At 41.1% G+C, this 144179-nt stretch overlaps 1 protein-coding gene across 3 annotated transcripts; it reads left to right on the top strand.

Moving 5' to 3' along the window:
- Positions 1-36937: 36937 nt before the first annotated feature.
- PPARGC1A (PPARG coactivator 1 alpha) lies at positions 36938-128220 on the top strand. Of its 3 annotated transcripts, none has more exons than XM_069977469.1 (13): positions 36938-37062; positions 39914-40093; positions 76998-77192; positions 81381-81503; positions 84490-84691; positions 90512-90557; positions 90667-90740; positions 111272-112169; positions 117406-117498; positions 117593-117713; positions 120977-121098; positions 123367-123518; positions 127752-128220. In XM_069977469.1, the coding sequence occupies exons 1-13, from the start codon at positions 37015-37017 to the stop codon at positions 127853-127855; spliced, it is 2358 nt and encodes a 785-aa protein (XP_069833570.1). In that variant the 5' UTR covers positions 36938-37014; the 3' UTR covers positions 127856-128220. The 3 variants fall into 3 exon arrangements, with proteins under 3 accessions (XP_069833570.1, XP_069833571.1, XP_069833572.1); XM_069977470.1 differs by lacking the exon at positions 36938-37062 and adding an exon at positions 37531-37562; XM_069977471.1 differs by lacking the exons at positions 36938-37062; positions 39914-40093 and having other exon boundaries at positions 77183-77253.
- The last annotated feature ends 15959 nt before the right edge of the window (positions 128221-144179 follow it).

The following is a 144179-nucleotide window of genomic DNA, read 5'->3' as shown; positions in this document are numbered from 1 at the left end:
TAGTCTATATAGGAGCCTTGCCAGAATGTGGTTGCTTAAGATGTTCAAGGGGGCAGCCAATGCCAGAGAAATTACTGGAATGAGCCCAAAGCATGTCCTCAATGAGGCAAGGGCAATGTAGTGTATGCTCATGAGAAACTAGAGAAACTTTTTAAAGGAGTTCTCCTGGCTTTAGCTTCTAAAAGAAGTTGTTGTTTATTCTGTAAACCGGTCACTGGTTGGATATTTCCCTACTCCCTATCTTAGTTTTCCATGGTAGTAGTGACAAAGAAAACTATCCCATACATTATGCATAGAACTATCTGAATAAAACCATGCTCATAAAGTATAAATTGTGAACTAGTCTATTACATAGTCCATCAGGTTTAAGCAGTCAAACCAAAAACTTACTTTACAAACTCTTGGCTTACATGATTTAAAGTGAGCAAGTTGGAAAAGTCAGACAGTGCGCAAAAAAAAAAATTGCTTAAACATATGACCTGATTGGCTCATGTGTGAGTCATCACATTTGCTATTTGTAATATAAAATGAGTAATCACACATCTCTATAAATATCTATTCAGCTTTCTGAATCTCATTTCCAGAAAAGTGAAGAACCGTATAGTACTAGGGTAACTGCAGTACATTCAAAAACAATTGACAATCTTTAATGGAAAAGCTAAAGAACACGTGCTCTATTAGGTTATGTTCACACTACGTATATATTTTCATAAAACTACGGTCGTTATTGCCGATTGCAAATATATGTTACATTGCCATCTATGGAATCCTGGGCGGAGTGTATACACATAGTATGGGATGAGATGGGCCCGCATCAGAACTCTGCGGCTCTAAAGATCATCTGGCCGATACTGCAGTACGGGCCGGGATGATCTTTTCTGAGACCGGCCATTCATGACCTGGACGGGTCACAGAATAGCCGGTCTCTTACGAGGTCTGAACATGGCCTTAGAAAAAAAGAAATTCATAGACAAATGTTCCGCTTGTTGTTAGGTCTATAGCTAGCTGTATGCATCAGATAAAAGTTGATCAAATCCATTGGTTTTTTTCTAATGAAAAGTAGTGCAGCTGGATGTTTGTTGCCAGATAACAGCAAGGTATTGGGCCTCAATTACTAACAATGTGTCAGTTAGAAGCCGTTATAATGTCGTTTGTGTCTGTTTTTTCACGTTATATTCATTAATGTGGCGCACGCCCTTAATAAATCTGGAAGGTTTTTCACAGGACAGGACCAACCATACCGCCACTCTAGAAGTGGCTGGTTTTTAGCATAGAAAACATGTAAAAAAAAATACAGTTTGCTTAGGCTAGGTTCACACTGCGTTTTCAGCATCCGTTTAACGCATCCGTTTTTTGCAAAAAACGCATGAAAAACGGATTGCAAAAAACGGATTCATTTGTGTGCATCCGTTTTTCCATTGACTTCCATTATAAAAAAAAACGGATCCGTTTTTTTTTGGCGGACCAAAACGGACCAAAAAACGTTGCTGACCCTATTTTTCTGGACGTTAAAAAAAACGGATCCGTTAAACGGATGCTGAAAACGCAGTGTGAACCTAGCCTTAGTAAATCTTTTGATTGTGGCAGGTTTTAAAGGACACACCCATAACACACCCACGGCATGCTCACTTGGTGGGTTTTAGACAAAAAACACAGGTTTGTCAGGTTTTTGAAAAAATTGTGTCTCGTAAACCATTTAACACACGTTTTCAGGTACAAACTGGACAATATGGAAGCCAAACCGACAAGTGGTGTTCTCTAGCTGAGCATTAGACATTGTATGTGGTTCCACCGACACACAATGCCCCTGACATGCACCCAACCCCTGTCTCAGAGGGCATTTATTTTTTAAACAGCCAGGGGAAGGAAGTAGAGCACTGAGAAGCTGAACAGTTACGAACCTTTATTTTTTATATGTCTGAAAAAAGTTGATTTTAAAGGAAAATCAAGAGTCATCAGGGTGGTCTTGAGCAGCTTCTCCATATCCTGCCAGACTTGTGTGATACTGTAGATCTCTTCCTCTCTGGGTATAGGGAGGGATCTATCAATCAAGGCTGGTGGGGCACATTTAGTTTTGGAATGGATGAGACAGACCAAAACCACCTGGATATGTGCCCCCCTTTTTTTCTGTGTGATACAATACTTTCTTTTATGCGATGTCCAATGTTCGCTATTAACATCATGAAATGGCAACCTACAGAACAGACATCCCTCCCTACCATAAGTTGTGACAGAAGAAGGCTTGGACTCCTTGGAACAGCACGTGCACTGTAGTAGAAATAAGACATTACCATGGCTGATATTACAATTTCAGTGAAGCCTTTGCCATTGTGAAGTTGTGGTCCATTGAAGAAAGTTTACTTGGACATTTAACTCATTATTGATGTACATCTCTAGCCTTATGAATAGCTATGTAACATGCAGAAATACGTGGCATTGTACAAGTAATGGACTGGCCTTGGATTTGGGATAAAACAATGGACATTACACCACATAAAAAGAAACTTACAAAATAAAAAGTGCAAGAACTTTAAACTCGATATCCCATTATCATTACTTACTCTTAAAATCAAAATTTTATATATTCACATTCATTTGTTCTTGTGGGTTAAGAGTCCCAGGAAACCAATACAGTGAAGCCTCTTTCTATAGTGGCCCATGAATATAATATACAATGGCTGTAAATGTATTTTTATTGTATCATTCAACACTTTATGTTAACCACCTCGATTTCACGTCGCCTGGAATTTACACGCCGTCCTAAAGTTGTTTGACATTACTTCAACCACTAGTCCATATTTTTTTGCCTCAAGGTCACGTCTAGCAAACACACCCTATGGAGATACTTATTATTTTGTAATAGGAGAGAACACAGGGTGTATAAACATTCCTTACATGACAGTCTCAAAGGGCGCTCGCTTTTCCACCACCACCGAATGACCAAGGTTGCATGTTATGGGGAAACTATTTATAACAGAGAAGTTAGTAGGGCAACACTAAATATGGTCACAAGAGATATTCATACCTTCAGGGGGGAAATATTTTTGTATTTTCAATCAATGCATATATATATATATATATATATATATATATGTTTTCTATATAGCTAGACCTATAGTATTTTTAGGCAGGCAAACTTAATCACTGCAGCTTTATAAATTGGAATGCAGCTGAGTTTTAAATCCATTTTCAAACAAAATGAAAAATGCTAACAAAGTGCTTTTTTTTTTTTCATTTTTTTTTTCCGCTCCAGCACAAATCTTCAGAATTTCTTCATAAACAAAGATTCATGAGAAATAGAAACAGCTGGAGATATACCTCCATGTCTCCCTTGGGGCAGCTTTATAGTCATCTCTCTTGTATGCAGTTTTGGTTTAATAAATTGCAAAAAAATTCAATGATGAAATACCATTTTTTAAAAACTACTTATAATGTCTGCTGAAATTGTAACTTTGTCTCTGCTGTATTAAATAGGGATATCCTGGAAAGTAATAGATGTCAGTGGAAAATGCATTTAATTATATGCATTAGACTCGTATGCTGATGCGTTTCTATAAAACTAGGTTGAGGATTGTAAAGCCGGGTTATTTTTCTCATATGTACACTATGAGGGAGATTCATCAAACATGATGTAAAGTGAAACTGGCTCAGTTGCCCCTAGCAACCAATCAGATTCCACCTTTCATTTTCCAAAGAGTCTGTGAGGAATGAAAGGTGGAATCTGATTGGTTGCTAGGAGCAACTGAGCCAGTTTCACTTTACATCATGTTTGATAAATCTCCCCCTATGTGTCCATAGGTTATCTTGTATACCACAACAGTGCCCTTTTGCAGCTTTTGGTAATTATATATTAGTATATGCTGTATTTGCCTTAAAGAGTCAATGTCATTAAAAATAAAATGTGACATGTCATCAGGTATGTCAAAAGTCAGTGATCACAACGGGTCTCGGTAGATAGATCAGGTCAGGATCCATTCCCCAGACGCTCGCTAATTCTGACAATGTAGTTTCAAAGACTTACATTGTCAAAATTAGCTACGGCCAGAGAGTGGATCGCACTACTACCGTGCTCTCTCCCAGGCTATACCTCCTAATCACAGTGGGTCTCAGCAGTGACCCCCACTGCAATCAATAACTTTTGACGTGCCTGATGACATGTCAAAAGTTATTTTTAATGGCAGTGACTCTTTAACTGCACTTCAAAAAACCCAAAAAATTTCAATGCACCAGATTTATTAGCCAGACTATGATGAGTACAAAGGGGTCAGCCCTAGGTCACAGAGAATGTGCTCCCTCCTTTTGTCTAGACATTTGAATGTGATGGTCGCTATTGCATATGAATAAATAGGGATAAGGGTAAATAAATCTAAGTTTCAGAAAGCTTCTCTCAAATCAGCTATTAGATTCCATTTAGTTTCAGTGGCTGATTCGGCACCCAAGGTGCTTTGCATCCAGCCAAGTGAATGTAGTGTAAGTTCAAGTATATATTTCCACTTACTCCCAAAGGATGCACACATTCATGGGCCACGTGAATGTTAAGGCGCCACAGAAAGAGTGTGCAGAAGCAGGGACACCTGAGAGAAAATGCAGCAGTCCTTACTCCTGTATACTGCCCATAGAACATTTGTGGGGTGAGGACCATTGAATGTAGTGATCAGTGATGCATATGATATACTTCAGTGGTTATACACATCCTGCATCGAGCCAAGAAGATGTTAACTTGAGCATAGAGGCACATAAAGTATGCCCCACCACTTACCGTACAGCACCAAGGACTACAAGCTGACGGAGAGTTTGGAGAAAATGTGATTAATGCAGAATCAATGGGGGAGATTTATCAAACATGGTGTAAAGTGAAACTGGCTCATATGCCCCTAGGAACCTCACAGACACTTTGTAAAATGAAAGGTGGAATCTGATTGGTTGCTAGGGACAACTGAGCCAGTTTCACTTTACACCATGTTTGATAAATCTCCCCCAATGTATTTATCACTACTATTAATCACAATATCTAAGAAGCTTTAAAGGAACCTGTCATGTGGGGGACCAGGGGAAAAACCCATCCTACCCTATAATAAAGGTTTTTATACTTCCACTATTGATGCTGGTGACGCTCCGAATGACGGTTGCGTTGCTGACAAATCCCAGCTTCTGTTCTTGGCGCTCATTATACTAATAAGCAGTCTGAGTCCGAGTCCGATGTCCAAAGGAAATCACTGATCAGTAATTTGCTATGGACGCCAGACTCATTAATCTTTATGCAAAATTTTTATTACAGGGTAGGGTGGGTTTAATGGTCACGATCGGAGCTATCTCTAATCCCAAACAGTAGCCAAAAGTGGTCATCCTTGCACAATAAAAGGGCATGTTCACACATGTTTTAATATGCAATAAAAAAAAAATACACTTTTTTTTGCTTATGGCTGTATCCATGTTTCCCTGGGCTCCCTGGGGCTTCATCCAACTTCTTCAGCCACCGGTATTCCAATGCCGAGCATGCTCGAGTTGCGTTAATCCCTAACCATGATTAAAAACATGAACTACTATACATCTACTATATTTGAAGATGGATTAAACAATAGATAGATAGATAGATAGATAGATAGATAGATAGATAGATAGATAGATAGATAGATAGATAGATAGATAGATAGATAGATAGGAGATAGATAGAAAATAGATAGATAGATAGATAGATAGATAGATAGATAGAAGATAGATAGATAGATAGATAGATAGATAGATAGATAGATGATAGATAGATAGATAGATAGATAGACAGATAGATAGGAAATAGATAGATAGATAGATAGATAGATAGATAGATAGAGAGGAGATGGATAGATAGATAGATAGATAGATAGATAGATAGATAGATAGATAATAGATAGATAGAAGATAGATAGATAGATGATAGATAGATAGATAGATAGATAGATAGATAGATAATAGATAGATAGATAGATAGATAGATAGATAGATAGATAGGAGATAGATAAAAAGATAGATAAAAGATAGATAGATAGATAGATAGATAGATAGATAGATAGATAGATAGATAATTGATAGATAGATAGATGTTCTGTAGATGTGATAGATGTATAGATGTGTGTATATATAGTATCATGTGTATATATTTAGTGTACGGTGTAAAATAATCATTAAATTATTCTCTTAGAAAGTAAGGATGCAGGAAATAAATGACTACCGCTAATGACTCCATGTTTAAGCATAATGTAGTGTGAAAATGAAACATTTTGGAAATACTATTCGTCCTCATATGTAATTTCCTGGATTGCAGCGCAGTCACTAATAGTATCTGTGGCTGATCCCCCTCTCTTTTGGATGAGATATATGTAGCACATGTTCTCTCCACATCATGAGATATTTCCGTCATCCTGCTAACAAACAGACCTTCCCTTTAGCCTTCTAATGTTTAGTGGAGAGGAGTGTGAAAAAGGTGAGATAAGTAACAATTCACACATGGGAAATGAGGCCGGCCTAATCTCATTATAGATTGGTCCCCAGGCAACTCATTAACCCTTTTAATGAAGAGGTGTGGCCTTATAGCTTATCATGAACCAGGCTCTTAATACACAGCCTGGATCTGTATCCATCTGTATTGTATGGTCGACTTCACATATGTGCATTATGTGGTCCCCACAGTCCGCGAAGATATAGCCAGGAGGAGAGATGGACTTCTATAGAAAGTCTATAGGTCTGTCTCCTGTTGTTTCCAAGTGCAGGGAGAAGAAATAATAGCTTGTGTGCTTCTCCTCCTTCGTTCTACCAGTGGGGTTCTGAACACTCAGGAAATGTTTTCAGTCTGACACAGTGCTCGCTGCTGACATCTCTGGCTGAGGTTTTCTATGGGGATTTACTACTGCTCTGGACAGTTCCTGTCTCGGCCAGAGATGTCAGCAGAGAGCAATGTGTCAGACCGAAAAAAAAACATTATCTCCTGCATGACATACAGCAGCTAATAAGTATGGGAAGACATAAGATTTTTAAATAGCTAAATTACAAATTTATATAACTTTCTGACACCAGTTGATTTGAATGAAAAAGATTTTCGCTGGACAATCCCTTTAAGGCCAGGTTCACACAACATAACGATAAGGGTAAAATACGGCCTAAAATAATGATCAAGTTCTTTTTATCCAAAAAGGGCCATATTTTGCCCTTATTTTTACCTTGTGTGAACATAGCCTAAAGGGGTATGCCAGAGTGGAAAAAAAATTAAATCAACTTCTATTCTTAAATATCAAGCCTTCCAGTACTTATCAACTGCTATATGTCTTGCGGGACGTGGTGTTTTTATGGGGATTTGCTACTGCTCTGTACAGTTCCTGACACAGACAGAGGTGGCAGCAGAGAGCACTATGTCAGACTGGAAAGAAAGCTTTACTTCCTGCATGACATACAGCAGTTCATAAGTATTGGAAGCTTGAGTTTTTAAAATAGAACTCATTTACAAATATATAAAGGGTGGAAAGGGTGTGTATAATAGGTCACATAACATGACAATGTAATTTTGCCCATAACAAATGTCCACTGGTATCTGGGAGCCCCCAATTTTTGCATAGGGAACTTAAGAGACTGATTTGATACCTGGTTTAAATAAAATAATAAAGCTATTCATTTGAAACCTGTATCAGGCCAGACTTAGTATTAATTCACAGGGAAAAAAGCTGCTGGATCCCTCATATGTGACAAACTCCTGCAAAGTTCTCTGTAACAGAACGCCATGGACACAGCTATTGCCTGAGGTCTGCTTGTTATTTATAAGAAGTGTTCTCTATGAAGAATGTCATGCTAAGACATGACATAAGCAAAGACCATTGGACCCTTCTTATTTCTCATCAAAGGAGAAAGAAAGAACAGTCGGTCACCATAAGCAAAATTATTGCAGACATGAAACAGAGAGCATCGTCATGTCCTAGGCGACGTGTGCTCATTATTTTTACTAAAGGAACTTGTTGATGGGTTTATTTAAAGTAATGCAATGTCTACTCTTAGGGAATTAACTTCTTAAAAGCACCAAACATAGAAATGAACGATAAACAGGGAAGGACGTTCCCACCATTTTATTCTGTAAGATTTTCTATGGCTTCAATCTTCCATTTTTAGCCGGGTAGACATAGCCCAGGGGTGGAGCTTAGCACTGATTGTCCCCTGCTGCAGGCAGAGGAGTGGGGGAGGGCTTCTGCAGCACTCAGTTGCCTTACAGACACAGCAATACACAAATGAGGAGGGATAGAGAAATCGATTGGACATTTGTTTTATATAGGCTTGTTTATTTTCCGTCTACTGTTATATAATAAGTATATATGCTCATATATGTGTTCCATTGTCAGACTTTGGAAGGTTGCCATTAGCATCTTCAGTAAGTGAGAACATACAAAATGAGAATCAAATAGGAAGTAATTCATTTGAGCCCAGGTCAACCCCCTAAAGCTAGTCATCCATTCTCAAGCTATAAATATGACAATAATACATACCATTGTAAGTAAATTAATTATAAAAATGAAATCAATAAATCAATGTAACATTTGCCATAGGTTAAGCCACTGAACGAACCGGAAAAAGAGAAAAAATAAAGTACAAAGTAAAGTAAAATAAAGTAAAAAAATGATCTATAGTAATGAAAAAACCACTTTACCATTTACATTAACTGCTCAGATAGTACTTCTACTCCTACTCCCTGCTCCATTTATACAGTAAACCGTCTCACTTATTGCTGCTAAGTCAAGAGATTTTAGTCTCTGACAAGTGCAGATGGCCTGAAGAAGAGCGGTCATTCAGAGAAGTGGCCGGCATATGTTCTTTTCATTGTTGGTCATTTCCAGCTGGGCCTCCTGCTGGGACAAGAATACAGTTCACAAACATTTGTTCATTTGCTAATAGCTTTGGGTTTATGTTTTCAATCCCTTCCTCTCTGAACTTGCTACTTCAAGTGTTCAATGTAGATATGGAGAACATAAATCAATGGTCTCATTTGTTGTAATCAGGACATGAGATAGAAACTACAGGGAAAGCGATCATTGACATCAGCCCCTGCTCACTGAAGCTTACAATCTAATTTCCTTACAACAGCAAAACGTAGAGCAGAAGCAAAGCCGGGCTCACAGGAAGCCCTTTCTACGGAGAGCAGAGCTGGCCATACTCGTTAGGTTTAGCTGTTGGCTAAATGCTCAAATGGCCGGCAGCTATTTATCCTCCAAATCCACTGTTAATATATACACCAAATTTGCAGTTCTTTCCCTCCTCCACCCCCAAAGAAAAAGGTTAAATCAGGGGTAAAGGCCCCATACACTGTATATAATGGTTCAGCCATTAGAATAAAGTGTAAGGGCTCTCCTGAGACTCCACCGACAGATAGTATTGGTGGAAATAGGGGGCAGCCTTGATGGAATTTTACTGCCCGAACCCTTTGTTATCTGTGATATAAGCCACCACCAGAGCCGTCTATCCGTGGCTTATCCCTCCCAAAAAAAAGACACAGGGCATGCCAAATCTTCATGTTTATGGGGAGGACAAGAGGGATAACTGTAAGCCCATCGTTCGGCCAACAGTTAGGGCCCTATTACACAGGACGATTTTCGTGCGAAAAATCATAAAATCGTTTGAATTTAAACAATAATCGTCCTGTGTTATTGCAGGCAATAATCAAAAAATCATTCATTTGTTTTCTAAAAGATAGGCCTCTGAAACAAGAAAATGTGACAGGGCCTTACCCCTCCTCTCTCTGTTCAGAATCAGGCCATTCAGAAGTCAAATGTTTATGTGTATGGAGGGAGATAGCTATTGGCTTAACATTTGTAAAGATAGGATGAGAGACACCGCCATCTCCCCAAGAATAAGGGCATCTGTTGAGGAGAGTTGGGAGGTCCTATATTCATTAGATGGTTGGCAGGTCCTACTGAAAATGGTGAGTTTGGCTGACAAATGTCTCCAACGATGTGTCGGGAACTGCGGAGCTCAAAGGGAGCGAGCAGTGGTAGTAATCCTTGCTCTTTTTGCTGTCCCCTATACAATGTTACTGACAGCCAGCCTCCCTCCCTTGGTGCAATGTATATACAGTACAAGGGATGGGCACTGTATCAGTACACTGATCACAGTGGGAGAACGGGAACCAAGGCTTGGGCAACCCTGCAATTCCCAACAGAAAAGTTGAAGGCTCTTGTCACCTCCTGCTGCTGCCTCTTGAAGGGGTTATCCAGGATTGCTTTGGCTGTCCAGGCATGATGCGAATTGTAGTTTTGCAAGAGCTGGAGGGCCGAAGGTTTCCCATCCCTGGCCTACAGTAAAGTCATTAACCTCACCTTCAGGCTAATACTTGCTCCAGTGGTCCAAAGATAGCTGTGTATACTGCTGTATATATGCTATATCTAATCTAATATCTAATATATGCAGTGTATACTGCTGTATATATGCTATATCTAATCTAATATCTAATATATGCAGTGTATACTGCTGTATATATGCTATATCTAATCCAATATCTAATATATGCTGTGTTTACTGCTGTATATATGCTATATCTTATATGACTGCACATTTAGGACCCAAGCAGAAGTTGTTGATATTGTGAACACACAACAGTGATAGTTTTATTGTGTTTTTAGTTTCCCAAAAAACTTAGTTTGCGATGGTATAATAAAGTAATATGGAGCAGGTAGTTGTGTAAAAGTTTGCCAGAGCATTTGCTACACTGTCTGAACTGTCAGCCCATTGGTTTTTATTGCACCTGATGGCCGTTTAATGGAGCCTTGTAGCTTGTTCACCAGTGGCTCCAATATCATTGTTTACATAGCCTTGGGAAAAGAAGATCATAAAAGTTTATTGCTCTTTTTAATTCACATTCATCGAGAATCTCGACAAATAATTATTATTTGTAACTTTAAAAGATGGAATCTTCATATAGAGATGTGTTAAGCGATGTGTAACAAATGACACACTACTGTAGGAAATGACATTCCATATAGACTGGGCTTTGAAGGTAATTATTATTCTGAATTTACCTAACATTCCAATATAATCTTTATAATCACACTGATTGTCTATGTGTGTGGCAACAACATCTTCTCCATATGTAATAGGCTACAACTACTTCTCTTCTATCATTTAGAACAATCGTCTTATTTTAAAGGGGTTGTCCATTTTTGGTTAGAGGAGTCGCTTGACGGCAAAGGATTAATGTCAATTAATTTGTCATATGTGAAAAGTTTCGGTCGAGGTCTTGATCCCACTAGCAGGAGGCAAGCTCCAATGTAAGTGTATAGAGCTCATCTTCTGAATTGAGCAAGGAGCGAAAAAGTTATGTGCACAGCCGCATGCTTCTCCTGGTTATATGGAACAAATGGTGGTGGTCTTGGCACCGAGTACCTGAGTAATTAAAAGTTTGAAATGTCAAAACATCTTTTTAGGTGATCGTAATTCATAAATTCATAAATGTCTTTCTTTTTAAAGCAACTTGTAAGGGAAACCCTAAAGCAAGTGCTCATTTACTCCAGTGAGTCCTAGGCCCTGATGCCTCCGGTCTCCTTAGCCAGTGTCTTGCTGTACAGCTACTGTGTTTCCCCGAAACTAAGACCTAGATTAATTTTTCAGGCTTTTTGGAATAGGCTTTAGATATATGAATACGAATTTTGGGGTCTTGCTGCTTACAGGTGATTTATACAGTATGGGGGAGCAACTACAGAAGTGGGTGGGGGTATACAGTATGGAGAGTCTTACTGCAAATTGAGGATGTATACAGTATGGGGGAGCAACTACAAAGGGGGAGAGGAGTATACAGTATGGGGGGAACCTACTGCGGGGGGGGGGGGGTGTTTACAGCATGGTGGAAGAACAACAGGGCAAGGGAGGTAAAGACTATGTGAGGGAGCCCTACTGCAGTGAGGGGATGTATACAGTATGGTGGAAGAACTACAGAGAGGGGAGGGAGGTATACAGTATGAAGGGCCTTACTCTGTAAGGGGGGGGGGGGGGCTGTATACAGTATAGAGGGGCCTTACTGCAGAGGGGGGATGTATATAGTATGGGGCAAAACTACAGAGGGGGGGAGGAAGGTATACAGTATGGTAGCTAATTACAGTAAAGAGTGGGGCTATAGCATATGCTGGCCTATTTAAGGGGCAGCCTGGCAGGTCTTGCTACCTGATGCCTCATTCACACGTCCGAAGTGCGGTCTATAATTCTGCACTGCACTACAGATGTGCATCTGTAGTGGTCAGTGATACACAGACCTCTGCATTAAAGATAGTGATCCGGCTGCAATTGCGGCTCCATACTAGGACCTTTCCTTTTTTTGCCGCACAAGTCATGGTCCACACAAGTCATGGCTTGTTATTGTGTTACTAATTCTGTTTTGACTCCTGATTGACATGGGCCTCAGTCTTGCTCCTAGATCCTGCCTCATCTTTGGGATACTTGTTAGTCTGCTCATGTACCCAATTATGCTCTTTGTATTATCCGTATTACTGCCACCAATTGATGATTATTCTGGTTACCACATTTTGGAAATCTTGGTTGGGGGTTAAAGAATGAGGAAATTGCTTAGACTCCGCACACACACACGTCTAGCCAATGCCAATCTCTGAGGAAATATTTGGTAATGTTTATTTTCTTACGGCACCTCTACAGGGAACGGAAAGCACTACACAGTCCTATTAAACCTCAATGAGCTGCCATGTATTGTATAGATGTGCTGGTTTTACCAGGATGAGAGGTCTTCTTACTAGTCACTTTCTGCTCTGGGTGATAGATGAGGCTACTCTAAATTAATTAAAATAAAGGTAAATGGGGATTACTTACATTAACTAAAGTATCTCCAAATGAATATTTAATGTTCCTATGCTAGGTAATAATTTTAACAAGATCTAATTTTTTTCAGATGTCTAAAAACAACAAATATATTTTATATTGTTTAAATATGACTTATGCGTGAGAGTAGAGTAACTACAGATGTGACGGTCATCAAGGCAACAATAAGAATAACATTTAAACAAATCGGATCTATTTTTGGCCAAAGCCTTTCTGGAGTGATGGAACCAATTTTATGGATCTAAAACAATCAGATCATAACCATAAATAGTATGGTTCTTGTTCTGAAATTGTGGCCATAACTGTAAAGCTTTCTATTGTAGCTTGGGGCAATTAGTCAAGCTGCTAAAAGAGAAGACTCTAGGAAATATCATGGGAGAGTATTATATCCATGATAAAACAATGGGATTCAGCAACAGGTGTATAAGGGAAATAAATCAGTCATGAAGGGTTATTCCCATCTTCTGATCTTTCCTATACCGCTAGGATATGTCATTATGGTTTGATCTTAAGAGTCCTATCTCAGGGAATCCTGCAGAACCTTCACTGCAGTGTTTCTAGGTTTGTGCTGCAGTTTCCTGCACAGCAGGGGGGCACATGGGTGTTACTATAGTGGATGCCCTAAAACTGGGCCCTACAGCCTGAGAGGGGAAAAAAAAACCTTGTCCCAATTTCTGAAAATCGAGGGCTCAGTAGCCTCAAGGAGAGGTCATGGGTGATAGATATTTTACAGAAAAAAAAAAAAAAAACTGTGAAGAAGCCTGCCTCAGTACTGCTCTAGTACACCAAATCTTTAATTCTGTAGATCAGAGGCAGTGGTTAAAGCAGTGGGATATCCACAGATCAGAAAGTGCTAAAAAAACCTTGTGATATGCAATTTGTTGGCAACATACATTGGATCATTAGACCATTGATTTAAAGGGAAGCTACCTCCTGGAGGTGGCAGTGTAGAGATGAGTTAAAGGGGAGCCCACCTGCCGCCTCCTTCAGTGACGCCTTCTCTAAGCATATTTATGTATACATAATCAGGCCCATCCTACATGAATATGCATAGAGAAGGCGTCACTAAAGGAGGCAGTGGGCAGGCCGAGGGTCAGTGGTTTTGAGAAACACCCCCAGTGCACCTAATGAGAACATTTCCATATTTGATCTAAATCAAACTGAGCAGAAAGGCGGTGCCAACAGGGACAAAGAGCACAGAGGCAGACACATGAGGTATGGCACTGCAGGGGTATATCAGCAGGTTCGTTTGAACAAATCTGCTAATAGTTCCCCTTTAATTTACATGCCTTTATCCACGGAACATTGCATAGCTTGTAAGACTCCATTAGGGAGATTTATAAAACATTGTGTAAAGTGAAACTGTTCCAGTTTCCCCTAGCAACCAATCAGATTCCACCTTTCATTTTCCAAAGAGTCTGTGAGGAATGAAAGGTGGAATCTGATTGGTTGCTAGGGGCAACTAAGTCAGTTTCACTTTACACCTTGTTTGATAAATCTCCCCCTATATGCCAGTGTGGCCCTCTCCTCACACACAATACCGTGTGTGAGGACACAATACCGTCTTTTATTTAAAACCTAAAAAAGCATTAAGGAAACATGGCTGATTCTTCCAAGAGAGTGCCATTCCGCTCATGGGTTGTGTCCGCTATATACAGCTCTGCTCTATTGAAATTAATGGGGTTGAGTTGCAATACCAGGCACTCTGTAGATAAGTGTGGCACTGTTTTTGGAAGCAAGCAGACTGGCTTTTTAATTCTAAACACCTAGAGATGAGTGAACCTCCAGCCCCGTCATGTTCATCTGAACCCCAGTGTGTGGCACTTGTTTACCGGTGGCAGAAGAAATTGGATGCAGCCCTAAGGGTATCCATGTTTTCCAGTACTCCCTGGGGCTGCATCCAGCTTCCTCAGCCACTGGTAAACAAATGCACCATGCTTTGGTTTGGATGAACCCCAGAGTGCTCGAGGTTTACTCATCTCTATACACAACCCATTTTAATGAATAAAATGTATACTGAATGAATTAGTGGATTTAAATTCTATTGTACATTATTCATTGTCCCATTCATTCTACTAGAATATGAATAGATAGATGTGTGCACTTTCATTCCTGTGTCCAATGTCTTTATTCATTTGTAAACTATAGTATTTACCTGGCTTCTCTGCAATAAAGATGTGCACCGTTAGGTAGGCCATAGCTGTCCAATCCAATTACCTTCGGCTCCATATACGGCTGCACTTACCTGCAAATTGATATATGTGATGTATCTATAGAGATCTGATCCTATTATAAAGCAATGGGTGAATGGCGTCAGTTGTGTAACACATTGAGATGATGAGCACCGCTAGATTTATACACCGCACCAACACAGCAAAATCCAATTTCCTGCATCATATATGATTGCAAACATCTCATCTTCCGAGCTTCACACTGTGTCCCATTTTCCCAAAGTATTGCTGTCTGCGTTTTTTACAGCGCTATGTTTTACAAACTTTACCTTTGTCAACAGTGTAATGATGGAGAATGCTGCTCCACACAGCGCCCCAACCTGCATTTACCTGTGGGCTCTCAGGTAGTCACCAGACAATAGAATTATAGGTTAGGCTTCCTGCTAGACTATTTAAACTGATAGAGAAACCCTCTGTGCGTTTTCCTGTTTAACCTTTGTAGTGTTTCATTGTTTACTGATAATGATCCTGAGCATTGTTGAATATTATTACAGTATATTGTTTTATGGATTATGTGGATCATTGTTACATATGAAGCAATGTGGGGGACAATTGTTGGCATGAAAATGTATCGCCGCTAGAGACGAACACATCGAACGTTGACAATTTCTAAATCAATTTGTGATTATGATTGGGAAAATCACTTAGACAATGACTTACAGTATGCCTTTCCTGATTCTCCTGTATTTTATTGTTGATTCTATGTAAGTCTGCGATACAGAAGTATCACTATATGGTGGTATAATTTAGGAACTAAATTGCAGTACAATATGGCAGCATCCTTGAAGTCATATGTGGGCCCTTGAAGAGAGTATTATTTATATACTGCATAGTATGTGGACATTATATGTTCTTACTATGTGGTCCATATATGACAGCGTTATAGGATACTATGTAGGAGTACTATTTAGGTATTGTATGGAAGTATTAATTGTATAATTTATACTGGTATTAGTTGTATAACATGTGGGAGTATTATTTAGACATTTTATTGGAGTATTATTTAGATACTGTGATGGAATATTATTTAGCTATTGTATTCTAATTTTATTTAGATACTGTGATGGAGTATTATTTAGGTATTGTATGGCAGTATTGTTTAGATACTGTGATAAAGGATTATTTAGATATTATATGGTAGTATTAGTTGGATCATGTGTGGGAGTATTATTTAGGTATTGTATGATAGTATTATTTGGATAATGTGTGGGGATATTATTTAGATATTATATGGTAGTATTAGTTGGATAATGTGTGGGAGTATTATTTAGGTATTGTATGATAGTATTATTTGGATAATGTGTGGGGATATTACTTAGATATTATATGGTAGTATTAGTTGGATCATGTGTGGGAGTATTATTTAGGTATTGTATGATAGTATTATTTGGATAATGTGTGGGAATATTATTTAGATATTATATGGTAGTATTAGTTGGATAATGTGTGGGAGTATTATTTAGGTATTGTATGATAGTATTAGTTGGATAATGTGTGGGGATATTATTTAGATATTATATGGTAGTATTAGTTGGATAATGTGTGGACGTATTGTTAGATATTGTATGATAGTATTATTTGGATAATGTGTGGGGATATTATTTAGATATTATATAGTAGTATTAGTTGAATAAGGTGTGGGAGTATTATTTAGGTATTGTATGGCAGTATTTTTTGAATACTGTAAGAAAGTGTTATTTAGACACTGTATGGTGCTATTATGTGGGCAGTGAATAGCAGGAAAAAGAATGACAGTAATGTGTGGCTACTAGAGATGAGCGAACCACGAGCATGCTCGAGTCTATCCGAACCCGAGCATTTGGCATAGCGGGGGCTGCTGAAGTTGGATAAAGCTCTTAAGCTGTCTGGAAAACATTAATACATGGATATGTTTTCCAAATAGCCTTAGGGCTTTATCCAAGTTCAGCAGCCCCCGCTATGCTGAATGCTCGGGTTCGGATAGACTCGAGCATGCTCGAGGTTCGCTCATCTCTAGTGGCTACTATGTGGTAGCATTATTTGGATTCTATATGGAGAAATCACTAAGCATTATATTGCAGTATTATTTAATATAATATATAATATAGAAAATTTTGACACATCACAGAGACATGAAGTGAGTAGTCTAACAGCATCCGCATGTGATCAAAATCTAAGTTTAATTAATCATCAACAGGTACAGAATATTCAATATTTTGATCCCAAAAGGGATGCTTGACAAAGACTCTGTTGGGGTTGAAACGTTGCATTTCCTGCACCTTTTGATGATGAATTAAACTTGGATTTTGATCACTTGCAGATGCTGTTGTACTACTCACTTCGGGGGACATTTATGAAGCGTCCGCCCGAGGCATACACCAGGGAGAAAGTGCAGATTCGCCCTTTCTCCCTGGCTTACGCCTGCCATATGCCCCGCTCGCCCTATGGATGGGCTGGGGGAGCTTTAGGGGGGGGGGGGGCATGACAAGGGGAAGAGGAGGCATGTCCTCCTCCCACGCCTCATTTATCATGATTTACGCCTGCTTGCAGGCATAAATCATGATCCTAATCTACACCTGATCCAAATCTACACCTACGCCGGGCGCAGTTTTCTTAGTGAATCCATCTGGGGGAAAGGGGGCGTGGCCTAATATAAGACCGGCGTACGCCAGTCTTCATAACCCCCCCCCTTTATGTCTATTTGCTCACATATGCCAGTGTGAGCTTTCCAGCTTTCATCTATTTTCTTCTATTTGGCCTGATTGATCCCTATGTGGACTTCTCTATGGTGCTGTTGAACCCCATACAGTTACAGTCATGACATCACAGAGACATGTCAAAAGTTTTTATAGGTCAGGGTCTAATGTTAGTTCAGACCCCTACCGATTGGTAAAATGAACAGGGAAAGCAGTGCACTGCTGGACGCTTCTCTTTCCACTCTGTGTCTGTGTGAGTGAGATAGCCCACTAAACTTAGGGTTCTTTTACACACAAAAAAATTCTTGGCTGTGAGATTGGTGCTAATTTGTGATGCCTTTACATGGCACAAGAAATCTAGAGGTTGGGCTGCAAGAATGATCCATATATTATTCATGCAGCCATGGAAACTGACAGCACAGATATACATATCATCATCAGCCACACATCCCCCGTTTACACCCCCTGTGTGGACGATGATAATAAATTTTAAAACCTGCTCTAAATGCACGATTAGTCGGGTTTTTCACCATCCTCAGCTGATCGCTGTCACTTTTACATGGGCTAATTATTTATTTATTGCAACACTCCTGGCCAATAATCAACCCGTGTAAAAGGCCCTTTACATTATGAGTTTGCCTCAACTTTTTTAATGACAGTGCCCATTCAATGGGGAAAATACTAAACAAAGCTAAACAAACCCCTCTTTGGGGTTGGGGTGACCCAGGCAAGCAGCCGCCGATTGGCTTGGTGAGCCTGTGACATCGCAGCTCTGCACTTAGGGTACTATTATGCAAAGCGACTGTCGGCCAATTACTTGGCGATTACGAGTTGTTCCAGCTGATAATCTTTCCATGTAGTAGGTCATATTTTAAATCAACGATCAGCTGACATGCACAATCTTGGCTGATCGTTGATTTAAAACATGACCTAAAATAACAATAGCGACAGTCTACTGGCTGTTGATCTGCGTAATAGGAGCAGTGGCAGCAGACCACCACTTTGTCTTATGGGCCACCTGGACAATCTAAAGATGCAGCTGTCGGTAGTCCCTGTGCACGTAATAGCACAGAAAGTGAGCGGGGAACGAGGAGCAAGCGAGCACTCACCTGACAGGTCGGCGCTCGCTTACTCCTAAATATTGGCCCTTACAAGTTGCCACAGAGTGGGAGCTTTAGCGGCACATCAGTGGCACAGGAGGGACAGGAAGAAACTTGTAAGTTGTTTTTTATTCACCCCTCCCCTGGCGTATATATCCCCTTTATAACCCCTTTACAGTATACACAGCTTCCCTCTTTTATTACTGTTATTAGAGATATAAGTCACACTCCAAGTAGAGCTAAATCATTACCTAATCGTCCAATAAATCATACAGCCACAAACTAAAGATATCATAGAACCAAGCCAAGTGTAATGATGTGTGGATGACGTCTGCCAGCTAAAAAGTGCCAAACAGATACCCTTCCTGAAAGTGCATTAAACATGTTGTGAATCACACATCTGTGCCATAAGACTCCGCAGCTGCTCACATATTACTTCTGATTACTCGAGATTATGTAGACAACTTCTCGAGTTCTCGGTAATAACTCCCAGCATTCTCTGATAATAAAGATATTGGGACTTGTAGTTCTCCAGCACTTGGATCAATACAGTCAGTCTACCTGTAGTGATTTTTATGATGTATCTAATCCGATTAATAATTGATTCTTTGACTTATTGAGCCCTTTTCTGTATTTATCAATATCTTGTGAACTCCAGTTCCATTTCCAGTCAGTGTTCCTCTACGGTGATTATTATATTGATGTATGGTTTAAAGCAAACAATATAAATGATTAATGCTTTACCCTGTTAATTACCTTAATTAGCCATGTAAATGGATTTCCTGGGCAATGAATAGGCTTTGTGCACTGACTGCAGTTGAGGATCTTCCAAGACAAGGTATTCCATCGAGGTTGCCGGATCGAGTAAATCTACAACTTGACTGTAAATACAAGCACGGTCTTAGAGGCTTATAATGTATAGATGGCTGGGTTTTTATACTATGATGTGCCAGAGGTATAAACCAATTACTATAACTGCATGCCCTTATAATCCACACGGAATTCCGTTTGATAACAATGCCAACATGTTCTGCAGCCCTGTATATTGCCATAAATCATATCAGTAACTATTGAATTTATCTGCATATCAGACATACATTAGGGTACATTTCACAAAGGCAAATTAAAGTAATTGTCTGGCACCAGATCTTTTAAAAGACTCTGGGGGACATTTATCAAGGGGTTTGGACCTAATTTTTGGTGAATAATTGCATTTTTCACCCATTGTTGGTCTTAGTTCTATTTATGAACCAGTATTGGACAGGTGAATATTGTTAGATGCGACTTTTTTTAAAATCTGCCTGTTTTAAGTATTCATCCAAAAGTTTGCATAATCCGGGATTAGCGCCCAATTTATAATTTGCAACTTTTTAAAAAGTCGCATAACCAGGCGCAAGCTTACGTCTGGTCAGAACCAGGTGAATACAACTGTGCAATTTTTTCATAGTTTCGCCTTTTTTGCTCCTTTTTATTTAGATGCATTTACTATGGCAGTGCTGCATGTTAATGAATCAGTCACAAGATATTAGAACAAAATACACATCAATCCCCATTAGAAAAGTTGCACTTACTAGACTCCTTAGTAAATGTCCCACTCTCTGTTTGATTATAAATTATATCTGACCCCATTTCAAACTATAAAACTGGCCATTTACAGCAAAAAAAAAAAAACTGCTGTAATTTTCCTGCTAACAGCTGTGAAATAAGATGCCATTTCCTTTTTGTCCATTTATTACTGTGGTTGTAAATGTGGCCATATCATTGGACTCCAAAAATGCTGGGGGGGGGGGGGGGGTATTTATCAATGTGCAGATCTGGAGCAGACAGCTAACAGTAGCAAAATGTTTCCACAAACCCGCCAAAATTTACACACTTCTAACAATCTGTGTGGTGCACAGCAAGGGAATGGAAAGGACTGTGACTTTCTGGCCAGTAAGGGTGTGTTCACACTGAGTAAAACAGGCGGATTTCCGCATCGGAACTTTCCGCCGCAGAATCCTACCTGTCTCAGTGTGCCATAGCCCGTCTATGGTAGAGCGCACGCTCCTCCAAAGCCGCTGCTCTCCGCTGAAAGAAGTTACATGTCACTTCTTTGAATGGAGAGTGGCAGCAGTGGAGGAGCGCTCGCCCTTTCATTCGCTCACATCGGGACACTGAGACAGGCGGGATTCAGCGGCGGATCTCTTCCGCCATATTTCCTCAGTGTGAACATACCCTAAGTGTGGCCACTTGACAGGTAACAGATGCCTATGTGGCCATATACAAACAAATCAGAATTAAAAGTCGGCCATTGTGTTGTACAGGGGTTTATACCAGGAATGGAGAACCAGGCATGAAGTGAATTGTAGTTTTGCAAAAGCTGTAAAGCCACAGCATCCCTATCTCTAGTTTTTCACACATACAATAATCATGTGCCTGACCCATGTATGGAATCCCTACAGCTTCAAAATATGAAGCCACTGGGGGGAGATTTATCAAACTGGTGTAAAGTAGAACTGGCTCAGTTGCCCGTAGCAACCAATCAGATTCCACATTTCATTTTCCAAACAATCTGTGGGAATGAAAAGTGGAATCTGATTGGTTGCTAGGGGCAACTGTGCAAATTCCACTTTACACTAGTTTAATAAATCTTCCCAATTGTGTGTGTTTCCAATAGAGAATATATGATTTCTAACAGAATACCTTCATAATGCAAGATGTAACAGAACATCATTTAGACCTTTACCTGCATACAATTGGAGTTCTGTATTCTCTTATTACCAATACTATTAAATGCACTAATCTGACCACTGAGTTTACTATTATGTAATGGAGCACAGAAGGCAACGCATACAATGAAACAAGAATCTTCCCATTTGCAACTTTGTTCAAATAGTCTGTGTAATTCTGGCCTGATACTTTGCATCATGTTGTTTCATTTATTTGTTAGCTCTTCTTTATCATCATTGCTTCTTTTTTATGTTGTCCCATTTACAACCCACAATAAGATGACAGAGAGCAAGCATTGTCCACGGCTTTGCTGTGTTTACATCCCATGACATCTCTACTTGGTTATTTACTCTACAATCTCGAAATTTACTTTGTCTTTCTTGAACAATCGGTCTAGTCTGTTGGGTTGCAAAAAAATGCCTTTTATGTTTCTACAGCCAAAGGGTTAAATACACACATTCAATTAAGTCTTTGTTGACATTAGCAATGTTATATGTCAAAGTGATGGAGCCGGCCCTTTAATGAGGGTTACCGAAAACACATTTACATGGAAGGACGCATAGAAGAGCTACAGTATATTATACAGTCCTAGAACAACTAAGCCGTGACTGGTTGCACTTCTACATATAGGGACGTGGCAAAGCTGAATGTTTTATATCTGGGTATTTTTATTGAGAGATTTAGGGATACAGTGCTCATGCACTAAATAAATATAACAGCAATACAGTAATATAAATCTTTATATAGTATCAACATCAATTTACAAAACAGAGCAAAATGTACAGACAAAATCCGATTTTACACAGAAAGGCCTTACACTTCTGTATGATAACAGCAAACTGCAAGTCACTTGACCAAATTATTTGTCCAACTTGTCTGCAACTTGCTGCTGGGCAATTGGTAAAAAAAAAAAAAAAAAAAAAAAAAGGTTTTTTTTTTTACATTTTTTATAATACTTGTGGACACATGACTTCTGCAAAAACAGAACAAGCATTTAAAATTTTTTGACCTCTTGACTTCTATTGGCTAAAATACAAGTTTGTGGTAATGGATAAAAAAGCCATCTACAATAAAATAAAATACAATGTGAATAAAACCATTTAAAACATACCAGGAAGTTTTATTTATTTATATTTTTTTAATTCATCAAAACTGAATTAATAGAGATCCAGAATATGAATACAAGTCATGTGATTCTTGGGAGAAGGTTCCCAGGACTGGATCCATCTTTTCGGGGAGGAGCGGCATGGAGCGGAGCAGACTTCAAAGCCCACAGCCTGATGAGCAGAATGCAGCAAACATGAAAAATATAAAAAGAGGAGATACAGCTCACCATGAAGCAGGTGGGATGACAGCAGGCAGGATTTAGCAGAGGAGGGTGCTCGATCTTCAAGGCGTTGGCCAGACGCCGCATGCAAGGTATAGCTGAGAGGAAGTGGTGTGGAAGACGGCACTCCTGGACGTAGATACTAAAATTTAGTATCTACGTCCAGGAGTGCCGTCTTCCACACCACTTCCTCTCAGCTATATGATGAGCAGAATGCAGATAGGAACAAACCAATTTGCTTTGTTCCTACTGTAAATTCACTCATCTCTAGTTTTAGCATTTCTTTTCCCCCCTCTGACTCTCAGCTGACATCTGGCCACAGTGTTTTTCACCCCCAAAAAAGAGCCAGATTTAATGTCTTTAGTGTCGGTTTTTCAGAAAAACATCTGGTCTGAGTCCAGTCTTAAAGCGCATGTGCTACTAGTACATAGCTTTGTGGTTTTTTACATGACCCGACTGGCGCCAGTGTGACAATCTCCTCTCTGTGACGCGGCTCCATTAGGATCAATGGAGCCACATCACTGGGGGGAGATTATCACACTGGGGGCCGGTGAGCCCAACTCCAGTGCTTCATGCCAGGCCAGTGCTCAGGAATAAACCAGTGTTGTGCGTGGAAACCAGGCTGTGGTTAAAAAAAAGGATCGCAACACCAGCATTCCTGCAACGGCGCTGGTCTATTCATGTAAAAAAACACAAAGTGATGTACCTAGTGGTAGATTTGCTTTAAAACTATGGAGAATCACATGCCTAACAACTAGTGCAAGTCAAGACAAATCCGGGAGAAGGGAGTGGGAGGTTCGTATTACAGAGGATGTTAGTATATTAAAATTACGATCCTTGTACAAATAACATATGGGGATATTGTGATGATATGTGCCAAATGCTAAATTTTACTCTGCTGTATCTGTAACACCACTAAATCCAGTAGCGGAGACATCTAAGAGATAGACAGCAAAGTCTAAGTGATGGAGAAGCTGCACACAATGTCACAATGTTTGTTGCTGACTTTAACATGCAAGGGCCAGCATTTTGGTAGATGTTCTGTATATATACACATAGAGTAAAAATCCTTTTTTAATTATTCTGGCGATATATATATATATATATATATATATATATATATAGAGAGAGAGAGAGAGAGAGAGAGAGAGAGAGAGAGAGAGAGAGAGAGAAAGAGAGAGAGAGAGAGTTTGCAAAATAGGAAATTACATTTTGTGTGAAAATTGCTGACTTCCCATGGTTTCCCAGACCTATTGACAAATTATAGACCACCGCTTAGGCTATTGCTTATCTGTTAAGCCCAATCTCCAGGATAAGCTGGGAAAGTGGCCCTGTTGTTATTTGCACTTGTTTTGTAATCCTCCTCCCTACTTCATGCACACAGAAATAATGATAACCATTCATGGTGCACCTAACCAGAGGAGCCATGGAAGAGACAGACAGCTCCGTCTAAGTGATGTAGAAGGTCTTTGTTGCTGACTTCACTGTGCAAGGGTCAGCCGAGCTTGTTTTGGTTTCTTTTGCACAACTTCAGCACAAGTAAAATCTCAGACGTCTGCATTATTTTATGGTTGTGTAGCGTATAAATATATCAGCCAAATGGAAGCCAGCAAAAAGATTTGGTGTCACAAATATTCACGACTTTTTCCTCAAGCCAATATCTATCTATCTATCTATCTATCTACCTATCTATCTATCTATCTCCTATCTATCTATCTATCTATCTATCTATCTATCTATCTATCTCCTATCTATCTATCTATCTATTTATCTATCTATCTATCTCCTATCTATCTATCTATCTATCTATCTATCTATCTATCAATCAATCATCTCCTATCTATCTATCTATCTATCTATCTATCTATCTATCTAACTATCTAATCTATCTACAGTATCTATCTATCTATCTATCTATCTATCTAATCTATCTAATCTAATCTAATCTATCTAATCTATCTAATCTATTTTATCTATCTATCTATCTGTCTGTCTGTCTATCTATCTATCTATCTATCTATCTATCTACCCAACTCTAAGCTACATGGCCTGCATAGAGTAAAAGAAACCCTTTAAGCCATCTGATCTACTAGGTTCTAGAGCAGGGATGGGAATTGTAGGTTAGGGGGCCGAAGGTTCCCCATCCCTACTCTAGACTAACACCCGATCATTGAGTCCACCTTAATTTCACAGTATTGTATTACAGAACCTATTCACAAAGAGGTTGGTCAATCACATCAATAAATCTATAGGCATTTGCAGTTATTTACAAGGAGCTCTTGGTTTCTCTTCTTACAGATATTGTGCATTAGCTGTAGTTATACAATAGGGTTTAGTAGGGGTAAAGTTCTATATAAAAAAGGGTGTGTGGAGTCTAATAGGCTATGTAAGCTCCTTCGGGAAAAAATATGCAAAGTGTCCTTTTTTTCAGGAGGTGACAACTATTGGAGATGGTTTTCCTGCAAGTCAATTCTTAACCCTTTAAAGTGCCCTAAAACATGGATGGGGATTGTACCTCTCATAGATGGCACCAGAGAGTAACCTCGCTTTCTTCTGGAGGAAGGCTACATTGCATATTTCTTGCATGCCCTGAAAGGTTTTACCTACCTTTTTACACTTTCCTCAAGGAGAAACTTTAACCATTGAGTCCCACAACAATAGCGGCTCTGCTAGCTAGGGGGCCACCACCCTGCGCTGTACTGACAAGAAGCCAAAACACCAAGACAGCTGTCAACAGTTAACTCTCCTTTTTGTCAAGGGCTTTAAAAGATGCACTCTGGAATTATTTTTTTATTTTATTTTGCCCATATAATACACAATCACCACCTCACACTCCTCTGTTTCATTCCAGCTCAGGTGTATCCACACAATTCATCAATGCAGATGGGTCATGTTACTTCAGCCATCTTGACTTTCAGATTATTATTATTATTATCCTTCCAGATCTATTATCAAACCCATGAGTAGCCAGAGCCATCACTATCTCTTTCTGCTGGGAGGACAGTATATAATCTATCTATCTATCTATCTATACACCATAAGTATGCAGTCATAGCAAGTAAAGTGTCACGGATTGGGATTTTCTGGCTCCCCATGTGCAGAGTTTATCTGGAACAGTCCATACAGCTTCAGCATGCAAGAGATTCTGTTGGCTAAGCACTGAAACACATGTAGTTTCCCGGTGGTAACCATGAGATCACATGACCCAATTGACAAAAAGGGCTCCAGGAATGAATTTTCACCTACAAAGGAACGACTTAAAAGGTAAGACTATCTGGAAAAAAAAAAATATATATATCTATATATATCTCCAGACTGCTTCTTTAGAGGTGCCACATAATAACTTACAGGAAAGCTACCTCTTATAGGTGACATCAGAGAATAAACTCCCTTCCTTCTGGTGTAGGGCTACTTTGCCTAAGGTCAGTGACAGATTTATGTCTTCCTGAACCCTTTGGATTAGAATTATTGACTTCACTAAAACCAAGGCAGTGATATCATTTATTGTGACATATTCAGCCAAACCATTGGTCGAGTGTCTAAAATCTCAGTGGGGTGGATGTAAATCCTGTGTAATGACAGCATCAAGCACAGTTCCACCACCAATGATCTGTATAGTTTAGATAGGATACTTAGGTCACTATTCACCCTATCCCTGCCATGGAATATCTGTATGAAAGGATGTGTGTGTGTGTGTATTTTTATATATATATATATATATATATATATATATATATATATATATATATATCATTGTTACTTTCTATTTACATTCTTGCCCACAAGAAGTCTGTTAATCATTCATTGGTTAGGAGGGGCTGTCGGAAAAAAAAAAAATTAAAGCCGGTCACGGAACAAGAGTATGGCAGTGTTAAGACATTATTATAAGAGGCTTGAATGTAACTTTTACAAAACAATGCTCTCTGCAAAGTCAATAAAGTGTGCACAATTAAAAAGAGAACATTGATTGTAGTAGAATATGTTACCCAGCACAGATCCACTGATAATATTTAACCTTTCCCAGGCACGAGGGGAATGCACAATTCCATGGCGTGCAGTGTTGTGCAGCCTATGCTGCAGCTTGAGGGTTAATATTAGAAACTCTATTATTTCACAGTTCAGTGTACTATGGGTAGAGGGAGTGACCTTTGCCCTATCTCTCAATAATTTACTGCAGTTTTATCATTAAATCAGAATTTCACTGTAAAGGAAATGAGTTTATTTTCTCAGGGAGGGTAAAGTAACACTCTTCAGGTAATCACTTGGAGAAGGAGAAGAAACTCTTTACTGAGATTCTAATTGCCGTTTCCTAATTAAAGAGTCTTTGGATAATTTTGGTTCAAATAAATAGACCAGATATGTGGCACGTGGAGTGATTGGGACCATCAGATGGAAAGAAAATGTGGGAGTGGTCAGATTTAGAGGGGTTGTTTAGTGCAGATAACCCATTTTTATATACCCCATTTGGAAGTTTTGAGTTAAAGGGGTTGTCCAGCGAAAATCTTTTTCTTTCAAATCAACTGATATCAGAAAGTTATAGAGATTTGTATTTACTTCTATTAAAAAATCTCAAGTCTTCCCATACGTATAAGCTACTGTATGTCCTGCAGGAAATGTTGTTTTATTTTCAGTCTGACACAGTGCTCTCTGCTGACAGGAACTCTGTCTCGGTTTTATATGAATCCGGATAGAAAACCTCTCCTACTCTGGACAGTTCCTGTGGCAGCAGAGAGCACTTTGTCAGACTGAAAATAAAACAACATTTCCTGCATGACATACAGCAGCTAATAAGTATGGGAAGATTTTTTATTAGAAGTAAATTACAAATCTATATAACTTTCTGACACCAGTTGATTTGAAAGAAAAAGATTTTCGCTGGACAACCCCTTTAATATTGGAGGCTCATCTACTTGTGATCTTCGTCTTTTGGCCAGAGTGGTTACACAGAATCTCTAAAATACAAGGCAGCCCACTGTTATGAATAGACGTTATGTAATCCTCACTGTTTTAATAGAAATCTATCATCTGTAATTCATGTTCTGACACTATTAGATAGCTGTTAGATCAAGGAGACACATGGTGCCTTTCATATATCTGTCTGTGCTTCCATAATGCAGAAAAAAGCTTTTATTCTCTGGTGCAAATTGTACAAGAGGTTTTCCCAAGCCCCTGAAGTGCGGAGGGCTGTAACACCACCTCGCTCCCCCTCTCATTCTTATCCCTGTTTGATTGTCAGGACTCTTCCTCTAAATCTCTTTCTTGGGATGCGCATCGAATAATGCACGGTTGAAAGATTTGGTAACCGTGTCCATCAAGCAGTAACAGGAATGGAAGGGGGAGAAAGGAGGTGATACAGCCCTTAGCATTTTAGAGGCTTGGGTACACCCCGCCAGAAGTAATTTTCCCCCAAGTTGTGGTTATGTCACGACTCGAAGGAAAAGGCCTGTCAGCTGGGTTGTGACATGGATACCCTGGAGATCCCCGAGCCCACTCCCGCCGCTCACCGCAGGCATGGGGAGAGGTAAGTTGTTACTTGAAATCAATTCCCCCCTTCCCCCTGCCGGCTTTTAGAAAACGCCAGATTTATCTTTTAAGGAAGTACAAGCAGATGTATGAAAGGTACCATGTGTCTCCTTGCCCTAACAGACAATAGTTAGTTGTTTGAAATGTGAATTGCTGACAGATCCATTTTAATACTTACTGCCCATGCTTACTTTTGTTGGTGACTGTACCGTTTCCATAGGAGCACCAGTGCAGCCACCTACTGATCGTTTAGTTTATAGGCAAAAACCTATTCAGCTAAATCTTGCATTATATTATCACAATACATACAAAGACTATACAAGAAATAATTACAATAGGTAGTATATATCTTACCATCCAGATTTGCCATTTACGAGTTATTATACGAGTTGATATACAACTCATGTGGGAGCAGGAATGACAGTCATAATGGCTATTTAAATGAATAGTAAAGAGAAAACAAACAGAAAGCAAAGTATGAATTGTGGAATAGATAGGGAGAGAAACAGGGTCCGCACTCACCTGGTGCAGCTGTGAACCCCCACAACTACTGGTATAATCAGTGTAGATCTGGCATAGGCCGCAGCTCTCGGACCTCAAAACCTGTAGTCCAATCTAGTAGAGCATCCAAACACACCAAAAAGCAAAGGATCCCCAGCCCAGGCCATACATGTAGATATAAACAATAGAACCAATATTTTTTTTATATTTAGGTGTACAGCCTGCGCTGGGGATCCTCTGCTTTTTGGTGTATTTGTGTCATATTGGCTGTCACCCAGTTATTTAGAATTGGTCAACATTTTCATTTTTGTGTTCCCATGAGGGAGTAAATAAATACATAAATTAATTAATTAACTAATAAAAAAATAAAAAATAAAGAAGTGTGACCACACATGTGAACATAGCCTTAGAATGTCATTGCCTGTACAGTGGTGATACTCTATAAGTGCAATGTGATTCTGTACATTGTAGACATGTAATAAAACTTTAGCATAGAGTTCAACATAACTTTGCATTGGAAGAGCAGTTTACAGCTCCGGCCATAGTCCTCTAAGAGTCGGAGAGTTTGCACTTTACACAACTCACAGACGTGTCTCTGAACTTTGCATGACCAAAAACAAAACTTTTGTTTTGCTTTTACTTGTTGCTACTGAAAACTTTGAAGGATTAAATTACACCAGACACTCCTCACCCTGCAACCGTCAGGAGATCTGCATGGAGACGCTGTGTTATACAGTAGTGCTATCTGCACGCATTCACATTTCAGTTGGTTATTTTATTACACTAAATCATTGCTTCCTATATCGCGGTGCATAAGGACATCTATACACAAGCTGCTGTCTTATTATCAGTCTCTATTCTCTGTATCACTACCAGTCATAGAAAGTAAAGCAGCACAGAGTATTTCAGGAGGGGAGCTCTGTGGCCCCTGTTGTTGTGGCAGAGAAGTTTACAGTATATTGATTCTGACTGGTCATGGGGCCATAGTAGAAAATATTATGAAGATTTCTCTGTCTATGGCTATGTTCACACCTACTAAAGCACCATCCATTGCAAAGCAATAGACAGTGCTGTACTGCTGGACACCAGGCGGTGTTCGGCACATTATTTTTTTTCAGGCAACGTTGGGTGTGCCTGCAATTCAATTAACCATTGACTACAATGTAAAGTACAGCCACTGGCCGTACTTTACATTGTGTGAACAGCTATTGGGCATGTTCATTATTTTATAGTATTTTAACATCCGTTCTAAAGAATGGACATTAAAATAACAAAGGTGGAACACAGCAGGTGGCATTGCATTGCAATGCTGTAGCTGCAGGGAACAATGAACGCTGGCTGATATCATTGCAATCAGCATCCGTTCTTTTCTAAAAACAAACGTTCAACTACCCAATCGTTTTGTTCTTGGAGAGATAGGCTGCAGCCAGAATATTCTGGCAATGGTGTACCTCCCCTTTCTTCTGTATGTTCAGCTGTGCCCAACGTGCATGTACTTGGGGTTATTGGGCAAGTTAGCAGTGGGCAAGATAAACAGTTAGCTGATAGTTATTGAAAATATACACCCAGCTTCATGGAAAACCCACTGACGGCCTATTGAGAATCAGCAGTAGCTGACCAGTGGTGTGCCAACCCCTGGAAACCCCAACAATCAGCTGTTCTGCACAGCCACGGTGCCAGGAGGAAACACAATGTACGGACCTGGACGCCAAGATGGTGCCAGGATACTGCAGCACTGCTTTCATTCACTTCAATTAATCTTTCATCAGTTCCCTATAATTGACCCTTGTATCATGTCAGATTAATGCATTTTCGCACACCCCAGTGTTGCATCTATATAACGTTGTGGAGAATAAAGCCGGAATGTAGGCATGTTTCCTGAAAGCCAGCTTTCTATTCCATAGCATCAGCTTAGCATGTAGTGCACCCTTTGGGCATTGATAAATGATCTCCTCCGCACATGCATACATCCTCCCAGCTCAATTTCATAACAGCTGCACCTGCATCCGAAAACCCCATTATCGTCTGTAGGTGGGTGAAATAGATCCATATGTTTATCAGGCCTCTGTGCTGTTTTTATCATGTAAGCATAAAATATAATTTGTGCCTGGAAGTCTTTTTAGCCGGAGTATTGGTGTGTGATGGGCTATACACAGGGGATGCTGCGGTGGGGGAAGCCCTCCTTTACATGACAGATAGAGGAGTTCCTATAGAGAACGGCTGGTTTTGACACAAGACACAGATTAATGAAGTCACCAATACAGCATCACCAGCACATACTTCAACATCATTTAGTTCTAGGAATCACAGACAAATGCAAATGCGGTTTTCAGTTTGCATTACACCTAAGGACGGATATTCTATGATATATAATCTTGGAGCCTTAGGAGAATGGCAAACCTCTGAGATGATGTTCAGTGCTGGAAGACATGGATATACATTTCAGTTTTAGAAATAAGAAGCAGCCTATGTAATGTGTTTTCCACCCCCCATCATGCCCATCTTAAACCAGTTCATACTGGGGGCACAGAAAAACACATAGGTGCATATGAATGCACCAGATCTGGTACATGCTGCACATTATAACATACTGAATAAAACTGATCCACTAGACAAGACAGCATGGACCAAGATAGTGGGAGAAGGAAGGAGAGGAAGGAAGGAAGGGAGTGAGGAAGGGAGGAAGGAAGGAAGGAAGGAAGGAAGGAAGGAAGGAAGGAAGGAAGGAGAGGAAGGGAAGGAGAAGAAGGGAAGGAGGGAGGGAGGAAGGAATGAAGGAAGGCGGGGGAGGAGAGGAAGGGGAAGAAGGAAGGAAGGAGAGGAAGGGAAGGAGGGAGGGAGGAAGGAAGGAAGGAAGGAAGGAAGGAAGGAAGGAAGGAAGGAAGGAAGGAAGGAGAGGAAGGGAGGAAGGGGAGGAAGGGAAAGTGGGAGGGAGGGAAGAAGGAAGGATGGAAGGAAAAAGGAAGGAAGGAGAGGAAGGAAGGAAGGAAGGAGAGGAAGGGACGGAGGGAGGTAGGAAGGAATGAAGGAAGGCAGGGGAAGAGAGGAAGGAGAGTAAGGGGAAGAAGGAAGGAAGGAAGGAAGGAAGGAGAGGAAGGGATGGAGGAAGGAAGGAAGGAAGGAAGGAGAGAAAGGAAGGGAGGAAGGGGAGGAAGGGAAAGTTAGAGGGAGGGAAGAAGGAAGGATGGAAGGAAAAAGGAAGGAAGGAGAGGAAGGAAGGAGAGGAAGGAAAGGAAGGAAGGAAGGAGAGGAAGGGACGGAGGGAGGTAGGGAGGAAGGAAGGAAGGAGAGAGAGGAAGGAAGGAAGGAAGAAAGGAGATGAAGGAAGGAAGGAGGTAGAGGAAGGAAGGAGGCAGAGGAAGGAGGGAGAGGAAGGGAGGAAGGAAGAAGGAAGGAGGTAGAGGAAGGAAAGGAAGGGAGGGAGGAAGGAAGGGAGGAAGGAAGGAATGAAGGAAGGAGAGGAAGGGAAGGAGAAGAAGGGAAGGAGGGAGGGAGGGAGGAAGGAATGAAGGAAGGAGGGGGGAGGAGGGGAAGGAGAAGAAGGAGAGGAAGGAAGGAAGGAAGGAAGGAAGGAGAGGAGAAGAAGGGAAGGAGGGAGGAAGGAAGGAAGGAAGGAAAGAAGGAAGGAGAGGAAGGAAGGGAGGAAGGGGAGGAAGGGAAAGTGGGAGGGAGGTGGGAAGGAAGGATGGAAGGAAAAAGGAAGGAAGGAGAGGAAGGAAGGAGAGGAAGGGAAGGAAGGAAGGAAGGAGAGGAAGGGACAGAGGGAGGTAGGGAGGAAGGAAGGAAGGAGAGGAAGGGAAGGAGAAGAAGGGAAGGAGGGAGGGAGGAAGGAATGAAGGAAGGCGGGGGAGGAGAGGAAGGGGAAGAAGGAAGGAAGGAGAGGAAGGGAAGGAGGGAGGGAGGAAGGAAGGAAGGAAGGAAGGAAGGAAGGAAGGAAGGAAGGAAGGAAGGAGAGGAAGGGAGGAAGGGGAGGAAGGGAAAGTGGGAGGGAGGGAAGAAGGAAGGATGGAAGGAAAAAGGAAGGAAGGAGAGGAAGGAAGGAAGGAAGGAGAGGAAGGGACGGAGGGAGGTAGGAAGGAATGAAGGAAGGCAGGGGAAGAGAGGAAGGAGAGTAAGGGGAAGAAGGAAGGAAGGAAGGAAGGAAGGAGAGGAAGGGATGGAGGAAGGAAGGAAGGAAGGAAGGAGAGAAAGGAAGGGAGGAAGGGGAGGAAGGGAAAGTTAGAGGGAGGGAAGAAGGAAGGATGGAAGGAAAAAGGAAGGAAGGAGAGGAAGGAAGGAGAGGAAGGAAAGGAAGGAAGGAAGGAGAGGAAGGGACGGAGGGAGGTAGGGAGGAAGGAAGGAAGGAGAGAGAGGAAGGAAGGAAGGAAGAAAGGAGATGAAGGAAGGAAGGAGGTAGAGGAAGGAAGGAGGCAGAGGAAGGAGGGAGAGGAAGGGAGGAAGGAAGAAGGAAGGAGGTAGAGGAAGGAAAGGAAGGGAGGGAGGAAGGAAGGGAGGAAGGAAGGAATGAAGGAAGGAGAGGAAGGGAAGGAGAAGAAGGGAAGGAGGGAGGGAGGGAGGAAGGAATGAAGGAAGGAGGGGGGAGGAGGGGAAGGAGAAGAAGGAGAGGAAGGAAGGAAGGAAGGAAGGAAGGAGAGGAGAAGAAGGGAAGGAGGGAGGAAGGAAGGAAGGAAGGAAAGAAGGAAGGAGAGGAAGGAAGGGAGGAAGGGGAGGAAGGGAAAGTGGGAGGGAGGTGGGAAGGAAGGATGGAAGGAAAAAGGAAGGAAGGAGAGGAAGGAAGGAGAGGAAGGGAAGGAAGGAAGGAAGGAGAGGAAGGGACAGAGGGAGGTAGGGAGGAAGGAAGGAGAGAGAGGAAGGAAGGAAGGAAGAAAGGAGAGGAAGGAAGTAGGTAGAGGAAGGAAGGAGGCAGAGGAATGAGGGAGAGGAAGGGAGGAAGGAAGGAAGGAGGTAGAGGAAGGAAGGAAGGAAGGAAGGAGGTAGAGGAAGGGAGGAAGGAAGGAAGGAAGGAAGGAAGGGAGGGAGGAAGGAGAGGAAGGGATGGGGGAAGGGGAGGGAGGAAGGAAAGGAAGGGAAGAAAGGGAAGGAAGGAGAGGAACAGTGGTTGCAGTGGCAGTATGGGAGTGAAGCTCCTGAGCTGATTGGGAACAAAGTGCAGGCGCTGTATTGGCAATGTTATCCTGCTACCCGCTATCAGCCATAGTGTTGGAGGTGTTCTCTTGTCTTTTTTCCTTTGGATATCGGGAAAGGCTGCGGTCTGTGATCCGTGTGTGTAAGAGTGTTGTGCTTTCGAATTAGCACAACCACACCAGGTGAGGGTTGCCTTGCACCCCTACCCCCTTGCACTTTATCCTTCTGATCCTCGCTATGGAGCGCTGTCCCCTTTTGTTCTGTCTATAGATATCGTGGACCTTGATAGCACAGAAGTGGCTCTATTTACTATTTATGGCACTGGTTAATTGCCAATTGTTTTATTGAAACGTCTATGGAATTTCTCAGATAGATAGATAGATAGATAGATAGATAGATAGGAGATAGATAGATAGATAGATAGATAGATAGATAGATAGATAGGAGATGGATAGATAGATAGATAGATAGATAGACAGACAGACAGACATGATATAGAACAATAAATGGATGGATAGATAGAACATTGTGTATATGTTAGTGCAGGGCAGTATTTTGTAAATGAAGCTCAGTATGCTTGTCTGGCACAATGTGATATTTACAGTAAACACGCCTTTCACATTTCGCTGCTCCACTTTCCCTTGGTCTTATACTCCAGAGCTCTTGTGTTGTTTTGGAAAAAAAAAAAAAAAAGGCGAAGTAAATTAAAATAAGATTTTAGGGATTTTGGTCATTATATGACACAACTATGTAATAGAGAGAGGCGGGGGTGGGGGGAGGAGTGGCTTTCAAATCTGATTTTAATCAATTGTGTGGTTTTGGAATCAGTCGCCTGGGTAATGACGCTGGGGTGGGAGACAGCGGGGGCTGCTGTAATTTTGGGCCATTCAATGGCTAGTGACACAGAATCTGGAGTCCATCATTAGATCAATGTTGATCTCTTGAGGGAAGCCAGTGGAATGCTTAGGTGCATTACTAGAGGTGTCACCAGCATAGTCTTAAAGGGGTTATTCATCCAAAAAATATTATCTTTCAAATCAACTGGTGCCAGAGATTTGTAATTTACTTTGATTAAAATGTCTCAAGTCTTCCAGTACTTATCAGCTGCTGTATTCCCTGCAGGAAGTAGAATTCTTTCAAGTGTGGAGAACAGAGGAGTTTTTCTATAGGGATTTGCTACTGCTCTGGACAGTTCCTGACAGGGACAGAGGTGTCAGCAGAGAGCACGGGATGGAATACACCACTTCCTGCAGGACATACAGCAGCTGATAAGTATGGGAAGACTTAAGATTTTTTTAATAGATGGGAAGTACAAATCTCTGGCACTTGCTGGGACCAGTTGATTTAAAATAATTTATTTTGGGTGAACTACCCCTTTAATGAGTTGCCATGTTAACCCAATGATCAAGATGAAGGAAACAGCAAGGCAATAAAAAAGTGGCACAGTTGTGGAGTCTACTGAAAGAGTAGTTGATGCTTGGAACTGACTTTCAATAAATGTGGGAGAAAGGTTACTTATAAATCATGCTTTAGTTGCACTTCACATTACCTCCATCCCCAGGGGGCAGAGGCATAGCTGCACGTTCATTCATCCAAAGAAGAATTCACTTCTGACTACTCTTGCAGGACTGTCTAACAGCTTCTTATTAGCGCCATCTATACCCCCAACCACCCAGGGCATATATGTCCCAGCAGCCCCCCTCCTTATCTATGGGCCAGGCATATGGGGTTCTTCTGTGTGATCATGTGACCCTAGGCTCTGAGCTTGTCTGGCCTTATATGCCCAGTTACAGGCAATGCGTAGCATCCCTCTAAGCTGGGGTCACGCTGTGTTTGTGTTTACGTCTGACCTACATGTTTTTATTCTCTCTTTAAAAGCACAAAAACCAATATGTTAAACGGATGCTAAAAATGGATTCTGCTCAATGCTGTACACCACAATCACTTTGCTATTGGAACACATTGTCATTTCCCCTTAAAACACCATATCTATTTTTTTTTGTAACTTTTTCCATGCGGAATAGTGCAGAATTTTATGCTATTCTATACAGAAGAAAGCGAATACCAGTGAAATGTGGACATATGGTAACCTAGAAATCAATGTTTACATTTACCTATACGTATAGAAACACAGTGTGAACCTAGCCTTAGTGCACAATTTTCCTAAAGCAGTGATGGTAATGGGGGGAATATGTGCCAGGGTAATGCGTGCCATCTCTACATGGTATATAGATACAGGGTTGGCGATAAAAACTAATGATAAGGGTAAGCCTAGGCATCTCACCCACACACGATCAATGTAACACCTGCAAGCCTTCTGGGACCCAAATCTGTTCCCATTATCAACCCTATATACCACCCAATCCTTGCCCATGTATCAGCTGCAAAACAAAGCAGCCAGTGTATAATCAGCTTAATACACAGATCTAAGCAGAACAGAATGAAGCGGCTCCTTATGCTGTCAATCATCTCTCCTCCTCTAAGATTCTGCAGCAGCTCCAGTCCAAGAAGGCAAAGACAATGCCAATGCCTCTGCATCCCAACTTGCCTGTGCAATACAGTTGGCTGCTCCTGAGAGGGTTAAAGGCAAAAAGCAATGGCCACATTGGCAGCAGGGTGGCAAGGCACTGGCAGTCTGTGTGTGTGCAGCAGCAGCAGCAGCAGCATCCCTCTCCTCCTCCAGGATCCTGTGCAATGCCCACACTTGTCAGTGTGGAAGAGGTTAACAGTGGATGGGAAGATTCATTTCACAGGAGCTGGGTCTGCCTTGCTGTGACATCACACAGCTTGGAGCAGCAGCAGCAACAGCAGCAGCAGGGCAGGCAGAGTGGCAGACCAGCCTACTTTAATAGCTTGGTCATGTGACTGGGAACAGTAGTAAGACAGGTGCCTTGAGCTGAGCCTCAGTAAGGGGCTAGTTGCCTGCATGAGTGTTAGCTCTGTGTGTGCCTGTGGATTGTACTTCCAAAGCTTTACTGCCGTCATTCAGGGACTGAATGGCGTGGGACATGTGCAACCAGGACTCTGTATGGAGTGATATAGAGGTGAGCATGCACACAAATCCTCTTTCATTCTATTTTTGCATGCACATTTTATTTATTTCTAAATTTTTTTGCAATTATTTACTATATTTATTTTTATTATTTGATTAGTCGCCGCCTCCTCTTCTTCTTCTTCCTCTTCTTCTTCCAAAATCTCAAACCATGACACTTGGTGGAGGCACAAGTCTTAACATTATCTGGAGGCTATTTTAAGGGTTTTTACTTGTATGATGCTAGAGCCAGAGATTAGCTGCTGTCATCAGTGCCTCTTGCAGTTGGAAACTATTTGCATGTGTCTCTGGCTCTCTCTCTCCTTCTCTCCAGTCACATGCAATATGTATGCTCAAAGATATTGATATGAATCAGTGTCTGAAGTCTTTCCAGTGGCCTGCTTGGAAGCCAGCCATGGCTATTTATATAACAATTAACTTAAAATAATCTCACTTCTTGCTGCTGCCTGCATACTCTTCCATTGGGATATGGATGGATTATCCTATGCTCGGGTATTATTGCATAATTTTCAGGATACTTTCTCTTTCTTTTATACTATTATGATGCTAGTAGTGATGATGATTATTATTAGTAGGGATTATAGTTTCCCTCTGCTGGCCAGAAGAGCTCCAGTTATCACTACTGTGCATGATGATGATGATGATGATGGGCTGTTTATTTCCATTTGTGATCCTACACTGAATACTGGAGAATAGCAAGTGTATGGGATGGTGCTGTGCAAGATGTTGCTGCATGTGTAAAAATAGGTAGCCATACATCAATTCTACAGCTTCTGCTGGCTACAATTCATATAGAGGGGTGGGGGGATTCAAAAGCAAGCAGTTCTGGACTAGTCCCTGGAGTGTGATGGAGAAGATACAGTTCTGCATGTTTTGCATTCTACAATTGGAAACACTGTTATGTAGGATGCAGGGGAAACTTTGCAACCTAAACAGATACCTGTATATAGATAGAAGATAAATATTTATAGATATAGATCACTGTATTTATATATTTACATTTATATGCATTTAGACTGGGTACCACTTTAAATCTATTTGCATATTAGATGCTCCAATGATACTATGAATATTAATATATTAATGCATGCAAACCTAATTTATCTAATAGACCAACAGAACTGTAAGTGACCTGGCTCCTGACTGCAAAGTCCTAATTGTTTTTGAGTAGCCAGAGAGTCCTGTGGCTTGTTGTTGAGCAGATAGCATGGGTCTCAGCTGCTGGATCCTCATTTTTCCATCATGCATTATTCCTGATGCTGCCTACGAGCTGATTGAGGAGCAGCTAGCATGGAAATACCCAAGATTTATTTTTTGCAAACCAATGATTGCAAGTAACATATCAACAGTTATTGATCTGATGATCACCATGGTTTGGGCTGGAATATCCTATTATTCTATGCATAAATGGATTAACTCTTGGTCCTGTCTGAGTCATAATTTGCTGCTGGGCTCGTACATCTCTGTTGCATACTGTGTGCTTTTTTTTTTTTACATGAAGCTAATTTGTGAAGCTTGGTAAACTGAAGAAAAAAAAAAAGCTGATTAAAAGGAAAAAAAAAAAAAAAAAACACTTGCTGGAAAATACAATCTGTCTGCTGCTCCCAGAACAGGACAGACCGATGCTCATATTAATAAAGGCCCACGTAGCTAAAGTCCCAGATGTTTCACATTTTAATGAGGACGATGTGCAAGAAGATGGTGAAGATTGATAGAGTCGTTCTTACAGGACACATTGCAACAAGTTTACCAACCCTTCCTGCTCTTCCTACATCTGGCTACATGTCCCAAATTAAAAAAAAAAAAAAAAAAGTCTGATGCTGAAGGTAACCTCTTAGATGGGTGTTTTAAGGATGGCAAGTGACACTTAACCTTTTGCTTTAGGACCTCCTTAGCTTGGAGCTCCATAGACAAGTATGTGCAGTGATGTAGAATTCCACTATCATCAATGACTCTTCCAGTGACTAATGCTAATTTGCAGACCTGTTTTTTCTTTTTCTAACCTTATAAGCAATCTATGGGATGTAGCTTTAACATGTAGGCCTTCTGGAGATAGGAAGTGGATGGAGTCAAGAATTGATAAGCACCTGTTAGAGATGTGTGAGAAAGTGGCAGGAATGTGAGTGTGACAGGAGAGGACGGCTAGGCGTGTGAAGCTTGGAACCCACTGAAAGGTCAGATTAGTAATGGGCCACACATTACTTGATTTTCTTTGGTCAACTATGCTATTGATATCCGAAGCTTGCTTGGTGCACGATTCGATGTGTTGCTTACAGTGCAGACCAGTGACTGTTCTTCAACAGTGAATATTTCTTTAGGTTCCAAAAAAGTTGCAATCAAAAAGTTTTAATCAATTTATGTTTTTGCCAAAGTGATTTATTGTATAGGTATTAAAGTTTGCAAACAAAAAGTAGATTTTCATAGACCGTTCAAATTGACCGTTGCAAATGTCATAAAATTATGAAAATAAGGGTAAAAGAAGCCATCCACTTACACTATTGGCAGGGTTCTTCCAAGAAGGATCTTTCTATGAAAATATTCATTGGCCAAGAATTAAAATATAGAGCAACTGTGCCCCCAGTGACCCTTCTGCTTGAGACTTAACGGAATGTGGCAAAGGGCCATATCCTGGAGAGACATTTTGATGGCTACAGGTATGGTGAACGATTGCTCAATCTGGAAGGCTTCCAGACTTTTTAAGCATAGTGTAACCTTGAGGGACACCCAGCAAAAAAACAGATGAACTCGTGGTGATACCAGTGCTGGTCGTATGTCATGTGATAACACAAATTGTATTCAAAAAAGTTCTCATGTGATAATTTTTTTACCTGTGTTTCTTGCAGTGCGCAGCTCTGGTTGGCGAAGACCAGCCCCTTTGCCCCGATCTTCCGGAGCTGGATCTTTCTGAACTTGATGTCAATGATTTGGATGCAGACAGCTTTTTGGGTGGATTAAAGTGGTACAGTGACCAATCAGAAAACATTTCCAATCAATACAGCAATGAGTCGTCGAATATATTTGAGGTAGGGTACCTTCCTGCTTGTCTTATTTTATGTATTTTTGGATGAAATTGGGAAATATATATATACACTAAGCTGCAGTGAAACCTGACAAACAGGTGCAAGGTTTTGCAATATTTGGAAAATTCACCCGATGTATCCGAAGTCATTGGGGAATTTTCAAAAATATATTTAAAAGAGGATGCCTTGTTGACCACAAGCGTGAAGGTTATAAATAAAGCTATGTTCCCTCTGGCTGCTGGGTTGCTTTGGGTAGGCCTTGTAAGACTAAGGAAATTAAATGAAGGCTTCCACAAATATGCAGAATATTTGGCTCGAGCAGAATCTGTGGGCAAAAGTTTCAAGTGAAGACTTTAGAGAAATCGGGGGAAGTAATTGTTTTCGAGTCTTGTAACAGGTTTCAAGTGCCACTTGTAAGCACTTATACGCGTTACATTGGCCCAGTGCCACATGGTAACTGGAGTGCTGCATGATGCATCATTAATATGAGGATCTCCTCTATATAGACATATCATATATAACTTATTCACGTCTAACCCTCATTATTATGGATTAGCGAGTAATACGTTTACTAGCACTATATCATTTACATGAATTAGTAATTCTGCTACTGGAATTAAGGTGCCATAGAGTCAATTCACACAATTTGCTACTGGTATATAATGTTTCCTTTTGATGGCTATAAAATGTTTTGGTTTTGATGGGTAACTAAGTCTTAAATGGGTTATCCAGCGTTACAAAAACATGGCCACTTTTGCCCCACTCTTGCCTCCAGGTCAGGTGTGGTTTGCAATTAAGCTCCATTTACTTCAATGGAACTGAGTTTCAAACCCCAACCAATCATTCCACAAACAAGAATTATTTAGTAAGACCTATTCAACTGGAAACACTCCATGGGGGCAGCTATATTGTGGGCGGCACTAAGGCTCAGCCAATCCAGACACAAGGTGACAGTCATCAGTAATGACAGATGTGATTGCTTAGAGTTCTCCAACAAAATGGCTGCCTTCAGAGTATTGCTCAGTACTGCTAGAGTTTGGTTGAGGCAAGTCACCTCGTACTAAACTTTCCTCCTGTATAGACCATTGCTAGAAATTGCCTTTATTGATTTATGCCTCCGGTTCACAAGATGAGGCAAGAGGATCCTCTTCAGAGACAGTGACAAATAAGGACTACTTTCATGTCTAAAGTGGAATGCCTTAAAAGACAGCTGCATCAATTGTTGTCCTTGAACTTCACCAGTGCTTCCTTTGTCAGTGTAACATAACACTGGCATAAAAAAACCCAAGTACACAAGGAGGAGAGTGGCCCGGCCACGTGCCGTATTGCATTACACCAGTTAGTTGATGGAAAAGCCTTAATTGAAATGGACATTGTGTCTTTATTTAACTGTTTTGTTGCTGGAAGTTTATTTTAGATCTATCTCAAGCAGGATCTCACATAGTCTATATGGTGTCTTACATGGTGCCTTCAGTTTTGGCTGAGAGGAATGTTTTACCATCAGCTTATAGAAGGGGTAGATTTGGCAGACCCAAGGCAATATAGTCTCATTGAATTTCCGAGTGTGTTCTAAACAGAGCATATGGTCTTATAAAGTATGTGAAGTCAGTAAATAACATAGGATAGACCATGGACTGAATTCTTGTGTGGATTGACAGCCTTCCCTGTATGAGTGTGGCTGGCTGTCAATCACTATGTAGGACCGCCCACTTGACCTCAAGCCAAGAATATGCAGAGATTGAATTTAATAATTTCTTACAAAACGATATGAATTTGCCCAGCTCTTCCTGTTCTATAATGTGCTGCTGACAGATTGGACTCTATTAGGAATAACATAACCATCAGTAACTCATTTCTATGTTTTATTGGTCAGTTTTGCCATGCAAATTAGCTTTCCCCTAGAAGGCAGCAAAACCATTGATAAATATTAACTTACAGGGTAGTTACCTATAGGTGGCACTAGAGAGCTGCTTTCTCCTGAAGGGGATGTTTTCTGGCATACTTTTCAGTCTTTTGGTCAGACTTTTTTTTTAACAAAAACCAGGAGTGGAACTGAAAGGGGAAAGCTATAATGGAAAGATTTGCGCAGTTTCTGTGTTTTCAATCCACTCCTGGTTTTGGTTGAAATTGGTGAAAATACTATGTGTGAACATAGTCTAAAGCTGGTTCATTTGTTAAAAAAAATCTTGGTAATGTACAGAAGCCCTTTAGAGAATAAATGGAGCACTGGCCTCACGTGTGCACCTCTGCTCCATTCATCCTGGGGATTTCCCTAAATTGACGTCCGTTCTCAGGATTGGTAGGGATCCCAGTGGTCAGACATCCTCTGATAACTTTGATCTTGGGATTAACCTCTTAACCATGTTTTACCTTCATGACCTGATACTTGTTGAATGTGGTTCACATGTAGCATTATGACTAGTGTAAAATGGACCTGTCAAACTGTTTGCATGTGACAACATTCTCCATATCCGACCAATTGGCGCTTGATTCTGAGCGGCTGCAGAGGTGAGATTCTGCCCTAGGTCTGCCAGGAAAACATACATACAGCCTATGACTGTGTCCATGTTTTCCAGGACTCCCTAGGGCAGTATTAAACTTACAGAGAATCACGCACCAAGCATTAGGGTTCAGAGAACGTTGCCGACCCCGCACAGTTTGACACGTCTGCCCAATACTAGCCATAAATACTTTTTCTACTTTTTGATCTATGTGAATAGATGTCTCATACTATTTATATAACTATGACTTGCAGAATTTGTTGTTATTGACGGGATGAATAACGTCACATGTGGCGCTCTGTTTTCTGTCAAAACAACAAACACAGCGGCAGAACCTAGTGGACCCCATTATAAGTCAATGGAGTCGGTCAGTTCTTGACGGTGTCCATTGTGTGATATATTTGGCCTTGCATAGATAGGAACACATGAATATATCTGTATTCACTTGTCTAAACCATTACATTATGCCTAATGGTGTGGACTGGAATACAGTGAAATAATGTATTGTCGCACATCTTATGGGACAGCATGCTTCCGTGAGTTGATACATTGTAGGTTTCAGAGTAGCACGGCTTGTCCTTTGCCCCTATTTCTTACAAGGTCTTGTGACTTGAGGTTTAGATTACACTGTTTCCTAAACTTGGCATTGCCTTACATGTGTATATGAATAGACATGGATGATGTTTTTTTTCCCTGCAAAAATCCAAACTCTGTGATTCCATATATAGAGTATGACAGCGTAGAAGAGGGCTTGCATCACGCTGCCAATGACTTTCCTGTGCGTACATTGCCCACTCGGGTTCCCCTGTCATCAAGTGCAGTCACATGCTCGGAGGAAGGCATGTCAGAGAACGGGCCTGCGTCTTCCTGCCGGGTTTATGTGACTCCAGCTGTAGCTAGCAGGAGGCTGGTTGTTTCCAGTGTCTGGGGAATTAAATACGTTTCAGTGGGTGTGAGGGAGGCTGCCTTGGCTGACTGCATGACATGAAGGAAAAAAAAAAAGTAATAAAGTCACAAGACTGCGACTTGCAGGTATGACAACAGGTATATTGTCTCTGCTATAACCCCTGTGCCTGCTTTCTGCAAGGACACCCAATTTAGCAATACACAAAGGCTAGCTTTGTTACAGGAAACCAAGGGAGAACTGGCACCCGCTTTTCAGGACTTTGCATCACAGCACCCTTGACTTGGGCTTTTGTGTAAGGGTTCAGTGCAAAGCCAGATTGCCACAATCAGCTCTGTGTGAATGAAGCAATGACGTGCTACCACAAATTGTCACACTTCTTTCCCATGGCAAGCTTAGCGCTCAATGGGCACATCATTGTTTATGATTGGCACCGGGCTGCAGTATGGCTGCTTGTTACACTACTGTTACTTCTATATGGCTCACTCCATCTCCTCTATATGGACATAGGGGAACAAGGAGTTTCCTATGTTGCTATTGTGGCCCTTATGCAATATAAAATTATTGTCCCTTTAATTCTGAAATATGTTAATGGGAATCAAGAAGCATTCATTGGCGCGTTGGAAAGTAAATCCGTATACAAAGCATGCATATACCATTATTTTTAAGTGTTTTGTTTTGACAATCAGTCCTATTGTTTTGTCTGCTTTTTTCTTAGTTCAGCGGGCCAAGCATGCAGCTTAATTAAGGGGTTAGGGACAAGGGGTAATAAGTACCATACAAAGAAAGTTTAGGAGGCACAGTATAGGAAGAAAAAGAGTAGTATTTATTAGAGATGATCGAACATCTGAAAAAGCTAGGTTCGATCCCGGAGACATCCCAGGGACCGCCTGGAATTCCGGGATTAAGCCTAGGTCAGCAATCAAATCAGCAATCAAATACGAAAGGTCCGGCTAGGTTCAAGTTCGATCGAACCTAGCTTTTTCAGATTTTCGATCAAGCCTAGTATTTTTCCCAATACCCTAGTGCATAGGTCTCCAAACTGCAGCCCTCCAGCTGTTGCAAAACTACATTTCCCATCTTGCCTGGACAGCCAAATCCAAAGCTTTAGCTGTCCATACATGATGGGAGTTGTAGTTTCGCAACAGCTGGAGGGCTGCAGTTTGGAGACCCATGTCCTAGTGCCTTGAAGGGGTGCTCTGGAGAAATAAATTGTTTTCAAAATTGTCATAGAGATTTGTAAATTGCCTCTATTAAAACATTCAAGTCTTACTGATCAGCTGTGTATGCCCTGAAATAAATGGTACAGTTAAATTCTAGTTTATATTCTAGTCAGACATGGTGCCTCCTGCTGCCACCTCTGTCCATGTTAGGTACTGTCCAGAACAAGAGCAAATCCCCATTGTAAACCCCTCTTGCCTGAACAGTTCTTAACATGAACAAAGGTGGCAGCAGGGAGCACTATGTTGAACTGGAATACCCATACAACTTCCTCCCGAGCGTACAGCAGCTGATAAGTACTGTAAGTTTTTGTTTGTTTGTTTTTTTTTTTTAAATAGAAGTCATTTACATGTCTGATAACTTGTATATCTGTTGTTACAAGTCTGTATAATTAAAAAACAAATGAATCAGGAGTACCCCTTTAATTGTCACAAATAAATCTTTGCAAGCTTTTCCCTGCAAGGTAGGTAGGGGACCTTGAATTAATGTTTTCAAGTGTTTTTATAATTGACTATACTGTAACTTTAAGAAATAAGGATTTTATTTTCTAAGAATTCATCCTAACTGGATTTTACACTGAATATCATACTTGGAATTAAATAGCAAAATCTAAAACAGACTATCCTAGATGTTATATTATCTATAATAAAAGGTGTTTAATTGCATTAGAATGGATTTTACTAGCAGCGAAGACGGAGTTAAAAGTATCCCGTGGCCAATGAAAGATTTGGCCTTCCCAAAAAATGCCTGTAGCATTGTTATTTTGTCAACCAGTAGGTGTCACCCGGTAATCAGTCTCTCGGCAGGGTGCTGAGTCAACATTACTCACAAGTATTCTCACTTAGGAATGCAACCTAAATCCCCTGCTTTATATCCGTAGCTCAGTCTGTGAGCGCTTTGCAGAAGCTGGGACTCTGGCGAAGCACATTTACATAACAGAACGGTAATGCCGAGCTCATGAAATGCATAGTGTATATTAGTAGGGGGAAAAAGCAAATTGTTTTACTGATGATTGAAATAGGCCGATATGATTGCAGCTGCCTCGTCTCCGAGCCAGAGAACAGACTGAATCAGCTGGATACAAAAAAAAAAAAAATTGCAAAGAGTTTGTCATTCTTGGCACAGGCTAGATTTACAAAGATGAATGACTTTCCACCAACGTCACCCTCGTGCAGCTCGGTGGCATTGATAGGAATTTTGTAACTTTATCAGTTTGCGTAGACTTAGATTACGAGCCCTCAGCAGATCTGCCAGCTCCGTTACTATTGCAGGTTACTCATTGTAAGAGCGATTAATGAATTACCAGATCTTGCGTAAAATGACTTGGCCCCACGTCGAAACAAGTATCACTGTTGTATTTGCCAGTCTTGTGACCGGTGTTAATGGGTTTTCAGTCAAAGTGAACCTCTATAGAATTTTCTACTATTTATTTTCCATCTTTAATTTTCCTACAAAGGCATCGCCTGGGGCTGGGAGTTCAAGGAGATGTAGTGTAAGTGGGGGAGGAAATTACTGATGACTGCTAGGGGACCAAAGTATATATGGAGGCATGCATGTTGAGCACCTTATGCTACATGCAATATTTTTCTATTGCTTTTTTTTTTCCTCCCCGAATTCATTTCTCAGAAATTACAGATGGGAGCATAGTTTATACTTGCCTGGCACATGTATGCGTAATGCAGGATCACACCCTGGGAAAACCGTGCCTACTTTAACAGGATTACCAGTCTGGTTGGTGATGTTCTTGTCAGGAGGAACAAAAAGTCAATCTTGTTGCCCATCGGACAGGGATGGGTTCGTTTTTACCAGATAGGCATTGGCAACTTCTCTACAGATGCCAAAATGTTAGGAAACAATGTAGTACAGAACAGGCATAGGTTACTCACCACCTATTGTGAAGGCTTTCCCAGGATTGGAAGTAGGATGATGTGAACCATCACTTGTATGGGATGAGAGGCTAATGCCCCTATGGAACTTGTAGTACCTTAAAGAGTTCCTATTTAGAAAAAGAATCTTTTCTGATGCTTAGCTGACCGGGATGCTAAGGAGGAAGGTATGTGTCTTGCGCTTTTAGTCAAGGTAAACTGCGTTCTGGAGCACCCTTAGGAGAACCGACACATCATCCGGCCTGCCCCCTCCATTGATTATCATTAAAAAGGGCAGGCCGGATGATGCAGCAGTGCTCCTAACAGTGCTCCGGAGAGAATTTTACCTCAACTAACAGCACAGGATCGGCGCTTAGGAGCAGGGTAACACATATTCCTTCTTCCTATAGGGGGGCTATCAGCAGGTTAGATTCTAACCTGCTGATAGTTCCCCTTTAAAACTTGACATGCTATTAGAGATGAGCGCAGCTCAAGCATGCCCAAGTTTAATCATTCAGCATTTAAATACTTGCATCTGAAGAAGTTGGATGCAGCCTTTGGTTGCCCAGAAAACATGGTTTCAGCCTATGGCTCAAATGCCGATTGATTAGACTCGAGCGTGCTCGAGTTAGCCTCATATATGTATGTTATGCATTTAACTAAATAAGGCCTTATGCAGACAACCACCTAACAAGGGCTTGTACACCTTAACACCTTAACACAACATCCAGTAGAAAACAGTGTTGTCTACAGTATGGTATATGACCAAACCCCATATCGGACACAATATTATTGGTCAAATTGAATTTTTGAGCAAAATAAAAATGCAAGTAAAATTTTCAGTTTGGGGTAAATGCACACAAAACAGAAATGAAATATTTTGCAGGTGGATGCGTTTATACAAATCTCATCCCTTTTCTGCAGATTGTCCTTTTGCCCATCCCTTTTCTTGCACCATGGTTGAATTCCCCATTGTGTATGAATGCAGCAAGGTTCCTAAATTCTAGCACTGACTGTAGGTATCCAGAAAAAATCTCATTTCATGTTTTGCCATTTGCTAAACTGTAGCATTGATCTGTACAGCAATAAAATCAATGTTATCCATAGATCTAACAGAATTCTTAAAATGACCAATGATCAGAACAGAAGCCTGGCCATGTTATCCTCCCGTAACAGATGGCAATTGATGATTGTTGTATTAGGTCTACACAATTTCTGGTCTTTGTAGTCTACAGAGAGCAAATTGATCGTCCAAATCCCTTTATGTTCATCCTATAGAGACCTCGGTTTTACATACCGTGTAATGCCTAGATTAGAAAATGAAGGCATTGACCATTTTTTCACCCTTGCAGGCCACATGGAAGTGAATTTACTACAAATGGTATATAGTCACTGAGATTATGGCCATCCTATGTGAAGTAGCTATTCAGAGACAGTATTGTTTGCTTAGTCAGGACTCTCTGATACAATTCTCTGTTACCAGTTTTGGCGTCAATGACCGAGCCAGTAGATACTGACTTATTAAAGGTTCAACAAAAAGGAACACTTTAGTGGTGTTACCCCCTAAATCACCTTTATCCGGCTCGGTTAAGATCATAGATTGTCCTAGGCTGTTATACTTGTGCTAGACATATCCTTTCAATTGTTAAGTGGTAAAGAGAGGTTATCTGACCGGTTACTTAACAACGGAGTGTTTCATGTATGAGATAGTATTATAAAAGGCTAAAGCCTATCAAAAGCTTTACAAGAGCAGATATTATATGCACAGTTTAATATCATATCTATAGTCATACAAAATAAATAAGATAGCGAAAGACTGGCTGGAGAGGAATAATCAGTGTATAAACAGATCGAGTTTACTAGGGGCCAAGTGTGCCTTGTGCACCTATGGGTTGCCTTGCTTACTTCTTACAGCTCAGTTTGCTCGTGCTTGAGGATTATTAAATCCATCCCAAGATTTGCTATGAGCAGTATAGGCATTGGTCTATAGACTTCATTCTTCTCATCACACACACACTTTTAGAGTATTTAGACTTCCTGGTCCTACATGGTCAATATAGGAAGGATAACTAACCCTTCAGATAACTGGAAACAGATTTACCGATATGGAGAATCTCCTACTTTTGACACAATCATTCCCTATTATGAAATAGGTGCTCACTGGGTCTGGGGATTGGCAGATGTCCCATTAGCCATTATTTTATCGAGCTACTTTCCTGTCATTGGCTGCCATAATATTGGAACCATATACCACTTGATGTTAATATTACCAAGCCATTAAACAAGACAATGGTGAGAGGTCCTACTACTAGACCATAAAAACTAAATTATTGGCACCTGGACTAGACCAGCTGGACCCCAAAATAGTGTATTGCCCATACCTGTCACAGTCCACAGTCTCAAATCTAATAAGCCACTCTCTTTGTGCCCTTCCAGATGTAGATCAGAATGCACAGGGATCCTATCTAGCAGGTGCTATGTAAGTCACCTCTTACAGCGATTGCCAGGACAGGAAAGACCATCTTGGTCTCCTTCCAGTTCTTGGCTTCACTTGAAGAAGAAAAGGCTTGAGTGACCTTCTGGCTGGTTTCCCTCCTGCCTCATTGGTGACTATTCCATTGCCTTTCCATAGAGAAGACTGTGAACAAAATCACATTTGTGGGAAATGATTATGGGCAAACTTAAAATGGCCCACTCTTTCCACAAATATTAGCAGTTTTAGGCTATGTTCACACTACGTATAGTTCAGGCCATAGTGCGAACCGCAAATATACGCCCGTAGTTTGGAGGTTGATGCGTTCGGTTGAAAGTATACGATATACGGCCGCACAATGCACACTACGTATGAGCCTACGGTCGGATCGTATACGGCGCCCTGAAAAATGAACAAGACCATTGTTTGCGGCCGGAACTGTTCCAACTCGCGGCTGTGGATTTCAATGCGGTCCTGTACGGAATACTTATTTCAGCCAAATTGAACATGATTTTTAGATCCAAAAGGTTCTGTGTGTTTTATTGGGCTGGGCGAAGATTTCCAAGTAAATGACCTGTTTCAGATCGCTTCGAAACAAGCTAGTGAAGCATAACTGTACTACGGGCGTATGTTCGCGGTTCGCCCGCATGTTCGCAATCCGGCCGCATGTCTATTTTTCCCACGGCCGTAGTTTCAGCCGCACATGTCCGGCCGCGTACGGCCGGACATATACTTAGTGTGAACATAGCCTTAGGGGCTTTCTTTTAGCTAATACACAACTTTGTAGGTGCACAGTCTGCAAATCTTGGTCCATGTTCTGCCTTTGAGCAAGGTATTCTTCATATAGGCTTAAACTTTTTGAAAAAAAGGGAATAGAAACAACCATGTATATTCAAATGATATCCCCCGAATAGCTATTTGATTGAAATTCAAATGGTATGAATTGTTTCATGTTTCTCAACTTTACCGAGGACATTGTGCAATGCAGAGCTGTCTCTTGTAATGACGCTTCCCAGTGCCAGGAGCCATTTCAAATCACAGACTCTTCCTGTATTACAAAAGGAATGGGAAGGTACAGAAATCAAAGTGTGATTGCTTATACAATTTATACAGCAAATTGCCAGTCCCTTCCTAGCTCTATAAAAATGAGCAGGTAAAAACCTAGCAAAGTCCCAAAGTCTCCCGTTTATGAGATTATTAGTTTTTTATAGGACAGGTTTAGAAGACACATGGCATTGTAATTTGTTCCACTATAAATAACAAACAAAGCTAATGCTGACTCAAGTTGTCAAACTTTACTAGAATAATAAAAGCGGAATGTAAAATATGGAATGAAGGTATAGTTAAGCTTAATGTTCTAAACTACACTACAGATGATAAAATAAAATTTTCAAAAATAGGCACAAGCTATTGGAAAAATGCTGTAATGTGACAGCTGCTCTGATTTGTAGTCATTGTTTGCAGCATATTCAGTCACATTGTGGTACTATATGTTTTTGTTAAATGGGTGTCATTGCCTGCTAGTGAAATCTAAATGACAAAATAATTCTGTTTTTTTCTTGCGTATGTTTGGTTAGTTTAGTTGCAAGATTTATATAAAAAGAAAAACAAGTTTTTCGCAAACAAGATCTTGTAGTGTCCCATTACTGATTGCATTGGTTAGTTTATCCATCATTAGATGGTTATTGGACGGTGTAGATAAAGCCTTGACATTATATATATATATATATATATATATATATATATATACTGATTTACAAATTAGCGACACCATCTACCAAAGAGGATCTCACACCTTTACTGGTAGTAAATGGGACCCTCATATGACATTGGGATAACCCAAAGTGTCAGTAGGACAACTGTAGGTAGTAGGGTGGACCTACTACTTACCAGGTAGTAAGATAGTCTCCCCCCCCCCCCCCCCCCCCCCCCCCCCCCCCCCCCCCCCCCCCCCCCCGACAGATGATGTCAGAGAAGATGAGGATTGGCCAAACTGGGTTTCAACCTTTCTTTCTCCCTGGAGATAATGCATTGCCACAGGATGCTTGCATATTGGGAAACAATTCATCGCTGTCACCCAAGTAAGTTAAAAGCCATTGAAGGAGTAGGGTCATCTTTAAGCAGGCCTTTCGTTTGAGATAGATGTCGCAGAATGCTCATTTAGCAGGCAGTTATCTCTACCGCCACCTAATATACTTGGCTCAGCCTGACATTACTGGCGGTGACTCATCTTCTCAGAGAACAAATTGATCCGATAATGTTGACATCCAACAATCCAACCCATCTTTTTCCCCAACATCTGTCATCGGGTGAGCATTGATAGGCTCTCATAGATATTAGATGGTTTGCCAGCCTTGCTAAAATCAACAGGCTTGACCAACATTAGTCTTACATGTTTGGCCAACTTTAAACATTAAGGGCAACAGTATATATATATATATATATATATATATATATATATATATATATATAATATAAAAAGCCAAACTACAGAGACAACATCTTCTTCTTCCTCAACCAACCAATATACAGACACTGAGATGAGTGTAATGTGCCAGTGACTTTATGGTGCCCCAACATCTGGGCTGGGGTGTGAGGCACAAGGAGAGAAGCTCCCTTTAGGTTTTCTACAAGGCCTTCTTCTCACCAATGCATGGCCCTGACTGCATAAATGAGCCAAAGATTGACAAGGCAAACTGGGCTGTGCAGTTCAGCGGCAGACAACGTCAGACATAGGCCATTATTTATTAACACAGAGGAAATAGCAGGCTGACTTTCAATCATTTTAGCTAAGCAGATATAGGCTTCCATTAGTCTAATGTGCTATAGATTGATCACCACAGAAATCTCATTGGTTGCTATGGGTTTTAGGCCGTATGTACCATGCGCTTCAGGTTGCTATGGAAGATATTAGATGCATTTGCTGGAGGATTTGATTACGTGTGATGGGACCAGGTTACAGCTCATTCTATAAATCTATCCACTACTGATAGGCAGGAAACTTTATAGTGGAAAATTCTATTTAAGGATAAGACAGAGACATCAGTAAGCGCCCGGGCTGTAATTGCCGGTGTTTCTGTTCCTAGGAGTTAGTAAAGCAGATACATTGGGCCGGATCCTGTAATTATTAGTGAAAGCTATTTGAAGTTTACATTCCAGAGAAATAAGTATTCTGAGGTAAAGGTTTGTAGTGGTAAGAGTTTACTGTACTGTACTGGCCCTTGTGTTCTATTATAGTGTGACTCTCTTAGCGATCATAGGACATTGCATCTGTTAATAGACATCACAATGTGTGTGACCTGTTATAGAGAGTCTGGAAAAATACCAACTATGAATGATAGATACATGTTTTATAGATTTATAGCATCTAGCATAGTTAATGTATTGCCAATGCCATTGTTAGTTTGCCCTTTGAAAGGAACTTTTTATCACTTTCATGCTACCGGAACCACGAGTCATAAAGGTGATCCCCAGCTGCTTCTCCCCCTCCTCCAGCCTTGTTTGGTAGATCTCTCGCTTTACCCAAATGGATGGAAATCTATCAGTCAAGGCCAATGGGACATGTAGAAGCCATTAGGCAACACCTGGACAACTTGTGATTCGGGCAGCATGAATGTGATGTCAGGTTCCTTTTAACATTTATTCTAGCTTCTAACAGGATGGTGAATGCCCATGACTCATACTACTACTATACTACTACTACTATCACACTATATAGTGTTGCTGTGCCACCATCTCATGTGTTCATTTAGCATTTTAACACATTGGACTGATTGTAGGACAGGTAAGGCATAGTTATAGGGGGTGCAGAAGAAGCCATCTCTAGGCCCTGGTGTCAACAATAGTGCCACTAAAGATGCATGGGGATGGGTCCTGTCACAAATTTGCATTGGTGATGTGAGTATAATGTTTGTAGTACAGACAGCTGACTGAGTGGCCGTGGGTCACAGCAACATCCCAAACATGTTGTCTATAGTTCTAAATAGGGCTGTGGGTAAGGCTATTTTCAAACTGCATCTTGCAGTTGCCCTCTGTGGTATACGGCAAGAGGATTTCGGGATGTGTACATATACTGCCCACATAGAGGCCTAGATGACACCCTTTTAACCTATGATGAAATTTTCCAGTAATGCTAGAAGCTTACCGTAAACAAGCACAGTGTGAATCGAGCCCAAACCTACAGCATTATGTTTAGCCAACAATGCCTCACATGCAGAAAAGTGTTTTTCTTCGTTCGTGCCCTGAGGAAGCTGAAAGACGGCCTTGTGTTTTCTGTCCTTTCCCCTTGTCCGAGCGCCGTAATCTTTAAATGGCTCCTTCCCTAACTAATTGTCTTATACCAATAACTTCTGACATTGACTGCAACCTTTCCGTATGTCCTTGATCGAGTGAGCGCTGAAAGATTAGGCGGACAAAAATGTACATATTAGTATGAGAAAGAATAAGACAATTACTCTGACAGCTCATATTGTATGATGGCTTATGTGGCTCGGTGCCATCTGTAATCACATGATCAAGGCACGGGAAGCGATGTTACAATCCAGCAGCACAGTCATATAGACATTCCTTAGTTCTTGCCAATAGCTTCCCTGCTAGGGACAAGGTTTTAAGTACACTATGTATTTTACAGAACAATTGGCAAAGGATCACAATCGAACTTTTAGCTCCTTTTTCTAAAATATTTTTCTTTTATCTTTCTCCGGACCTAAAACAAATAGGGGCAAAACAGAATGAATTTCTTAGAATCCAATGCAATGCCCCACAGTACATGCTGTACTTTGCAGAGTCACACCTCTAAATACAAGCTAGAGTCAGCTGCCATACAGACACTTAGTGATAACCGGCTGGAGTATTTAAAGATGTAGCAGGCGGCTGTCGGATAGGTCACTGCAGATCCAATCCAGTAATTGTGTGAAGCACATCTGCTGAGCAAAAAAATGTGAAAAATTCTATAAGGGGCTGCTCACAAATGGCAGTCTCTCTCCATCTCAGAACAGATCCATTAGTTTTATGAGATTAGTCTTGAGTATATTGGCATCAACTGTGCACAACACATTGCTCGTCTAGCAATTGTCACCCCAAAAAGTTACAACTTCACACACCTAAATTGGCATTATTAAGATTTATTTTTATTTTTTTTATTTTTTTTTGGGGGGGGTTATACTTAGGTTTTTTAGATGTTGGGAGGTATGCTATTATGTGCACTGGCTAGTCCTTACAGGTGTATTTACCCTCATGTCCATTTCTGGGGGGGGGGGGGGGTTTGAAAACCATCATCTTTATATCCCCCTTTCTCATACTGCTAGACATTGCCATTCAGGGTTATAGAAATTCTTCCTTTAGGGGGAGTTTAAATGCAATAGATTTTTTGCAACTGGAAGTCCATCCCATACATCTGACTAAATTTGGCGGGAAGCACATGGATTTCCACAAGCCTCATGTAGCAGTCCTAAAAGTTTTTGCACAAGTTTATCCTAATAGCGGCTACAATGGTAGTAGTCACTCAGCATTCTAAAAACTGAGAAGCTGAATTGAGGATGACTCAAAGACTTTTGACTGCAGGGTTCGGGTCAGTGTTTGGCCCCTGCAGACATAGCAGGTTGTTCCAGTCCCTGAAGCTATTTTGCCTAAATATATGCAGCTTTATGGTCACAATGGTAAACCGCCATACTGTATTGCTGTCCATGAACACAGAACACAGATCAGTTCAACGAGCATGAAATTGCATGTTGTCAACTTGCCACGAGTATTGAGCTACATTCCGGCTTGTCGTACGTGGTAACGGTGGGAGTTTTGTTTTAAGAAAAACACGTAGGAAGAGTAAATAATAGCCGGCAACAATTGCTTCAATTTGTCATCAGAACATATTCTCATATGTCATCAAAGCTAAACTTGCAGCATCATGGCTGGGTGGTGAATGCTTGTTTGCCGGCCAAGACAAGACTGAATATACTGTATATAAAGTTTCAAGACTGGAGAATCAGACATCAGGAGATGAGAAAGTTGAAAATAGCCCTGGAGAGTTCACCAGTTCACGGACTACTTTTCTTTACGCTAACACCATCAAATGAGTATGGGCTATGTGATATTTAGGCTTTAATGGGAAAGCTGCTGCCAGACACTGTTTGGTGGTAGCTTATCTCCCCATGAACAAAAGGATTGGACCGAAATCCAACGTGCCTGATTCTTCTCTCCCCAGGCCCCCCATACACGTTAGCTGGTCTGCTGGTCCCCCCAACATTGGAAAGCTCAGCTGACACTTATCTGACATGTACAGACAGTTTTCACCTCACCTTTCATCTTAGAGTAGTCAACATCTGTATAAATCCTTTGTCCATTTACATGTAGTTCCTATAGGAAGGTCAGCAACTATCATATACTACTTATGTTGGGGGAACTAATGGGATAACAACTGATCATTTGATTAATCTAACAACCTAATGAAAAAATAGTGAGACCTTTGAACTTTTAGAGGTTACCAACCTTTAATTGGAAGTATTAAAAAAAGTTTTTGCATTGCAATGCCCCTTTAAGAAGGATGCCTCTGTGAGTAAGCAGAAAGCCTTGATGGACTGGCTGGTATCTGTCATCGCCATTCTGTATTTCTATTAGTTTCCGTGGTGCAGAGTTAGCCTACTGTAGTGGTTCAGGTCATTAAAGTCTCATGAGTCTTGGAGTCACTCAGGTCTGCCAGCACCTGTCATCAGAACGCACCGGCCCCGGAGTTCTTAATTAAACTTACAGATGTGTATCTGCTCGGCCGAAGTGAGTGGCAGCACTTTCCTGGGAGGACTTAGACACTGCCAAACTCTGCCATGACGGCCCATATAATGGGGCTGCTGTCACCGGACACTTAGGACATGACACTGGGTCTGTGCATTTCTCTGCTAATATATGTATCTGTGTAGTTCTGGCGGTTGTCCATAGACTTAAATGCAATTGAATCGATACTCAAAATAACGACCCTTGTTTTGAGTGCCAACTAACGGCCGTTGTTTATACGTAGTATGAACATAGTCTATTGGTTACAACCATCATAAACTTATCAACGACAATAAACAAAATTGCAAACCTTGGTTCAGATACATGAATCCTTCACCAGGCGCAAACCCAGTAAAGAGGACAAAGGGACTGAATGTTGACATTTAACCTACATAACTCTTTTTTTCCGTGATCTCTTGTGTCGAGGGAAAGTCGGGAGGCCTCTATAGCCTCTCTATAGCACCTCTTTGCCTCTGTTCACACTGCAGGTTGCACACTGCATGTGGCTTAAGTACAGATGTGTGTACACCGAGCACTTGCACCTGTAGGTTGCTGTTGCTCTTTCTGTTTTTTTTTGGTCAGTCATACACATATGTATAATACATAACAACTGTATTCATTTGACTGAAGGAAGAATGAAAAGTGTGGTGCTATTCTTAATATCAAAATTCCCCATTATTAGTCTATGGTCACTGTTTGGGTCCACCATATGACAAATCTTTTATAGTGACCTGATTTCCGAAGTAAATGGAAGCCATGATGCTAGTGTGATATTAGAATATTATTTAGCTAACACCTATAGTTACTATGAGATAATCTGTTTGCTGTACTTCTTTAAATTTGCTGCCGTCATTTGCAATCGATACGAGTCAACCTTTACTAAGATTACAACAACCTATAAATACGTGTGAGATATATGGGTTTCTACGTTTATTACTACACAGTTTTCCAACAAAATCTATAAAAATAAATTAATGAGAATAAATTCTCCCTTACCTTCCTCCAATAAAGAGCTCCCCAATCTACAGTTCTTCAGCTGTAAAAACTACAAGTCCAAGGATGCCATGCTTGAGGTTGTAGTTTTGGAACAGCCGGAGAGCCACACATTGGGGACTGGTGGTTGCTGTACCTATGGAATGGCAAAGATGATCTATACATCAAGAGACATTACATACGACCAATGTAATTTTTTATTTAGCATTGTTTATTATTGTACGTAACCTCTGCACAGAAACAGATCTATTGCTGTAGCAGATGAGACATTGCTTTGTGTTGGCTTTTGCCTCGGCAGCATGGAGCGGGTGTCTCCTTTAATCAGTTCATGAGTCGGGATTTTTCCGTCACAGACATAGCCATAATGTCTAAAAGAAGTTGCAAACACAAAGCTATTTTAGAGCAGCACTTTGAAATCGATAAGGTTGTTACATGCGGTCTGTCTCAGGAATTTCTTTAAGGCTTGAAGCATGCCACCGTACATACACTTCTAGCCGGCAGTGCTCTGTGAACGGAATGGAGAAGATGTACTCAGAGGACTCCCAGACTTTATTATCTGACCTGTGTATATCAAATATCCACTGTCTGTTAGGTAACCAGATATATATATAACAACAATAATAATAATAATAGAAATTATTGTTATTATTATTATTATTATTATTATTATTATTATTATTAACATCTATAACATGTTTTAAAAAAAAATAAAGCTCTGGAGTAATACAAACCACTGTTTTAACACTAGCTATGTAAACATTTACTCTCTCTTCACTTTTTGTGGGTGGCACCAGTGTCATCATGTGACAAGGAAGCAGCTGTATTTCCCAGGAGTGCACTGCAGCATGGCCCTTAGCAACTCCATGGTTACCAAAGCTAGAAAGCTGTTAAGATATCATTTCCCTGAATTTTCTTCTCCAGTGTCCACACCAGTTCAACATTTTTTTTTATTTTTTGTGCTCTTCCATGCACCTCAATTAACTTGCACCAGAGATGAGCGAATCTCGAGCACACTCAAGTTTGTCTGAACCTGAACACTCTGCATTTGATTACCGTAAGCTGAAGAAATTGGATGCAGCCCTATGAACCTGAACCCTCGGTAATGATTCCCGCTGTCTGCTCGCCATATGCTGTATCCCAGTTTTCCAGGTGTTACTCCCGGTCGATCCGCCCGCTCCACGGAGCGGGCAGACAGCCGGAATCTGCTGCCGAGCGTTCGGGTTCATACGAACCCGAACCTCGGCAGGTTCGGACCATCCCTAATCCCTCTTTTCCAGGACTCCATAGGGCTGCATACAACTTTTTCAGTTACTGGTAATCAAGTGCAGAGCATTTAGGTTAAGACAACCCCGAGTGTGCTCAGGATACTACTACTACTACTACTACTACTACTACTACTACTACTAATAATAATAATAATAATAATTATTATTATTATTATTATTATTGTTATAATAATAATTGTTTGCATCGCGCCATTTCTAGCTTAAAGTGAAAGAAAAATAGTACTTCCACATACTGTACATTCTCCTTCTCTCCCTAAAAGACAGATAGATTTCTATAAATTTCCATCTAGTGCTTGTTCTCTTTCCTGACATATACAGTGTCCACCACTGGAGGCTGCAGAAGGTGGACACAGACATCAACAGAACAATGAACAGCAGGGGGCAGTATCACAAAGAACAATATAAGATATTTCATAACAAAAACAATTTTTTTTTAAACAATGACTATAAATAAAATATTTATTTTCATACATACTATTGGAAGACCCCTATAAAAATAACCTGTGGCATAACTTCCTAACTCTTCCACTAGTTATAGTATATTTGGCAGCTTGTTTGGAAACCAGGATGCATAGTGCTGTAGGTTGCATAACGTACGTAGTGCATGGAAAACATATCACACATTTACAGAGCCATTGGATGGATAGATGGATGGATGGATAGATAGATCTGAGAACTTGCTTCCTGGAACATAAATGTTGCATTTCCTACAAGTTTTACAAAACCCTCGCTCGCACTTCTCGGTTGCCATGGTTACAGCACCTACCAGTAACATTAAAATGTCAGCGTTTTAGAATAATGTGGTACGGCTTCATCACTGATCCTATAATTTGTCTGTACATGTTGTCATACCAAGCTGAAAGTAGAAATATCTGAGTTTGTATACTATTAATGCCGTCTGAGCTATTCCAGGATCGGCCCCAGATAATTTATAGCGCTCAGGGAACTCGGAGAAGTCTTCCCAATCTTCTCTCCGCTGCTTCTCTAGTATCTGGAGCAATGTCTTCGCGTCTGCTATGGATGAGATAAAGGGGAGGACCTATTGTAATTTGTTTCCTTGGGTTATTACTAACTTGGGTTATTTATTAGGACAGGCAAACTGCCTCTCTTCTAAGAAACATAGATCAGCAACACAGATGTAGCAGAGCTAAGTTATCAATGTATTTTTTATGATTTTTTTTAAATTTATATTACACTATGTTACTCTATTATCATAGTGCATACAAAAAAAACGTGGAATGGTGAATCCCTTGGGTTCTGTAATATAGAGCTGTAAGGGATCTATATATATCACTGTATGGAGCCTCCATGCTGTGCTGTATTACAAATTTATTTTCCCAAAGAAGCAATAAGTATGTGAGGGAATACCTCTATAATGGACCATGGCACATTGTATTTTCTGCCAGATTAATAAGAAGTCAGAGGGGACCTCCACACACTATCCATTCTGGCTCCCCCCATCCCCCCACACACTACCCATCCTGGCTGGCTTCCCCCCATCCCCACACAATACCCATCCTGGCTGCCCCCTATCCTCACACACACTACCCATCCTGGCTGGCTGCCCCCCTTCCCCACACACTACCCATCCTGGCTGCCCCCTATCCTCACACACACTACCCATCCTGACTGCCCCCAAATCTCACATTCTACCCACCCTGGCTGGCTCTACCCCATCCCCACACACTACCCATCCTGCCTGCCCCCCATCCTCACACACTACCCATCCTGGCTGCCCCCCATCCTCACATTCTACCCATCCTGGTTGCCCCCCATCCTCACACACTACCCATCCTGGCTGCCCCCCATTCTCACACACTACCCATCCTGGCTGCCCCCCATCCTCACACACTACCCATCCTGACTGCCCCCCATCCTCACACACTACCCATCCTGGCTGCCCCCCCCCCCCCATCCTCACATTCTACCCATCCTGGCTGCCCCCCCATCCTCACATTCTACCCATCCTGGCTGCCCCCCATCCTCACACACTACCCATACTGGCTGCCTCCACCTCACACACAGTACCCCACCTGTCCCCCCAGTGGTCCTCTAGGTCATCAGGATGCTCAATGCCGCGATCGCCAACCGCCAGGTGACGTCACTAGTGTGCATCATGGGCCAGGGCAGGAGCGTGGCGCCGCTGCAGCTAGTCGTGGCTCATGTATCCAATAGAGGAGTGTGGTATTTGGGCCAGGCAATGCATGGGGTGGGTCGCGGCTGCTGGTCTCTCGGCGCTGGCGGGCCACGGGTGGCAGGACATCTGATCAGGCGCCTGGTTCACGCGTGGATGGACAACAAATATCACCTATGTGGCAGGGTCTGGGGCAGTGGAGCGGGCCCGCTAGGCTGAGGCTCAGAGACTGTTGGCCTGGGTCCCAGTGTAGGTAAATCGGCTGCACAAGGGATATATCCGCCACTGATTCATACTACTATCAGACAATGTGGATAGGGGACAAGTATTTTTTCTTTGGAATAGACCTTTATATGAATTTTATATATGGTTGGAAACAATTGGCCAAGGCAACTATAAATGGGTTCACAATGGGCTATCAGATGGGGCTTAGGGGAGTGTAAAATGATATAATGATGTACTAATACTAAATATACTGTGGGCACTTGGTCTAGAGTCACCATGGCAAATTCCATCAGATGTGATGAGAGGAGCAGACACCATAACAAAACTTAGACAGACCACATTGTACTGGCAGATGTAGTTTGATGCATTGTGTCTTGTGTTATAAATGGAAAGCACAACAGAGTTGTGAACAGGCCTTTACATAGCACAGTGGGGTGATAAGATAAGAAACTGCATTTTTGCTCAAAGCTACCCTTATAGAATCCAGTTTTATAGGGATTAGTTTGTGCAGAACAACATTGTTATCCACCATTACTGGCTTAGCACATAGATTATATGTAACAATATTATATAGTAGCCTGGGGCGCGTCTACCTTCACAGTGTGCCTGCCGCTGCCTGCCGCTGCCCACACGCTGCCTAAACAGGAAACCTATTTTATGTAATATTGTAAAGGAATGACTCTAGATTCTAATATCTCAATAACACATTGTTATAGATAGAACCAGTGGTCTGGATTTACATCGCTTTCTTGTTTTAGAAGCTTTCATACTATTCCATATTGCTGGAAACTATCTTTTTATTAAGCTCACAGGGAAGATTCATGATGGGAGTTGTTGTGTATTCACACTAGCTCTAAGGGCCCTATTATATAGAGCGATAATGGGCCGAATCGGGACAATTCGTCCGATTATCGTTCAGTGTAATAGAGACAGCGACCAGCCGATGACAACGATCATCGGATGATCGTGAATTTGGGCTTGGACCTAAAATCACTGGGTGCCGACCACGCATTTTTATGTGTAATAGCGATGTGCTGCGGACGACTAACAATTGGAGAGAAGACCGGGAGCGGGGAGAGGTAAGGTAATAGGTGTTTGGGAAAGGGCTGCATGGACATCATTAATGATGTCCATGCAGCCTTTACTGCCCGATTATCAGGCTGTGTAATAGGTCCAGAAGATAACACAATGGGCCACATAGGGCTCGGTGCATATGCCCTTTATGCCCTATAGAGGCTCTGAGATTACACAGGAATGGTGGAGTCACTCCTTTTGTGAATACCTGCCATTTCTGGAACTATGCATCCAAGTATTTTATTGTGCTGAACAGATGGTAGTGGGTAGTGAAGGCTTCCCCCTAGTCTCCAGATGGTGGGCATATACCCCAGGTGCCCTCTTTATAATCCAGCCCTAAACAGGAGCCTTGATGGAAAGATTATCTATTTAGTGTCAGAATGACCAATTCAGCTCTGCTACATCTGTCATTGATGTTCATAAAACAAACAAGTGCATAAGTATTTATAAGTATGTGTGTGTATATATTAAGTCTTGCTTGAATTAAATGGCACGAATCAGCCCCAACAGCATCACAAAGTCTGCCAAAAAGGTGGACAAGATAAGGAGAACGTAGCAGCGTGAATCAGAGCTGCTATAAAAAGCTCAGCAATTACCAAAAAAGGAAGCATATGGCGGTTATCTGCTCCGACGAGGGCGAAGAAGTTTTCTAGTATTTAAGATAATTCTCTAGTGCTTGCTATTTAAAGTCTATGGGTAAGCTTCCATAAGAGCCTTTTACCTAGGCCTCTGTTTAACCGTGCCACACAAACTAAGCCAATAATCCGTCTGACTTCCATATTACAAGAAACAGATCCACTAATAATTGTTAGCATAGACGGTTCTGTAAGGATGTTCAGCAGCAGGGGACCCGGAGCATTGACTATTTACACCTATCACTCCCAGAGTCATGTTAATAAAGACGTTAAACTAAATTGTATACATTTTTCCTAGCAAATTACATATCAAAAACTTGTTATGTTTCAATATGTTTGCTACTGCTAATGCAAAATAAATAAATAAATGCATATGCTTGATGGTTATATGAACATCAACTACATCAGCTGTTTTGTACTTCTTCTGTGCTAACATAGCTGTTTCCTTTTAAAAACAGTGCCACTCTTGTCTTCAGTTGGTGTGTGGTATTGCAGCTCCATTCACTTCACTTCACTTTTTTGGGGGTGAAAATGTAGCTACAGTATGTTTTTTTCTTAGCCTGTATAACCTCTTTAAAGGGGTTATCCAGTGCTACAAAAACATGGCCACTTTTGCCCTACTCTTGTCTCCAGTTTGGGTGGGGTTTAAAACTCGGTTCCATTGAAGTAAATGGAGCTTAATTGCAAACCACACTTGAACTAAAGACAAGAGTGGGGCAAAAGTGGCCATGTTTTTGTAGCGCTGGATAACCCCTTTAAGTAATCAGGAATATTCATTGCATGAAATGGTTAGGAAGGCAGAGGACGCATGTTGGCCTCATTGACCGAATCAACAAAGTCTGCAGTCTCTTCCGACCGCCACCCATCCTCCTCATACACAGGAATGTTCAGCACAGCCGAGCGCTCCAGTGTTCTCTATGGAAAGGGGAGGGGTTAGCTACATCATGAGAGCTCTGGCTGCGGCTTATGTTTCTCAGATCAAAAGGGTTTTGTAATGTTTTTCCACCATGCCTGACCCCTTTCTCACCAAAAATATCTGTCGGTGGATGGTTGGGAGAGCCCCATATGTAGTATACTGACAGCCAAACCCGTATGGGCAGCTGGTACAGCCATCAAAAGTCTAATGTGTATGGGGACCTATAGGCCATTAGCAGTTTTCAGTCTTTGGATGTTTCCGTTCACTGACAGAATACTGTGCCTGCTGGGCCCCTTTGAACCTTTAATAGTTTCACATATGTTATGTTTGCCACTGGCTGGACCCCTGCACAGAAATCATCATAGACCCTACCAGCTGTGTGCTGACAGCTCTGCTTTGTGCATTATTAAAGGGGTTATCCAGGGCTACAAAAACATGGCCACTTTTCCCCCTGCTGTTGTCTCCAGTTCAGGTGTGGTTTGCAATTAAGCTCCATTTACTTCAATGGAATTGAGTTTCAAAACCCCACCCATACTGGAGGCAACAGTAGAGGGAAAGTGGCCATGTTTTTGTAGCACTGGATAACCCCTTCAAGTGCGACCTTTCTAGCACAGGGCTTTAAAATGTCCCAGCAGTGCAGAGGCTCACAGGATTTATGTAGGCAGGACATTATATGCGCACCGGAGCCATCAGCGCACACAGAGGCCACGCCCCCTCTGTATGCTGCCGCACCCTCCCCTTCCCCTCCGCCCTTGTTACGTCCCTGCCCCTCTGGCGTGAGTGGGGCAAAGGATCCGGATGCAAAAAATGTATCTACACAACAAGTGCGTGAGTATAATTTCTTTACACATCTGGCCTCTCTGCACCTGAAAATTCAAGATACACCAGATAGTTATGTCCATCTTATACTTAGGTGAAATACATTTTTATGAAACTGTAAACTGACCACACCTGGACAAACCAGAATGGAGGAGTATCCCTTCCTCCCTCCCCCCCAGGCCTTATACTGATTTATTATCATCACCCTGAAAATTACAGCATCATTTTCACAGAACATACTCATTACCAGTACACTGACGTGCGCCATGTTACCTCTACTATCAATCTTCACATAAGATCCCCTTGTGGCGGATCACTAATGGTTTTATTACAGATTCTTCAATGGAAACCAAATCTGCAATTAGTAAGAGAGAGCTGGCGAGCTGTACTTTCCATCTACACAATGTCACAGATCAGGTTTGGGAGGTTGGGTACATTTTATAACACTACAAAACTGGTTGTAAGTATGTGACAATCTGCAATAAATTCCTCCATGTAAATTCATGCCTGAAGGTCACTGCAAGGCTTATAAATTGAAATATTATGCTCTATAAACTGATTCCGCTAAGTCTAACATTCTGCAAGGCAGAAAGCAGAAGTCCATGCTGGCAGTGTAAAAAAACAGCAAAAAGTCTTTCCTTCTTAAAAAAAAAAAAAAAAAAATAGGCAGAGTAGTAGTGATAGAGAAAAGGAGAGGTTATAATCTGGAAAAACACAGTGTTAGACCAGGACAACTAAGAAGTCACTGGTTAGAGGACTGTACTTTTTCACATAAAAGAAGGTTTATTGATTTAGATTTTCAAGTCATGTAAAGGGAACCTGTCATATTGAAAATACAGTCCGTGTATACGCAGCACTTAAAGGGGCACTCCGGCGGGGGGGAGGGGCATTTTTTTCCTGGGACCACTCACGTCCACTCACCTCCCCGGTTCCAGCGGCGGGTCCCGCATCGCGGCGCTCTGGTCCCCAGTGCCTGGCCGCTTCCTGGTGTCTGACGCCGCCCGAGACGATACGTCCAGGTCCGCTCAGCCAGTCAGTGACAGAGGCAGGATCTGAGTGGACTTGAAACGGATCCCGCCTCCGTCACTGACTGGCTGAGCGGACCTGCTCCACCACCTCCTCCCCGGTCCCAGGAAAAAAATGCCCCCCCCCCATGCCTCCCCCCCCTCCCCCCCCCCGCCTCCCCCCCCTCCCCCCCCCCCGCCTCCCCCCCCTCCCCCCCTCCCCCCGCCGGAGTACACCTTTAATAGAGCAGGAAAAGCTGAGCAGATTGATATATAGTTATATAAGAAATGTTCCAGTCATTCATTCATTGATATCTCTGCCTATTCTAGGCTTAGTAGTCAAGTGGGCAGTTCTTATCACTATGTATGACAGCCCACTGGACTCCTAAGCTCAGAACAAGCTGAGATTTAATTGAATATATTACAAGTTTTACTCAATTTTTTCTCACAAATATGTATATCAATTTGCTCAGCTCAGCTTCCTTTATAACATGCTACCTACAGATTGGACTGCATTTTCAATGTGACATGTCCCCTTTCATTGTGGTGAATTGAGCCCACATGATCCAAAAGATAAAAGACATTAAATTCTAGCAACTTCTTAATTTATTTCTTTGGAGATACCAGTATAGGCGCTGAAGCCACCTATCCTTTCCCCTCTGTGGTGAAAACATACATTACTCTTTCTAGCCTTTGTACTCGATCAATGCTGCCTCCACTCTTTTTGGGGTGGGGATAGAAAAAAACGTGGTCAGGAAATTCCCTAATTCTGCTTCTGATACGAAAAGAAAAATGAAATTGGATAAACATGAGTTATGCCAAGTAAACAAACAAATGAACAAATAAAAATGGCTCCTGCCCTTGAAAATGCAGGGCAGTTTCCACCAACACGATGCCTGCTATAAAATGTAGCTTTTAGTCAAATCTTCAAAAAAGACAACCAGACAGCTGATGTGTTTCAGGTTTGCAACATACTGTAGATTCAGTTGATCAACATGTAACATCTAAAATAGTAACATCTGGATCACATGACTGGTCATGTGGACAAGTTACATTAAAATTCTTGTCCTTAAGTTGAGCATGCAACATAAAGGGGATATCCAGCTAAACTGTTTTTCTTTCAAATCAACTGATTCTAGAAAGTTATAAATTTGTAATTTACTTCTATTCAAAAATCTCAAGTCTTCCCATACTTATCAGCTGTTGTATGTCCTGCAGCAAATGTTTTCTTTTCAGTCTGACGCAGTGCTCTCTGCTGCCACCCCTATCCAAGATAGGAACTGTCCAGAGCAGGAAAGATTTTCTATGGGAATTTACTACTTCTCTGGACAGTTCCTGTCTTGGACAAAGATGTCAGCAGAGAGCACTGTGTCTGAATGAAAATAAAACAACATTTTTTGCAGGACATACAGCATCTGACAAGTATGGGAAGAGTTGAGATTTATAAATAGAAGTCAATTACAAATCTGTATAACTTTCTGAAACCAGTTGATTTGAAAGAAAAAAGATTAACCCTTTTAAATCCCATGGGCAAAAGTGATGCTATCTTGGGAACAAATTGGCTATGTTTTTCTAATCCTTTACAACTTGCAGCCTTATGCATAAAGTATTCAAGAGGACAATAGAGAAACTCTTCCATCATAAAGCATTGTGAACATGTCCTAATACTTGAAAGAACAGCCCTGTATACATAATATATGTACATTCATTAATAGTTCTACAAAGTCAAGTTCTAGTGTTACCAGGACATCCTCCCCCTAGTGATCTCAATCTAGTACAAATCTTCTTGGCTACAGGTAATGCATTTATTTACTAATCAGCAAATTACTTTACTCAGTCAGTAAATGTTAAGGTCTAAAGACTGATAAGATCATTTGCTTTCAGGTGTTTTCTCAATATTGTTCTCAGCATCAAGTAGAAATTGAAAAGAGTGACCTTTTGATACTGACTTAAATTGACTGCATTTCTAAAGATTCAGTGGTTTCAATTACCATAAATTTTTCATATTGGGCCTACAACCAAAGCTCCGGCTCCAGAAAAACACTATCTTATCGTTGTCTTGTTAATGCAGTCACTCGCTGATAGCTAGTTCCTAGATTTTCTTTTTTTTTTCTTCACAATCAAAGCATGGTGTCAAGGACGTGAACGATATGAAGTTTACACAAATAAAATCTAATCATTAATTGACTGCAGAAACGTGAATAGCGCTCGTGGCCACGGGGTGGAATATTCCTCTAGAGATTTGACTTCTTTGTGACTCATGAAGATGAAAGTCCAGTTTTATGGCTGCTATGGCACTCGCTGTGTTCTCTTGTACGTTTCCTAGAAGATGTTCAATTAAGCCCTTATTGAAGTGTCCATCATAAAAGGGAACTTGTAGCTTTAGACAAGAATGAAGACGTCAGTCAACTGATTGATCAATGCATAGGATTGTGAATTAGATGGGGTTTATTGTACTCACCTAATTGAAAATAATGGTATATGGCTTTAAGGGGAAGTACTATGAAATGATATTTACAAAAAAAATGTAAAAAAAATTAATTAAAATTATACTTACTCCTTCCTCGAAATCCCAGTCCTGGACCCTGTCCCGCCACTGAGGAATCCCTGTCGGAAGCCGTGCGCACACTCAACAGAGATGAGTCTGACGCCCATAGAGAATGACTGCTCCAGAGGGGGATAAGTATAAGGGGCTCCACCGGGGTGTCGGGTGGGCTTCACTCCGGCAGTGTAGGTGACAGATCCCCTTTAAACTTCCCTCAAAAGATTAGCCCAGTAGAGACCTGGGGCTAAAAATAATGTACAAATTCTGCCACTCCTCTCTGACATCTCTTAGCCAATCAGGAGAATGTAAATAGCCGGCTATAGATATGGTGTTAAAAGATGATTTTACCGTCTGGCCTATGGACCTTAATGGGTCAAACATATTGTAATACTGACCATGTTCGGTTCAAGCATGAAGGACTCAAAGGTGTTGGCACAAAGTAAACGTTTAGGAAACGATACTATTAGACTGTGTTCAGCCCATTTTATTTAGTGAGCCACTGGGATCACATCATGGTATAAATTGGGAAATCTTTTTGACATTTTGGCAATGTACATCGGGGGCTGTGACCTAAATGTGGCTTCAATGGCCCCTAACAAAGAGGTTTATGTAAATAGCTATGACATTGAGTTCAGTGGTTTCCCAGCTTTAGGTAAATGGCCTGCATCTCTACATCTGAGCACCAACCATAAAATGACTTGACAAGTAATATCTATGTGTCCCAGCCGGGTGTATTTAAAGGCATAATCATAATAGTTTGATAAGTTCTTAGTAGGGATGGTCCGAACCGAGTTCGGTTTGGGTTTGTACGAACCTGAACCCTCGGTAATGATTCCCGCTGTCTGCCCGCTCCGTTCAGCGGGCGGATCCAGCGGGAGGACCGTCTGGAAAGCTGGGATACAGCCATAGCCATAGGCCATGGAGCAGGCAGACAGCGGGAATCTGCTGCCGAGCGTTCGGGTTCATACGAACCCGAACCTCGGCAGGTTCGGACCATCCCTAGTTCTTAGTACTAAATAAAACATCTAATAGAAATATTTGTCCGACCACTTGCAATGGGTGCGGTAAATATATGGCGATTAGAGTGCATTGTTATATCAGTGTACACCTTTTTTATGGCTTAGAGGACAATTGACAAGTATATGGCCAAACTTTGAAACAGGACTCAAAGTTAGAGAACGGCTTGCTGATTAACCTTTCATTGGTCATCATATAGTTTCTCTAATCTAAAGTGAACCTTCCTAGCCAGTTGAGAACAGGTTGTGTTCTGTTATGGGATTAGCTAGTGATACCAGGTTGGATGTGTACAATTTTGCACCATCCTCTGTGATATATTGCTTCTTGGTGTGGTAATTTTTCGAAATTGGGTTTGCCCAAATTGTAATAATTTCCTAGCCTTTTCCATTCAGCTTCAGCATTAAAGGGGTTATCCAGCGCTACAAAAACATGGCCACTTTTTTCCCTCTTTTGTCTCCAGATTGGGTGGGGTTTGGAACTCAATTCCATTGAAGTGAATGGAGCTTAATTGCAAACCACACCTGAACTGGAGACAAGAGAGGGGGAAAAGTAGCCATGTTCTTGTAGCGCTGGATAACCCCTTTAAGACCAACAATCTACATGAGGCCGATACATTATTGCACAAAAATACATGTTTAATTAATACTGGATAATTATTTTATCTTACACCCTGGTGTTCTTTTATGACCTGACCCACAAATACTAGCTCATCCTTACCCTAGCACAGCAGATATGGCCGTAACATCCGCCGCTGTGATGTACCATCTGTCTGCCAGGGAGTACCTGAGACCTAAACTCAGAGCTCTGGGTATTCATCTCTCTGTCAATATCTTCAGCTGACATCTCCAATATTTCATTCCAGCTCTTTCTGACTCTATTTTTATGGCATTGTCCCCAAGGAACAACTTTATAGGCCCCATATTTCATCATTCATTCATCTCCAAGTCTTGTAGGAAGAAGCGAGGCCTGTAGCAGTATAAGTGGATGCAAATTCTTGACACCATAAAGCTATTGAATGCCCATGAAAAGCTATAGAGGAAGAGCTGTTTTTTTTTTTATTTTTTACCTTCAGATGAAAGGATGCGAGAGAAACTGCTTCCTAATCTATTATTTAGAAAGAAAGCAATATATCTCATTCAATTCTATATTCCCTAAAACAAATGTTCACGCGTCACCCTGCACATCACTCATTTTTCTTCATATATTATCCTGCCATGCAGCCAAAAAAATTTGTATACATTTTTTTTCATATATCTGATTATCCGCCAAGGAAAATGCTAAGGAAAAGGCTTTCAGGAAAAAAAGGTGTATGTAAAATTATGTTATTTGTATACGTATATGGTTATTGGGAAAAAGTTTTTTTTTTATAAAGCTATGTTTTTTCTGAAAAGGATCAACTATTTGGCATTGGGCAATAGGATTGTTTTATGATGACTGTTCCTACATTTAATTTATAAAATATGAGCTCTGATTATAAAGGGTTTTGGTCATACATTGTGCCATATAATTTCCCTCTTAGATACTTTGGGGGAGATTTATCAAACATGGTGTAAAGTGAAACTGGCTCAGTTGCCCCTAGCAACCAATCAGATTCCACCTTTTATTTTCCAAAGAGTCTGTGAGGAATGAAAGGTGGCATCTGATTGGTTGCTAGGGGCAACTGAGCCAGTTTCACTTTACACCATGTTTGATAAATCTTCCCCTTTGTGTTTTTTTTTTTTTTGTGGCCAGATGATAGCTGAAAATCTATAATAAAATATAAAACATTCAGAACAATGTGGGTTTTTATTTGTACTGTTTTTCTAGCCTTTTGGCGATCTTTTTAGGGCAACATATTATCAGCTCTGCTGTTTCTGGTGTTTTTTCTAAAGTTTTCCCTACAGCAGTTAAAAAAAAAATCCTAAAAAATGTTTGTTACGAAAAAAAGCCAAAACATATTTTACCATTATATCTATGCTCTCATCCCTGTGAGTTTAAAGGGATTTTCTGGGTTTATAAAATTGATGGCCTATCCACAAGACACCTGGCACCATATTCAATCTACCAGCATCCATACTAAGTGAATAAGTTAACTGTGTAGTGGTGGAGTGGGTTACTGCAGCCCAGCTACTATTTAATTTGATCAAAACTGAGCTGCAGTACCCTGCAACACTACACCGTAGAGCATGCGGCGCTTCTGGCACCATACGCTGTGTATGGGTGTCAGTGTAGTGGCTCCCTGGAATAGCTGATTGTTGGGGTATTGCCACCATGCCAGTCAGACATTACCAGCCTATCCTGTGTTCTAAACCCTTGACAACCCCTTTAATGGACCAAAAAGCGCATTACATTTTCACAAAATGAACATATACATTTGAAGCATGGATAAAATCTAGTCACAAAATGACCACATTCGGTCCCTTAAAATCAATGAGCACGCTATTAAACAACAAGGTATGAAAAAATGACTGCCTAATCGAACTTTACATTTTAGTAGATCAGGAGCAACTGAGTGTTCCTGTAAGTAGTTGAAGGAAGGTGTTGTTGTGCTCAGCTAATCTTTCACTTCAAGGGATAAGCTTTTATCACTTGGGGAAACTATGACCAACCACATTGTAAGGGCTCTATTACACTCCTTTTACACTCCTATTGCATCGTTGTCGTTTTAATAAAACATGTGCATGTCAGCTGATCATTGACTTTTAACATGACCTATTACACCAAACAATTATCGGCTGGTAATCGGCAACTACGGCCGATTATTGTTTGGTGTGATAGAGTCCTAAGTCCACCAGAATGGAGAGCCATTAAGGTGGTTCCCTTTAAGCAATGGCGGTTAGGTTAGGAATATTCCACTCAAATGAAACTTTCAATATGCTGCTGCCCTTTTGGAGAACATAACAAACAGCCTAGTCTTACCTTACCGTGCTCCCCCAGTGTCCTCACAGGTCCTGGCTGAACGTTTCCACCTGCATTTCTGAGGCAAACTCACCTTGGGGTAGACAGCCCGGTCAGCCTGCCACTGGTTGCTGTGCTGTCTCTTGTCAGTCAGTGATTGGCTGAGCAGACTGTCACCTCCAAGATGAGTTAGCTTCGGAAGTGGAGGCAGGATATTTCAACAAGGGAACCGAAGATCACATAGGAGGACTTGGGGGAGCTTGGAAAGGTAAGAATAGGCTGTTTTTTTATGTTCTCCCCAAGGGCAGCAGCATACTGAAAGTTTAATTTGAGCAGAATATTCCTTAAAAGTTTTTTCCCATGTCCATGGGTCCATGCAGCAGACTGTCGCTATCGTGATCATGATTTGTTTACAACCTGCTGAAAGACCACCATCAGCCAATATCGCACAGCCAATAATCGTTTGGTGTAATATAATCCTTAAATATTTCACCCATTCACATGGAAATCCTGGGCAAAAAGTTGCCTAAACAAATCTATAATTGTATTTATTGTATAAAAAGCCACCATAGAACATTACTCTGGTGTAATCTTGCTACTCTGCCATTAATGCTTATATGGATCCATGTCATTCTATGTCCAAGAAAACAGCCCAATTCTGCAGGGCACTTACATAAAAAAATGATTATGGATAACTTCTAGCAATAACCGGCAGAAATCTGAAATTTATCGAGCATGTTATTTCATGTTTCAACTTTGCAAGGGTTGAAATTCATCAATATTTCCAAGGCTATTGCCGGTTGTAGCATATTCGTAAAAAATTGGTGCAAAAACTGTTTGAACATGATAGGTTTGTGCATGGAAAGCATTCGTATGCTCACAGCTGTTTTATCAGCGACTTAACAACCTTGAAATGCAATTCGAATTGCCTAATTCTTCACAGCAATGACTTTCAAGCCAGTCCTCGTCGAGCCCGGTACAGGTCAGAACTCAGAATGTCTAAGTGACTGCGATGAATTATACCGACACCCGAGTTCTGATGTTCTTACATTTATACTTAATGCATCTTTGTTCCTTACTTTTCAATAATTTTCATTAACAGTGATGCCAATGACCTCACTGTGTATTCAGGAAGAGAAGTGGTGTCTACAGGACAAAGGGTTGACATGTACCATGTAGCCTACCTAGGTAATAGAAGTGGGTTGAACACTAGTTAACTAAGGCCCAGTTTCAGTGGTTAATAATCAGTTGAATTGCCAATAGACTAACAACTATCTAATAAGCTTGGCTGTGAATGGTTTGTACTGGCTGAGAACTACCTGTTGTCATACAGCTTCAATAGTTAATTCAACCGACAGCTGTTCTGCCCATCCTCCCCATACATAAGCAAACTCGGCTTGGCAGTTCTTAAAGGGGGGAGAAAATACAGTACACGGGGTAAAGAAACTCTTGGGGCAGGTTTCGAACATGTATGGTAATGGCAACCATCTTTGGCATAGAGTAGGCCTTACAGATATCCAAAAATTTCAAAATGTTAATGGAGTATAGTAAGTAGACACAGTTTCATAATTATTTTACATCCATTTTTCCTATTTTAATGATATCCTTTCATGTAAGGCTTTTACTATCAGTGATCTTTGCAGAAACCCACTCTAATAGACACACAAGTCAAGGGTACATTGTGACCATCCATTTAGATGTAAGTATAAGCATTGATAAGTCGTTTTATTTCAAGTGTGGTTTAATATGTCCAGGATTAGTCTCCACTATGTTATTAAGTGTTGTTCTTTTTACCATTGATCCCAGTTCACACCAATTCAGTGTAACTATTATACAGCTCACAAGCATGGCTGTCTCCAATACGCTTACGGGCATTTTAAGCGACTTGTTATCTGGTAGAACAATTGGTTCGGAGCTTGTGTACTTCCCACCCTTTGATTGATTTACCGCTCTAGAACTCCATCCATCCCTCCGCAGTTAATAAATTTGTTTCTATATAAATAGCAATTTGCGATAATTAGAAATAATGGCTTCGTCAAAAATATAAAGGTTACCTTGCCGAGTCGTTTTAGTAAGTAATGGGCCGCTCTGCCGTGTCACTTTCTAAACAGACATGTGTTAGTCGGCGAGTACGCTTTATTTATTGTGACGTTGATTTATTTGCTGTGTAAATTGGGACACGGGCGATAATGTGATGTGACGTTAATTGTTTAGCAGAGTCATCTTTGTTACATACGTGGCTTTCTCCTGGGCGTTTGATTGCTGAAAGTTGTAGAAAACTAATTGAGACTGCTCCGAAGAAGACCCGTGCCCACTGAATGTGTCAGCCGGAGCTGGGTGCCAGTCTATCTGTGACTGCAGTAACTAATCACCCACTTTGTACCTTCATTGTCTCTAGGCAGAATGCTTAAATGGAATCCGGGGACTTCAATTGTGATATTAGAATAGATACGGTCTTTGATAGCGTGCCAGCTTTTGTAGATTTATATGTAAATATTTGCCTGCTGCTGCCAGGCTTTTATAAGCTTAGTATGCAGTAAATAAAATGGGTCGTGGTTTTACCGGTAGACCTATTGTATGTGCCGAACACACGGGCACTGCTTTGTCTCTAGTGACAAATGCAGAGAGAGTGCGTTGTTAGGTGACAGCTTAGACTTTTAGTGTCACACATTCACTCAGTAAACAGCCACTCATTGCAAGATTGTGCCACAGCTGGAGAGATGGCACCATGCCATAGTAATATAGGGCATCTGTTTGACTGCACTGCAAAGCCCCTCTCACAGCTTAATAAATTGCTTACTGATTTGTTCTGTTCTGGAAAGTCGTATCCATTTATTTCAGCTTCTATACAATTTTTTTTTTTTAAGCAGTAAAGATATTTACTGCTTGCGAAGTTCTACATCCAAGTGACGGGCTTTAACAATTGCCGTCATCTTCTGTTGTACGCAGTCCTGTCTGTATCATTAGTGTGGTGTTTTTTTGTTGAGCCGTGCCATTGAGTTCACATTTATGCTGACTGCAAATAAAAAAAATTTTTAAAAAGAGAGTGCGCGATTATTTGCTTACATGGTAATCTATAGGGGGTTTGTCTTGTAAGTCGAGAACTAACGTAATAGATGTGGGCCTGACGTATGATCATGGTATTATGACAAGGGCATTTGAAAGCCAGCCATGTTTGTGTATCAGAGCTTGCCCTTGCCTCTTTCACACCTATACCCATAGATAATGCTCCTATGCTTGGCCTCATTTATAGTTATCAGGCCAGGTTATCAGTAGACCTCTAGATATACATGAAAGGGTTAGTATATAACTGATAGAAAATGAATGGCCCTAGGATATCCATTGTGTTGCCTTATTTCCGTGTCACAGTGATAATGCTTGGTTTTATTTATTTAGCTATCTTTTTTTCTTTTCAACCACATAGTGGAGTCGACTTTCCTGAGTAGTTAAGGTCCTTTTACATGCACCGATATGGAAAGCATCAGCGAGATTGGCACTTGTTTGTATTGCCATGCATGGTCTGATTGTTAGGAGTTTTATATCAGTTGGGCCAATAAATGGACTAGAATGAGAAGTGTCTAACCCTATGAACTGGCTGTTCAGATATGTGCAAAAAATCTGTACATACATGATAAACAGTTTGGGTGGACTATTATTATAACACTAATATGATGTAGTAAAATGAGACCATCTGTAAAGGTGACCATATACTAATGGCTGAGCGCTCATGTTTCCTCTATGCGGGTGGGTAAGCTAAAGCTGGATAACTCTAGTGCTGGCTACTCTCTCCTAGAACAATAAGGCCAGACAAGAAAATCCAACATGCCCAACTATTCTCTACTTTGACATCAGCTGTCAGTGGAGAGTCAGGAGGACACCATACGCTTTAGGGTGCCTTTACACAGAGAGATTTATCTGACAGATTTTTGAAGCCAAAGCTAGGAAAAAACTATAACTAGAGATCAGGTCATAAAGGAAAGACTGAGATTTCTCCATTTTTCAAATCCATTTCTGGCTTTGGGTCTCTTTGTGTAAAGGCAACCTCAGAGTTGGCACACCTGCCAAAACTAGCAGGTTAAGTTGACCTAAAGTGTATGGGCACCATTGGTTTGGCAGACACACTTACTGTCACTGTTGGACCAGGGTCCTTTGACTGACCAGAAAACTTTTCTGAGGGCCACTCTCCATACAAAAACAAATAGGTTATATCAATAAGGCCCCGTATGTCCTGTAGTACTGAAACATTTATTTCAGTTGGGACAACTGTATAAGGCTTAATTTACCCGGTAATAGAGTTGCAGCATAATCAATTACGGGCCTATTTCGAGGAGCAAGCAAGCGCTGACCTGTCATTCCCTGCTCGATGCAGGCGCCATTACACGCATCGGCAGCGAGGGGGGTAAGATTGGGGGGAGGGGGCGCAGGAAGCTGCAGGCTCCTATTACACAGAGTGAAGGCCAGCAGACCGGTCATTGTCATATAACAGGAGCTATTACTCCAAGTGATTATCGTCTTTAATGGCCGATAAGTGCTTGGTGTAATAGGGCCTTTACCCGACACGTTTCCTCACAGATTGCAGGTACTGTATTGCTGAGGATTTTAGCAGGGGAACACTTTTTCTTTTCTAGGGATCTCTGCAAAGAGGAGAATCTCTATAAGGTGGTGGTGTTGCTATCCAGTAGCATTTTCAATATTACAACATGATGTTGGACAAAATACTATGTACTTCTCCACAAGACAGTTTGGCATCTTTACTAAACCAAAATAAGTACAATCAGTAGATTTCAGCTCAATAAGGACCAGGTCTTTTCTCCATTGATTGAGAAAGGTTCTTCATAAACTGAGATGTTTCATGGTTAAATAAAGCATCATTCCCGGGAGGGCTGTCTGGATTTCCATTATTTTTCAGGCCCATTGGCTATCTGGCTACATGATTGACAGCTATTAATGCCTTCCAGATCTTTCTGATCATTGTGGTCATCCTTTCAAGGGAAAAAAAAAGCAGGCAGTTGCACTAAAACACTTATCACATATACGTAGTGATGGGTAATGTTAGAATTTAAAAGGTTATTACATTTCAAGACACCTTAGTGGACGGATGCTGAAGAAAGATCCGTGCTCAGATTACATTATATTGACCAATCTACCATTACGGTGTCCTATATTACAATATGGATTATATATGGTTGAAACTGAAGATATAGAAATTTGTTGTGCACGCTGTAATACCTAAAGCTTGTCTAAAGGATGTTTTCCTAATTCGCTTTTCGTGGGGTGAAGGGAGATAAGACCAGACACTTATCTTGGGGGAAACAGTAGAATTGGACAGGAAATGCGACCTGTCCAATCTATTTTTCCATTGACCTCTGACATCGATTAAAGATCATTGCACTAAACAGCGGCACGGTCGTCATATTTGCTAATACATGTGCCCATGGCCGCTCAGGTGCTGTGCGGTGACTCCATACTTCAGGAGCCCCATAGTAAATCCTGCATCAAGGCCATAAAGGCTCCAGTTAACAACAGCTAATGATAAGCCAGTGACATCTAATTATAAGCCCGTGACATTGAATGTATGTACTTGGTGTGGGTTGACTACTGGTGAAATGATGGCAGTTTATTATATTATTGACACTTTCAATTATTGCTCTTGCAGAAGATAGAAGAGGAGAATGAAGAAAACCTGCTAGCAGTTCTTACTGAGACACTGGACAGTCTCCCTGTGGATGAGGATGGATTGCCTTCATTTGATGCACTGACTGATGGAGATGTGACCAGTGAACATGATCCCAGCCTTTCATCTATGCCTGACGGCACCCCTCCAACACAGGAGGCAGAAGAGCCGTCACTAGTAAGAACCCTTCCTACTGTTTAACAGGAATTGGATGTGCTTCTGGCTACCCGCTGCATGGGTATGATGTAGTCAAAATAAGGTTTGGACTTTAATTTTAGGTCTAAAAAAAAAATTACGTAGCTGTGATGAGATTGCACGTGAAATGGTGGAGCGGCCATTGAGCTGGGAAGTACATGGATGCTTTTTATTTAGGGAGGGTTATTTTTACCTTCTAACATTGATTGGAAATGTTATCTGGGGCCCATGATCAATATCGTCCATTTCACCACTTTCAAGGCAAGAGTACTCTTCTCCTGGCGTTATTGACCAGTGTAAGCCAGATGACACAGACCTACACGTAACCTCGAATTATTTCAGTCACTGTAATGGAAGCCAATGTCCCTATGTGGCCAAGGAAGGTAATTGAAAGTGTGAGAGGAAGGTGCGAATCTCAATATTCAGCTCTGTTCCTTTATAGAATATAAAGAAGATGAAAGGAAGGGGTTTGGCTACTTGAGGACTTGCATTGAAGCAAAAGTTCAGCATCCTCTCTTAAATTTATAATCGTTTTATCTATACTGTAATACACTGACTGCCTGGGGACCTTATGGTTGGCCTGTGCTTATACACTCAACAAGCAGAGTTAGAATATAACACATGGCCATGGGAACCTCATTCAGTTGACAGAGAAGGTGGGTTTCAGACTACCGCATGTTTAAAGGGGCTGTATGGGATTTTTTTTTTTTATGCCCCCCCAGGTGGTGGCAAAATCTGAAATAACCCATATTTACAAGCAGAAATCACCCACCAATGCAATTCTAATAGGACCGAGTCCCTGGTCTTCTCCGCTTTAAACTTCTTTCATGTTGTCCTGACTCCGCAGCAACTGAGACATGTCAACGCTGTGGCCAATGATTGGCTAAGTGGTCAGTTACTGTAGGTTTGTGACATCATCAGAAACAGTAAGAAACGCATAGAAATGCTGACCGAGCAATTCCACTATTCTAAGGGAGCTACTGGCTTTAAAGGGGTTATCTGGGATTAGGAAATGGATAGCTACTTTCTTGCAAAAACAGCACCCCCCCCCCCCCCTTCTGGTTGTATGTAATATTGCAATTCAGCTTCATTCAATTCAGTGGAACTGGGCTGCAAAACCCACGCCCATCATAAGTGGTGCTATTTGTGAAAGGAAGCGGCCATGTTTTTCTAAGCCTGGATGACCGCTTTAAGCATGCATTCTAGGTTGCCTCTCCTCTCCTATTTTTAGATCAAGGACAGACAGCCATTGATTAAAGATGTTGCTATCCAGTAAGTCATTGACTTCTTAGTGTAGAGCATAGAGTGCCCCGCACTTTCACTCTGCTTCATACTAAATTATAAGGATATGAGAAGAATAGACACTAAGAAGTTCATTGTTATATAAAAGCATAATCCAGAAGGACGAGCAGCTTCATAGAGATCTCAAGTATCCAAGTTACATTATCTCAGTTTACAGTAGAAGATGTATTATTTATCTGTAACAGTAACATAAAGGTGAAGCGAGTCGCTCTTCATAGAAGTATTTTCTGCTATCTTTGTGCTTTTTGTGCAACCAGATGTTTTATTAAGGTCTATAGGGAAATGGGAAATGCACTACAGACACCGCTTTTTTTCTGACTTTTGTGTTTTTTTTTTTTGTTTTTTTTTTGCATTTTCTTTATTTAAAATGCAGGTTTGTGTATTTTTGTTATTTCTGTTGGAATTGACAAAAAACAGCAAAAACATGTCATAAAAGTATCAAACATGCTCCAGAAAGATTGTCAAAATGCAGTGAAAAAAAAAACTAAAAAATGAAATCTATAGCAGTTTTACTGTGTATGAAGGTGGTCTAATAGGGGGTTTCCACCTATACAAACATTGTGATATTTCTTATTCTTTCTAGGACAATAGTGGAGGTCCCTCCTCTGGGATCTACACCATTGACTATAACAAAGTGGATCCCAGTATGGTGGAGTCCCAGGGGAGGCAGCTCCACTCATGTCCTAGAAACAGTAACAGGCAGCTAATTGCAGACTTTTGCTAAAGGTGCTATTCCATATAAGGAATATATATATATATATATATATATATATATGATTTTCATGTAGCTAAAGCACAGGTGTACGGCTCAATGTGACATGTGATGGAAGGAGTATTCTCATTTTCTCAGGTTATCCACAAGAGAGGGGGACCCCTGCTCCCTGCTGTAGAACACCGGGACCCCCACACACACATACAGAGACAAACATTAATTTACTATGGGGCACCAATCAACTCTGCCATAGGGGATTACTTACTTAAAGGGGTTATCCAGCCTTAGAAAAACATAGCCACTTTCTTTCAGAGTCAGCACGACTTTTGTCTCCAGGTAAGGTGTAGGTTTTGCAACCCAGTTCTATTGAAGTGAATGGAGCTTAAAGCTACTCTTTACCCACAATCTAACCCCTCAAACCGCTTGTATCTTCGGATAGCTGCTTTTAATCCAAGATCTGTCTCAGGGTCCGTTCGGCAGGTAATGCAGCTATTGTCCTAAAAAACAACTTTGAAACCGGCAGCCCCGTGCCCAATGGGCGTGGCCTAGATTGTGTATGCATTAGGCAACACAACCTCTCCGTCCCTCCTCCCCACCCTCTTCATTATTAGGAATGCTCCAGGCAGATTGTCTCCTATTCCTCACCTGTGTCAGCACGGCACATGGGCTGGATCGTTAAGGACCTGTGCAATGATCAGACAGAAAAAAATGTTCCAGTGGCATTCCTAATGATGAGGAGAGTGGGGAGGAGGGACAAAGGGGTGGTGCAAAGTTAGGGCACAGATACTTCCGTTTGGCATGGGGCTGCAAGTTTAAAAGTTGTTTTTTAGGACAATAACTGCATCATCTGCCAAACGGACCACAGGACAGATCTTGGATTAAAAGCAGCTATCCGAAGGTACAAGTGGTTTGGGAGGGACAGATTGTGAGTATAGAGTCGCTTTAATTGCAAACCACACCTGACCTGGAGACAAGAGAGGTGCTGTCTCTGGAAGAAAGTGGCCATGTTTTTCTAAGGCTTGATAACCCCTTTAAGAGAAAATACTCCTTTAAGAGTGGATTCATCATGCATGGCAGATTTGTTGCAGACTGTGATTGTCCTATTCATCTCAGTGCATCTAATTTATACTTACAGCTATGTGTGAATTTACTCTTACAATGGTTTCACGCAAGCTAAATATAGAAGCATTTTTGCATCTATATTATGGCCGCAGGTCGTGAACTGACCATGGATCTGATGACCTTAACTGACCAAATTGCCTCTATATTACATTTATGTGAAACTCCCCCTATGCCAGTATATGGTGACACCATCAGGAGCATTGCCTCTAGGGGAGAAAAACTCCACAATACAACATCTCACTGAGCTAAACCTACTAGAAATAACATCTGTATGCCCCCAGTACATGGAGGTACAGTATAAACCGATAACAGGTTGAGTTACAGGTCCGTATGTCATGGACAGCTCTATACATAAACTGAATGGGTCTAAATGTGCATGTTATTCTCGGAGGGGTTAATTTAGGACAATTGGCTGCATACATTGCATACCATACACAATATGGCAAGAACTGTATGTGAGATAGTTCTGGTAATAACACAAAATTCCCAGCATGCCTTATGCACAGATAAATAGTCAAGTCAAATGTCACAACTAGAGATGAGCGAAACTGGAGCATGCTCGAGTCCATCCGAACTTTCGGCATTTGATTAGCGGTGGCTGCTGAACTTGGATAAAGCCCTAAGGCTATGTTGAAATCATGGATATAGTCATTGGCTGTATCCATGTTTTCCAGACAACCTTACAGCTTTATCCAAGTTCAGCAGCCCCAGCTAATCAAATACCGATCGTTCGGGTTCGGATGGACTCAAACCCGAACCCGGTTCGCTCATCTCTAGTCACAACTGTTTTCTGTTGTTTTTTTTTTTGTTTTTTTTTGTTATGTATTTTTGCTTAATTTCTATTCTCAATCACCTTTTAGCTTTTTAAGCTGTTTTACATAACAATCTCTCCTAATAGTGTTAATTGCATTGTGATTATTTTTGTGCAAATAAATCTTTACTCCCAGTGACCAATATGAACTAATATTGTAGGGACCTGCCAGTAATTTTTCATTGTCTGCTAACTGTGCCCCCTTCTCATCTTATGTTTGTAGCTTAAAAAGCTCTTACTGGCTCCAGCGAACACTCAGCTGATTTATAATGAATGCATTGGAGTCAGTGCGCACAACCATGCAAGCCCTAACCAGAGGATCAGGACAAGCCCTGCGCCCGTCAAGGTACGCATTGCTTCCTTCTCATCCATCTAGGAAGAAATGGAATATTAAGTAGTGGAAGTCAAACTGAGTTTATTATAGACCGTATGCTACACTTTCAGCACTGGGTTTCTCACTAATTTAGGTTTCTAACATATAGGATCCCTTTATTACCCATGTTATAAGCTGCCTTAAGAAGTGTCTGGCAGATTATTGAGTACAAAATAATATTCTGGAAACTCCTCTGCTACTGTGTATAGTAAACATGGTTGTCCCCAGCTTAAAGACCGTCAGCACAACAGTTGTCAGGTCTAGCTGCATTCATAACTCGTAAGGTGAAGCAGTAAAACCTGTCCTTCTTGGCTTTATCTTCTATGTACAGTAGCTGCGTAATTCTAGGAGATAGATAACTAATCTTGTGAACTATCACAGTGACATGTGGGAGATTCCATTCTATCATTCCATAACTTATCACCTGATCTGATCATTGATAGATTTGTCTCTGCGTCTATTGTAGATAATGGTCAGTGTTATTTTGTTAGGTTGTTTGGAAAAAAATGTGATGGCTTTCACTTGACAGACTAGTGTTGACTGTATATGTCTCTTTGTAAAACTAGTCCTAGAAGTAGTAGTAGTAGTAGTAGTAGTAATAATAATAATAATAATAATAATAATAATAATAATAATAATTATTATTATTATTATTATTATTATTATTTATCAATAACTGATTTTACAATTTTTGATACAATTTGTATATTATTATGATTTTTTTTATTTTTATGTATATTTTTATGATTAAAATTCCATTACACTTTACACTTATTTTGGCCACCGCTGTATTCAAATGTTTTTTTTACTGGTGATCCCAGCAGTAAGATCAACAGATCAAATATGTATCCCCTCACTGGACAGGAAATAAGGGGCCTTATTGGGTACCCCCCCTGTAAGGTAGCCATACATAATACTAATACACATTATAGTTGGTCATATATGCCAATTTCTGCAGGAACGGCCAACCATGTATTATAGGGTTGTCAAACCTGCGTCCCTATAGCTGTTGCAAAACTACAACTCTCATTGTGCCTGGCAGTCCAGACATGATGGAAATTGTAGTTTTGCAACAGCTGGAGGGCTGCGAGTATGACATCTTTGATCTATTATATATGGTGACCCAAATTATCTTCTAATGCCAGATGTCAGGGGAAAGAAGAATCCGGCTGTTGAATTTCAACAAAAACCATACTTTGGTTCTCTGTTTAGAACATATGCATGCTCTGCCAAGATGAGTATCCATATGTGTGAAGGTAACAGAGAGTACCCTAATAGGATAGAAGGATTGGTCTGTTGCATGTCAATATGACCAATTCTTCTGTCCTTCAGAGAGATATGCTTACCCCATTTTCCCATTTAGAACACATGCATGCACAGCCAAACTGAGCATCCACCTTTTGGAATTGGTTCAGGAGAGATAGGTGTCTGTCAATTGAAGGTGTATGGTCACTATTATCCTAGTGATAACTGTCACTAATATGAATTTGATCCACGAGTATAGAGCAACAGACGCCGGCACTACCTCCGAGGAATATGGGCAATGTGGGGTTTAATTTTGACAGTGAGTTTGGGTGCACAGTATATACAAAGTCACTGGTTGGTGCTCACTTTCCCAGAGAGACAAGGGCATCTAGAGTACTCAAACAAGAGAGAAGCAGGTGAGGGCACTCACCATAAATCGTGATCTTCTTTATTTCAGTGTTTGATAAAAAGCACACAGGACATACTGGGCTCAATCACAGGGCGCCAGCACTTAGATGAACTCAGGTAAGAGCTGGTTCGCGCGCATGTCTGAAGAAGCACGCATGCGTGCGAACCTAAGTTCATCTAAGTGCTGGTGCCCTGTGATTCAGCCCAGTATGACCTGTGTGCTCTTTATCGAACACTGAAATAAAGAAGATCACGATTTATGGTTAGTGCCCTCCCCTGCTTCTCTCTTGTTTGAGTAATATGGATTTGACTTTGGTATCACGGCCTGATAATGTTATGACATCACTCTAGTGCAGGGGTAGGGAACCTTGGCTCTCCAGCTGTTGCAAAACTACAACTCCGATCATGCATGGACAGCCAAAGCTTTAGCTTTGGCTGTCCATGCATGATGGAAGTTGTAGTTTTGCAACAGCTGGAAAGCCAAGGTCCCCTAGCCCTACTCTAGTGCCTAATTGCAGCTGGGGAGAGACATGTAGCTGAATCAGAATAAATTAAACTCCATAAGGGAACATTGATGTAGTTCATCCTATTCTCCTGCAATGTTGATTCAGAGGAAGGCAGAAGCTCCTTTGTAATGGGTACAGTGTTCTCTGGAGTGCCTCATAGTGACTCATGAATACTAGACTGCAGATGTTAAAAGTTACACCTCACCTGAGAAGTTGCCATCTATAGTTCTTCATCGCTATCCTTGGTTTTCATTACATCCTGACCCTCATTTGTAACCTAGAACGCAGCCTGTAACCAGGGAAATGAGCTTCCATAAGGGATAATATAGTTACTTTTTATGTAGCATTACATCAGAGAACATTAAATGTCGCTGATCTTTAAATAATCTTTTCTTACCGTCCACATTAGTAAAAAAAAAACGAGAGATTTTAAGAACACTTAGGAGATGGAGGTAGCACTAGGCTGTAGCATCAGGTAACAAATAAACCTTAAGTGGTTTTAATCCCGTCCTTTATTACAAGGAGCCTGTAAAAACAAGTTGCCTCTCTGTTTCCGAGGATATAACGGAGGCCATGGAGGAATGAAATAAAACTTTGCATAAGTGGCATTGGGGAATTTTCAATGCAATTTCCTTTCCTTGTTCTGCAAACAATTATTCACAGATCATAGAGCTGCTACACTTATTGTGAACACTTCACAAAATTAATAAGACCAGAGATGACAACGTGTAATTTTTTTTCACCCAGGACTCCGCTCACTAATTTTATTTTGCCTCTTTTTTTCCCTTCTGCCTGTGAAGAGCGAGAACTATTGGAGTAATAAACCCAGAAACATTTGTCAACCGCAGAAGCCACAGAGGCGCCCCTGCTCCGAGCTCCTTAAGTACCTGACTGCAAATGATGACTCTCCTCAGACCAAATCAACAGAGAGCAGGACGAACAACAGACTTGACAAATGCACCAAAAAGAAGCCCTGCTTGCATCCTCAGCCACATTTTCAAGGTAGATTGGGGACGTATATATATATATATATATATATATATGTGTGTGTGTGTGTGCCGCGCTACGTGGTAAATTTAATGTTGTCTTTACTCGAATGGGACTGCGTGCTGCGAGTATCACAAGATTGCATGACAGGACTATCCTGAGAGTGCCTTGTATATGTGCAGTGTTTTAATCCTAGCTGAATATCCTATAATCAGTGCGGGATGCCTATAATAAGGAACTTAAAGGGAGAGCTACCTTCCAAAGGTGACAAGAGAGAGCTATTCTGCCTATCCTTTCTCCCTGTAATAGTGAATTTAATGCATGTTTACACTGAGCCTTTTCTTTGCAGCAGTTCTTAGCTTTATCTCACATAGGGTAGCCCCCTCTATGACATCCCTTTACCCTAGTAGGACTTAAAGAAAGGGTTTGCACTTATATCCCTTTTGTGCCCACAGTCATGCCCAATTACAAATTTAAAGGGGCTGTCCAGCCAAAATCTTTTTTTCTTTCGCATTAACTGGTTTCAAAAAGTTATATAGATTTGTAATTTACTTTTCTTTAAAATTTCAAGTCTTCCCATACTTATCAGCTGCTGTATGTCCTACAGGAAGTGGTGTTTTCTTTTCAGTCTGACACAGTGCTCTCTGCTGACACCTCTGTCCGAGACAGGAACTGACCAGAGCAGTAAAGGTTTTCTATGGGAATTTGCTGCTGCTTTGGACAGTTCCTGTCTTCAACATAGAGGTCAGCAGAGAGCACAGAATTGACTGAAAACATCACTTCCTGCATGACATACAACAGCTGATAAGACTGGGAAGACTTGAGATTTTTTAATAGTTTCACTGTTGGCACAGCCATCTCCCCTTAGGCATGGAGCTCTGTGACCTAGGCCATCTTGGAGTCAGTAGCTATGCCCCCCAGTGGTTGCCTCTTGTTCCTGTCTGTGCCCTAGTGATCAGGCATGAGACCAGTCTTAGCCCCCCCCCCCCCCCCCCCCCCCACTATTCACCCAATACCCTGTCATACACCCCAGTCAGAGCAGCAGGGCGAGCCCTAGGGAGACATTGCTATGGAAGTTCTGCCACTCTGTCTATTTCATGCCTGATGGCTTACTTTTTCTACATTACTATTCCTTATGTAACTCAGGAAATATCCATTGTGGCTCCCTTTCATTTTTATTGCTAAATAGCATGCTTAATGAGTAATTTTCCACATGGTAATTCCAGAAGGGCTTTAGGATTTTTTTCCTCTAGTGTACACTAGCTTGTCTATAAATCAAATCTCTTTACTCCTACATGCAAAATAAAGCAATAAGCCATTTCCTTAAAGAGAAACTATCAGCAAAATACACTTTTATATGGGCCATAACTGGAAATATATTTTTAATTCATTGCAATTAGTTTGCTCATATAATCTGCTAAAGATATCAAAACCACCGGGTCTAAATTCATCCCATAGATAATGCTGGAATCCCAACATAATCTTATTTTATATTCTTCTTCATCATCATCATCATCATCTTCATTATAATAACAATACAATTTAATGAAAAAATTATCATAGGTTTAATAAATTAATGTTTCCTTTAACCATATCCATATCCCCTCCCACATCGTCTCCTAAATAATATATATGTATATATATATATATATATATATATATATATAAGTATATTACAACTGGTTTTCCAAAGAGATCCAGCAAAGGTAGGTTAAGTAGTTCTCCTTCAGGAAAACATATATTTTTCTCTAATAACTCATATAGATATCCTAATAAAGTTATATTACAAGGTTGTAGAATATTATTAAAGAACTGTGATAAAAAAAAAAAAAAAGAAAAAGGAATCTGCCAGAATATTAACAGCAGTATTTTATTTAAAAGTTTTTTTCACGGGGCATTGTAACGTTATTGTTATAATTTTAAAATCTAAATCAACAGCAGATGTGATATGAAGGAAGTCTTCAATTTACATTCATTATTATTTATTTATTTATTTTTGTTATCATGCTGTAAAACAAAGCTATACTTACCAGCAATCCAGGTCCAGTCTCCTGAAGGCAGATTTTTTAGTCTTGTGCTGGTGAAAAAAAAAGAGACTAAACACATGAAGTCTGACCACTACACAAAGTCACGGCTCAAAGTGTCCATCAGTCACATGACTGCCTTATCTGTGAGCACAGATAAGCAAATTCTCGTCCCCCTTTTCCTTGCCTGATTTACTAAGAGGAGTAAGCCTCCGCTTGGCGTAGGCACTGCGGAAAGGAAACCTACACCTGCTCCCAAGCAGTATCATGATTAACGACTGTGAGCGGGTGTAAATCATAAAATCTGGTGCAGAAGGAGGCCACCACTCCTCCTCGGCTTTCCCCCCCCCCCTTCCCTTCATGCTAGTGGGGGTTACAGCTGACTTAAGCCAGGCAGAAGACAAGAATCTGGCCCCTCTCCCTGCCATATGCCAGGGGCATATTTTTAATAAATCTCCCCCAAATGGTGTGTTTACACAGAGAGATTTATCTGACAGATTTTGGAAGCCAAAGCCAGGAATGGATTCGGAAAGAGGAGATATCTCAATCTTTCCTTCATGACCTGTTCCCTGTTCATAGTCCATTCCTGGCTTTGGCTTCAAAAATCTGTCAGGTAAATCTCTATGCGTAAATGCACCACTAGTGTCTGATTGGCTGTACTGCCTTACAGAAAGTATTGGTACCAGATCTCCTGCTAGTTTTACAGATGCTATATGTCATCAAAGAATTTAAAGAGGACTTTAACAACTTGTGCAAGGACATAGGAGTCTCATGCATCAGAACAGCCCCCAGCGATGAATCAATGGTCACTGTTATAAATAAGCCTCATATATATTATCACGCAATTTATTATAATGATGGTTATTTCCCCCTTTAAGAACACTTTTTAGAGTTCTTCTGAGCCAACTAAAAGTAACACTTTTAAAAAAAGAAGGGAAAAAAAAAAAAAAAGGCAAGAAATACCTGGAAACTGTAATGTGTAAAGCATCTCTTGAATCTTTATCCTCAGGCAAATGTGCGAAAATGTCAGGAATCTAAAGAAAAAAAAAAATCACAATATAAGACATAAGAGATTTGCATCAAATAATATATTCCTTATTGCAGCGAAGAGATAAGAGGAGAATCCATATAAGACAGTTTATTATTCAACAGCTTGTGCCACTTGTAATCTTTGTGCTGGAACAAAAGCTAAGTATTTTTTTAAAGCTTAACCCTTTATGCCTGGTCCTGGGGTCCGAGGCCGGCACTCAGCTCAGGGTCAGGATAGGCATTATCCATGAGAGTGGTGAAGTCGATGGCGGCTTGCTCAGGTTTATGAGAGCCGTTTGCAGTGCGATACTTTCTGTGTGTTCAGTGATTTCATATGCAGTCTGTGTGGGACCATCATTTGTATTCATTACGCTTTAGTCTTACCGGTATATTCTAGGGCTAGGAAGCTTCAAAGCACATAGTATTATATCTCCGACGGCTTCCCTGGGTATGAACGCCTAGGATATAGTGAGACGGAATCATTCTGCTTTTCCTTAGACGAGGAAATATCCTTTTTACCTAAGTGAACATGAAAGGATAGCAAAAACTTTGCAACTCCTTAGATATAGTTAAAGGGGAGTTCCACCTAAAATCTACTTGTAATGTTTCTTATAGACATGTGAGAATATTACATTGGCAATGGTTACTCCTACTTTTATTGCAGCCTAAACAAAGTCGTTGTTGTCTTTTGGCATTGCTCATGATGTTGACTGATTTCCATCTTAAGAATTTTGTAAAAAAAAAAAAAAATTCTGATGGAAATATTTTGGGAGCACTAAATGGGTTCAGAAGCTCCAATGAGCAGTCTTTCTGCTTCTATTCATGAAATGTTGGATGCACAAACTCACAGGCTTTTATTCGCTATTATTTTTTCACATGCTAAAATGAATACCTATACCACCTTAAATTCCCTCAAGTTAAGGTGGTATTACTCTAAAAAGTCTAGAGGTTAATTTCTTCCTCATACTTCCCAACAGCCCTGACTCTCTATCCCTTGAACTAAGCCACATTAATGGGACCAGGTTGGGAGCTTGAGGATTAGGTGTTTTAGGCGCATCCAGGGACAGAGCTTAAATGTCTCTATTTTGACTTTCTAAATATTGGCACATATGCTGCCCCCCAAACTACATTATACTATATAGGGTTAGAGCTTTTTATAAGCAGCATTTTATATTAAAGGGGTTTTTCCACCAACAACATCTTCTCATAATGTGGAGCGAATGAGTAACTATCTCTGCCTCTGCTATGTGTACCTAGGGGTGACTTTCATTTGGAATGAATAGGCTGACGCCTCAACACATATAGATATTTCCACAAGCACCTAGCGAAGCTATCATTGCCTCACAGCTTTAATACTTGGTTAGTTGCGAAGTAATCTGCCACTTCTAAAATTAGAGATTCACCTGTTAACAATTCATTTGGCGAAGAGCCCAACCAGGCTGCTTCCCTACGCAGTTGCACACATTGTAATGTCAAGCCCACTGATGTCTACAAATGGGGGAGCAGGCGCTTGGCAGCTATGCCACCTGTTATTTACCTTCTTCTGGGGATCGTTCCTAAAGACGGGTGGCAACCTGCCACAGGGTAGCCTGCTAATATAGTGATAATGAAAATTATACCAAATGGATACAATCTTACATTGTTCTACTTAAATATATATGTAGACAGGTAACTTGATCAACCCTCCCATTGTGCATCAATGATTGCTCTCCACCTATTGCAGAACTACAACTTCCAGCGAGCCCTGACAGACTATAAAATAGTATGTAAAACTTGGAAAGGTAATACAATTAGACCAGCAACAATAATGCTTATATAGGAAAATGTTATATTTAAGGTGGTAAGTGACAAGTATTTACACCTTGTAGTCTCACCTTGTATTCTCACAAGTCATAAAAATATTTCTCATTGATGAAATAAGAGTAAAGTGGTCTATTTAAAAGGGTATTCCAGTCAAACATAACGTTAAATATGTTGCTGCCTATGGTGAAACTAACAATTCCTTCCATACTTGTTATTATCTATTCAGTCTCCTTCTCCCAGTTCTGAGCTGCTGCTTTCTACTGAAGACAAAAAAAAAATCTGTGTGTGAGCTTTTCTCTCCATCTCCCCTTCCTCCCCTCTCCCTTTTAAGACAACTGATGTAAACAAGTCTCTGGCAGGCTTTATCTGCAAATTTGTAACTCCTTTGTAATGCTGGTAGGATTAATCTGAGGTCAAGTTGCTGATGGACTCTGCTGTGATTAACCTTCCCAGAATTACAAAGTTGCAGAAAAGGACTTGTTTACATCAGCCTGAGGGGGGAGGAGGGACAGACAGAGAGGAAAGCTCACACACATATTTTTGTGTTTTCAGTAGAAAGCAGCAGCTCAGAACTGGGGGAAGGAGACTGAATAGGTAATAACAAGTATAGAATGAATTATTAGTCTCACCATGGGCAGCAACATATAAAAAATTATGTTTAAGTGCAGAATTATTCCTAAAGGGGTTCTTTGCTGTGGACCATTCTCCATAGTAGGAGACGCTCTTTGCATTAGGGCCCCGCTCCAAGGATGACAGTTTGTCATCCCCACAAGTGAGTCCTTTTTGGCTGTATTGGTACTATGTGGGATGTTGACTTAACCCGTTGACTTAATAATAGGTAATATATAATCCAAAAGTCAAAAAACTACTTTTGAAGAGAAAACTATTTAATGGCATAGATACAATATGTTAGCAATAACCCATTAAACAGATCTACATCATTGTTTCAACATAATTTTTTTCTTCCTTTTATTTCCAGCCAAGACAACAAGTCTGTCACTTCCTCTGACACCCGAGTCACCAAAGTAAGTATTGAGCAATGGCAAGCTTTGTTGGCAAGGGATGGGTGTCTTCTCGTCTTGGCTACAATAGCTCCATTTCAGCTTGTTTTTATAAATATGCGCTGTCTTCCAGTGACCCCAAGGGTTCCCCATTTGAGAGCAAGACTATTGAACGAACTTTAAGTGTGGAGCTCTCTGGAACTGCAGGTAAGTACATAAATATTACTAATATTTCTTGGGAATACATTTGGTGAAGCTTTTTAGGGGAATATTCAGGAGAATTGTTGAACTTGTGTTGTAGGATGAATGTACATTGAAATTTGACTGTAGTTTTGACTCCATTTCTAAACTTGTTCCTAGTGGAGCTTGGCGGGTCAGGAATTAGTACCGTTACCGTTATCCCACTAAGGACACACATCTGCATTGACTTTGTATGTTCTCCTATTGTTCCTGTTGGCTTAATGTAGTTTTATTGAAGGGGAACCTCCTGCCATATCGAAAAATCTGGTGCAGGCAGGCAGTGGGAGGAACATAAGGATGTATACTTACCCATCCCGTGCCCCCGCAGAGCAGCATCACCAGATCCCTGATCACCATCATCCTCCTGAAGCTCTGCAATATCACATCCAGGTTAAGAAATGACGCTGTGCTGCAGGGGCATAGGGACAGGTAAGTATCACTTCTTTATTATGTTCTCCCCACCCCTAACCTGCACCAGATTTTTCGATTTCCCTGGAGTTTTCCTTTAAGTTAATTTGAGAAGTGCAGCATCACTCGCTCCCAGACCACTGCTGGCCTCCTGGAGCTTAAGCTTCTGCAAAATCATGTCCCAGCTGAGAAATGACGCTGATGCTGCGCCGCGAGGACACAGGGACAGGTAAGTATCACTTCTTTATTATGTTACCCCCGCCCCTTGCCTGCATCAGATTTTTAGATTTCCCTGGAGTGGTTTTGCATGAAATTGCCCTTGGTGTATGTATTTGACATATTGACTGTGACCCCCATTGAGGACAGGGAATGATATGAAGGGGCAATCTCTGTACAGCGTTGCAACATATAGTTGTGCTATGAAAGCAACAAGATGTAACTAATACCATTTCAATGAATGGATGGCATTCAAGAGTATATATCTAAAATAGCCACAGCTGATGCTTTGGGACCCAACCACAAGTTGTTTCTACCCCATCCTTTTAGTCAGAATCTCAACCTGCCGGCCCTTATGGGATGTTGCTACATCACTGGGTATGTGTTAACCATTGGTGGGTAAAGTCCAGTGGCTAAAACACATATAAACCTTTTTTAGTTTGTTACAATTGTATCCATTGTAGGCAGCATTTTGCTACTGCAGATACATCAGCTCATCACTTGTTTTCAGTATATTCCCATTTTAATTGCGGACGTATTACTTCTTCGTCTCTATGTGTTTATCTCCTCTTTGTGCACATTAGCAGTGACATAGAGTGTGCAGCATGAGCCCTGACTACAGCCGACTAGGCTTTATGAAGAAGCTTATCTTCAGACAGGATTTTTCCTTTTTTTTTTTTTATTTTTTTTTTTGTTATTGTTGCCAAAAAAGATTTATCACAGACTAGTTGGAGGAGACAGTTTCCATATTCTCTCATATAAGCTTGTCATTTTGTCTGTTAATTACATTGTTACATTCTTTCAATGCAGACAGGTCCCTTCCAGTCTGTCACTACGCGGAGAGGCAATGGTGGCTGATAGTTTAGTTAAACAAGTGTAACAGGCTCCTGCAAGGAGAACAGACATATTTCATCTTCAGGTGAAATATATTTATGTTTTAAGTAGCGTGAGGCCGATCAGAGAAGGGAAGCCTAAGGCGTGGAAGACTTGCCTTTCTAGAATCTAGTAGTCACGCTGATAATGTCAGGGTGGACGGCTCTCCTGTAAGTTGTTAATGCTGAATGCTGTGTCTTCTACTCTTCTTGCAGTCTGCATAATAAGATCCTCTACTCTATATTGTTCATATAGGGAAGATCTGATAGACATGGAGCCTGTTTGCTGAATTGGGTCAAATTAAAGGGGTTGTTCAACAATTTTTTTTTCTTTTAAATCAACTGGTGCCAGAAAGTGCCAGAGAGTTGTAAATAACTTCTATTTAAAAAAAAAAAAAAAAACTCAAGTCTTCCAATACTTATCAGCTGCTGTATGTTCTGCAGGAAGGGGTATTCTTTCCAGTCTGGAGAGCAGGAGAGGTTTTCTATGGGCATTTGCTACTGCTCTGCACAGTTCCTGACATGGAAAGAGGTGGCAGCAGAGAGCACTGCGTCAGACTAAAGAGGATACACCACTTCCTGCAGGACATAAAGCAGCTGATAAGTACTGGATGACTTGAGATTTTTAATAGAAATAAATTAGAAATCTCTGGCACCAGTTGATTTGAAAGAAAACATTTTTGAGTGAACAATCCCTTTAAGGGCAAGCTGAGAAGTGAAGCACACAGTCACACACTTCTCCTGGCCAAATCTGGAGATGTTGGGGGTATCAGCTCTGAGACCCTGACCGATCAAAACTTTTGACTAGAGATGAGCGCGGCTCGAACATGCTCAAGTCTGATCGTTCAGCATTTGAATACCGGTGGCTGAAGAAGTTGGATGCAACCTTGGGAAGTCTGGGAAGGCATGGATACAGCCTATGGATACTGGACATGGGTGGTGCCTAAGCAGTAAATAGTATGTTATGCTGCACCTTTTGTCTGGTTAAATACCAGTCACTATCATAGAAACCCAATGTATCCGAGATAAGAAAACTGTAGCTGCTTTCCACCTGACACAGTGCCACACTTGTCCTCAGGTTGTGTAAGTTATTGCAGCTCAGTATCATTGAAGCTGAATTGTAATACCGCACACAACCTGAGGACAAGTGGGGCAGTGTTTGTGCAAGAAATCAGCTATGTTATTGCAGTGCTTTAGGCACCACCCATGTCCAGTGATGTGCAGAATAATTGAATATGTACACTGCCTATCCTTACATATTCCCAATACAGAACATGCTGGGACATGTAGTGCACATCACCAGTAAACAGCACTCTTTAGTTTTCTCCCTGCATTACAAACCAAGCCTTGTTAGGATGAAGCGATAGGGCTGCCATGGAGATGTGTTGGTTACATGATACCCTGTTCATCCATTGTCTCTGACGGCCCCGGGGTCTCTTTGTTCATTTGCAGCCACCGGTACAGGTACCCCATTTTTTTTTCTTTATTATGACTTTTTTCTTGCTTTGTTTCTACAAGTCTATGGACCAGATGCCTTGTTGGCAAATCTGTCAGTGACAACCGGCTTATATATATCTTTTTTTATGTGATATATGCAATTTAAACGTGAATATGCTGATACGGCTAACAAATGGCTGTAATGCCATTGTATTGCTGCGCTGATAGCCCTAAATCTTAGCTCTTTGCCAACAGATTACAAGAGCTTCATAAAGTCTTTTTTTTTTATGGCTTTATCGAGGAAAATGTTTACATCAGCCTGGAACATTTGTCCTAGCGCTAGTTATAGTAAGCTATGTGTGCATAGATTTGATAAGCCGTAAAATGTCATTTCAATTATGAGACAAAAAAAACATTAAACGTGCCTTTCATGTAAGTGAATTCTTTCTGGCGTTCTCGGCTTCTCGTGCGCTGCGTATTATGCTATATAGCTTCATTGTCACACTGTGCTCATGGTGTTGTACTAACACAGTGTTCTAATAAAGTGTAATAAGGGACGGGCTCGAGGACAGGCCATAACCATCCGGCAGAAAACACGGCCCTTGTTAATGGTGCATATACAGCCAAGTGACCTTGTCGGGGAGTCGCTCCACCCTAAGTTATTCATGTGATACAATGAAAGACGTGTGGACGTTCTCCATGTTAATGAAGATCAGAAGATAAAGGCATAGCTTGTTACTGAGAATCAGCCATGTGTTCATATTCCCATTGAGTCTTCAGAATACATTCACTGGCTGATATACAACAGACAATATATCAGCTGTTGAAGAGTCCATAAAAAAACATTAAGCAACCTTAGGCCATGTTCACACAACGTAAGTTAAGTATTAATACTTAACTTACATTATGCTGCAGCTAGAGGGAATCCTGGCCGGAGTGCATACACATAGGGGGACATTTATTAAGTCCGTCGTTTTCTCTGCAGCTCATACAGTGCGGAGATTTATGTAGAGGCGCACTGCCTCAACATGAATACCGTGCGAGCGAATTTGCGCGCTCAGAGCTGGAGTAGGTTTCCTGACTATTTTTTTGCGAACAAATTAATGAATTGAGCGGAATCGGAATCGTTCCGCCCCCTGACGCTAATGCTGCGCCGCGAGGGCACAGGGGCAGGTAAGTATCACTTCTTAATTATGTTACCCCCACCCCCTGCCTGCACCAGATTTTTAGATTTCCCTAGAGTTCAATGCAGACAGGTCCCTTCCAGTCTGTCACTACGCGGAGAGGCAATGGTGGCTGATAGTTTAGTTAAACAAGTGTAACAGGCTCCTGCAGAGAGAACAGACAGAATTGAGCGGAATCTGAGTCCGTGCCCCCCGTTCCGCCCCCTCCGCACCCCTCCCCGCCCATCTGGCGTACCGGGCGGAAACTGGCCATTTTGCATATTCTGCTTGAAATTCTTGAAATTCTGCTTGAATTCCGCCCAAATTCCCCTCAAATTCTGCTCCTATTCTGCCAGAGCTGAGTTCACACTGAGCAAGATCGTCGGAATTCTGCGGCGGAAATCAATCCCGCCGTGCTCAGTGTGCTGCTGTAAGTGAATGGAGAGGGCGTGCACTCGTCCACTGCCGCCGCTCTCCGCTCGAAGAACTAACATGTTCGTTCTTTGAGCGGAGAGGAGAGGGAGCGGACGAGCGCACGCTCTTCCAATCACTTACAGCAGCAAACTGAGCACGGCGGGATTCCGCGGCGGAAAGGTCCGTCGCGGAATTCCGACAATCTTGCTCAGTGTGAACTGGCCCTAAGGGTGGGTTCACACTGAGGAATTCTCGAGGAATTGAAGCAGAAAGTTTTTTGCTTGAAATTCCTCGCCTATTCAGCTCTGGCAGAATAGGAGCAAAATTTGAGCGGAATTTGAGCAGAATGTGAGTGGAATTCAAGCGGAATTCAAGCAGAATTTCAAGCAGAATAAAAGCCCCATTGATTCAATAGGATTCCTCAAGTGGAATCCGCCCCAAAAATTTTAGCGCGGAAATTCCACTATGTGAACAAATGAGCGGAAAGCCCATTAAAGCCAATGTGCATTCGCAATGTTCATTCTTTACGGGCGGAATTCCGCGTAGATTCCGCCCGCATTTTGCCGTGGAATCCGCCTGAAAATCCGTGAGAATTCCTCAGTGTGAACCCACCCTAAGACAGGAACTGTCCAGAGCAGGAGAGGTTTCCTATAGGAATTTTCAGCTTCTCTGGACAGTTCCTGACTCGGACAGAAGTGGCAGCAGAGAGCACTGTGTCAGCCTGGAAAGAATAAAACATTTCCTGCAGGATATACAGCAGCTGATAAGCATTGGAAAGTATTAGATTTACAAATCTGTAATTTTCTGACACCAGTTTATTTCATGTTAACTATGTTTTTTTTCCCCTCTGGAGTACCCCTTTACGTAAAAGAGGGTGTTCTCACCTCTCTTAAAAAGTGGTGGTGAAAGTGCACTATTACCAATTACTTATAAATTCTACAGTACTAAGCCCAAGGAAGCATAAGGTCTTTGTTTGTTTTGGTACTAACCTGCTGTTTGTGTTATATGCTGTTCTAAGCAGAATCTAGTATCATGAAATTATCGCTTCTTATATAAAACCTTATGCTAAATGACACCATTGCAGCAGAGTTTATGCACAGCGGGTAAGATATAGTTATTGTTTGTACACACCAAGTACTGTGCATCAGGCCGTAATGAACACAAGACTGTGTGAGTGTCAGGGAGAGATATTAATTCCCTCCTTTCATGAGGTTTTCCCATCTTTCAGCAGCTATCACCTATGCGATTAAACATGTAGCTGATATGTTATCTTACAGATTAGATAAGAAGCCAAATAAACAGATCTCCTTTGTGTTTTTATTTTCATTGCATTTCCACCCATTTCCCATGCAGTGTTAGATAATGCGACATAATATGCAACCCTGAATCATTGAGTGACATTAAATGGTAACCTATACCAAGATAGTGGGGGGCCAGTCCATAGGCTGATCTTACTGTATTTGCTTAAACTCAATCTGTTGCAGTTTTCTTAAAGAGGTATGCCATCTCATATGCTAGGATATGCCAGTACTTTACCATCACTTGAGGCCTGACCTCTAGGCAGGGCCAGCATCGGCACACGGCTTACCCGGGCAAGTGCCAGGCCCTAGCGCCTATAGGGGCTCATAGAGGGAGAGGGGCCCAGTGTTCTGATGTTCAGCCTGCTCATTGTGGAGCACTGAACATCAGAAGACCCAGGAAAAGGAGCAGGACCTGTGAGCTTCCTGCACAGAGAGAGAGGAAGGAAGGACCTGATCACATGACCGGCAGGTCCCCAATGCCTCAGTGTGGAGATTAGTATAGGAGTAAGACGGCACTCTGCTGTAGTGATGGTGCTCGTGGTAGGCAATAGTTCCAGTAGACGGTAAAGGAAAGTCCCGGCTTTCACCAAGTTCTTAAGTGTACTATTATTGTAGTATTCACATCATACAGGTACAAAGGACTTGGTGAGTGCCGGGACTTTCCTTTACTGTCAGTGTAGAGATTGGCCTGGCAGAGAGGAAGAGGGAGAAGATTGACCTGTAAATGCTGTGTGTGTCAGTCAGTCAGTAATGTGTGTGTCAGTCAGTAAGTGTGTATCAGTCAGTAATATGTGTTTGTGTATGTTAGTGGTTTCTCAAGTGATTGTGCATAGTTGATGGATGGATGATGGGTGCATAGTGGATGGCTAAGGGGCCCGCTAAGGCTCTGTCGTCCAAGGGCCTGCAAAAACCTGGAGCCGTCCCTACCTCTAGGACCCCCTCAGTTGTGAGAGTAGAGGGGCTGCAGCACTAATTCAGTGCTGATTTAATCTTCCCATTATAGAGACAACCTTCTGCTATTAAGGGGAACTACAGTACAGGACTATCCAAGTAAATAAATCCAGCTGTAGTTCCCCACACAGCCGAGTAGCAAGGGGCGACACTGTGCAAGAAAAGGTGCTATGGTCACCCCATTTTTTAGATCAGTCCCAGAAGTTGCATCCCCACTGGTTATAAAGTGATAGCATACCCTAGCGAAGGGAATACCGCTTTAACAGAGCATCTCAATGTCACAGTGTTAAGAACCATCATTGCCACCTTGACAGAAGCTGTCAGTTATCACTTCCCCTGGTGACATTGGAGCCACTCTCACATTACACCCACCACAGAGCCAACGACAGACGATAGCTTCATGTAGCTTAAGAAAGTAGCAGAATTTCTATGATCGAAACAGCTTGTTTACAGTGCAAGGACATAGCCAAGTGAGCACACATCTCTGTCTTATCCAATGAACTAGGCCTCCCTGATGATGGGATTGTTGGGGGGAACGGCAGTCGGACCCACAAAAATCTGAATAATATGCTGTGTCCCCTTGGGCAGCAAGGCCCTATTGTATTACTCAATGGTTGTTGGAGAGCCCAAAGTTTGGGATTACCATTGATCCCATAAACAGAAGGGGCAAAAGTTCCTTATTGCATTGGCCCTGTTCACATTGTTCACATTACTGCAACACAGTCCTATTCACCACAGTGGATGACATGGAGTGGATATGAAGGAGCCACAATACTTTTTAGTTGTTTTTTTTTTTTTTTTTTTGCAGACTTCCCTAGTGATATTCCATTCCTTTCATTAAGGGTACAGTATGTCATCATTCCTTGCAAATTCTCATAATCCTCAATAGAAAATCAGCAGCAGTTTGGCAGTGTGAACATACCCTAAGAGGTCTCCCATCTCACAGTGTGATGGCATATACATAGCATGTGAAAGTGAATTTACAGTCGTTTCTGATTTTTTTGTTGCACAATGGAACATCGGGAACCATTTTGGAGCAGGTCCTATTGACTTGTCGTGGTCCACATGGCAATTTCTTGCATAGCCAGGAACAGCTGCATAGGGGGAAACACACCAGTGCTGTGGCCCCTTCATCCTCACATTAGTAGGACCCCCAACCATCACTTTAGATGATGGGAATACATCTTTATATCACTGTAGCACCATGGGGAACATTTATCAAACTGGTGTAAAGTAGAATTGTCTTTGTTGCCCCTAGCAACCAATCAGATTCCATCTTTCATTTTTCAAAGAATCTGTGAGGATCGAAAAGTGGAATCTGATTGGTTGCTAGGGGCAACCGCACCAATTCTACTTTACACCAGTTTGATAAATCTCCCCCCATGTCTCACCATATACCATTAGGTCACAGAGAACCAGATACAAGACCACCAGGATTTGCTTGCTATTTTTGGAGTTTATAAAAGTTTAGAAACTCATAAACACGTTTAATACATGGGTAACGATAGTAGATGCCTTCCTTATAATCCATAATATTCATATTACCGCATGTGACATTTTCTAACGAGTGTTACCTAGGGAAACGTGAACGTTCCTTATAATTTTAGTTTTTTTTTAGTGTTTACGCTGCGTCATTTGTATTGCATCCTCAGAATTGATTGTGTACATATAGTGTAACAGCAGCTTGAGAGTATCCCACTGGGGGCTGTAATAAAAAAAATCCTAGACAAAATATGCCTAGCTTTGCTTGCACCTGGTACAGACAACTTGTTTCCTACATTTTCCGGCTCAGAACATCCATTTCGAGATGCGGAGGATTAAAAACTGTGCCTTTTTCCTTCTCGATATCCGAGTGTTTGTTTCTAAGAAAGACTCGAGCGTTCCCTTCTATTTCTCTTGTCGTCTCTGCGGATATTGTTGTTTACAAATTGTAAAATGTACATCTTTAAAGATAAAAATGGCTGTCGCTGGCTGTGTTTGCCCATTACTTTGTCGTCTTTGTGTCACCGGAGACCTGAGCCTGTTTTATTTGCCTCAGGCAGATGCAGCCGTGCTAGTCTCTGACAGTCTTTGTATTAAATGATTTTGCCTCGTAGCTGCCAATGTGGCAAGGTTTGTGAGTCATCTGGGGAATACAACTTGCAGTCTGTAGCTTATGTTAATTTATGGTTTATGCTGGTTCAGAGTTTATACCGGTTCATCCTTATGCTGGTTCATGGCTTGAACTGGATTCCTACTCCAAGTCAGTTCGTGTTTGGATTAGTGTAAAGTCGGAGTATGCTTCATTGCTTGTGCTGGTCTGTGGTATATGCTGGTTTACGTGGTGCTGCATCACCTCAATCATTCCATTCGTCTTTCTAATGTTTCTTATTGTAAAATTACTAGAGTACTAGAAAACTACTAGAGTGCTAGTCCTTTGCCTTTTAGAGATAAAATCATCATTTTTTAGTTCAGTTTTATGAATGAGTGTGTGCAGGAGATAATAATATAAATATATATGAATTTATTATATTTATCATTGAAGTAAGTGAAGTTGAACTGCAATACCACACCAAACCTGGGGACTGGGGGTGGTGCTGTTTTTGCAAAAAAGTAGCTGTGCTTTAAACCCCTTAAAGGGGTTATCCAGCGCTACAAAAACATGGCCACTTTTCCCCCTCTCTTGTCTCCAGATTGGGTGGGGTTTAAAATGCAGCTCCATTGAAGTAAATGGAGCTTAATTGCAAACCACACCTGAACTGGAGACAAGAGAGGGGGAAAAGTGGCCATTTTTTTGTAGCGCTGGATAATGTTTTCAAGTAAGGGTGTCTCGCCTGTGCCTTGAAGCAGCACATGGAAAGGAGTTTTAGACCTCATGCAGAAAGGAGGAAAATACATTACTATTCCACATTACAAATCTTAGGACATTCTCTCGAATTTCTCATGCAGATTTTCACCCTGTTGCTGCAGATCAGCTCAATACAATAGGGTAATCCAAGACGACACAGTGAGAGGTTAATTGGGGGAAAGATTAGAAGCAGTGTGAGAAAATATTTCTTTACTAATAGAGTAGTAGATGCCTGGAACAATCTTCCAGCAGATGTGGTTTGTAAATCTACAATAACTGAATGTAAACCTGCCTGGGATAAACATATAATGTATCTATCCTAAGATAATAAGAAGGGAAATACTAATAGCACAGACTAGATGGACCAGGTGGTCTTTTATTGCCAACAATCTTCTATGTTTCTTAGTGAATGGGGCTTTACTATGTTTATTATCTTTGCTATTTATATATTTACTTATTTTTATGACTATTTATTTATAAATGTCTAAAATACAGCTAAAGCTTTGGCTCTCCCTTCATGATGGGAATTACAGCAGCTGGAAGGGCTGGAGGTTTGACACCACTGTTTTAAAATGCTGCAGTGGCCACTACTGGAGAAATCTGGTATTACACAGTGCACATTCAAATAAATAGGTAGCCATAGGAGATGAGTGCTGTATCTATGTTGTCTTGGACTACCTAGGGCTGCATCCAACTTATTCGAATGCTGAATGATAGGTCTTGAGCGTAGGTCATAGCATGTAATACATTGTCATGTTGAGAGTGCTGCAGAGAAGGAGCCTGTATGTAGTAACTCTGCCCTGGCTCAGAGAGGGGGGTCTCAAGCATGTGTACCACCTTTATGATGTCCTATAGGGCAGCCGCCCCAATGGGGAAATCCCTTTAACGGCTGCTACAAATGACATTCCCTTTACAGCAAGTAATCATCCTATGAGAAGCATCCGGTTATCATCAGTTTAAACATCTACTGAATATTAGTCTGTCTAGATAGAAGCCGCAGTTTGCACTAACATCTAATTGTTCCCCAGCAATCCTGGGCATTTTGCAGCTACAGCAAAGCGCCCATAACCGGCAAGAGATCCGAGTGCGAAATATTCTGTAAGTGTGAGTGATCTAGAGGCACTTGTTTATTATAGAACACATTTCAATGCAGTAATCATAAATACTGCTAAGGTTGTGCTCCGCTGAAATATGGCCTACATAGTGTTGATTGTTTGTGTTATGTGATTTGTCTGACACCCATTACATTCTGGGTAATGGCAGCTATTTGTTGCTGTGCGCAGCAGGCTCCTTTGACAAAAGAAAATAGACAGCGATAAAAACCATAGTCAGAATTTCATTCTGAGAGGAGCTTCACTGCCTATAGTTTGTGCAAGTGTGATAACAGTGTTCTGTACAGTCTTTTGTCAGCTCGCCGCCTGTAACAGTCACCTGGCTTTTCATAAATCTAGCAGCGCTCAGCGCCGGCAGATGGAACACAGACATTTTTTTTTTTTTTTGGGGGGGGGGGGGGGAAGCAGACACCCTCAAAATAATGGAGGCTCAGGTTTTGACCTCTTGAGATTTAGGCTCTTGTACTGAAGTGAGAATAGTCTCATATTTGTACAGAACTGCTGCTTGGGTAAAAGTTTCTCACTAAAACGGTTTAGATGAACAGAAAGATCGCATAAGGTGGTGTTCCCTTAACTGTAGCTACAACTCCCAACTAGTGATGTCACGATACCAGAATTTTGAGTTCGATACCAATACTTGATTTTTTAGTTCGATACTCAATACCAGTTCGATACCTCGAAAAAAAATACAACCCCCCCCCCCTTATAAGATCAGCACCCTCCTCTCCTGACATCCTCTGTGCTGCTGTGACCTCCCCATAGATCAGAACATTCCTCTCCTGACATCCTCTGTGCTGCTGTGACCTCCCCATAGATCAGCACACTCCTCTCCTGACATCCTCTGTGCTGCTGTGACCTCCCCATAGATCAGCACACTCCTCTCCTGACATCCTCTGTGCTGCTGTGACCTCTCATAAGATCAGCACACTCCTTCCTCTCCTGACATCCTCTGTGCTGCTGTGTCCTCCCCTATAGTATCAGCCCCCTCCTCTCCTGACATCCTCTGTGCTGCTGTGACCTCCCCTATAGATCACCACCCTCCTCTCCTGACATCCTCTGTGCTGCTGGGACGCTGTGACCTCCCCTATAAGATCAGACCCCTCCTCTCCTGACATCCTCTGTGCTGCTGTGACCTCCTCCTTCGATCAGCACACTCCTCTCCTGACATCCTCTGTGCTGCTGTGACCTCCCCTATCGATCAGCACACTCCTCTCCTGACATCCTCTGTGCTGCTGTGACCTCCCCTATAAGATCAGCCCCCTTCTCTCCTGACATCCTTTGTGCTGCTGTGACCTCTCCTATAGTATCAGCCCCCTCCTCTCCTGACATCCTCTGTGCTGCTGGGACCTCCCCTATAGTATCAGCCCCCTCCTCTCCTGACATCCTCTGTGCTGCTGTGTCCTCCCCTATAGTATCAGCCCCCTCATCTCCTGACATCCTTTGTGCTGCTGTGATCTCTCCTATAAGATCAGCCCCCTCCTCTCTTGACATCCTCTGTGCTGCTGTGACCTCCCTATAAGATCAGCCCCCTCCTCTCCTGACATTCTCTGTGCTGCTGTGACGCTGTGACCTCCCTATAAGATCAGCCCCCTCCTCTCCTGACATTCTCTGTGCTGCTGTGACGCTGTGACCTCCCCTATAAGATCAGCCCCCTCCTCTCCTGACATCCTCTGTGCTGCTGTGACCTCCCCTATAAGATCAGCCCCCTCCTCTCCTGACATCCTCTGTGCAGCAAGGGACCAAACATTTTGTTTATTGGGGACAGCATGGGGGGGGGCAGTAGTGGGCGGATTGACGGGGGGGGGATCCAGGTTGGGTGAACAGTCCAGGGCCCAGGGTACATTTAATCCGCCACTGGGTACAGACTACAACCCCCACACTGCAGAGAGCTGGTGAAGGCTGCCAGGTCTGGACAGACAAGAGAGGGTTACTCTGCCTGGCAGGTCAGTTCCTGTCAGAGGGCAGGGGTTTAAGGGCAGGAATGTTAGGGGCACACTAGAGGGCAGGGATGGGGGGGTGGGGGGGGCACACCAGAGGGCAGGGATGTGTGTGGGGGGGGGGCACACCAGAGGGCAGGGGTTTAAGGGCAGGAATGTTAGGGGCACACTAGAGGGCAGGGATGTGGGGGGGGGGGGGCACACTAGAGGGCAGGGATGTGGGGGGGGGGGCACACTAGAGGGCAGGGATGTGGGGGAGGGGCGCACACTAGAGGGCAGGGATGTGGGGGGGGGCACACTAGAGGGCAGGGATGTGGGGGGGGCACACTAGAGGGCAGGGATGTGGGGGGGGGGCACACTAGAGGGCAGGGATGTGGGGGGGGGGGCACACTAGAGGGCAGGGATGTGGGGGGGGGGCACACTAGAGGGCAGGGATGGGGGGGGGGGCACACTAGAGGGCAGGGATGTGGGGGGGGAACACTAGAGGGCAGGGATGTGGGGGGGGCACACTAGAGGGCAGGGATGTGGGGGGGGCACACTAGAGGGCAGGGATGTGGGGGGGGCACACTAGAGGGCAGGGATGTGGGGGGGGGCACACTAGAGGGCAGGGATGTGGGGGGGGGGCACACTAGAGGGCAGGGATGTGGGGGGGGCACACTAGAGGGCAGGGATGTGGGGGGGGGCACACTAGAGGGCAGGGATGTGGGGGGGGGCACACTAGAGGGCAGGGATGTGGGGGGGGGCACACTAGAGGGCAGGGATGTGGGGGGGGCACACTAGAGGGCAGCGATGTGGGGGGGGCACACTAGAGGGCAGGGATGTGGGGGGGGGGGAACACTAGAGGGCAGGGATGTGGGGGGGGGGCACACTAGAGGGCATGGATGTGGGGGGGGGCACACTAGAGGGCAGGGATGTGGGGGGGGGCACACTAGAGGGCATGGATGTGGGGGGGGGCACACTAGAGGGCAGGGATGTGGGGGGGGGGCACACCAGAGGGCAGGGATGTGGGGGGGGGCACACCAGAGGGCAGGGATGTGGGGGGGGGGGGGGCACACCAGAGGGCAGGGATGTTTGCAATGTCTGCACACATCCCCTGCTCTCACTCACTGCGGTACCACTCAAAGCATGAGGCTTGTCAAAGCAGAGGGGAGGGGGGATTTGTAAAGGGAGTTTAAGGTGGAACAGACAGCCTGAACCTCGGGCACCAGGAAGATTAACCTTTGCTGCTGGCCAAGATTCAGGCTGGCTGTTCCACCTTAAACTCCCTTTACAAATCCCCCTCCCCTCAGCTCCGGGAAGCTCCCAGCTGTCAGGTCTCCGTTCCTCCGTGCATATTCATGTGTGCACACTCAGGCCGGTCAGGAAGAGCAGCCACCGAGAGTGTGCACACAGGAATATGCATAGGAACAGCGCCGCAGATGGACGGCTGCATGACAGGGGGGACAGGAGGCTGCGGTGTGACGGGCTGCGGGTGATTAGCAGCGGGGGTCTGTTACACACAGTAGCCGACCCCCACTGCTTCTGGAGAGGCTCAGGATGGGTCAGAGGCCGCTGTCAGTTGTGACAGCGGCATCTGCACAGTTATATAGCCGGCACTAGCGATCGCTGTGTGCCGGCTATAACTTCTCACTGCAGTGAGCGGAGGAAGGGGCGGGCGGAGGAGGAGGAAGTGACGCCAGGGGGCAGAGGGCAGCACACAGAGAACATGGCCGGCGCTTAGCTAGCCGCCGGCCGTGTTCTCTGCTCTATACTTTATATTAAGCTGCGTTATTAGGCAGCTTAATATAAAGTATCGATACCAGGAAATCCTGGTACCGAATCGTTTTTTGGCCCGAAATATCGATAGTAGTATCGATATTTCGGTGCATCGTGCATCCCTACTCCCAACAGCTCATTGTCACCAAAAGAAGTGATCCTGGGGGACCACCAATGAAGAACCAATGAGAAACAGCATGTCAGTCAGTCTTTGTGCAGGTTCTAAAGCTGGGAGCCCACCGGAGGATTCTCCGATCCTTTGGTGGGCCAGTCCGACACTGATGGGAGTTGTAGTTTTGCAACAGCAGGAGAACACTGTCATCATAGGGCTTGCATAATGCAGGGGTGAAAGGATTGTCTTCTGTGCTTTTGGTGATGGGTTAATATATCAAGAGAATGATGGGAGTTATAGTTGTTATAGTTATAGACCTTATCATGTACAGTACCAGTTACATTCGAATAGTATTTTTAATATACCAGAGAGCTCTCCTGTATTTCACAGGCTAGGGAGTAGGTTGTTGTTTATTCTTTGACAGCTATTTAATTTATGTGGGATGATTTTGTTTGTTTTTAGGGGGATATAATCATGTATTTTTGACGTATTATTGTATTTGTGATTTCCAATAAAGTATGAATTTCAGGTAATCTATCATGGTGCGCTTACCGCTGTTTCTATATACTTTGTTCTATTGGTTGCATAGGGAGTCATAGTTTTGTAACAGCTGCATAGCTATAGGTTGGGGAACACCGACATTAGACAAAATGCCTCCTTTACTTTTGCTGATTGTAGTTGTGCAACATCAGGAGAGTAAAAATATAGGGGTGACAGGATTGCCTTCTGTGCTTTGGATGACAGGTTACAATTGTCAGGCTGTCGGGACATGATAGGAGTTGTAGTTGCATCTAAAGGTAAGGAGTCACAGGCTGGGAAACACCCCAAGAACTGGGAAACACCCCAAGTTGTAGTTGTACAGCAGCTAGTGATTAAGAGGTTGGGAAACATTGAAAATACTGGGGTTACAGGAATGCCTCCTGTGCTTTTGTTGATGGTTTTTATGCTGTCAGGGCATGATGGGAGTTGTAGTTTTGAAACATTTAAAGAGCCACAGGCTGGGGAACACCACTTGGACTTGCAGATTACAGTGTGGCAGATTGCCTCCTGTGCTTTTATCAGACTGTTAGGACATGATGGGAGTAGTAGTTTTGCACTAGGTGCAGGTCACAGGGAACACCTATTAGTGGTTGTAAAATACAAGGATGACAGGATTGTCTTCTGTGCTTTTGATGTGTTGAAATTCTGATAAGCAATGCAAATGAAATGTAGAGGTGTCCATAGACGTGGGGTATGTCTTACAACAGGGGTAGGGAACCTTGGCTCTCCAGCAGTTGCAAAACTACAACTCCCATCATGCCTGGACAGCCAAAGCTAAAGCTTTGGCTGTCCAGGCATGATGGGAGTTGTAGTTTTTCAACAGCTAGAGAGCCAAGGTTCCCTACCCCTGTTCTAGACCTTCACACACAGTCTGTCATGGGGGGAATAGAGATTAGACAGGATAGATTTTTCCCGGGCAGTTAGATTGTTTTCCCGAAGCTGATTGCTCATTTATTGACAACAGATCATAGTGATAATCATTGTAAATGACCAATACGGCTCTCTGTAGCCTATGGCAATGCACCTACTGGAACATCTGACCTGCTTTCTGCAGACCAGTACTTGGTATACTGTGTAAATGGCCATTGCGGAGAAGACCCCACTGAGTAGAGTAGCAGGGTTTCACTTCGCTATAATAGGAATAATTTTTCTTGTAAAACGTGTTCCCATAGTAGCGCGACATCTCTGCATGTAAATGCGGTGAGCAGCCGAGTGTCCTGGTAATGAATTATCGGAACATTGGTATGATTGTAGACACCACAGCTGCAGCCTGAAAGTCATGCTGATCAATGCAAAATGCCTGAACTAATACACCAGACGCAGATACATTAGCCGATCCCACACCGGCTTGGTTTCTGAAGATAATATCGATAGGTCTCAATCACTGAAACACAACCAGGCTGTATTGTACAGGAGGGGAAAGGGAATCGCTGGCAGTGTCTGGTATAAAACCATAGAAACATGTTTATGGCACCAGTAAGCTTTACCTGGGTACAGTTTATACTCTGAAAAATCCTATAAAATATAAACCGATTGGGACAGCGTAGATGACCATGGCGCCATGGGATGACGCTTCTGACCACTCACCCATTGTTCTGTTACTTTCCCTTTCTGCATCTGGTCTCTGACAGTGTCTGACTATGAGAAGCGTTACTGTGATCCCTTTACTGGACTGTTTGTGGAAATCCCCTTGCAGGGTAAAGCCATACACAGAATAGTCTGTTGACTCTCCATGTCCTTCCAGCTCCACTCCGACAGATGATATTAAGAAAGATCGGAGAGTTTCATTTTTACATGCATATTCCTTCTGTTCTTAGGGGAGAGAAACTGCCACCAAAGGGGCCTGGCAGCGGTTTACCACCATCTCCCCACTCAAGGCACTTGCACGCGCGTATGTATTTTTAATGGCTGAGTCACACATTTGTGTTGTGGTGTCAGGAAAATATGGTCAATAGAGGTGAGACCAACTTGAGCATGCTCGAGTCCGACCGTTCGGCATTTAAATACTGGTGGACGTAAAAGTTGGATGCAGCCCTAAAGAGTCTTGGAAAACATGGATACAGCCTATGGCCGGATTTACACAGTGTATGACAGTGGCCGTTCTATTAAATGGCCATGTCACAGAAAGGCCGCTGTCTGTGAACGTCTTTTGATTTGGAATGTGGGCGCATTCTTGTGTGCCCCCATTTTAAATCATCATACCAGACAATGTAAAGTGTGGCCGGAGCCGCACTTTACATTGTCTGCACTGTCGGTTTTCTATGCAGCGGCATGGAATCCCGGCTGGAATGTATACAGAGTGTGTACACCCCGGCCGGGATTCCATAGGGCACAGTGTTATTTTAATTTTCAATAAATAGCGTCCAGTGTTGCAACTGCCGTTATTTATTAAAAATGTACGTTGTGTGAACTTAGCCTTTAGTTGTACCCATGTTTTTCAGGCAGCCTTAGGGCTGAATCCAACTTCTTTAGCCAGCTGTAATGCTGAGTGTTCGGATTTGCACAAACCCGCGTGTGCTTGAGGTTTGCCCATCTCTATCCTGGATCCCTCTCCAGACACCCCCAGCAAATAGCTTATTTTTCTAGTTAATTGATCCAGGAGGAATGTAGTATTACTTGGTGACCAATCAGATAAGAGGTGTTTCATGTCAACAGGGACAATATGAACCTGCCAGAAAGGGATCTGCTCATATAGAGTTGTGTTGATTCTCATACAAGGGGGGTGCCAGCCGATACACCCCTCTCTATGACATTCATATTTAACAGGCTGCTAGATCTACAATTTTCAATGAATTTAAAGGGTGCAGGTTTTCCAGAACCCTGTATACTGAAAGCATGCTGAAAAGACATTGCAGAAGGGATAGGGTAAATTGTATCTAGTGACACTTGTTGTTTTCCGCTGCATCACTCTTCCCAGTTCCCGACTATTTTTCGACTCCTTTGTCATTTCATTTTTAATGAAGTTTTTCATTAAAAACATCAGGATGTAATTATGCTCTTTTTAATATCAATAGCCTGGTGCGTCTGTAAACATAATTACTTATTAGTACTAATTATAATTGTTTTTTTATTTAGAAAGAAATGCACATAAAGTAAATGGAGAAAATCATATAATTTACATCCCCTATAGCTAATGATTTAACATTATTACTTCTCATTTTGCATTTTAAGTGAGTAAATTACATAAGTTGAGGAAAATTAAACTCATTTCACCGCCTTGCTGGATACTCGGCTTTGTTTTCGCAGGACTCTTTTCATTGGTAGGGAGTTGCTTGACTTTTTGTTACCCAATTACTTGCGTTAATCAGAACCAGGACTGGATAATCAACTGGTAGCTAACAAGGAAGAAAAAGTAATGATACCAAAGCTCTTTTGTTTTTGTTTTTTTTGTTTGTTTTGTTTTTTTTGTGGATATGTCATGTTTTATCCATTGCAGTATTGGTATATGAGTGATGGGCTGCTATTTTATATGTATGACTTTGAAACAGAGGATCATATAAGGATATGTTTTTGAGAACTTTTGAGCACTACGGCCGTTATTGACGCCATTTAGTGAACGGCAAATGGCTGCAGTTTGGCGAACAGAGGCTGTAATTAACCCTCTGTGTACACAGTTTATGGCCATACAATGCACAGAGGTCTATGGCTAATTGGATTGCAGGCACACCCAAAGGTGCCCATGAACCAAATAGAAATAAAATAATGTTCCTGTGGCCGATATGGCAGTAAAACAACAGCCACTGTTTTAGAGCGTGTGAACATAGCCTTAAGCTATATTTATACCGCATTCAATATGTATATTCATGCGCATATCTATAGACTACCATATGGAAAAGCATTGTCTACTATGTTTTCCTACACACTGCAGTCTTCTTCATAGCCCAGTATTTATTTTATTAACATGGCAGCCTGGGCATGCTTATTTTACTCTATGGCATATGGTTGTATATGTTGGAGTGTTAATATTAGTGCATACATTAGGAGATTTAGGGGGAGATTTATCACACTGGTGGAAAGTAGAATTGTCTCAGTTGCCCCTAGCAACCAATCAGATTCCACCTTTCATTTCTCACAGAGTCTTTAAAAAATGAAAGGTGGGATCTGATTGGTTGCTAGGGGCAACTGAGACAATTCTACTTTACACCAGTTTGATAAATCTCCTTCTTAATTTCAATGAGCTAAATCCTGTCTAGGTACAAATAATGTTTATAATTAAAGGGCTTATCCCCAGATTAAAAGTTACCCTCTAGAATAGGATAGGTGATATGTGTTTATCATTTGGGGGGTCTGACTGTTGGCACCACCACTTATCATGAGAATAGAGGTTGGTTGTTCCCCAAATGAAATAGGCATCTCATGCTTGGCCACCAATCCATTCATTCTGTATAAAACTTTCCAACCACTAGAACGCTCACTAATAAGTTAGTCTTCCTATATCCAGTGGATAGGGGATTACTTGTAATTTTGAGTCCTTTTAAAGAAAACCAATCATGCTGATTTAGGGTTCCGGTTTACAATCATGATGTTATGAAGCATGCTGCAGTGTTTCCTACCATGTAAACTGCTTTTTTGGCTTTGCCTTTATCTATGCGAAAATGTAGTTTTATTCTCCCTGCGCTGTATGCAAATCAGCGCTAAGTAGTCATGTGGGCGGAGTCTCTCCCTTAAAGGGGTAGTGCGGCGCTAAGAAATTATTCACAAAATAACACACATTACAAAGTTATACAACTTTGTAATGTATGTTATGTATGTGAATGGCCCCCTTCCCTGTGTTCCCCGACCCCTGCCCGTGGACCCGAAAGTGTGATGCACTATACATACCTGATTCATGTCAACCCCCGTCCGCGTTTCTTCTGACAATGATGTAATCTTCGGGAGGCCAGCCGACCCGCTCCCGCCGTCCCTCATGCCACCCGCCCGCCGCGTCATCAGCTGCTCAGCCGCGATTAGGTGAGCATAACTGTGCTCAGCCAATCGCGGCTGAGCACAGTTATGACGCGGTAGATTGGGGCCGGCATGAGGGACGGCAGGAGTGGGTCGGCCGGCCTCCCGAAGATTACATCACTGTCAGAAGAAATGCGGACGGGGGTCGACACGAATCAGGTATGTATAGTGCATCACACTTCTGGGTCCACGGTCGGGGTCGGGGAACACAGGGAAGGGGGCCATTCACATTGTAATGTGTGTTATTTTGTGAATAATTTCTTAGCGCCGCACTACCCCTTTAACTAGCCGCGGCTCCCGGGCTGTAATCACTCCCCTACACTAAAATCTTATCTTTGTTAGCAACATGACAGCTTTGTTGTTACATTGGGTGAAATGATCAAACAAATTATTTTGTTGAACAATTTTCTTTTATATTGGTGGACTAAAATGTATTTTCACTGTTTTTACAGATGGTTGAAACACTACATTTTGTAAGTTTTTCTTTTTTTTCTCTTTGTTAATCTAAGGACTAACCCCACCAACAACCCCACCTCACAAAGCCAACCAAGATAACACATTCAGGACTTCTCCAAAGCCGAAGTCTTCTTGCAAGTCCGGTGTGCCACCCGCTAAGAAATCTCGTTACATTGAGTCTTCCAGTATCCAAGTTATTAGCTCAAAAAAGGGTCCCGAACAATCTGAACTGTATGCACAGCTTAGCAAAACCTCTGTGGTCATTGGACAAGAGGAGAAAAAGGTGAAGCGACCTAGTTTACGGCTTTTTGGAGACCATGACTACTGTCAGTTTATGAATTCAAAATCAGAAATTCACATTAGCTTATCACAAGATTTACAGGCCTCAAGACAACTTGAATGTAAGGATTCCCTTCCTGGGAAAAAATCACAAGTCTGTTCATTAAAGGTTTCAGAGGGAAGTCCAAAAGACAGTTTTGAGGGAACCATGACAAGTTCTCAGATCAGCAATCGCAAACCCTTGCAAGACCAGGAAATTCGTGCAGAACTTAATAAGCACTTTGGTGACCCAACACAAGCAGTTTATGAAAAAGAAAAGAAAAACAGTAACCTGAGAAACAATGGTTACACCGATGATCAGTTCTCTAGACTACCTATGTTTTTAACGTCTGGACTGGGTATGGATAGTTTGTTTGATGACAGCGAGGATGAGAACGATAAACTGTGTTATTCCTGGGATGGAATGCAATCCTATTCATTATTTGATGTATCACCTTCTTGTTCATCCTTCAACTCGCCAAGCAGATATTCTGTATCCCCACCAACATCCTTATTTTCACAAAGGATTTGTTCTCGATCAAGGTCTAGATCTTTTTCTCAACATAGATCATGTTCACGGTCTCCATACTCACGTTCAAGATCCAGATCTCCATCTAGCAGATCTTCATCAGGGTAGGTAAAATTTTGTTTGCCCGGTAATATCTTCTGGAAAGCCTTGAAAACACACATTGTTATTCACCTTTACTCTATATATATAGGAGAAGTATAGAAATGTGTGTGGCACCCAATGGTGTTTTCATTACTGTCTAGTTAGTTGAATTCAATACTAAGCTTCAGTTTTAGGCTATGTTCACACAATGCAAGAACAATGGTCATTGTTCAGCACTCAAAAAAACTAACAAACAGCCATTGATATAAGTGTCAAACAACGACCATTGCTGCAGTGAAAACTGCATGGATCTCAATGCACAATGGCTGATAATACTTGACATTGTGTCAATTGCATTGCATTGACTTCAATGCATTGACTACAATGCAACACTTTTTATGACAAGAACGGCTATTGTTTCAATTGCATAGTACGTTGACTATGTTCACACACAGTAAAGAAATACCAAAATAAGGCCATGATTTTGAGTTAAAGATATGGCTGTTTTTCAATTGAAATAATATGCCTCATTGTAGTCAATTAGCTGTCCAGAAGCTGTCAATTAGCAGTACAGAAATACTGATTATAAATTACCTGTTGAAAAGTAACAAATTCAACAATAAGGCAAAATACATTGGTAATATAAAAAGAACTGTAAAAGTAGTTGAAAAAATTACCACATTTACTATTATAAATTACAGCCGTTTTTAATAATGCCTAAAAAACAGTGTGTGAACATAGCCTTATTTTTACCAAACTGGCCAATATTGTATAGCCACCAAGATGGTAACCTTCGTATCGATTGATCTGTATGAATCAAAGAGATAGCATGTAGTACTGTGTTGGAACGCATGCTTGTGTCAAAGGGCAACCATACGATTTTTGCTCTTTGTAGTTTTTTGGTCTTTACACTCTTGAGTATAGTCAACTGACAGAAACACGTAACGCATTATTTATTGCCTAAAAGAAAACAAGTACAGAATAAAATATGTAGTTTTTTTTTAGATCTTTCTGTCATGGCCAGCCCAAGGGCTAAGACTAAAAGTCAAGTGTCTTGGGAAAAACAAGATTCATGTTAAAGGCCAACATTAAAAACAACTTCTTTTGACCCCCTACTGAGGATTACTGTGTCAACTATGCTTGCAATTTTATGAACTCTCATGTTCGTGTTCAACAAGGGACGATGGTAGAATTTATTTTGATAGCTGAATTTAGGGATGCCAACTTAGAATGCTATTAAAACAAAAAAAAAAAATGTTGTGAATATGAAATGTATGTAGTCTGTATGTGCTTGGGATCTGACTGGTTGTTGTGGGTAATGCCGACACTTTTTTCCACTAGTCATCAAAAACAGGCCCTATTTTACTTTTGTAATATAATGTAGTATAATGTGTTACCGGGAAAAAAAAAATTGACAAGGCACTTGTGCTGCCACTTGCAGGTTGTTGCAGCATTTTCTGTTTTTGTCTGTATGTTAGCCACAGCAGTGTGCAAACTGCACAGTGTGCACAAGTGTTAGTAGAGTGCTGGCTATCTTTTTGTTTTTGTTACATGTGTGGGCTGTGGCTACCTCCTTTTAGCTTGCAGTCCGCCCATCTCCTGTAGGTTTAGTTGGATCCTATATGCTCTGTTTGTAGACTTGTAGTCAGAGAAAGGCCATTGCTAGTATAGGGACCATCCCTCTGAGGTTCACCTTAACGTGGTAAGATGGTACATTCTGTTGGATCAAATGGTTTGCTAAAAAACACTTAAAAAAATCTTTTTAAGTCTTCAGAACAGGTTTTTATTGTGTGTATGATGGAGGGAGTATATACAGTCCTGACACTTGGATGTGGATTATATTAAAGTCATCCAAACCTACCAAATTTGGCAGGATTGACCAACTATTTAATGTGTATGGGGGCCTCTTAACTCTTCATTAATGGTAGACTCATAGAATGGTCAAGTATATTGAATTCAACATGCCTAATTCTTTTGTTCCTGGGAAAAAAAGCTGTTGCCAGAGGTGTGTACCAGTTGCATTATCCCCTCCCCTTACAGGAAAAAAGTGCAATGGTCTGGAGGCTTTTAAGAACCCTCAGCCCACAGTGCAATGAGCATGGCATTCAATAGCAACAACATAGCATGCCCTCAGCATAGCACACCTCCATTGTGTTTGTGACTACTATAACGGTATGGCCAGCTTAAATGGGTTTTCCAGGATTAGAAAAACAGAGCTGTTTTCTTCCCGAAACAGCGCCACTCTTGTTCTAAGTTTGTATGCACTATTGCAGTTCAGTTCTATTGAAGTGAATAGAGCCAAGTTGTAATACCAGACATGACCTGAGGACAGATATTTTTAATAGATTTCATCATGACTCAGAGGTGTGCATAGCCTTTATTTTTTAATCTTTTTATTTTTACCATGAGCCTATATGTCCATATAGTTTAGAATTTGTGTTTTCATGGTCCATTTTATGGTTATGGGTCTTGCTTATATATAGGCTGAATAAAGCCTTTAGGTAACAGTATGCAATCCAGATCATTTATATGGTATTTATCACAAGATGTATGATGGTGTCCGTCATAATTGTGGCTTTTCTCAATCAGTAGCAACAGGGACTATTATTTATTAGGCTTTAATGATTAACCCTTGTGATAAGTACGGGTCTGAAACGCATTCCCTTAAACCTGGTGTCAGCTCCCTCTTTATAAATGGCTAAGATAGTGTTTGGAAATCTAAAGAATGTGCCGAGGAGAATATACGGAATGTACACCGGTTTATGGGGTACAATGCATATGATAAAAGGAACAATATACTCACTTTAATCAATCACGGCAATTGATTTCCAGCACACTTTGTCTAATGTATAAAAAAGATAGTATTGGAATAAAATATTCAGCATATCAGGTCAGTCAGCCTTAGATTGTATAATGGTTCACCGGAGCAGAATCTACGTCAGGCGCATTCCCTTGGAACATGCATTGTGCAGGTCAGTGCACTCGGCAGGGCTCACACCGAATTAACATACATTAATTAATTACACATCCCTATTGATCCGGCTGCGAGTTCTCATTCTCTGCTGGATATGATGCACTCTTCTCCATGATGCCCTACAGATTAGCTTTTTTAGTTTTTTCCCCTTATTTTTTTTTTTTATTTATTTATTTTTTTGCTGCGTTTCGGCTCTACTTTACTTTTCACAATTCACAACATTTTTTTAAATATTTGCATTGAAATGCAGGATGACACCTTCCGGCTCACTATCTGTACTGATGGATTTCTTCCCAGAACAGTTGATTTGTTATGGCAGTATGTCATACTTGTGATACTTCCAGAACCAGTTATATATTTTACTGGCATTTTAAGGCATTTTGGGAAAAGTGATTTTAATACCTTAAAGGGGCTATACGTGATTAGAAGAACACAGTGGCTTTCTCCCCAACACAGCACAGTGCTTGTCCATGGGATGTTTCAGCTAAATTGAAGGGAGTGGAGCTGGGCTTCAATACCACACACGACTTGTGAAAGCTCTATTGAAGTGAATGGAATTGCTCACCAATACCATAGATAACCTGTAGACAGGGGTGATGCTGTTTTAGGAAACCCTTAACAGCCTCTTTAAAGGGGTTTCCTTTAACGTGGGAGTTACTGCTGCAGCAATCGGCCAATGACTACATGTCTAGCTTTTCAGACTGAGGGAGGCTGCTGTTGGCAGCACCTTTAGGCTATGTTCCCACTTTCCGTGATGTAAGACGGCTCGTACATAGCCTGTACATGGGAAATGTAATATCATATGGGTGCCGTTTAGATGTATGTTATACATAGATGGCCTACGTTTGCGTTATCAGGACTGCTGCTTACTTCCAAAAATACTGCCATACATGGCCTAATGTTGTGGGTAATATTGCAACTCATTTCAATTGACTATCATTTAAACTAACATATCGACTTGTCAGAAGTTTGTATCAGTAGGGGCAAAGGTGCTCAGAACCCCCACTGATGACTAGAATGAAGGGGGAGATGCGCTCAGCAGTGCATGTTCTGCTATAAACTGCTAAATCCGAGTAGTCTACGCGATTATAGTGGAAGCCATTGGAACTTCTGTTATTCAGTATACTGGAAGTCTCATAGTGGACCATTATAACTTAGACAGCCCATATTATCTGTTTAGAGCAGAGATCAAGGAGCAGAGCGTGCGCTGATAAGCTTGTCTGCCTCTTCTTTTTAGCAATCGGCAGGGTTTCAGCACACAGACCCCCACCAATACAGCCTCTAGGAAATTCAAAAAGTTTTTTTTAAATGATAGTGGTTTTGAGGACTTAGGGTAGGATATTAGACCAGTGGTTTCTGGCTCCTGGCACCCCCATTGATCAGCTGATGAAAGGGGCTGCATCACTCTGGTGAGTGCTATGGTCTCTTCAGTGTTTATCAGGCACAGCTCCATACATTTTGTAGTGGCTGCATCTGGTATTGCAGCTCATTCCCTTAAAGGGGTTATCCAGCGCTACAAAAACATGGCCACTTTTCCCCCTACTGTTGTCTCCAGTTAAGGTGTGGTTTGCAGTTAAGCTCCATTTACTTCAATGGAATTGAGTTTCAAAACCCCACCCAAACTGGAGACAACAGTGGGGGGAAAGTGGCCATGTTTTTGTAGCGCTGGATAACCCCTTTAACTTGAGTAGGACTGAGCTGTAATCAATTGCAGTACCAGGCACAGCCACTACAAGATGCATGGCCCTGTTTGTGATAAGAGCTAGAAATGCTTGCCTGCGTACTGTAGTCAGCTGAGGATGTTGAAAATCAGAAACAGACCATCAGAAATAAAATCCAGGAATACCCCTTTAAAGAGGTCCTCTCACCCCCGGTGACGGGGTGACAGGCTCCTGACCCCCCGTTAGAGCCCCCTATACTCACATGATCCCGCCGGGTCCCACGTCTGGAGATGGTCGGGTCACGGAGATATCGGCGCCTGAAGCCCGGCGCGCGCGCTCCTCAGATGGGTCCAACACTCATAGAGAATGACAGGAGAGTCCAGCGCTCCGTCATTCTCTATGAGCGTTGGACTCATCTCTCAGCGCGCGCGCCGGGCTGCAGCGGCTGAGATCTCTGTGACCCGACCATCTCCAGAAGCGGGACCCGGCGGGATTAGGTGAGTATAGGGGGCTCTAACGGGGGGGTCGGGAGCCTGTCACCCCGGCAGAGGGGGTAACAGGTTCCCTTTAAATTCATTTGCACTGTGACACTGAATTATATCTGACTACTCTTTTTATTTAAAGGTCTTACTGCTGTTACGAAACAGATCATTGTAAACAGAACTCTCCGGTGTATGAAAGATCACGATCACGGTCACCGTACAGTCGTAGACCCAGGTAGGAAGCTCCACAAAGTCAATTGCATAAGGCTGCTCCAATAATAATGCCATGCTTTTCATTTCATCCATTAATCGTCTATGTCAATTTCTAGATATGACAGCTATGAGGAATACCAACACGAGTGCCTGAAGAGGGAAGAGTATCGCAAGGAATATGAAAAACGGGAGTCAGAGCGAGCAAAACAGAGGGAACGGCAAAGGCAAAAAGCAATTGTAAGCAAGTAACTGTGAATATTCTATCTGCTTGGTACATGACATTTTAAAATTAGGAAAAATCTGCCCATCTATCTATCTATCTATCTATCTATCTATCTATCTATCTATCATATATCTGTCTTTTATCTATCTTCTATCTATCTATAAATCTATCTATTATCTATCTGTCTGTCTATCTATCTATAAATCTATCTATAAATCTATCTATCTATCTATCTATCTATCTATCTATCTATCTATCTTCTATCTATCTATAAATCTATCTATTATCTATCTGTCTGTCTATCTATCTATCTATCTATCTATCTATCTATAAATCTATCTATCTATCTATCTATCTATAAATCTATCTATCTATCTATCTATCTATCTATCTATCTATCTATCTATCATATATCTGTCTTTTATCTATCTTCTATCTATCTATAAATCTATCTATTATCTATCTGTCTGTCTATCTATCTATAAATCTATCTATAAATCTATCTATCTATCTATCTATCTATCTATCTATCTATCTATCTATCTATCTATCTTCTATCTATCTATAAATCTATCTATTATCTATCTGTCTGTCTATCTATCTATCTATCTATCTATCTATCTATAAATCTATCTATCTATCTATCTATCTATAAATCTATCTATCTATCTATCTATCTATCTATCTATCTATCTATCTATCTATCTATCTATCTATCTATAAATCTATCTATCTATCTATCTATCTATCTATCTATCTATCTATCTATCTATCTTTCTTTCTTTCTTATATCTATCTATCTCTTTCAATTCTCTCTCTTTTTCATAGCCATCTATCACCTATCCATCCCTCTACTGTTTGCAGTTTGTTTTATCTCTAGTCTCCGTTTTTGACCCAGTAAAATTTTTCAATTAGTGTAAAAATTAGTATTACAACAGTAGAGAAGTAATTCTTGACAAGGCTGAAGAATGCTTCAAGACATATACTCAACAGTACTCCAAGGCCAGGGAGAGGGTGACATATGTGTCTGAGCAGGTGCTGAAGGACATTGCTATAAAGCATATGCATGGTATAGATTTCCCCAAGTTGCTTTGAAGTGATGGCTTCATAACTCACCAGGGGTCAATACAGATAAATCACTATCTTGCTGTTCATTACACAGTCGACTGTAGGCAGCAGTGAGGTCACAACATGTCAGCCTGGGCAAATAGCTAGGATTTTATCAATGGGCCTGATGTATGGTATTATTATCTGCTACATGGGAATAAACAAGAAGTCTGAATACTGGATAAATACTATAGTATATAGGTACTTTATATCAATGCAGAAAGTGGACAAGAATACATTCATGTCTGCCTTGCTTCCTCTTTTTTATTTGACTATCTATCTATCTATCTATCTATCTATCTATCTATATTCTATCTATCTATCTATCTATCTATCTATCTATCTATCTATATTCTATCTATCTATCTATCTATCTATCTATCTATCTATCTATCTATCCTGCCATCTCATCCCTATTTATCTCATCCCTTTCTATCTGTCTATGTAATCTACGGCTATAAAATAAAAAATGCAATCACTATACAGAAAAATGACTAGGAACTCCCTTTAAAGGGGAACGCCAGGTAGAGGTTAAAAAAAAGAAACTTCTGCAGAAGCATTACTTACCTGTCTATCCCAGTTTTGAAACTACCAAAAATCCATTTGTTTGGGTTTTTTTTGTTTTTTTGGGGGGGAGGGGTTGCTCTGTTTTGTGTTTCTGTTCTTCCTGGTTTGGCTTTTCCCAAAATGCAATGCTTTCCCTCACATGATCATCACAGCCCCCACCCATTACAATCAGTAAAATTAGTGCAGCAGCTGCTTCTGGCTGGTTAGAGATGGTGAATTAGTCAGGGGATTGGGTTACTCAGCCAAGCCTCCTGTGACATCACACCCTGCCCCCTGTATGCATCATCAGCAAACACACAATGTGAGACAGAGGCATGGAAAATTTGTCTCCTAAGGGGGTATAGCAGCAGGAGCAGGAGACAATGTGAATTGGCACAGAGGCCATTTTTTTCACTTCCTGGATTCCTGGATCAGCTACCAGTGTGGTAGAACCGTACAGATACAGTAATACATTGTATAGACACATCTATATAACTTTTAATGCACTTTTAATAGAAAACAAGTTTTTCTTATCCGGAGTTCCCTTTAAAGTAAAATTGCAAGGTCCTTTTTGGAAGATATTTCTGCATTTGGCAGAATTGCATTTGCTATAGCTCAAAAATAGATTAAATAGCAAAAATGTTCTGCAGCAGCTAAGGTATATACTAGAAGACATAATACGCCCCCTACTGGAGCTCTGAGATAATCGAAGTCACCTCTAAGTTCGGAACCTCTGCCCAACTTTTTGTTGTCCTGTACAGTAGAGGTTATATAATCCCATCTACTGTATAATAATGTCATTTCCTCTACTTAATGCCTATATGAAGACTATTTTCACCACCAAAGCAAAGCAATTTATATAATTTGTTAACTGTTCCTTTTAGAAAGCAATATGAAAACCCTGTTCCCTGGGAGTTTATTGCCCAATGCTCCCAGTATCCAAAAAAGGTATATTTTGATCCACATTTAATGACTCTATATGCATATGTATTGAATCCATCTGCCTAATGCACACATGAACCTTTCTATAATAAGCTGAGCTTTAGTGTGCCAAGAAAAATGTTATATTGAGTGGATTTTAATAAAAAAGAGATATGGAATGGAGTTTCTGTCCAATTCCGCTTGATATTAATATATGCCAAATACATCAAAACATTCCATAGGTTTAGTCCTCGGGGCTACATAGTGTTAATTAACCCTTTAAAAGCCATAACTGGAAGAGCTAAAATGCTGCCGAGGACACATTTATAATCATTCAATGATTTCGGAAGGAAAGTTTTCAATGTTTGGTCCACAGCTGATCATTATAGGCCACTTTCCAAAGTTCCAAATATTTCAGATTTTTTTTTTATATATATATTTTTACATCTGCCTAAAGTGAACCTAATTATAATATAATTAGCCATTAAACTACAGTCATAATATAGCAATAGGGAATAGATACATTCAGCTACGAAATATATACTTTAAAAGGGTTCATTTAATGGCTACTGTCCCTCTCATAGGTAATAAGCTGATCACAGGGTGTCCTACTGCTAAGACCTCTATTGATCGGGTGTAATCTGTAGAAGTCCATATTAAGATGTTTATAAATGGTCATGTAGATATATTATTTTCCTTGTAGGAGGAGCACAGAGTTATCTACATCGGTAAGATGAGAACTAACATGAGTCGTGCTGAACTACGAGCCCGGTTTGAAGTTTTTGGTGAAATTGAAGAATGTACAGTCAATCTGCGGGATGATGGGTGAGTGTTATCTCTACCCATATTTTAGATTTTTTTTTATGACCAGTGCTGGCAGAAATTCAAATTCATATGGGTTGCATACATGTCATTATGTAGTGTCCCAGTGCAGGTGGTTCACTAACCTTTGTGAAAGTTCCTCTGACATGTGCCACTCCAAGAGCTGTGATTTTCACTCCAGCCACTAGGTGTCCCCCTTTACCCCCTGTGCACAGCTGCAGTATGTAAAGGTTTGTTGTTTTGACCAGTCACAGGTGCAGACACTCTACCCACACACTCTCTTTACTCTCCTCTCTTTCTGTAACACAGCCCTATATAAGTGGAGGTAGCTTCCTGTTCAGGGTTCTTTAGTCAGTGCGTATGGTGAGGGAGACAGACAAGCCAAGAGTTCCTGCCGGAGTGACTAAGCAGGCCTGGCTTAGGACCAAGCCCTTGACAGGGACAGAGACTGATTTTCTTCAAGAGAGACTTAGACTACAGTATGCAGTGCTAGACCCTTAGAAGTCAGGTAACTGTGAGCTGGGTAAACCCTTGTCTACACCTGGGATCCTTCTTAACGTCAGGACAGTCACCCGTTAATGGAAAGGAATAGAGACTGTTTCCCAGTAGAACAAAGTTGCTGAGAGCTGAAGTATTCCACTGACTATGCTAGACTACCTGGAGAAACCATTCAGGTGTTAGCTCTACTTATAGACCTGGGACTCATGCTACCTAACCTAGCAGTCTCCGAGCTGGTTAGGCAAAAGGAAACATAAGTTAAATATATATATATATATATATATATATATATATATATATATGTATATATATATATATATATATATATATATATATATATATATAGGTTTCTTCTTTCACGTATCAGGTATCTAAACAATCCTGGCAAAATACTGCACTAATTAGGCCCCTACACGGCCCCTACACTACTCACTCTACACCAAGCCTTATTCCACTTCTTCACCTCTACCTAAAGTCTACCTGAAGTAGTTTATTTTGCACTAGTTTCTACAAGTAAAGATTCAACCCTTGTTTAAGTGCTGGACTTTCTCACCTTTCCTTCCATCGCACCTGCACCTGCACCCTCACACCTCACTGCCGTTCTACCAAGGTGCGGTGCCCATATGTCTGGGGGTGGGTATTGTCACTCCTGACCACTGTGACAAAGTTACCCCAAAAACACTAGAGCCCACCAGCTGCCACAATATCTGCATCCAGCTTGCCGGGCCACAGCAAATAGCTTATGGTGTACGTATATGGCTACTATATTCTAAAATGGGTTTTGTTGAAATAGACCCTATTAGTAGACCAACTAGAATCATGAGCTTCATATATGCCAGGCAATAGATTTGAGATAAATTCCTTAGAAATGCATGCAGGTAACCTATTTTAGATGTTTAAAGATGGACATATACATAAGATCCCTTTATATACATGTGCACTTGGCCCAGCCAGTGGAGCAGTTTAATACTTGCCTAGTCCTTTTCGTTCATCAAGATATGGTTGGCTGGTCTTGCCAAAGTCAATTTATTTGGCTAACACAAGTCTAATGTGTATGGTCAGCTTATGTGTGCCATCAGCTCAGCTTTATTTACTAGATATTGGTATATTTTTTTTTTTTCACCCAGATCCCTCCACCAACTAGAAGCACACGAGATAATGTCCATCAAAATATTTCTTGCTTCAGTCTACTCCATATATCTGTAAGGGCCCAATCTAAGGTTGGCTATAGACCTTATTAGATCAGCATTATCCAAAACTGCCAGTTTCAGCAGGACCAGCCACCTGTCTATAGGTGACCTACCAACCCTTTCCTAATAGTATAGGAAAAGATTCAGGCAATTGCTCTACCCTTTGGTTCTTCAGGTAAGCAATATTGGGCAGTGGCTTATTGCCTTCTCCCCACTGAGATATGCACTCCTGAATGTGCATGGGGGAGTTAGGAAAGATAGCTGTCTCAATGAAGGCTTTATTCAACAGCTATCTAATGTGTACGACCAAACTTTGGTGGGTTATGTCATACACATGCAGTAAATATCAGCGCCTATTGGAACTTTGGTTGGATAGTTACTGGGAGCAGTAGCTCTCTCCATTAGAGTACCTTGTGGAAAATGATACATTTAAGACATGGAAGACTCTAGTAAGTGAAAATATTAACACTTTCCATCTATTATCATGGAAGGTCATAGTTATTTGCAGTTCTGTAATGAATAAATGGATGGACCCATGGACCTCTTGCACTCATTCATACATTATTTGCTTTCCTCATTGCAGAGACTGTTACGGCTTCATCACCTATCGCTATACTTGTGACGCGTTTGCTGCTCTTGAGAATGGATATACCCTGCGCAGAGTGAATGAACCCGACTTTGAGCTGTGCTTTTGTGGAAGGAAGCAGTTTTGCAAGTCCAACTATGCAGATTTAGGTAAAGATTCCATTTGTTTCATTCTATTGGACAGTGCCGTTTTCACACAATAGGATTTACCTTGACATAGTTAGTTGCAGCCTGGCAGTGATTTACTGGCCTCCTCATTTATTGTTAATTTGTTATGAAAAATGAATTGCCTAGCATAAAGTCCCAGCATATGGTAGAAGCTAATATATGTTCTATATTCTTTATAGCTCAGTAATTAATTCACATGCCAGTGCCACTGGCATCAGGCAGGCAATGCTAAAATGAAATGTTGGAGACGGGAAAGGTCATGGGTTATAAAACGTGTTTTTACATTACAAGGTTTTAACATGGTACATATGTTTTCCGATGAAGCTTGTATAAGTTGAACCTTAGGCTTTGCCTTCAAGGCATCATGTGGTTGTCCATACAAGGTTTGCACGCAACCATATTTTCATAATAAATGATGAGGTTGCCTAGTTCTTGTGGTAGTATTACCATTGTACTAGGCACTAGGCAACTGAAAGATGATGTGTAGCTCTGTCCTGGACTTGGAATCTTTGTACTTTAGTCATTGCTTCAGGGGTTTACAGGCTTTAGGCCATTTGTTTCTAGGGTCTATTCACATGTACAGTATCACAGCAGATTTCAAACTGTGAGTTTCTCTTGGTGAAATCCACTGCAATACTGATTACTAAGTCTGTGGCACTCCGTTCTTGCAGCAGATTTTCATTCCTTTGTGAGAATGGAATCCAAAGCCTTGTAAAACCTAAGTAATTATGCTGCCAGTATTGTAAAAGGACAATAAAGCCGCCATACCTACCTGTCCATGCTCCCCAATGCCCTTGGGTTCCCTGCTCAGTGATGCCCTACTTAGCCAATCACTGGCTGCAGCAGGACAGTGCACTGGGGGCTGCCACTGAGCGGGGGACCAAAGCTGGCTCTGGAGCACATCGGGACAGTGCAGACATGTTTTTTTTACTATACCATCAGCACAATTACTTACATTTTAAAAGGCAATGGACTCCATTCTTGCAGGTATGTGTGAATGAACCCTGAATGTATACGTGTTTTCCAGGACGCCCTAAGGCTGCATCCAACTGCATCAGCCAACGTTATTCAAATGCTCATCTCTACTCTTCCGATCAACTTCTTGATAAAACCCATATAAAATTCTCTCATCAGGACTTTTCTATATAACTAAAGCTGAAATTACTGGGGGAGGATTTATCACATGGTATTTATTAAAGTAAATTGGAAGTAATGTAATACATGGTCCTACTGATTTATCTAGAATGGGGCCTAATCTTTGTATTGGGTCTCCATGCTGGTTAATAAATATGACTCCCCAAAGAGGGACCATTCTCTGTGCTATCCACATGAAAAGGGATTGCCCTGATGAGTAAACATTATGAAGTTTCATAATGGGGCAAATTTATTATTCCAAAAACACCATTTATTCCAAAAACACCACCAAGTCTATTCCTGGATTTGCTTTTATTAATTAAAATAAAAACCTTCATTTTTCAACACACCATAAATGATGATGTAGTGTGCTCTAAAGGTCCCCATACACCTTATGGTGGCGAACCTGCCGATTGTGGCGAATTCGGCAGCCGTTATAGGATGTATGTGTTCATCTAGAAAAACAAACAGATGGTCGGTTGTGTTAAAGGTCGGCCACAATGGAAAAACATGACCGAGCCCTTTAATCAGAGAGAGATAAACTACTGCAAAACCACTTACAACTCCCCTCTTTATAGAGAACACAGGAATGTTTGGTCGTGCCAAACATTCCTGTGGATGGAAAGGCTCGGTGGCAGGCAGGAAAATGCTGTTTTTTTTTTTTTTTTCAATTGTAATTTTCCCTGTTTTGGTTCCTCTCCTGATTTTGGTAAACAATATTGACCAAAATGAGGACAGCAGTGGCCAATTTACACAGTTTTGGAAAATCCTATCCAATATGTTTGATGGCAACGCAGCAGACAACAAATGCTGAAGTTGTTGGAGTCTTTTGTATTTCCTGTGATGATCTCCTGATAATATTTTTCACTGTAATAAAAATTAACTGCAACAATTTACGTTGGCTTCAAGTTAAAAAAACAAAAAAAGAAAAAAAAACAAAAAAAAAAAACAAAAGCTGGTCAACTCAAAGTATGCAAGAGAAACATTGCACTGGAGTGCATTGAAGTCATGCAACACGCACCTAGCAGGGAGGTCACCATCTAACCTCAGCATTGGAAGATGTGTATTGTTCTTCCTCTGTTAGTTCCATACACAAATATTTTAGAGATATTCCTTCTACTTCTGAATTCTCACCAGATCCTTATAAAAAATTTTCCAACAGATAAAACCACACAATACAGACTCTTCAGCGAGAGCTCAGCCTTGCGTGCAATACAAGATTTATTTTCAGTTTACTTGTTGGTGGATTGAAATAGTCAGATGCAGCATGACGCGCTGTGTCTACCTTATTTAACACCTCGGTAATGTAGAGGGGCTTAGACAGAGCTGCAGAGTAAACACAGCTGTTTGAATAACAGGACTTTGGTTAGTACGCTTTAATCAACTCAAACAAAATAACCATGCCCGGGGGAGATGTGGGAAAATAAAGGGAATGGCGCTGCGAGGGGATTGGTATTTATTTAGTATTTTAGGTGATGGATTCACATTTAAAACTATGCAGAATTATTTGTTTGCTTGTATTTTATTTGCTTGTAGTATTTTCTTAGAATGGAATTTTAATTTAGAGGTAGAAGAAGCTTGGTGGTTATATATGTTAGACCAGTATCAGAAAATGAGAATTTTTATTTTATTTTAATATTTTATTTATTTATATATTTTTACATCTAAAAAATTAAGATTATTCCTAATAATCAATATAATTATTATAATTACTGGTAATAAATGTGGCAACGCAGCATTGCGAACATTTGCTCAGTACTGAATATATTGAATTTCTATAGTTTATTATACAATTTAGTCTATTGTTTCTATATTTAAAATTTTTAAATTATTTCTTCTTCTTCTTCTTCTTCTTCTTCTTAATATTATTATTATTATTATTATTATTATTATAATTATTATTATTTTAGTGCTATAATAAAATACACAGTAAAATACAAAACTTTCACCATAGGCATAAGGCTCATTTCACATTGTTTCCACTGTGTACTTTTATAGGAAAGTTCCCAGCATATACAGTAAAATTATATAGACCTCCAAAACCCAACAGGCCAAAAGTGTGTTATCTTGACCTCTGTTTGGGTGATATACATTATAGTTTACTAGATGGAATAGAGCAATATACTGTAAATAAAAATGTATACCATGCTGTATATGTTTTACCATGTGACCCAATGTATGACATATGTATAGGTATTAGAGATGAGCAAACCTTGAGCACGCTCCGGTTCGTCTAAATCCGAGCATGTGGCATTTGATTACTGGTGGCTGAAAAAGTTGGATGCAGCCCTAGATTCTTAGGGCTGCCTGGACAGAGGGGCCTGTGGACCCACTCAGTCAAAATGGATTTGACACAACACAGGATTTGGGCACAACTGCTACATTACAAATCTGATGGAAATAAAACAAAAAAATTGCTGTGCGTCGGATTTATTAGTGCATGTTAACACAAGCAAAATACTCTCAATGGAAAGCCACCAAAGAAATCTGGTTTCAAAAAAGCACAGACAAAAGCAGCACAATAATAACTGAACACCGCAAGCTTTTTTGAACATACCCAATTGAAGTCAATTTTAGCTGGAAACTGATTTTCTTTTTACACATAAGAACACACCCTTATATGTTTAAATATTTTTTTACTATGAACAGCAAACACCATTCCTTCTGTAAGTCTGCAATGATAAATCTCCCCCCAGTGCCTAAAAAGGGGTGTAATTAAGTGGTGCCCTACAGGGTGACAAATTTACTAAGGGTGTGCATCAAAAACTACTAGTCTAAAGTAAGGCAACCAAACTATGGCATACAGATTAAAACAGTTAAGATATCTATTCAATTGTACCAAATCTATAACACATCATGTGCTTATGTGCTGAATTGGGGGGGGGGGGGCGCACAGAAAACATGCCATGGGAATACAGTAAGTGCCGTGAAATAATGAGAAACTGTGGTGTAATTGGAGTTTTCTGTAAACAGTCTTATTTAAGGAGATGGACCTACTGTTCCTAGGGTGATGTGTATTGCTAAAATATTTTCCATAGCTTTAGTTATTAACTATCTTGTTTTTTTTCCTTTGGTTTTTAGATTCAAACTCAGATGACTTCGATCCTGCTTCCACCAAAAGCAAATATGACTCCATGGATTTCGACAGCTTGCTCAAAGAGGCACAAAGGAGCCTGCGCAGGTAACATGCACCACCACCAAGCCCAATGGAATGATGGAGAATACCTCACGGACAACTCGTCCTCCAATAAGAGATTCTTGAAAGTCAACCCTAGGAATTTCTCCTACTTTACACTCTCCGTTCTTCAATGGTTTACATGAACACAGCTGCTGAAGACTAAAGAGGCAATGGGATTGTTAGACAAGTGTGGAAAGCCATGGGTGTCAGAAGATTCCTCACTTTCACAGTCGCTGTTGTATCACTCGAATTAAAGACGAGACATGCTTTTCATTGGAGAGGAAAGTGCCAGCCAACTGTGATAACTTCTCGGCTCTAAACTGATTATTCTGGAAAAGTCGAGAGATCGCTATCGGGGGGGGGGGGGGGGGGATATTGGAGGATTTGTAAGCTGCTGATGCTCAACTGCAATGCAATCTTCACTTTGTCTGATTTTCATCGTCAACCCATAGGAAAAAAAAAAAAAAAACATTGCAATATAGATAACGCCTTAGTAACTTTTTTATTGGGAATCTTGTGAAGAAACCTAAAAAAATGGCATTTTTCAGCACATGCAAGTCTCTTTACTCTACATTAGTCTCGGATTCTGACACCCATGCAATTGTCTACAATGTTGTTTGTCAGCATCGAAAGCCTTGTAAATGGTCGATTTCACAGCTTGTTCAGCATTATATATATATATATATATATATAAATATATATAAATATATTTTATTTTCTGATGAGTGGATGTGGTGTTACATAATAAACGAGAGCTGAGTAAAACTATCTGAATCAGTGTCCAGGTAGTTTATACCACTGCATTGTACTGGTCAAGTATTTACAGATGTTCCCTGCTCTCCTGCCCGGGAGATGTGCAAGCGGACATATTGCCCGTGTCTCTGGCAGAGAATGGGTTCTATGGAGTATTTTTATTTTGTGTACATAGAGTTTGACAATGTTCTTTATTTGTTACTGCTATGCACTGTAAATGCAGCCTTCTTTTCAATACGGAAAAAAAAAAGAAATTTTTTCTTAAAATCGAGAATATTCAAAATGTAACTATATAAGGTGAAACACCTGTTGTATACTAATCCATTTAGGAGCTGACTTTATGCTTATATATATTTGATTGTAAGAAAAAAAAAATGACGGTGTGTGCGTGTTTTCATTTTTTTTTTTGGGGTGCACAATTAATCACTTTAAGCACACTCATCCCTATTTTTGGTGAGCTTCCATATAACTGTTTCGAGAAGGATTAGCTTGGCCTGGAATGGCTTCTGTCGCATGGAGAACATGTCTCATCCTTCCGTGTCGCTGTCTTCTTCTGCAGTAATACATAATCGGTTCAGGATTTACCATATCGGAGGTCTTGTTCGAGTTCATAGTGATTTTTTTTATTATTATTGTGAGTCAGGAATGAATGTATGATTTGATTACTATCACAATAGGCCATTGTGCGTTTTTTTTCTCTCTAAGCTGCTGGGTGACTCAGCACTGTGCACCATATGTGGGTGATATCTTTGTCGAAACACTGTTTGATAAGCCAGTAACTTTTTTTTTGGCACTGTTGGAATTTTATGGCATAAGCCAATATTTTTACTGTTGTGCATCCTTTTTGAGAAACTGACTCCATTCCTTTGTTTACTGAAGATATATATATCAGTTAACGCTATCATATTTGTTACAGTTATATGCTGATTAAACAAGATATGGCCAGTTTAAAGGATGCTAACACTCTCTTAATGCTATCACATGCTACGGAGAAACCTCCCGTCGCACGATAGCGTTGACTATGCATTAGTGTAGTCTCAGCTATGTCGCTGTACTACTGATCCTTTAAGACGTTGTCTTGGTACAAGGAGGCCACCATAAGGTTGGTTTCCACATGAACAATGTTCTTTTACACTGAATCGTTTTAATCTCTTCACGCACAGCTTTCCTGTATCGCTAACCTGCTGATGGGTTAACCTCCGTTCCGCAACTTAATGTATTCAAACACAAAGTGGAATTAATGACAAGAACCACGTTTCCCATATCCATCGGCTCATAGCTGACTGAACTCGACGTTACGTGTGGTGCGTGTTTAGCAATGCAAATATTTTTTCACAAATGTTAATCGGTCACAGTTTTTGCAACAGTTTGTAAAATCTTTTGGATGAATCTTGCTACTATAATAAATGGTTTAAAGAATACATTTTTAGGAATAATTGGTGAATGTACACAAAAATTTTACTGATTTTGCTAGAATCCTTTTGTTCTGTAATGTAACCAGGTTCAGTGCGGGAAGGTATTTCGGACAAGCCATTTGCATCAGGAATTCAGTACTCTGGTTGCTGCTGTCCACGTCAGCTTGGTGAACTGTCGTGCACAATAAACTAGAGTGCCAAAGATTATTTAATCTGTCATCGTTTCTGACTCTTTTTTGTCGTTTGCTACAATAACATTTCTGGAGGTTTGAACATCACTGGGGGTCATTTTGCTACAATACTCCTACTTTACATAGGGTTTTTAAAAAAAAACTCATGTCCACCGTAGCTGGAGATTGCTGAGAGATTTAATAACCCCTCAATTTTTAGCCAAAATAATTGAACTAGAATTGATTATAGATGGAGGGGGGGGGGGGTAAAAAGAATTCAATATTTTTCCTATTTCATTTTTTTTTTTTAACATTTTGGTTGGAATTAAGAGAATGGCTTAGTAATAGAGATGAGCGAACCTCGAGCATGCTCGAGTCCATCCGAACCAGATCGTTCGGCATTTGATTAGCGTTGGCTGCTAAGGTTGGATAAAGCCCTAAGGCTATGTGGAAAACATGGATATAGTCATTGGCTATATCCATGTTTTCCAGACAACCTTAGAGCTTTATCCAACTTCAGCAGCCACCGCTAATCAAATGCCGAATGATCGAGTTCAGATGGACTCGAGCATGCTCGAGGTTCGCTCATCTCTACTTACTAACCATGAGGCTATGTTCACACACAATAAAATAAAACATTGTGGAAACAGGTTAGAAAAAAAGAAAATAACAGTTTTTTGAAAAACAGGTTGTGGTTATGTTCACATACCGCCAAAATGTTATAAAATAATGGCCCTTTATTTGCCATAAAATGGCGGCCGTCTAATAAAAACGTCATTTCAGTGGTGCAGGAAATGTTCATTACTTTCAGGCTATGTTCACAAAGTGTCTTTTTTAGATTAAAAAAAATATATATGTTTTTTTTTTTACAATAATGGCCGCTAATAATAATGGTAATCATTATTTTACGACCAACATTATAAAAGAAACGGCTGTTATTTCTCCTAAAAAGACATTGTGTAACCATAGCCTTAGGTAGACGTTTTTATCAGACTGCAATCATATAAGGTCAGTTGTTAGACAATAATGGCAATTATTTGTCGTTAACTGACAGCCATTCAATAAAAACGTCTATCATTTTGATGGTGTTTGAGCATAGCCTTGCGCCCATACTCAGTTACGGCCATTTTTCTCTACAGTTTGTGCACCAATAATCAATTCCCCATAGACTTCAATAGAGCACATTATAGCATATTCAATTGAAAATACATATTTTTCTCTCAAAATTTTGCTTTTTGCTATTTGTTTTACTATGTGTGAACATAGCATAAAGGACCATGAAAGGCGTGGGATGTATCTAAACATATCTGTGCCTGAAAATATTCCATATTTTGCAAAAATCTCTACTATTTGATTTTGTCCATTTCAGAGCTGATATTCTTGTCAGGGAATAACATTTGTTCAAGCATGTAAATTAAGCACCAACATTGGGTAGTGTGGGATTAGAAGAAATTTTTTTTTCTATAGATATTGGTCCAAATTTATCAATCTGAGACAAAATAAGGAGGATGATAAATCTTGGCCATTCTGCCACTCGTACCTGTGTCTTGTATCACAGCTTTTCTTTAAGAAAGTTAAGGTCCCCATACACTTTATACTATGTTGGCCATACCTGCCACACTCCCAATTAACCACAAACAGTTGATATTGTTGGAGATAGGGATTGGACAAAATGGAAGAATTACTGCCTAACCCCTCTGTTTTGGGAGATAAAAGCCACAGCCAGAGGGTCTGTGGCTGCATCTTAACTCCTCCCATAGAGAACACAGGAATGCTACCTTAAGGCTAAGCTGTAATACCATACACTAACCATGGATGAAAGTGGCACATGATGAAGATCCTATTTATTCTAATCTCAGGAAACTCCAGTACAACTATATGCAGTTAACATGGATACATCTTGGTTAAAATGACCCCCTTTTGTTGTTTAAAGTGAGCCTGTTGTGTGCACAAAATGGTGGCTGCCATTTTTATGGAACATAGCCGTAAACCAGTATGCAGCCTACCAATAGTCATGGAAAAAAATGACATCATTTTAAGGCACTACCTCACTAGTATTTATGAGGCCGGTCTTATATTTATGGGTTATGGGGTCCTACTAAGTCTTGAGGAATATTTATAGACTGTATTTTCATGAATATTAATATAAGATAACTCTACCAGGCTGCTTCTCTTATATTAGGATCCATTTTATGTTCTTTTTTTGGCACCATGGCAAATCAGATTACAATGAGTTGATGCAGCCTAGACATTGGCTGTGTTCATGGTTTATCACCAGCAAATTTTGTTGAAAAAAAAAAATCCAGTGTCTATAAAATGCCTGAATTTTTTTTCTTTCTTCTTTCATTTTTTCATTTCCATGTAGGTAGATAGCAATAAAAAAAAAAAAAAAAAAAACCCTATAACCACACATGTTATTTCCACGGGTTCCCTGTTACTTTATGGACAGCTTTAATCCATGTAATGGTTGTATTTATGTAGGTTACAAAAAAATGCAGGTATTTTATCTTGTTTAATTATGTGATCGCCAAACAAAAACTAAAGTTTACAGATTTTTTTTTTCTTTCTCAATTTTTCTGTTGTACAAAAATAAAATAAAAGTATATATTAAAAGCAATAAATTATTTTTAAGAAATCAATGTTTAATATATCATATTATGTGTTGAAGACCAGATGCATTGCCTATTTTGCCTTTAAATTATTTAATCAGATGTTTAATACATTCTATTTTTCCCTGTATTGCTGAAATGAATTGAACATATGTGTTGATTTGTTTCGTTTTAAGCAGATAAAATATTGTTGATTTTTTTTTTTTTTTTTGGCAGACCTGACAATTGCTCTCTCCTACAATCACAAGTTCCTCTGTGTTCAAATATATCTAGAAATTTTTATGTCTAGGGGCATTGAAACATTTTGGGATCATATATAATTGGCTTTTAAGCAATTTAATTTTTTTTTTTCACATACATAAAAAAAAAAATCAAATAGACAACATACCACTAACATTCTGTGGATGAGAATAATTATAATAACACAAAAAATACTTAAAATGAAAAAAAAAATAATTGTATAAAAAAAAGCTAGATTTGACGTGTAGTAGCTGCTTTTTCTGCTTTATAGTAGTTTAAATTCTATGGCTGTGCCCTTTGTGGAAAAAAAAAATATAAAAGTAAATTTTAACATTTTTCAAAAACATACTATTCAATGTTAGAGTTCAAACTTTACATTAAAGTAGCCTATAAGATTGTGCTAAACATTTGCCAAAGACGGTTGCACAGGACGGAACGGTTGTGCAATCGGAGGGAGAGATGTTGGGTCAATTGAAATTAAAAGAAAAAATAAATAAAATAAAAGCACTTCATCCCTTTAGATTTAGTTGATTATGTGTCCTTTTTGATATCTGTAAATTGGAAAACTTCAATCATTGTAGTTTTGAACCTAACTGATGAACTAGAATAGCCATATACGATAATGTGATGATTCTAAATCTGTACATGTGTGACAGACATTATCAATAATATGAACAACTGACTGGATTGCGCTACTGTAAGATTTGTAGATGAAATGTACTAATGGTGGTAAAATTGTGCTTAACAGGCAATCAGAGCTTTTAGTTAGCCCGCCCCACCGCCCGGGGTCGAGGTTCCACCTGCCAAGTCTACATGTACTGTGGTTTTATTCATTGTATACAAATTCCTGTGATTATTTTTTTAATGTGCAGAACACATTGGCCTCACTGAGCTAATAAAGGGAAACAAATGTTTCAAATAAATACCTGGTTTTCTCGTTTTTATATATATATATATATATATATATATATATATATATATATATATGGACTTATGGCAGAAATAATTGGTACATGGTGTGGTTATTTCCAGTGGTGGGCTTTATATTACTCCGTCCATGAAAAACGGCAGATTTATCAATATGTGCACATGGCATACGCCCCAGAAAAGGTGCAGATTTTAGCTGTTCCGTAAGACGCACTTGCCTGATATGTGGACAGTGGGAGGTCACCCCAAGGCAGAATGGCTGGCCTCCTCCGAAGCCTAATTTATCATAGTTTATGCCTAAAAACAAGCATAAGCCATTAGGGATGTCACAATACCAAAATTTGGAGTTTAATATCAATACCAGCTTTCTTATATCGATACTAATTTGATACTAAAGTTTGAGTAAAAAACTAAAACGCAAATACAAATATAATGACCCCCACCCACACTGCAGATATAATACACCGGTCCACACTGCGGACAGACATAATGCCCCTTGCCCAGACTGCAGGTATAAACCCCAGCCCCCGCCCAGACTGTGGATATAATACCCCCCCCCCAGACTGTTTTTACGCTGTTAACTGTGCAATCTTACATTTTATCTTATATTCTTAAGGTCCGCTCATTACGGTGATACAACTTTTTTATCTTTCAGCCTGTAGGGCTGTGTGAGAATAATTTTTTGCACCGCTTTGATCTGTACCACATTTTTATTAATGTCACTTTTTGATCACTTTTTTTGTTACCTTTTTTTTCTGGGATGTGATATGATCAAAAATGAGCAAATCTGGACTTTGGCAGTTTTTGGACACCTTTATATTCATGGCTGTGTCCATGATTTCCAGGACCCCCTATTGCACCATCCAACTTCTTTAGACGATGGGAGTCAAATGCCAAGTGTTCACGTTGAAAAATGTTGCATAACCTGAACAGTTCGGAAAGTCCACCCAACACTAATTAGTGGTAGTGATGGCTGTATATAATAATACAATTCTTTTTATTATACAGTACAATTTGTCTATATCCAGCTCAATGTTTATTAGCAAGCACAAGGAAGGCAGATGGTTTGCACCTCTCAGGTGTAAGAGACAGAGAATGTGGACATACAGGTGAAGGATCAGGGCAGGCAGCAATAGGAGAGGCATACTGTACAGAGGGGTCAGGCAGAAAGCATAATCTGAAGAACAGGCACAAGTCAGGATACATGGGAATTCAGCAAGAATAGCAGACAGACACCTTCACTGTATGTGCAGGAATGCAACATCACTCATGCATGGAGGGGCAGGTGAAGCTAGCTTAAATAGGTGTAGGTGGCTCTGGTCAGGTCAGACAATCTAAGCCGACAAAAAGAAAGGCACATTGTACAAAGAGGGGGTAAGGCAGGAAGTATAATCCAAAGAACAGGCACAGGTCAGTATACATAGGAATTAAACAGGAATTGCAGACACCTTTACTGTGGTACAGGTTGCTCTGGATTTGAAGACAACAGTAGCAGGTGGAGACAAGTTGCCTCTATAAATTCAGAGCAGCTGGTTGCATGCAGTGGCGGTCTTTGGCACCAAGCACCCCAAGCGATTGCTTGGGGCCCCCAAGATCCAGGGGGGCCCCCACGCCCCGCTGATGTGCTCAAGACCGCTGGACAGGGCCACTGCCCCGCTCGCTGATGCCATCTGAACTGTAACTATGAGCACTCGTAATGAGCGCTCATAGTTACATGCAGCAGCACTGACAGGGCGGGAGACATTGGCTCCCTTCCTGTCAGTCACTCTTGTGGCCGCAGGAAGGGTTTTCCTTGCGGTCACAAGTGGCAGCTATGTCCTTGTGGTGCCGGCGCTCCAGTGACATCACTGGAGCATCGGCGCCAGGACAAGGGGAGTGCGGCCTCTTGTGATCGCGGGGAAAACCCTTCCTGCGGCCACAAGAGTGAAGAGAAGAGGAGACGCCCGTACCCAGGTGAGTATAAATGTTTGTTTTATTGTGTTATATACTATATGGGAGGGGGAGCAAACAGGGGTCTGTTTAACTGGGGGAGCGCACATTGGAGATCTATATAAATGGGGGGAGTACACAGGGGGGCTATATAAAAGGGGGAGCACATAGGGGGGCTATAGACTACTGGGGCTTCACAGAGGGGTCTTTATACTACTGGGGGCAGCACACAGGGGGTCTATATACTACTTGGGGCAGCAGAATGGGGTCTATATACAACTTGGAGAGCACACAGGAGGTCTATATCCAAGTGGGGGAGCACGCAGGGGGGCTATATACTACTGGGGTAGCACACAGGGGTCTATATACTACTGGTGGGGCACACAGGGGGTCTATATACTACTGGAGGAACATACAGGGGTTCTATATACTACTTGTGAGGCACACATGTGGTCTATATATAACTGGGGAGCACACAGGGGTCTGTATACTACTGGGACAGCACACAAGGGGTCTATATAATACTGGTGGGGCACACAGGGGGTCTATATACTACTGGGGGAACCACACAGGGGTCTATATCCAAGTGGGGGAGCACACAGGAGGTCTATATCCAAGTGGGGGAGCACACAGGGGGGCTAAATACCCCTGAGGGAGCACACAGGGGGCCTATATACTAGTGAAGGAGCACACAGGGGGTCTATATACAACTGGGGAAGCACACAGGAGGTCTATATACTTCTGGGGGAGCACACAGGGGGCTATATATAACTGGGGGAACACACAGGGGTCTATATACTACTGGGGGAAGCAAACAAGGGGTATATACTACTGGGGGCAGGACACAAGGGGTATATACTATTGGGGGCAGCACACAAGGAGTATATATTACTGGCGGTAGCGCACAAGGGGTATATACTACTGGGGGCAACACACAGCAGTCTATTGTTTTGAAACGCGTGTCGAGGGGGGGGGGGCCCAGACATAACTTCGCTTGGGGCCCCAGAAATGCCAAGACCGCCCCTGGTTGCATGAGCCCCTTAGGGTCCTATTATACAGAGCGATAATCGGCCGAATCAGGTCAACTTGGCTGATAATGGCTCAGTTTAATAGAGAGAATAGAAAGGATCAGCCGATGATCGTTCCATCAGCTAATCGTTTTTTTTAGGTCCAGACCTAAAATCATTGGGCGTCAGGCAGCATCGCTACGTATAAATATCGTTTGTAGTATGCAATCATGTAGTATTAATTTACCTTACCACAAGTGTCCCCGGTGTCCTTAAAGGCCTTCTCTGGTGTCTGCAGCTCCGCCTTCTGTTCTAGTCTCTGCACTGACAGGCTGCAGCAGCTCAGCCAATCACTGGCCGAGACAGGCCGCGGCCAGTGATTGGCTAAACAGCCGGCGGCCTATCAGTGTACAGACCGTAACAGAAAGCAGAGCTGCAGATACGGGGGAAGGCCTCCGAGGACACCGGAGAAGGCCTGAGAACACCAGGGAACGTGGTAAGATAAGTTAATACTTAATTAATTTACACTAAAGGCAAGGGCTGCACTGATATCACTAACAAAGTCTGTGCAGCCTTTGATGGCCAATAGTCATCCCGTGTAATTGCTCAGTAAACGAGCACCTATCTAGCAGATTGGTGCTTGTTTACAGCTTCAGATTGGGCCATCTGATAGGACCCTTAGTGCCTTAGTGGCCAGAGGTGTCATTGCCAAGGAGTCAAAAGAAGTCAGAAGACAGGAGCAGCTCCAGGACGAGCATGGAGTACAATAGAGGAGCGGTCAGGATGGTGGCTCCGCCAGTAAGTCTTGTCCGGCAGCAATACATAAAGGCTCCTCACAAAGTCAGCATGTAAATAATAAGAACCTGCTCTACAATTACATAGTCATCTGTTAATACACATACACACTAGGAAATGTGGGAATTATTCTCCGATGGTATACCCAAGGTTTAGTAGCACCATCTTTGAGTTCACTAATTTCAAGAGGATCATATATAGACCTCTCTGAGAGGTCATAACTAGAGATGATCGAACAGTAGGAATTTCCAGGTTTGTTCAAACTCGAACCATCGATTTTGAATGAAAATCCGATGGTACGAGTTCGATCGAACCTGGAAATTCCCGCTATTTGATCATCTCTAGTCATAACCAGGTTTCTTAAAACAAATTATGTTCTGCAGTGAGAAATACTTTGTATCGAACAATTTTACTTTGTTCTCCAAAGTGCTGTATACTAAAGCCATTGAACCCCCACCACTGATGTTCCACCGAAAGAAAATATGCATGTGTTTTACCCTGGGGAAGAAATAAGTAAACAAAATAACCAGGAAACGCTTCGATAAAAGTAAAATGCTTTTAGAGCTCTCACCAGATTGATCCAACAGTATAACACAAGAGGATAGAACTACATTAAGTGCCTAACCTACTCCATCTTGTATTAGAAAAATTTTGTCCCACATAGATTCTCCATAGTCATAGAGTAGCGTGTACAAGTTTTGCTGACAAGGATCCATTCTCTGTCCTCTACCATTTTCTTCATATAAGCAGTCTGCAAGGGAGGGGGTGAAGGTCATGAATAGTACAGTACTTAGAGGTTCGTAACATTGTAATTTAAACCTTGGAAAGATTGAATCAAAAGTTGAATATAGCCCTTGGGAGCTACGTTTCTATATATTTCTATGGATGGGCACTGAGTATTCAATTTCCATTATACAGCAAAGTATTTGTTTAATATTTTCTTCTCTTTGTGTATTGATTCCTCAAGAAAAAAGAAGCATTAAGTTTCCCTGAGGTAGAAAAAAATGAATGCTTCATATATAGCTTCCACTTCCTTTAAAAGACTAAACCATCTGCTACCATCCAGTTTCTGAACAATTTGTGAATGAAGAAATGCTTTTAACACATCCAGGGCATGGCATTAAAACATTCTGTATTTCGACAAAGGTAAAATATATTCGAAATGGTTTCAGCAGAAAAGTGTACAAGCCTGATCTTCAGGGTAAACTATGACTGACTTTAAAGGGAAACTAACAAGGATATATGCTGCTGTTATTTTCCATAGGGTGGAAGACTGATTTTCTGCAATCCTTTATTTTATCAATATGTTTATTAGGTGGTTTGGTGCATTGGGAGCGATACTATAGCCCATGATATACCGATCCACCGATTTGTGCACTCTGGTGCGTTTAGTTGCAGCTTGCAGGAGTGATGTCGCTTCTGAGCGCCACCTTAATGTTCTTGAAGAGGGGCAGAAGAGGCAGTAGTACTGCCACCAGTGCACCAAACTGTCTAATTGACATATTGGTGCGGTGAATGAAGGCAAGTAAACTACCATCCTCCTCTATATCTACTGCTCTATGGATACATAACAGCAAGTTAGATTCTTAAAGAGTAAGCTATCACCATACTTTAAGTATTTTAACAGTATTTTAAAGTTGGTATAAGGTCAAACATATGTCCTTGATACATAGAACTAGAAAGGGTTTAGAAACAAAACCCTAAAGATTTGGTAAAATATGTTCCTAAATTTTATGAATTAATATTGTAAATATAACATAAGCGATTATTATAAACACAATAAGTATTCAATCGGTCAGGAAGTTGAACTATCAGTGTTCAGCCTCCTCTTACAGTTGGGACAATGCTGGACTGTGTATATATATATATATATATATATATATATATATATATATATATATATATATATAATTCTTAGAGAATGTTGTTTTTTTGTTTGTTTTTTTCAGATCCCCCACATACCTAATCAGATTGAGTTGGAATCTAGAAGTCTTGGACTATTCATAATGTTTATTTTTGCAGTGTGGCTGGGATATTATCCTGCTAAAGGAGGTCTCTGCTATAATGGAATATAGCTGCCATGAAGGAATACTTGGTCTGTAACAATTTTTAGGTAGGTGCTATGTGTCAAATTTTCATCCATATGAAAAAGAACATCCAAGGTTTCTCAGCAAAACATAAGTCAGGGCATTATACAGTCTCCATTAGTTAGATTAGACCAGATGGACTTGCCTTTGCTCTCTGTATTTATTAAGGAACCTTGATGCTCTCATTAATTCACCAGTTGGTAGGTATTACCTTAGTCATACTGAGAACACCGCACAAGATCTGCAATTTTGGAAACTCTCTGACTGAAATATCGTTCATGTAATCAGTGACAGCGGGCTGGCTTGTGACAATTCTATGAATTCATTCAATCTGTCAGCTGCAATTTACAAAACCGCTTTCCACACCGCTGACACTGTTAGATGGCTGTTAGGACAAGGCACATGGTACCTTTCATATATCTGTCTGTGCTTCCAGAATGTAGAAAAATACTTTTATTCTCTGATGCAAAGAATTAAAGAGGCTTTCCTCATCTCCTGATCTGCTACAAGCTGGAATGTCTCCTCTCCCCCCCTACCTGCTTGAGTGACACTTGGAAGCTGAGTCCCAAGCAGGATAAGGTATGGGAGGAAGTAAGGTGTGTTAGCTTGCGGCAAATCAGGAGTTTGGGAAAGCCTCATTGACACTTTGTACTATACAATAAAAGCATTTTCTACATTCTGGAAGCACAAATGGATATTGGATAGATACCATTTGTCTCTTTGATCTAACAGCTATCTAATATGTTCAGCAGTTCAAAAACTAAATTGCAGCAGACAGATTCGCTTTAAGGATCATTATTATAAATAGTATACTTTTGCAACCATTTCTTATTGTTCAAATGCATCTAAAATAGAAACATTAATGTATAGTAAAATAGTCTTGATTGCAAAATTGGATCATTTTGTGTATAAAGCTCCTTTATAGACCTATTAGACCTATAGACCTTCTGATCCTGCAGTAATCTGCTCCACTACCTGACTAGATACTAGTCGTGGTGGTATATAGGAGTGGATACACACAGTAGGCTATTTCTAAGCAAAGCTGTTTGCAACGTTGACTCATTTGAGATGCAATCATATAAATAGCCTTTAGGATGGTTCCTAAAGAATTGTTATTTGGCTTTGCCCATTGAGCCATCTTGTGCTATTTACGGTACACGATCAAAACTCTCACAGCAGAACACTTAATAGTTTGGTTCCAACCTCATCATTATCCTATAGAGCGACCCAATGACTATTAATGCAAGTTCCAGCAGCGTATGTTTATCACATAGACCGAACTCTACCTCTGTGGATGTCACTGTATGGACTAATGTTAGTGAGTTTTCAAGGACAGAGAAAATGATTATAAACTCATTCTTCCATTAGGCAAGCAGTCATCCTGCAAAGTTGCCAATTTGGAAAAAGCTGTTCCATTCTGAGGAAGCACTGCTGTATGTTCCTCCTGGGGGAAGTGCGGAAGTAGACAATTTTCTGTTATGATTAGACTCCGACCATTGGGAATATCATGCTCAGCTTTAAGGTGTCATTGAAAGAATAAAGAATCAATGAATCCAGCAAACTTCCATATCTTGAAGAAGAAATGGGGAGGAAATAACATAAACAGAATCTTCCATCTATGGTTTGGAAATGTTATCAAATTTCGCTATTGTCTCTCAATTTAAGAGTTTTGCAATGCAAAATGCTCAGAAAATTTGTGGGCTACAGTAAAGCCATTTATTCCAGCCATGGGAAGCCGTGTTACTATTTTCTACCATATTGCCTATAGTTACACGACCTATGAAGATAATAGGCACCAGGGCACTAGGTCTCTTTACTACCTATGCATTACCTTATTGTTACATATGAGGTTGAATGTAATTATTTCAAAGGTCTTTTTTTATTATTATTATTATTATTATTATTATTATTATTATTATTATTATTCTAGAACCAGCACTACTCTTGTCTATGGGCTTTGTTGGGTATTGTAGCTTAGCCCCACTTACTTTGGTGGGTCATGCACTTGGCATCAATTTTCAGAGTTTTCTTTTATAGGAATATTCCCATTCAAAGAATATGCCATAAATACCATAGAAAAGCAGGAGCAGCTCCTAAAACCTGGTGTCTTGAAGGGTCCAAAGGTGAAGGAAACATTAGTATTATAAATGGCACATGGTAAATGGGACAACTTGTAACGTTTGTAGCATTAGAGCCCAGGAAATAACACCATACCACTATGCAAGACCCCCCATATATTGTTTATCCCTTGACTACCTCTTGGGCATTACATAGTGTGTTAAGTTAGCTGTGCATGTGTGCATCTTTCTCCGTTGATATCTAGTACAATGTATTTCTGTAATTTCCATAAACTACAATGGAGAGTTGTGTGAACATGCATAGTCCCCTCATCTTTTGGATGTTGATGTTTAAACCTCTTTACTTCCTATAGTTATGTATGACATATACCATACAAATAATATAAATGTTTCATATGGGAATATCCATTTCATTTTAAAGATGTCTCTTTAAAGGGATGCAAATTGCAATCTGACAATGTGTCAATGAGACCAGAAAGAATTTTCTGCGATAACATAACTAAAGATATCTGTTGAAGTGGTATTACAGTGTACAGTGGGTATCTGCCCATCACTGACTTAATCTGCTTCTGCTTTGCATAGTAAACAGTATCTATCTCCCGAATATTTGATCGAGTATTCCATCCCATTAAAGTCTATGGGAACAAATATTCGATAATTGAAAAACATCTATTCGACCACTTGGAGGTAAAAACCGGAAGCTGGGGGATCTGAACACTTATTGAATATTTATCGAATATTCGGCGAACTATTCGATAATATTCGATAGATTGAATACCTTACTATTCGATCGAATATCTATTCGATCGAACAGTATTCGCTCATCACTAAAATGGACCAATTCATGTAATAGAAACCTATTAAAACAAACTTAGATTGGACTGGGTTAAAGGGGTTATCCAGCATTAGAAAAACATGGACACTTTCTCCCAGAAGCAAGACCTCTCTTGTATCCAGTTAACCAGTTATGGTTTGCAATTAAGTTCCATTCACTTCCATGAAAATGATTTGCAAAACCCCACCCAAACAGGGAAGAAAGAGGACATGTTTTTCTAATGCTGGATAACCCCTTTTAATCTGGAAATCCTGATTTAGCCCTAAGCCAAAATAGACACAAGCTCAGATAAGAGCATATGACAACATGCCAGAAAACTTTGGCATTCCTCCTTCTTTCTGTGGCCATTTTCTAGACATGAGCTACAGTACACTGACGTCCCAAATGACTTGGCTGGCCTACGACGTACCTTCACAGTGTGATAAACAGGGGGGAACAATGTCCAGTGTCTATGTCAGCATACAGGCAGAAAGGCATACTAACGTATACTGTGGTAAACCTGCATCAGGCCCATTGACTTGTCTAATATTTTTAAGTCCCACAAAGTAACAGAACATGTTCAGAAATAGACCCAATATGGTCACTAGTCAATTAAGTTCTGTCTATCGGACTTAGTAGACCTGGCAATGGCTTATGCTGTGACTTTTTATGTGGACAAAAAGAGAAAGGAGCTGCTGCACCTCACAGCTATGGCTGACACTAATGCCTCTCGGTTAAATTTAAAAACCAACGCCAGGATGTTGGCATATAATTTGATCAAACCATATTGCCTAATGTACCACGTGCAGGTTCCCTGGTTCACATGAGTCCCTACACTAACTCATCACTGTGTCGGTCAGTGGCCGCAAACCCCACAAAGCGTGCACATGCAGGGAAGAGAGGCCATAGAATGGTCCTGCAACCCCAATGTCACAGGACCAAATCCCAAGAGCCCCCACCCAAACCCAGCAGGCGCCACCGGCGGAGAAAGCGGCCACCAAGCAACACAAGTGTGAACATAATCTAACTACTCATTATTGCTCCTGCAGGTAGAATGGGAAGAATAGGAGGTACTTGCCATGTGTGCACAGGGGCTTCCTGCTAATTGGGGTCACATGGGTCTAACAAGGAGGAGTGCTAGCACTCAGAAAAGGGAGAAAAGCAAAATGGGGACAAAAAGAGAAAGGAGCGGCTACACCTCACATTTATGGCTGACACTACATTTAAAAACCAACGCCAGAATGTTGGTATATAATTTGATCAAACCATATTGCCTCATGTACCACGTGCAGGTCTCTACACTAACTCAACACTGTGTCGGTCAGCTGCCACAAACCCCGCAAAACGAGCGCAAGCACTTTTTATGATTTTCTTTTTATACCTCAATGATGATTTTATTATTAAGAAAACTAGAATTTATGGAATAAATGTGCAAGACCCAAAGATTTTCTGAGGCAATGGTAGACGTCGGCCTAACTTTTTGCTGGTGTGCTGACATACCCTAGGT

This window comes from Dendropsophus ebraccatus, chromosome 7, assembly GCF_027789765.1.
Source record: "Dendropsophus ebraccatus isolate aDenEbr1 chromosome 7, aDenEbr1.pat, whole genome shotgun sequence".
Classification (NCBI taxonomy): domain Eukaryota; kingdom Metazoa; phylum Chordata; class Amphibia; order Anura; family Hylidae; genus Dendropsophus; species Dendropsophus ebraccatus.
Note: the sequence above shows the minus strand (reverse complement) of the source record. Positions and strands in the feature narration are given on the sequence as shown.

What these genes read in the sequence shown, in the direction of transcription:
- PPARGC1A (XM_069977469.1), top strand. Translation starts at nt 37,015, where the DNA reads ATGGCGTGGGACATGTGCAACCAGGACTCTGTATGGAGTGATATAGAG. An exon ending in GGAGCTCTCTGGAACTGCAG is followed by an intron (nt 90,741 to 111,271) that starts GTAAGTACATAA and finishes TGTTAATCTAAG; the next exon opens with GACTAACCCCACCAACAACC. An exon ending in GTCCAACTATGCAGATTTAG is followed by an intron (nt 123,519 to 127,751) that starts GTAAAGATTCCA and finishes TTTGGTTTTTAG; the next exon opens with ATTCAAACTCAGATGACTTC.